This window comes from Perca flavescens, chromosome 4 (genome assembly GCF_004354835.1).
Source record: "Perca flavescens isolate YP-PL-M2 chromosome 4, PFLA_1.0, whole genome shotgun sequence".
NCBI lineage: Eukaryota > Metazoa > Chordata > Actinopteri > Perciformes > Percidae > Perca > Perca flavescens.
Genome location: NC_041334.1, coordinates 22,358,382 through 22,502,560, shown reverse-complemented (window position 1 = coordinate 22,502,560; position 144,179 = coordinate 22,358,382). Strand labels below are relative to the sequence as shown.

General features: G+C 40.3%; 6 protein-coding genes and 1 long non-coding RNA gene across 16 annotated transcripts in view; 3 read left to right on the top strand and 4 right to left on the bottom strand.

The window, feature by feature from the left end:
• rbm6 (RNA binding motif protein 6) overlaps window positions 1-3,919 on the top strand; it is a 16,321-nt gene extending 12,402 nt beyond the window's left edge. For 3 of the 4 annotated variants that reach the window (XM_028575845.1, XM_028575844.1, XM_028575847.1), the window contains 8 exons: window positions 184-534; window positions 1,460-1,609; window positions 2,300-2,365; window positions 2,558-2,785; window positions 2,876-2,950; window positions 3,043-3,128; window positions 3,240-3,291; window positions 3,374-3,919. In XM_028575845.1, coding sequence (XP_028431646.1) covers window positions 184-534; window positions 1,460-1,609; window positions 2,300-2,365; window positions 2,558-2,785; window positions 2,876-2,950; window positions 3,043-3,128; window positions 3,240-3,291; window positions 3,374-3,469 — 1,104 coding nt within the window. In that variant the 3' untranslated portion in view covers window positions 3,470-3,919. The remainder of the gene's footprint in view (window positions 1-183; window positions 535-1,459; window positions 1,610-2,299; window positions 2,366-2,557; window positions 2,786-2,875; window positions 2,951-3,042; window positions 3,129-3,239; window positions 3,292-3,373) is intronic. The other variant, XM_028575846.1, reaches the window with a different exon arrangement.
• A 20,330-nt stretch (window positions 3,920-24,249) lies between these two features.
• On the bottom strand, window positions 24,250-58,826 carry LOC114554797 (uncharacterized). 2 transcript variants are annotated; one of them, XR_003692467.1, is made up of 4 exons: window positions 58,694-58,826; window positions 48,528-48,627; window positions 28,458-28,740; window positions 24,250-25,430 (listed from the first exon to the last, which is right to left on the bottom strand). It is a non-coding gene; the product is annotated as an uncharacterized LOC114554797 (long non-coding RNA). The 2 variants fall into 2 exon arrangements; XR_003692466.1 differs by lacking the exon at window positions 48,528-48,627.
• Window positions 58,827-59,188: 362 nt separating this feature from the next.
• On the top strand, window positions 59,189-111,398 carry sema3fa (sema domain, immunoglobulin domain (Ig), short basic domain, secreted, (semaphorin) 3Fa). 5 transcript variants are annotated; one of them, XM_028576002.1, is made up of 19 exons: window positions 59,189-59,632; window positions 61,100-61,250; window positions 90,080-90,240; window positions 90,324-90,386; window positions 92,807-92,926; window positions 94,436-94,525; window positions 95,565-95,658; window positions 96,738-96,857; window positions 98,419-98,558; window positions 100,233-100,347; window positions 105,076-105,145; window positions 105,955-106,099; window positions 106,264-106,486; window positions 106,771-106,859; window positions 107,053-107,094; window positions 108,106-108,263; window positions 108,434-108,501; window positions 108,769-108,902; window positions 109,034-111,398. In XM_028576002.1, the coding sequence occupies exons 2-19, from the start codon at window positions 61,139-61,141 to the stop codon at window positions 109,460-109,462; spliced, it is 2,373 nt and encodes a 790-aa protein (XP_028431803.1). In that variant the 5' UTR covers window positions 59,189-59,632; window positions 61,100-61,138; the 3' UTR covers window positions 109,463-111,398. The 5 variants fall into 5 exon arrangements, with proteins under 5 accessions (XP_028431803.1, XP_028431805.1, XP_028431806.1 ...); XM_028576004.1 differs by having other exon boundaries at window positions 59,189-59,636; XM_028576005.1 differs by lacking the exon at window positions 94,436-94,525.
• Window positions 111,399-112,979: 1,581 nt separating this feature from the next.
• On the top strand, window positions 112,980-115,742 carry gnat1 (guanine nucleotide binding protein (G protein), alpha transducing activity polypeptide 1). Its single transcript, XM_028575247.1, has 8 exons — window positions 112,980-113,085; window positions 114,200-114,242; window positions 114,333-114,474; window positions 114,576-114,733; window positions 114,810-114,938; window positions 115,045-115,174; window positions 115,299-115,452; window positions 115,552-115,742. The coding sequence occupies exons 1-8, from the start codon at window positions 112,980-112,982 to the stop codon at window positions 115,740-115,742; spliced, it is 1,053 nt and encodes a 350-aa protein (XP_028431048.1).
• Window positions 115,743-116,876: 1,134 nt separating this feature from the next.
• edem1 (ER degradation enhancer, mannosidase alpha-like 1) lies at window positions 116,877-127,338 on the bottom strand. The gene is made up of 12 exons (XM_028575563.1): window positions 126,719-127,338; window positions 123,943-124,015; window positions 123,291-123,394; window positions 122,785-122,956; window positions 122,375-122,558; window positions 122,032-122,206; window positions 120,936-121,056; window positions 120,242-120,412; window positions 120,086-120,159; window positions 119,524-119,620; window positions 119,071-119,256; window positions 116,877-118,961 (listed from the first exon to the last, which is right to left on the bottom strand). Exons 1-12 carry the CDS (start codon window positions 127,186-127,188, stop codon window positions 118,872-118,874), a joined length of 1,917 nt encoding a protein of 638 aa, XP_028431364.1. The 5' UTR covers window positions 127,189-127,338; the 3' UTR covers window positions 116,877-118,871.
• A 3,962-nt stretch (window positions 127,339-131,300) lies between these two features.
• arl8ba (ADP-ribosylation factor-like 8Ba) lies at window positions 131,301-136,606 on the bottom strand. Of its 2 annotated transcripts, none has more exons than XM_028575517.1 (7): window positions 136,381-136,606; window positions 133,211-133,291; window positions 133,019-133,092; window positions 132,780-132,873; window positions 132,575-132,642; window positions 131,535-131,605; window positions 131,301-131,400 (listed from the first exon to the last, which is right to left on the bottom strand). In XM_028575517.1, exons 1-7 carry the CDS (start codon window positions 136,501-136,503, stop codon window positions 131,351-131,353), a joined length of 561 nt encoding a protein of 186 aa, XP_028431318.1. In that variant the 5' UTR covers window positions 136,504-136,606; the 3' UTR covers window positions 131,301-131,350. The 2 variants fall into 2 exon arrangements, with proteins under 2 accessions (XP_028431318.1, XP_028431319.1); XM_028575518.1 differs by lacking the exon at window positions 136,381-136,606 and adding an exon at window positions 135,780-136,095.
• Window positions 136,607-137,354: 748 nt separating this feature from the next.
• On the bottom strand, window positions 137,355-142,349 carry LOC114554767 (CD27 antigen). The gene is made up of 6 exons (XM_028576790.1): window positions 142,232-142,349; window positions 141,976-142,101; window positions 141,695-141,826; window positions 140,513-140,608; window positions 140,302-140,427; window positions 137,355-137,787 (listed from the first exon to the last, which is right to left on the bottom strand). Exons 1-6 carry the CDS (start codon window positions 142,311-142,313, stop codon window positions 137,624-137,626), a joined length of 726 nt encoding a protein of 241 aa, XP_028432591.1. The 5' UTR covers window positions 142,314-142,349; the 3' UTR covers window positions 137,355-137,623.
• Between the last annotated feature and the right edge of the window lie 1,830 nt (window positions 142,350-144,179).

Below are 144,179 nucleotides of genomic sequence, written 5' to 3'. Positions count from 1 at the left end.
AGTCTGGAGGAGTGACATATATGTACTTAAAAACCTAAGTAGTTGTTTTGTTAGTGATTTCTTAATAAGAGGACACAGACTGCCGTTTAAGCTGCATATGCACCAATCTGCCTGTAGCAACCATAAATGTGTCTTTAATTTGTTTTGGTCATTAAGTTGTTATTTCCCTTTTTTTGTGTTCAGTATTTTTACAACGCTCAAACCCAAGAGTACTTGTACTGGGATGCTGCATCAAAGGCCTACATCCCAGTTCCAGGAGGGAACCCTACAGTGACCCAACCTATGACCATGACTGCTGAAGACCAGGCCATTCTTTCCAACCCAGCAGCAGATGCTCCTCTGGAAATGAAGAAAGCATTGGTGACTCCCGACACCGCGGCGGCCACGGTACTAGTTTCCATGTCTGACGCCGGCTCTGCTCCGGCGCCTGTTCCAACTTCTTCAGCGGCTCCTGAGAGGAAAGACGATGACGATGACTCTAAGAAGGACAAAGAGAAGGATAACGAGAAGCCGAGAAGTCTCGCTGCTGTCAAGGTAGCACTTTGGTTACTATACCAACGCGTGCGTGTGGAAAGCGGTCGCACAACAGCTGAAAAATATATATATATATATATATACGTGTGGAAAGCGGTCGCACAACAGCTGAAAAAAAAAAATATATATATATATATATATATATATATATATATATATATATATATATATATATATATATATATATATATATATATATATATATATTTTTTTGTTTTTTCAGCTGTTGACCGCTTCCACACGCCGCTTTGCTTTGAAAAGATACAGGCGATGCAATTTTCTGTTCACGTTTAACGCTGCATGTTAAAATCCGGTGCTAATATGGCACCGGTGCCCAGTATCTACCGGACGGAATAACAACGTAATCCCTCTAGTAAACCCTAATAACACATTACATATCAGGTAATGTTAGCCTACCATTAGCTACAATAGTAACTGGATTAAACACAGTTAAAATGCTGACAGCTAAACAGTGTAGTGTGACTGTATTTCACTGTAGAGGATTCCAACAGTACAACAGTCTGTTGCTAAAGCTATGAGCTAACAGACACAAACTAGCACTGGTCACTGCTGCTGTCGGAAAAACACAGACGGGACTAAAGGTTGCATTTACTTAAAACTGGTAAACCTCACCTGGAGCATTTTTTTTCATTGTTTTTTGTCTTTTAACAGCAATTTACTGGTGAAATAGTTAATTATTGTTAAAAGTTATTATTACATTTTTAATAATCCTTTCAATTCCCCTCTTTTTTTTGTTCTGATCCAAAAATGTATCAAAATATATGAATGGCTCCAAATATAGGCAGTTTAAAACATGGCAACCAAAAGCTTGATGCCTGGTTGCCAAGCTGGCAACCAAGTAAAAAAGTTAGCACTGAGCCCTGGTAAAGGGGAGATAGTTCAGACATTTTGTTGCTGTTTTCAGATCATGAAAGACATGGAGCGCTGGGCAAAGATCCAGAATCGTCAAAAGGAAAGTGTCCGTTCCGCATCTCCGCTGTTGAAGACTGGAATGGACGATGACAGGAGGCAATCCAAGACGGCTGACGCTGGCTTTGCTATCTTTGAGAGGAAGGTTAGAGACTCACCAGTCAGGGTATCTTTTGGTCAGTCCATTTTCCTTTCATAAAACGGGTATTAAAAAACAATAGACGAGTGGTTTTTGATTTTTGTTTTAAAATCACAAAAGGTGTTTTTTCCTTTTCATTGTCAAAAGGGGATGAGAGAAATATCAAACATACTTTGATTTTCATTTTCTATTTCATATAATAAAAAATTAAATCCGTAGAAAACCGGCACCGTGGACCCAGGTCACAACCTATGGTCACAGCGGGCTAGTGGCTAGTTGCAGCGGCAGCAGCTAACATTAGAACATCCCGAACCGCCGGTGACTCTCTGCCAGATCAGCAAACTTAACGGCAGCAACAGAAAGTTTGCTCCGATCAGACATTGGCTGCGTAAACTGAAAGTCTATCTTCAGCTGGTTCGACTCTCTTCGGGCAAAGTTGTCTGCGTCGGGTAGAGTCAGAGGGAGGCAGGGAGAGGGTAATAAATAAATGTGACATTATGAAAGAAGTTATTTTTTGTTATGAATACCCATTCATGCAGGTAAAATCGAATGACCAAAAGATACACTGACCCTCACCTAACATCTATTCTGTACATTGATTTTTTTTACAAGGAATGTAGAGTTTAAGTATTAAGTATATAAGAAGTATTTATATCTTGCCATTATTTTTGCCCTGTTCTTTGTTTACATCCTTAGATATCAGGTGCAGATGATCTTTTTAAGAAGCCCTTTGCTCCTCCGAAGAAAGATGAAAAGTCAAAGGTAAGAATCCTCATTTTCAGCCAATTTTGCATACCCCGTGGTGTACCGAACACCTGACTCACTTTGCTTACCTCCTTCAGAGTGCCATTTAAAAAAAAAAAAATGCAAAAGTGGATAGACCAGTATTTCTTTTTTTAAACACAAGATTTAGAAATAGTTTGTTTTTAACATTTGTCTGGTTTGCTTGCCCAGCGTCCAATGGGCTCCCTGGGTCTACTGGCATCAGACTATGCAGCTGGAAGTGATGAAGAAGTGGAAGAAGATAAGGATGAGGCAGCTAAAGGCGGTCAGTGCGGCCAGTCTGAAGACAAGGACAATAAGCTGACAGACTGGAAAAAGATGGCCTGTCTGCTGTGTAGGAGACAGTTCCCCAACAAGGACGCTCTGATCCGTCACCAGCAGCTTTCTGACCTCCACAAAGTACTACTCTATTAACCTTTTGTATGAAGAATAGTAGAAATTGACTCTATAAACATTTCCCCTAATATTCAATGTATTCTCTCTCAACAGCAAAATATGGAGATCCACCTTAAGATCAAGAGGTCAAAGAAGGAGCTAGAGGCACTAGAGAACCAGGAAAAAGAAGTAAGTGGAAATAAATGCGGTGGGGAAAATATGCTGAGGAGAGTATCGGATTTTTTCGGTTGATTACTTAAAGTGGAATGTGTCGTTGACAGCTAAATTCCAGAGAACCGACAAGGTCACCAGAACCGAAAAGAAGAAAACAGCCACAGCATCATAATACTTGGGCTGGAAGCTCCAGGTAGGTGTGTTTCAACTGACTGTCGTTGAAATGGAAAACGAAGCATTTAAGTGATTTATTTCTTTTTTTTTTATTGCTGACGTTTCTGCCTTAACTGTTCTTTATGCTTAGGGAAATGAATACAGTCAGCGATAGACCTGGTTTAGGAGCTGAACCTGTCCCGGTAGGTGTGAAGCTTTATTTCATTGCAAAATGTGCTGTTTCTTGTTAGTTTATTGAACTTTTCATTGCATGTTTCTCTCTAGCAGAGGAAAAAGAAGGAGCCTGTTGTTTGGGACCATGCCACCTACAAACAAGCAGTACGCAAGGCCATGTTTGCACGGTTCAAGGAACTTGAGTGATCTCATCTGAGCACATTCTCATTTTGATATGTGAATTGTTAATATGACATGCTTGCCCACCTTAGCATGAGAAATCCTTTTACTGTTGTGACTGTTTCTCTGCCTTGGACATAATTACCCTACAGAACCACCGTTTTCTACACTGAAGCGAAAAAATGTGTAAATAAATCACAAGGGGGGGGAAAAGTGTGATGTCCTCAACAATGGATGTTGTATAAAAGGTGTTTATTCATGCTGTTGATTTGAGTATTTTTGCCCATGTTTTATGTGTGGCCTCTATGTATAATTGTGAAATATGTCCAGTTAGTTATTTTTTTTTTAAACATTTACTGTCTCATTGGCCACAGTTACATTTTCTTTTAAAACAGCAATTTTTACATTTTCATTTTCATGGGTTGGAATTGCTATTGTATGTACACATTTTTTAGTAAAACAATATTATGGACTAACCGTTCTGCTTCTAGTTTTAATTGTGTTGAATATGTTTAGAACGATCCTGCTTCTGATGTGTGCACCTCATGTCCACTAGGTGGCAGCAAGAGACCATGTTATGTTTATTTATTGATTGAAGCAAGAGCGTTGAATCAAATCATCAATAATTAGTACTGAATATCAGTATTTACCAGGTTAAAGAAAAATACTTGAACTTCAATTCCATCTTGCCTTTTATGCATTTGCTGCTTTTGACACAATTTCAGTTTTTTTTTGTATATGTAGCAGTAATGTTCCCCAGTTGTGCACTTCAGGAGATAGCACATGAAGCCTCCCCTCTGACCTTTACTGATGTGAAGGAACCAGCCCTCACCTTCCCCTATGGTTGTGGTTCAATGAATGTAAAGGATTGCGTGGGTTTAGTGTGCCGACATTGCTCCTCTGAGTGCTGTAACGGGAACAAGGGGGAGCCTGAGGAGCTGCAGAGAACACGGAGCCAACACTTTTTCATCTGTGCAAGAGCAATCATGCCTCCTGTTGTGCATTTACTTTTGGACAGTAACCAATGGGGAAATTTAGGCTTGATATGTCAACCAACAGGTAGCCCACACACACACAGTGACTGACAGTATATGGAGTCTTTCTGTCTTTGAGGATACAGGGCAACAAGGTAACAGCTTCACAATTAAGTGTAAACCTTGTTCTGGGGCTTGGCATCAAAACAAAGGGATGCACAAGAAACAAAACCACAGTGATTATTTGCAAGTTCAGATGTGCAGTGAAACCCTGACACATCAGCTTGCCATTGCTTTTGTATTTCAGTTGTAAAATCTGCTTCAGAAACCCATATTTGTATAAAACAGAAATGGGTTTTATGCTCAACTCTGTCTAGCAGGGAACAGAAGTAAGAAGTAGAAAGCCGCTAGGGTAGAACTGGACAAACATGATTGAAGGTGAACCCTCCAGCCTGCTATTGTCAAGGTGGTCTGGATTCAGAAAGAACAACCCTCTTTATTTAAACTTTTATCTGAATCAAGTTTGCCAGCAAGCTTTTAAACTCTGCGTCACACCCTTCCCTTGGGAGTGGAAGAATTATGTTGTATTGAGTTTAAACTTGTTCTGTTCATCTTAGGTTTACATGTCCCTGCTCCTTTTTAAAAAAAAAAAAAAAAAAAAAAAAATAGAATCATATCTTGATTCTATTATTACTACTATTATCCTATATGTCTAATGATAATCATCAAAGTTTCCCACAACCTTTCCCACTTACTAACTTTATAAAATATTTGCTCAGTTATATGCTTCAAACCACACAGGTTATTTCAAATGAGCCAATGTTGAAAAAGAAATTCAGAATATTTTGCAACAATATAAGAGGGACCACTGCCATAAAAAAAGGAAAACCATTTGTTTTTCTCAGTGGTCACTGTTTTCCATGTTTACCTGAAATAAAGGAGTGCTTACACATATGCTGAAATCCAAAGTTTAATTACTTTTTTTAATTCCTTCCATATTTGCAGTATTTTTGCAGGTTGAAATGATAATATATTCTGATTTCATGTATGTCTGTATATGCTATGGCAACAATCAAATGAATACATTTTACAGTGCAACATATTTAGGTACACTGTATATTTGCATATAAATAGAGTATTTATTACAAAGCTTCACATGGACTTGGGTGTCATGCACTTTATTGACACAGCATTTCATGACCTCGACAATAAGTTAAATGAACTGATTATAAAGAAGAATGAAATACACATTTCAGAATACTTAGGGAGAGCACAAAATGCCGTTAGATAATTAAAAGCCTTTTCTGATCCCGAAGTAAGCTTACCATCCAGAACCTATAAAATACGACTATTGTAACACACTGCCAACAATATTAGTAAATCTTAGCATATTGATTTCTCAAATAAAGTCACCGGGTTAGGGACTAGCTGGCATTTCCTTTTTTTCCACAAATGGCAGAATGGGGGGCATTTAGAAGAGGAATCTCTGCCTATTTTCTGTAGACTAATTTCCATTTCTCTTTTCTCCATTCTGTCACAAGACCCCAAAGACGCGCCCACTGACAGATGTTGTCATTAGCCAGTCCTAACAGTGTATGGAATGAGAATTAATGTGCAGTTAGTCTGTGAGGATGAGAGGTCTAAACAGAGAGGTAGGGCACAGAGAGCTGCCATGTTAGTATCCCCTGCATGTGTGAAGGAGAGCTTTCAGGCAGCGTGAATGTCAAAAAAGGTGGACAGGGTGGCCAATTATCCCAGCTGGACGGCTCTTAGCAGCAGTCTGGGGACGAGACAGAAGAAGAACACAGTCAGCAGGACTCTCAGATGTTGAGATGTGCTGTCAGTCCACAGAGGCGAGAAGAGGAGGGAGAAGCATCATTTGATTGCTTTTAATGGAGGTCTGACACCAAGCTTCTGCAGATGGAAAAATATGTTCTAAATATTGAAAGCACATCAAAAATCATATTGGATTTGCATATATTTCTTTTTTCCTTTTTTTAAACATCCCTCCACATCAACACCAACAGACAGGCAGTTCACCAGACACCATTTAGTTTTTCAAATGTTTTTCTTTTCCTTTCAAAGAAGCCCCTTAAAAAAGCTTTCTGTATGAAATTAAATCCATGTAGTTATAAAGATGAAACAGATTATTTTACAATATGCTTACATGTTGGATGACTGTCTGGTTACCTCAAATCTGTTCTTTGTCCGTTATGACAAATGATCAAAAACGTATCCCATGTAGAATGACTCCCTTAAGGCGTAGCATGTGTTTGTGGTCACCCCATGCAAACGACTGTACCATTATAGGAAAATCATGCTTGTCTGAGCAAGTTTCACCATCTGGCTTATCCTTTCAAGTGTAAATTGAAAAATTATGTCTGTTATTGATTGCTAATCTATAAAATCATCTTGAAAATGTCCTTGTGATTGTCAAGCGTGGGACATACTTCAGAGCACAGCTTATGTTGAATTTGGACCATTGCTGGTAGCAGAACCAATTCCACTGGCAGACTGTCACTGAGAACATTATATACATTCAAAACATTTGGAAATGATGTCATGAATCTGCACTCCAGCACTGACGGAGAAATGACAGCAGTGATAGTAATATAGTAATACAGAAAACAGCTCGAACTTTTTCTTCTATTCTTTTCTGATACTGAAAACTAAAGCGTGCTTAGCTTTGTATAATTTACAGTTGTCTTATTTAATTATGACTTAGATGACTTTGGCGTAATAATGATTCACAGCTAAGCAGTACTAGCGCACATTGCTACAGCTATGTAGTACCTTTGTAAACACGCTGTGGCAAAAAACACTCCCGATGAGGGCTGTCAAAGATTTGTGGAGCATAGCTGAACGTTTGAATAGTTCAGCTATGCTTCACTTTTGTGACTTAAAAAGATCTATCTTATTATACTGTTACCCTGCTGCCATAAAGTTATGCTGCAATGTCATCATGGAGCCTTGCAGTTGGTTTGAATCATTATCTTCTGACAAATGTATTCTCATTGCCAGAGTATGTTTTCTGTAGTTCTTTAGTCTGTTTGCTCTATTTTCTTTTAACAAGGTCTTTTATTGACAGTCAAAGCTCCATGTTTAATATCAGCTTTTAATATTAATCCGTTTTTCCATATGTGTAAGAGTAAGTAAGATTGTCTTCACAATACAAAATTTTAACTCAAACTTAAAAAAAGGCTAAGTTTTAAATGCTAGTTTTGCTTTGTTCAGTTACATGGTTCAGCTAAGGCTAGTCTAATGTGTTTTACAGCTTCATCTTCATCCACATGCTATAATTTGGAAAGTTAAAGAAATAACCCCATAATACCCCATAATATTGAAAATATTGAATTAAAACTATAATGAGAACCTGGCTTGAAGACGAAATAATAATGTTTGTAAACTGTTTACACATATACCATAGTGGGATTGGGCGCCACTGCACATCTGTATATACTACTACTTGCACCTTGCAAAATAGCAGTTCTCATATTTACCCTTCCACCAGACACCAGTATTTTAGATACATGTGTATTTATGCTAATTGTTTTGGGGGTGGGCACCAAGAGGATTCTTTCAACAAAGTCAAATGACTATAAGAAAACATTTTATTTGCCCGAAGGCAGCAGCATAACCCCCGCCACAAAAAACAGTAATTCTTCATTCTTTCTTCACTCACAAGACACAATTTACATGCCAGGATGGTGAAGGTGGTATCTACCAGGACGATGATGTGTTTAATTGTTGTGGTTATTTGATGTTGAGGGGAAACTTATGTACTTTACTTCACCAGTCAGCTAGGTGCTCAAGTAACCAAACAACTAAATAAAAAAATAACAACTTGCCAAACTAGTTGATTTGCTGGAGTGTGCAAGTTTTTTTGTCTGGCTAATACGATTTCTCATGGCCATGGAGTTCAAGCACTCATCCTTGTGTATTATTAATGGCCTGTTTAATTTTTAATGTAATATAAGGTTGAGTGAGCAAAGGGCTGAGGGACCATACGGTTGACAGAAGAAACAATAACATGAGTCAATATTAGCAGGAGGGAATGTCTATAATAACTAACATGGTCAGGTAGCATGTCTGTTTAATGGGGAATATATTGTATAATTATTTTTGGCTTTTTATTTGTACATTTTTTTTTCTCATTTGGTGTGGAAATACCTGGCAGTAATGTTAACATTTTGCAGTAATAATAATAACCCATGGGAATATGTCTGATGAATTTAACATGTGGCCATATGGATAAAACATCATCTCAGCTCAATTCCCTGCCTCAGTTTATTATTGCAAGTCATATGAAGTGGAAATAACCCTCCTTGCAATCAGCCATTCCTGCTATATTGTGCATTACCTCTAATAGCCCACATTGATACCATATTAGCTGCTTTCAATGTATCATCTCCTTCTCACGCCTGCATGTGTTCTCTTTTTTATCCAGTTTAATCCTCTACAGTTGCATCAATGTGCATCACTTCAGCCTGCAACCTGGCGGCTCATACCTTTGTAGCATGATTACGCTTGTAGCTAAATTGTGTTTATTGATGTTCCAGGAATTTCTTTTTTTTTTTTTTTTAAAGCATCCTGCCTTTATTTTGGAGTGGTTAGAGAACTGAAAACACAGACTTTCACCCAGGAGAGCGGGGATTGTGTCCCGCGTGTGACGTTTTCCATATACATTGCAAGTATCCATTGTTACAGCTGGAACACAGATCCCGGTTATAGACCCCTGACGACAGAAACATGGCTGTGTTTTTCGACCTTCTTACAGGGCAATACCTGTGTAGTGGGGCCCTGTAAATGTGCACTGAATCAGAGGGTGCTGAAAGGTGCTCGCAACACAAGTTTTTTACCCCAGAACAAAAGCTCTCCGCTACTCCATCTTCCCTCTGTGGAAGGAACCGGAGAACACATGGCTAGTTTCATCAGCAGTAGGTTTACATTAGTTTTCTTCAGCTGATAAACCTATCAGCATAGTGTTGGGAAACAGATGAAGATGTAGTGTTGCTGCCTTTTCTCATTCACCCGACATTACAACTTGATCCACTCTAAGCTGGCTTCAGGATATTTTCATTCCTGCTCTTGGCTTTACAATGTTCGGTGCATTTTTTTACAGAACAGCATTGTTGTAACACAATCACCTGCGCTGGAGCCAATTCCTGGAGGGAAAATGACTGTACAAATGACTCATTGTCCTGGAGGCACAAACCAGTACAGTGACAACATTAACAGCCATATCACAATTGTCAGCTTTGAGGGATTATAGCAATCTGTAATGTTGCCTGCACGCTTACACAAATGAGAATGGATAGGGCTGGTGGGGAACATGCAAATGTTATTGTCTCGTCTTGGTTTTCACTATATGTAAGTCCCCATTTGTGCTTATCTACTGTTTGTAATAGAGTTTGCAAATCAAATCAGTTAAATGTGTATGTCTGTGCATGAAAAAAAACAAAAAACATTTGCAGCATGTTACTGCTTGCAATTTTAATTTGACAAAGGAGAAAGTCAACTAAAAGAAACACCATTTATGTAACAAAGTCAGCCTGTACATGTGAAAGAAACAGAAGTCTTTGTGTCTTGTTAATGTCGTTTGTCTTCAGATGAAGTGCTTGGGGCCCTACGGGTGACAAACGGAGGCCATAAATCATTGTGTCTCTTTCAGACACACAGACCTCCAACTGCATTAAATCAAGGATGTAAAGCGCCAAATCATGTCAGATTTGTAAAATAGTTTTTTGAAGTATATTTAAATTACATCTAAACAGCTTTATGTCTATAATGATTTAACTACCAGCCTTTAAGTCCCTCTCTCTCTCTCTCTCTCTCTCTCTCTCTCTCTCTCTCTCTCTCTCTCTCTCTCTCTCCCCTCTCTCTGTGTCAAGTGCCTCATACAGCTGAGAAAGCCTCATCAACGTGAGACACTTTCACCTCCCAGGAGAGAGGGCTGATGACAACACAGCCATTTGGGGCAGTCGGTCCCTTAATGCACGCGTGGGTGTGAGAGCACAGAGAGCTGAGTGTGTGTGTTAATGGGAGCCTGTTAAACCTCAAGTGTGGAAGCGCATCTGCATGTTAGCAGAGGTCTTGTTTCTTGAGAATTTTTTAGGTCCAGGAGAGAAATGATTCTGGCAATTGGGCTGAAATGCATCCACGTTGGGATTGTAATGAAACAGCAATTCCCTGTTGGTTATTATGCTTTTGCTGAGAACTATGCATTTACCCGTTCATTTAAGATTGTAATCCATAGGTTTCTGAGACCATCAGAAAGAGAGTAGAGTGACATTAGAGTAGTGTAAGTAAGGTGTACATTTTATGTTTCTTTTGTCCCTCTAACTAAAACCTCTCCTAAACCTTCCAATAATTTCTAGTTGCGCAAATGTACAGCAATTATTATTCTTACTGCTTAAACCTTAACCAAATTAGTTTGACTTGCCGAAATCTACTATCTAGCCTTATATAAAGTAGCAAATAAAATCAAAGGACTCTGATAATGTTACATAATATGAAAGCAGCAATCTATCATATTTATACACTGTCTGACTGCTTTCTTGATCCTCATTTGAAACTATTTTCTTGGGTTATGTTCTGCCGTTGGGCTGTTAAAACAGCAAATAATAAATCACCATGACCAGTTCAGATTATTAATTGTGATCAGCACTCAGTATAGTGATGCTCACTTCAGTCACTTCTGTTTAGCCCTCCTCTCCGTCTTTCAATATATTTGCGCAGAACAACTGCATTCTAATCTGTAAGTGTGCTTAGAGCGCCTTTCAAGCTGTTTTTCCCTTTGCATCTGATCTCAGATTCTTACCCTTGAAATCATACTTAAACCTTACTTTTTTGAAGTGTCTTTGCAGTTCTAAGTTCTTTCTTTCCCTAATTAGTGTCAACATTGTGACTCTTGCCTCTTATCCCTCCATATGTTCTTTTAATATCTCTTCTGCTCGTCACATTGGTGAATCTTTTCACTTTGAAATTTCGCAAAGCAAAAATTATAAACAGGACGTCTGTAGAGCTGATGCATTGAAGAACCAAGTCTATCAACTTTAATCCAAACAGGAGGAGCCACATGTCACCACGGCCCAACCTCAATCACAGATCAGATTGGGATGTCTTATCAGGGCCAACACCCACGCTACCTGTCCAAAGAGCCTCAACAGTGAATGATTACTGTTAACAGGGCCTGATTGATGACTTCACAGTGGACAGGCAAGGCTATCAGGACTGGAGGGGTAATGAGGACAGTCGTTTCCCCATGTCTCCTGCTCTGGTCTCTATAAGCATAATCATGGGACAGTGATCACTGATGCAATTCCTCATATCAAATCTCTGGCGGGAGTAAAGATCTGGTGTCCAAGCAAGAATCTCAGTCATGACAGGGTCACAAAAGGCCTTTTGCATCAAGCGCGCTTTAATTGGGCTAAAACCGAAGCTGCATCATGCATGAGAATCTGTTATGAAAGTTCAAATCTGGGCCGCAATGATTGCAGTATGATTAGATTTAGATGTGGGATTACTCTTTATCTGTGCACATGTTAGGACATTGAAAGATTTATAGGACTGCAGTTATTTAACAGGATGCCTGTATCACATAGAAGCCTTAAAATGACACATCTGGCCTGGCCTTGCATAGAAAACTGTAATGGAAATGTTGGTCTGTTGGTCCTAAAAATAGTTTAACAACTATTGGATGGGTTGAAATGAAATGTTTTACACAACATCCACGTGGCAAGAGGATGAACCTTAATTCCTTTGGTTATCCTCTGACTTTTCTTATAGTACCAACATGAGTTGGACATTTCTGGTTTGGACTGAAATATCTCAACATCTACTGGATGGATTGCCATGGAATTTTAGACATACATTCACATCTCCCTCAGGATGAATTTTAATGACTTTTTTTTTTAAGATTATTTTTTGGGGCTTTTCCTTTTGATAGTGACAGTGGATAGACAGGAAAGGTGGGAGAGAGATGGGGGATGACATGCAGCAAAGGGCCGCAGGTCAGATTTGAACCCCGGCCGCTGCAAAGGACTCAGCCTACATCGGGCGCACACTCTACTGGGTGAGCTAGAGGTCGCCCCTTATCCAAAGACTTTTAATCTAGCGCCATCCTGGGGTCAAAATTTCGATTTGCCCATATGACCAAATACACGTAAAACTAATGCCATCAGCCTCAACTTTGTATTTAGTGCTAGTTAGTAAATGTTAGCGTGCTGACACATTTAAACTAACATGGTGAAAATAGTCAATATTACTATTGCATCAAAATGTTAACATTGTCATTTTGAGTATGTTAGCATGTTGAGGTTAGTACAGCCTCTGTTAGCGTAGACTCTTTTCGTCTTGTTTACAAAAGGACTTAACTGGTGTACTGCTACATGCACTAGGTTATGGCTAAATCTGTACGAGGGCATTCAATGACTTTCTCTCTCAGACTCAAATATTTTTCCCACGTGACCTGTACACGTGTCTAATATTGTCTTCCAGTTTACATTAGGGTCACATCACATGTGATCTCTCTTCATTTTCATGGATTTGTTCGATTCTGTTCAACCATTAGGTTTCTCTGACCATCGATCAAAACAGTATGATAGTCATGGTGTGCTGTTAGCCAGCTAATGGGGCTCATGATCCAGGAACACAGAGATCATCAGTTGGTCTGTACCATGCTTGGATCGCCTCCAACAAGCTAAGAGTCCCAGTGCCTTGCATGTCTTCCCTTTGACGTGAACCTATTCACCTTCATAGGTCAAAAAAACTGTATCTGTTCACAAGTGTGGCAGGGCATAGAGGAGATTGTGTTACAGACGCACCTTTATGTTGCATTTGTGTCCGGCCTGGCTGGTGTGCGTGCCACCCCTTCAGCTGTTCACGCATAAATCAAACAAAAAAAAGTGTATGGGCATATTTGACTAATCAGTGACCATGAATGCCTTTAAACTGGATTGTGTCGATTCCACCGAGTGTCCAAGGTTGTTAACACAGTCAAAGGAAGGCAACATTGTTTATTTTCAATCTAAATAAATATTGTTTCTCTGTATATATTTGTCAAAAGACCTGCTTCCACGATGTGAACTTCCCCACTAGAGCATAATGATGTGAGTCTTTTCTAAGAGCTTGTTTTGTGCTACACTTCGTTCTTCTGAAATCCTAGAAGGTGTTTGATCTGCTGTTCTGCATGTGGCCCAGGCCATTATATGTCCTTGGCATATCAAATGGTTCAACAATGGCATGTTATCCTTCTGGCCTCGACTCCCATTTGAATATCATCTGTCAGGCAGTACAAGAGGAGACCTGCTCCGACAGAAAACGCCCATAGCATCTGAAATTACACAGCAATTTATATGTCATCTGTAATAGTTCTGCATCTACTCCGTATCCTGTGACAGCCATTAATTATCATTGCTTTTTGTCTCTCTCCTCCTCTGCTTTACCTGGATTCTCTGGGTGTTAAATCACAACACAAGCTTTGATATTGGAGACAGTGCTGATGAAGGTGGACTACATTATATTATACTGTAGATGCTGATATGATTTCAGAGCCTCTGACTGAGAAGCGAAAATGGCAGTTATCTGACCTTCTTTGAGGTGTTGGGTAATAAGGTATGTTATGGATATAATAGCTGTAGTTAAATGAACTGTTCCCTTAACTTTAGCTGCTGCAAGCTGTTTATACAATGGCTCATACAATTTGTTTAGCCCTGAAGGAAACAGGTAATTTTCTTTTTCTCAGGTCAAATAAAAGAGAAACACAGGATTAAGTTTCTGTGGCTCTGTGCATCGGGTGCCAAATCCAACAATGTAGGGCCAAAGAAGTGTCACTACACGCATGCAGCTAGAACAGGGACTATATGTGCCATGAATTAACCAAAGAACAGCCTCATTTAACATTTTATAAACTGAACGCTTCGCACAACAGAAAACATATGTTTACCAGGCTGCTTGTACTTAATGACTACATAAATCTGTGTCATTGTTGTTTTTAAAACTCGCTCATTTAACTTTTAATTTTTTTTTTTTTTAATTAAAGGCCAAGTGGGTTAGGGTTAGGTTTAGGGTTGTATTCATAATATAATTTAAACAAATTATGTTTTAATCTCGCTCTAGGTCTTATCACCAAACATCTCCAGATAATGTTTTGTAGTTTCTGTCACATTTGTTTGAGTCACATAGATTCTTGTTTATCTTTACATTTGACTTCACTTTACTTGTATTTTTATGTTTTTTTTGTTGTTTGTTTTAATCATCCATCCATCCATCCATCCATCCATCTTCGTCCGCTTATTCGGTGTCAGGTCGTGGGTTGTATAAAAAACAGGTTGTAATAGGCTAACTGAGAGTTTTTGTTTAGGATATTTCTGTGCACAAAATAAAATTCCTCAACTGTGTGTGTGAGCTAAGCTTGGGCATACTATAAGGAGACAAGTAAGATTAGTTTAGGACAGCATTTATAATCTCCCTGTGAAGGCAAAATACATGATTATGTACCCTACAATTTAATATGAAACAACAGCTTACCTTGATGCCCATACATTCATGTGGACAGTTCAACACTTATTAATATTTGGTTCATTGCTTTCCCTCTAAACACAAGTAGAAGGAGCAAATGCCTGAATATGTAATGCCTCTTAATCACCCCTCTCACCAAATGCAAGGTAATTGTCCATCACTGGGATAGAAACCAAAATAAATCTCTCAAAATACTGCTAGCTTGTTCCGTCTTAGGGCTGCAACTAACGATTATTTTAATAATCGATTAATCTGTCGATTATTTTTTCGATTAATCGATGAATCGGATAAAAAAAAAAGCATTAATTTACATCAACTCAATACATTCATACTTGTTGTTTTAGTTAATAGTTGTGTAAAGGTAAGTAACCCAAATAGCAGATACAGACAAGACACACAGACAGACAGACAAGACACACAGACACACTTATTCATTAAATGATTACCATCACCATACATACCACACACTATTATATTTGTCAACAATAACTGATATTGCACAAAGCACATAATATATGCATGACAACAGATTGAAAAATGACTGGGCCAAAAAAGGCGAGTGAATAAAACCGTGTCTTTAGTCTTGCAAACTATACCACCCCTGCTTTATTACTGTTATTACCGAGCTAACGCTAGCTTGTCATGCTAGTCAGCTGGATAACGAGTAAACAGCAGCACCAGAAGAGCTACTGGAGGGACGGTACGTTCCTCACTTCAGAACGGAACAGAAGTAGGATAGTGTAGTGACTTTACCCTGCTGTTGAACTCCCTTCCTCCTCATCAAGGACTCCAACATGTTTACGTTTTATGTGCTGACTCATCACCGTGGTGGTCCCCTGCCATGCCGTGTCGCTTTTGTTTATCTTGCAATTAACACGTTTTTGATTTATTTAGTGTGAAATGCTCCCACACCTTGCATGACTTGGGTCGTACTGATTTCTCTGCCTCCGCCGAGTGTTTCAGAACAACGTTACGGGTCTCTCCGGTCTCTCTCCGTATTTCCTCTACCCCCGCTCTGCTCTTTTTTCTTTTCTTTCGCTCGGCTCTGCTCGGCTCTGCTCGGCTCTGCTCGGCTCTGCTCGGCTCTGCTCGGCTCTGCTCGGCTCTGCTCGGCTCTGCTCGGCTCTGCTCGGCTCTGCTCGGCTCTGCTCGGCTCTGCTCGGCTCTGCTCGGCTCTGCTCGGCTCTGCTCGGCTCTGCTCGGCTCTGCTCGGCTCTGCTCGGCTCTGCTCGGCTCTGCTCGGCTCTGCGCTCAACTAACAACAAATCGATAATTAAATTCGTTGCCAACTTTTTTAGTAATCAAATTTTATCGATCTTATCGATTCGTTGTTGCAGCCATACTCCGTCTACTCCTTCACAGTCTCGCTAATTATTTTGTGCTTGGTCAGCTTTTTCAACTGTAGACTCAAAACTAATTTTCCCATCGAACACAAGACAGAGAGTATTTTGACAAATGTAGGCATTTAAGTTTCATGTGATCACCTTGGCCAAAAATCTGTTTTTGAATGTGTGCTTGTGGGCCAGTGAGGAACCTTCTTCAACATGGTTCACTGGCCACAATCCCTCTCCAACATCAATGAACTGCTGACTAGAAGTGACACTGAAAGCACTTTGTTTAACACAGGCTCATGAAATACATATATTTTGCTTTTTGAGATGATCATCACACTTTAACATGCTAACATTTCAAAAGTACAAATTATATTAGTTATAATGGATTAAAAAACTTTTTTTTAACATAAACACAGTAGAGCTAAAAGACACTAGTGAGAAAATGTGTATTCAAATGACTCGACTCTTTATGTGTTTTTACATTTTCCTGCAAAGACCAAAATAAAAAAAGCTGTTACAGTCTTTTTGTCCCACTGTTTTAACCTGAGGCTTATGAGAAATATATCAACAAAGAGAAGATAATTGCATAAATCAGGCTGCATTTCTCCCTGCAGCATTGGATAATCCTCAGGTCTGTAAAATGTTTTTGTGATGGGATTCATCTCGCTGATGCAATAGCTTGAGACACGTATAATCAGCGCACAGGAATTGTGGGCAATTGGGCATATCTACGGGTCTCTAATCCTGTTCAATAGACACATGATTATTTCCTGTAAAGATTTACTGACCGATAAGAACCATAACAAATGTCCCAGGTTGTTAATGAGGCAAATAAAAACCTTTGCCAAACACATTGTGTAAATTATTCCATATAAATATCTCATGTATTGTCTGAAACTGCGAACAGTGTTTCCATACATATATTTTCTCTAAACCTTTTTTTTTTCAATTTGCTTTTTCATCCTTTATCTTCCTATCAAGCTTTAAAAATGGAAGCACCTAAATTATATTGTTGTCCTGCCGCACACTCACATAACATTTCTGATTTCTCTGTAGACTGCAAGCTTAATCTCCTGCTCACCACATCTGTCCAATCTCTGCTCAACATCTGACATCATGCAGCTGTTGCAAATGGGGAGCCCTTCCTTAAGCTTTGCTTGCACTGTACCATAGTCACAGTTTACACATGCTAACATCGTAACCCGTCCTCCTACATATACATGCGCGTGCACGCACGCACGCACGCACGCACACACGCGCACACACACACACACACACACACACACACACACACACACACACACACACACACACACACACACACACTTTCTCCCCATCATTGCATGAAGTGTCAGACACCAAGCGTACCGCTTACTTGATTTATTACATGAATTAAATGGCAAAACATCCTTCTTGGGTTTACTGCCGTCTGTGTCTGAGTAGCTGAAAGCTAACATTACTATAAACACACAAGCAGCCTGACACGCTGCACTTACATAAGACCCGTTGTTTCTTTCAAATGAAATCTGTCAAATTACTAATAAAAACAAATCCCAAATCAGCACCAATATTATTGAGGTATTATGAAAAATGAATGAATAAGCGTCACAGTGATTCATTAGAAAAATGGTTCTGTCATTATAGACAATAAATCTATCACTCCATGGCTGGAAAACTTTTGAAAATGTTGTATCTAATTTGAGTAATTGCATAATTCATTTTGGTACTGTAGCAACAAACTGAAGCATTAATCATTACATATGAAGGAGCATGTGCAGAAAGAGTATGTCCAAAGTGCGTGATCAGAGAGAGCATTTACAGTACATGTCCATTTTATGAATTGAATGGATTATTAAAAAAGGTTTAAAATTGAATATAAAAGGTTTGTATAACCTTTTTCGGACAGAAAATACCAAGTAAATTATGTATTAGTGTATCATGTATGGTGCACAACCAAATAAGCCCTTTTTACGTAAATACATAAAAGCACTGAATCTATGGTAGAACATGCACCTCCATGTCAGACATCAATCTGAGCAGAACAGCAGTTTGATGAGCCCCCGGAGTCTACAGCTCCTCTCAGGTCTGTGCATCAGACAGGGGCCTCATCTGGACCACATCTGGACCTCATCAGGCCTCCAACCAGCAGAGGGGGAGGTGTGAAAGAGCCTCACACAGAGCACAAGGCAGCTCTGCAGAGGAAATTAAGGAAACAAAGGTGTGACACCTGGGTGAGCCAGCCTCACCTTAGGTCTCACTTCATTTTCTATATAAGTTCGTCCAGATGAGTTCAGACTCATCTCAAAGTCAAAGACATAGCTTTGAAATAAAAGCAGTGTACACATTAATAAAAGAGGGATCTGGAGCACATTAAAGTTACAGCATTATGCGTTGAGATAGGACAGACTTTTATTCAGCGCCGGTCTTCATTGTATTTAATGAATTTAGACTCCAAAAGACTGATTCAGACCAGCCCCTATCATTTGACATCAATGCATATCCATTTTGACAAATTCCACAGCTTCTTTGAGTTAGTTTTAGGTCATATAATACTTCCCGTATTTCAGAGTAAGAGTCTTGTCTCCAGAGAAAGGTAAACCAGTGCAAGATGGACGGACAGCATCGTGATTACTGAGTATACTTAATACATATCGGACAGCTGTTTTCTTCTTTCATGTAGTGATATCATCCATGCCACATTGCAAATGGTCTTTGGATCCAGTGACTGCTAATCCAAAAATTGCATGGTGAAACCATGATCAGAGACTGCTGGTACATTACCTTACAGAGATGCCCCATAAATACTACCATTCACTCAGTAGTGAGGTAAGGATATGTTATAGCCACAGCTAAATTCTACTACTGGTGAGTTGGGTCCTCATTCAGTTAGTTCCCTGGTGTTATCAAATAAAAGTTGAAGCTTGGAACTAAGACATTTTCTTGCAGACAGGAGACAGGAGTTTTATTTTAAAGACAGGTATTTCACTTCCTGCAGTATTTAGCAAATTTTCTCTCCCCAGCAGGACTCTTGACTGCCACTTGGCTGTGTCCAAGCTGTTCCTGTTTAGCGCGTTGACAGTATATTTGACACAAGTCTTGCTTCAACTTCCTCTCAGCCATAACAGACCTCAGGGCAAAGCAGGAGGCAGCGGTACGTTTTGAAGGTTAACTCTGTTAATGAAGCCAGGCTGGCCAGCAGGACCCCTTGGGTTTTTGTGGCAGAGTCATCCACATGCCACTCCGCTGGAGAGCTGGACATGGGAGGGTCCTTATGCTTGTTACCAAGCTCCTGCAGGCAGCAGCACGGACAGCCCCAGAGCAAAACCAAAACCACTGTTAGAAATGAGAAATGTGAGAAATAAGCCCACTCAGTTCTTACTTCCGAGACTGATTGTGATCAAAACAACAGAGGTTTCCACTAGTGTCTTTGGAAATATTTGGATCTCCACTAGAACTTAAAATACAAATCAAGGATGTAGATAATCGCATCTGATGTGAGAAAGACATGCCTCATCTATGTCAGAGTTCAGTGTTTTATATCACTTTCTGGTCCGTTAGCATACACTACAGAAAAAAAAGGGAGAGAATGTGAGGGAGGCATGACCTGGATTCAAAGGGTCAGAGCAGGAGTGGTTTTGCTCCCAAAACTGGCCTCATTGAGGTACGGCCAATGTAGTGTGACTGGAAGTTTACTGTGATGAGGTGTTACAGGACAAGACTTAATACTGATTTAGTAACTAATTGAGCTGATAATAGAATATGATTACAGCATAGGAGGTTTATGAAAGATTAATGGCAACACTATGAAGTTACATTAGGTACTCTCATGTATTTCAACATGCTAAAATGCTTTGAAATGTCTATGCCTTTTTGGTATTGTAGAAATGTCAATGCTGCTAACATGCGGTCAGATGACTCGTTGAGTGTACTGATTCTCTGTCATGTACAGATGCTACAGAGACAGATGGTAATGAGGTGTCTGTCTAGAGCCTGAGCTGAAACTTTCCCTCAGCTGGGATAACTCTCCCGCTTTGGTCCTTTCCTGTTATGATTTCCCCTGATACAAACACCCATTTTGTTCTGTGCATGCGTGAGGAGATGGAGAGTGAGGCTACTCTGAGTGACTGATTTGTGTTCACATCTGGAAGTACACTTGCTGATGAGAAGCTCATGGCTTATGTACAGCTGTCTTCTTAAAACACTTCCCTTACGAGAAATGCTCTGTACGCTGTAAGTCTGTCTGCACATTAAGGCAGGTGTGTGCTTGTGTGTGTATATTCTCTAATGTTTGCAATGTCTGTGCATCTTTTGGCATGTGCATAAACATGTTTGTTTACCTGTGTATATACTGTGTGGGAGACAAGAAGTGCATTGATGAGAGTGAAGAGAGGAATGTAATGCCCGTTGGTGGTCTTCTGAGTATTGTTACCAGTATGCAGGCAATGAAGGCTTAGCATCTTCTACTCGTTTATTCAACATTTCAGCACAACACTGTGATTTACAATCCTGTTTTTGATCCATTTCAAACAATTGGATTGGAGTCTGTTTTTGCCTAACCCAACATAATGTATGCCCCGAAAGCAAACTTCTGTCACATTGCTTTTAAACCCATGACAAAAGATGAAAAAGCCTGTCTGAGGATTTAACCTTAGTTGATGTCTCCGATATAGGAGGTGGGGGTTGGGCTGGGGCTTGAAAACGAAACTAATCCAGTGTGAAATGGGCCTTGAGGCCAATCGGTCGGACCTGTCCAAAAAGAAAACATATCACGCGCAGAGAAGTCTGATGTCATCAGGATCTGGGGGAGAGAAACCTGACATGTTGTTCACTCAAGTGGCTGATGACAGCACTTAAATTTATTGTCCCCTCATTATTTTTGTTCCATGATGAGGTATCAACAAACTCAATAAGGGAGTCAGAATAACAGCCGCAACACTCATAAATAATGCAACTGCTTGACTGGATACAGGCTGAATGGAGACTCCACGGGCATCAAACCCAAAATGAGCTCCCAAAGAGACCTCACAGAATGAGCTTAGGGAGGTTAAAAGGCCTGTCAACAATATAAACAACATCCAGAGTGAGGAAAGAGGGGCCCTCTGGTGTTTTAATCTCTCTTTTTACCTCTTGCTCTGCTTTTTTCCTGCTTTTGCAGAAATATGTGGTCGTTTTCCATTTCCTCGCTCGCTGAAACAAACAAAGCTGTCTCCTGTTGCTGAATTCTTCTTCCCCGTCCTAATCCTCATCTAAAGTGACTCTCCAAAGAGCTTAAGGCATCTCGCAGGTCACAGGCAGGATTGTTCAAGCTGACACTGACACAACAACCAGAGGCCTATGCAGCCTATAGCAATGTGTTTGCTCATGCACAATTGGAAGAAAACCACTTCAAACGTTATGGCACATCAGACGAGTTCATTTACAGCCTGTTTACTCATAGGAGTCTTCTAAAAACTATTATTTCCACTGCTTGTTTACAACTTTTAATTAAACTTCAACTACAGTTAAATCGGTGTAAGCACAGAAAAACATGTCTTCCACATACATCAGGTCTCTGTTATTCATACCTTTTTGTATGTAGAGACAGGAATTGCTGTTGTGTTGCACATCTGGATTCATTTCAGGATGAAGCCATGTATTGCTTCTCTGCAGAGGCTGGGGCTATGTGCGATTTTAGGGCTACCAAATATACCCCAGCTCAGCTGTTTCTGCAAGAATTGCATTGTTCAGCAATTGGATGGCAAGCATTTATGTTCCCCACACCTCCTTAATATCAATATACCTAAAGCCATACATCATCTGAATGCCCTATGTCTCTAGTTTGTGGGTGTAAAGTGTCATAAGGCCAAGATTATTCTGGAGGTCACTATACATCATGTTATACAGTGAGGTCAAGTTTACAATGAAATGGCTACTATGGTGACTAACATCATCACACATGAATAAAATTGGGCTCGTTGAATCCGCAGGAGTCTCGGCTTTCCAGTCATATCCAATTGATGCAATTCCAAGAATGTCTAGGGACCCTAGTATGCAGATTATTCAAATACATCATTTTAGAATAGGCAAAAATAACACATTTATACTTAATGCAAAAAATAACATGGTTCGTGCCCCAACCTGCATGGGATAATCATAGAGTGTGCATGTATGTAAAGGGGAGACTCGTAGGTAACCATAAAATCTGTTTTCATTCAGATATCTTGAGGTGAGAGGTCAAGGGACCCCTATGAAAATGCCCATGCCAACTTTGGAACGTTTAGTCATTTAGCTAGCATGACTTAGTTGGTACCAATGGATTTTTTTTAGATCGTCCAGTGTGCTACCAATATCTTCACTGTAGCCTTAAATTGGCCTCAGTCTAGTTTGAGGGGCCAGAGTAGGGTCCAGGCTTAATATTAGTAGGGCACTGGCCCCCTCTTGTCCCCCTTAGAACCGCCATTGTTCCTCTGTTCCCACTTCATATTCAGGGCGTCGCTTTTGCGCCCACTTCAGGCGTATTTGTTTCGCAACGTGTGCGTAAAAGCATGGCGAGGTATGTACAAACATGCCGCACTGAGGTAAAAGTGCAGACTGCCTGTCGCGGGAACTGAAAATGGCTAATTGTGCTTTTCCGTGTCATGCATATGCATTTAAGGGAGGGTCAAAGGGAAAGTGGGAGTTTTCCATAAAGAGATTGTAGGGGAAGGGTAAAGTGCGCCTAATTATGTATTCCGCGCTATGTACAAAAACACAGCGCGTCTCTATTTTGCGGTGAAAATTGTCCGCCATTTAAAAGCAGGTATAAACCAGCCGCAAGCGGGTTTCCTCGCATATGCCTCCTGGTGAAATGGCAGCAGTAATCCGAGCAAGACAAAGACATAGGTCAAGGACACGAGCTGAAAGGATTTTTGCCATAAGGATCATACTTTTTCAGTTGAGTGAACACAAAATCAATTAAGCGTTACAGATTAAGCAGCCATGCAATATTACAGTTAGGCTACTGGAAGAAATCAAAGATGGCATTGAATCTCCGACTCAGCGTTCACATTCCATTCCAGCAGTTGTTAAACTCCTCGCTACATTACAAATATTGGCATCAGAATCATTTCAAACAGTCATAGCATCAGCAGTCTGCACTCAGCCGTATCATAGCACAAGTACTTAACGCTTTGCTACAGCGCAATTTACGGTATAGTGGGCGGAGAAAGGCGCTGATTACCCGATGAACTGCAGGTTTGGTAAATACGACGTAAGCTGAAGTATCACAGCGTGCGCTTTCTGAGGGTTGGCCATGGCGCTGATAACGCTACTTTTGCAAATGTACGTACATGAGGGCCTCAATCTCTTCTCCCTGGTCCATCCCTCCGAGCTAACAACACTCAGTCAACCATCTGCATTAGGTTGATCTTCACAGAAGTATGTGATATTGACCGCTAGATTTCTGTTATGCTAAATTTATGTCAGACTGTGGACATCGCTCAGAGACTGCCAGCTCATTAGGTCTCTGAAGTAAGAAGAGTAGAAAACTCATATCCTGCTCAAGTTAAATAATTGATGCCTGTAGCACTGATTACTCCATTCAGGGCTCTTTCAACTGCCAACTTTGAGTTGTTTATTGATGTAATGGTGGTCAAAGTTTTTAATGGCTTTGGTTAATTCAGCTGCTTGTTTCCACTGGTGTCATATATACTGTATGTTTGCAAGATGATAAAGATAACCTCCACCATTCACTGTTTTCATGAATAACAGTTGTCAAATTATTATAGTGACATGCATATCAGCCAAACTACCATGGTGCACATCAATCAGTGTAAGTTTATTGTTTATTGTTATTTATAAAGATTACCTTACAAGGTGAGTGTTTTCTTTTGTGGAAGCCACAATTCAAACACAAAGTGATCAGATAGCATTAGTGCAACTCTATTGAAAAATACCATAATGCAACGAATGAATGATACAATTTGAATGCATTGATGTAAATAGAGAAATATGCATTTTATATTAAACATTACCACATATGTAGAAGTATGAGTGTCATGCGAACACCTCAAAGGGGTACTCCAGTGATTTAGAATTGCGCTTGCATAAGTTTGGGGATTTTCAACAGATCCAGCAGATGCTGAGCTATCCTGACTTTAGTCCTTAGTATGGGTCAAGCTCCAAAAACTCTAGATTCTACATTTGCCATAATGCAATGAGATTTGATAGCATCTTTCATTCTACTCTTTCAAAATTTGCTTTTTGTTCAAAAGTAGTCTTCAATAACCCTAATGAGATAACCCTAATCATCAGAGCTTTTTTCAGACTTTGAGCCTCTTCCTGCAGAGCCTCAGAAAACACTACATAGCTGTCACATAATGAGTAGTACTCCCCATGAAAAGTAAACTGATCTTCATGTGTAAAATTGGTGGACTGGCCCTTTAAATCTCCATTTCAGAGCAACACTCAACTTCTGTGATTGTGTGTGGGCCTGTCTAACATGATATCATATCTCGGTTCACATTGGAGTATTTGGCAGGCAGATGGACAGCTGTCACACATCAGGGACTCATTAAAGTTGAGGAGGGAGGTTCCCTTAGTAGTTAAAGGGAACTCCCTGGTCCCACAGTGTTCCTTTAGTGATGGCAGACTGTCCCTTGAGCGCCTCATTAGCAGAGCAGTGATGACTGAGTGTGAGCTGTGTGGTGATTGTGAAGGTCCACTTGGGGCCCCAGTGAGGATGACCATGCCAGTGGGTTGGTCTGGGCTAAAGGAGGTGGCCAGTGGACTTGAAAGAGCAGGGGACACGGTGGGTGCAAAGAAGCTCTCCAGCGGCTCTTTTAGTCCAGATCAGGTGTCAAGACCGCATGCCAGAGTTTATATAGCATTGGGCAACAAGTTGTGAGGAAATCTGATCCTCTTAGAGGCCGCGGGTTGGCTTTCCTCACACTCATGCAGCCCTGTGGCTAGCCACCAAGCCACGGTTTCCCTACTACTTGAGGTGTGCATTACCTCTTCAACGGTACTAACCCATCTCTCCCTCACCTCTTGCCCCCCAGTGTGAAGCCTGTCCAGCAACTCTCAGGTTTCACAGACACCGCTGGTAAAGCCCTCTGACGACAGCTCTGTCGGCGGTGTATGAAGCAGAAAGATGATCGTCTGACGTGGGCCGCTCCCTGGATCTGGTGTGTGTGGAATGCCCTGGAGAAAGAGAGGAGGACATCGCCACTTCTAAGAGGAGGACACTTCTGTTGCTTCCCTCATCTATGCATGTAAAACCGTCTCTCCTCGTGTACTATGGCAGTGTGGTATAGGCTCTTTTATTCAGATTTAAATTGTATCTCCTCCCTCTAACACCCATCTGACTCAATCCTATTAATGGCTCTCATGTCCGAGCAAGCTTAGTTCATATCTTCAGATGAATGGTGATGATAAAACGTATCTGCATATTGTGGCTTGATAAAAGGCAGGCGAATATAATAGAAAACACTTGATCCTATGGACAATCCTTGAATGATACTTTCACTCCAACTCAGCTTCGACCTACTGTATAGTCCTCAATGAGGGAGAGACAAGAGGCATCTGGAACTATGTTTACAGTGGCCTTATAAAAATAAGATAAATGCAAAAGGAAACAAAGAGATTGCTCATGTCAGGGCACATAAAAAAATAAAGGAGGTAGGATTTAAAATCTCAAAAGCAATTTATGGGAATCCTCCTCATGGGAATACATTAGTTTTATTAGCAATGCATGTGTTGAGTGTGATGACTTCTCCATGAAGCTCATTTGTGGCCCAAAGAGGGAAAAGCTGGCAAGACACTCTGCCCGATCCACACTCTCAGAGACTGGTTTTGTTTTGAAATAAGTATTCCCATGATGCTTCACAGTATATGAGCTCATTCTGGATGGCTACGAACTGTTTTGTTTTTGCTCCTCGGTGAGGCATGTCCTGATAGCAGCAGATGGATGAGCTCTGTTTTATGTGTGAGGATAAGTCTTCTCCACTTTGAGAAATGACCCTCATGGTCTCCTCAGGGAAAGTTGGAATAGATATGGGCATTCCTTGAACCAGACCTAAACCAGAGATAAAGTGTATTCTGACATTTCTTTTAAGACACATCTTGTTTTATTAGGGCGCATTACCTTATCAGTTGTACCAGGCACCCAAAGGACCACTACTCATTTTAACAAGAGGATAAGGAAGCTGTAATAATGTGGTCTATTAATAGTTTTAGCTGAAGACAAATGCTTTCACAGATGCCCTATATAGCTCTGAAGAGGCTACTTTGCTCTTGTAAACAATCTTCTCATGCATGACAGCATCTTTGACAGGAAGCCTGGGTAACACTGTTTAAAGTAATCCAAAACAAATGATCCTCATTTGGAGATATTGTTGGATGTGTAAATATTGCTTTAAAAAGGTTTACACGTGGAGGTGAGAATTATTGGTTTACGCAATTTGAGGCTGATGATTCAGGCCTCTTAATACAGCAGATACAAGAACCTCAAACTGTCACTGTCCAGGTGATGTATTATCCTACCAAAGTATTTGTTTCCGCCTCCTGTGACGACCATCTCCTTGCGTTTACTTTCGATTCACATGGCTTACACTAGAATGTGCCACCTGAGTGACCACACTTCAAGATAACTGTGTTAAAAACCTGTCCGTGATTTACAAAAGCTTTAACAAACACCGAGTTGCCTTTAATTAATCTGTCTCCTTTGACAAGAACTACAACTTGTCGTTTTTAAACTTTGATTTTTGGATTTAACGTGTCAAGTGTGTTGACAGTAGGCAGATTTTGTTACCTTTGGACAGTACCAGGCTAGCTGTTTCCAGTTTTTTATGTTAAAGGTCCCATATAATGCTCATTTTCAGGTTCATACTTGTATTTTGGGTTTCTACTATAAGGTGTTTACATGGTTTAATGTTAAAAAAATGCATTATTTTTCTCATAAGGTCTGTTTGACTATACCTGTATTCACCCTCTGTCTGAAACGCATCGTTTTAGCACCTGTCCCTTTAAGTCCTCCTCTGGAAAAAGCTCAGTCTGCTCTGATTAGTCAGCATTTCTGGGTCTTGCGCATATGCACTCTCTGCATCTCTGCACCCTCACTGCAGAATGACTGCAACGGCACTGTAGCAGTAGCCTCGTGAGACCGTCCTGATCTCGCGAGCTCCAGTTTTCCACTCACAGATCAGTCTGGCATCTTGAGGCAGAGAAAATTTGGAGCCGTTAGCCAAACGACCGGGCCAATCAGCGTTGGTTTTGAGGTGGGTTAGGTGGTGATAGACCGATGGTTTATCCAATCAGCTAACCAGTATTATCAGCCAGCGGTAGCCCTAATTCTGTTAGCCGCTCGCTAATGCTTTTTTTCTCTTGGATCCTTCTTTTGGAATATGGTCCGGAAACTGAAATGGTGACTTTTATTCCTAAATTCTCGTTACACAAATGGCAAATATCCTTTACCGACATGTTGCTTGCATGCTGAGCTTACGAGCTATGCCTGCAGCAGCAGGGGCGGGCTTGTGGTTGTATTTTCATACGCTTCGTGGATCTGATTGGTTGATTTGGCCCGTCTATCACCAACATAGGTGATAGACAGATGGTTCATCCAATCAAATAACCAGTATTCCGCCCCTTCCCAAAAGTTCTCCAACGGAAAGTTCCCAGATGGATATGCCGAGCAAATGCGAAGCAATCCATTTGGCGGAGTCAGGTTACTGTAGCAGAACTCTATCTATATATAAACAGTATAGTTGTGACATTACAATTATACGGAAGTACTGACTGCTCGTGCACCATTTCTGAATACAGGCTGTGTGCATTTCTTGGTGGATTGAATGTTTTGATGAATTCACATTATTTATATAGCACCTCATGCTTTATAATAAAAAAGACATGAAAATCTCACTTTTTACAGTATGGGATATTTAAGCTAAGTTACTCTACAAACATGAGAGTGGTATGGATCTTCTCATCTAATTCTCAGCAAGAAAGTGAAGAAGCGTATTTTCCAAAATGCTAAACTATTCCTTTTAATGGTCGACTGAGAACTATGTGCTGATAAGGAATCAAGACTAAATGGAATGGCAGTTATAACCAAGGAGGCTAAACAAACTAAATTGCTGCCTTAGCATGCAAACAGTTTGGAGAGGTAACCACGACAACAGATGCAAGAGTTTGTGCCAAGGTGGGTGGCGCGTGTCTGAGCAGACATGTTACCTGTAGCCATTGCGTGTCGTCTTCTCTCTGGAAGTTACGTCTGCGGCTGGATTCCAACCAACTTACTTGGAGATAAGAAGTCTGAGGAGATCAAAACAAAACAACAGATCAGATCGCCCCCTTCAGTCTGTCAGCATTGCCAGAATGGCCACTGATAAGGCCAGTCCATCATGCCATGAAAAGCAACATCACTGAGCTGCCTGTCTGCAGGAGTCTGCTTTCCTAGTTCCTCTTCAAGTGCAGAATCTCAGCAAACACATGTGAAGGCAGACAGCTTTGGAGCCTGAAAAAGAGAAAACATAAACTACATTCACACATTCGTTTTGTCATCCCATTGCAAGCTTTCCTTTTACCTAGGAGTAACACATTGATGTTGGTGAGTTTGAGGTTTCACTCTAAATGTTCCCAAAAATAATGATAACCATATCAGCATCCCAGTATGAGCAACTCTGTCAGCATGAAAGAACCTTGCGTGAAATGAAATCTGGGTGCTCCGAATGTTATCCAGGAGATCTAACTCAAATACCCCCATCCCCTCCATGCAACAACAAAGGGATGCTCTGCTGATAATCTGTATTTCGTGCATTGACAGTAAAAGGGAGGGGGGAAGCTACAAGTGAGTTGAAAGCAGAAGGAGCCTCTTTAGCAGCTGTTAGACAATTTTGTTTTTTGGGGGTGGGGAGTGACTTTAGTTTGAAGTGGGAGATAAGAAAGGCACAGAAGAAAGAAAAAAGGATGAGAGTCCAGCAATACCCATGAAGCAAATAGCGTGCAAAGCAATAACAAAGCAGCAATGGCATGGTCATCATAACACACGGAGGTTGAATTCAAACATTACATGAGACAGAGCCATTATCAGAATCTAAATATAATAAGAGCAGCTAGAATAGGGCACTAAAGGCGTACAAGCCTGTGTTTACTACTACTGTGAGGAAACATGGATCACTGACAACCAACACTAACATGAGTTATCAGTGTAGTATAGTATTTGTATTTAGGGCTGGAAGGTTAAGGACTGACATGTTAATTATACCTCTCTCCCACTGGTCAAAAAACCCACTAACATCTGGCATTTGTCTTCAGTGGGAAAGGTTACAATTGGCATTTATTCCCGGGAAAAATGACTTTGCAGTAGTCACAGGTATTATTGGCTCCAGCTCCGATCGGCTATAATGGGTTTTCCTGGCGTGATGATATGACGTGCACGTCATCTCAGCCACAAATTCCGTCAATCTCTATACAAGCAGCGCTCGGACATTGTTACAAATTAGTTGACGCTGAATTTGAAAGAAAGACTGAATGTAACAGATATTTAAAAAAGAAAAGAAAAGCAACTACCATGACATTTTCACTGGCCTCCATGCTGATTTCTACTGTTTACTAACCTTATGTTGTAAGACACACCTGTCAAACTCAAGGCCCGTGGGCGGGATTTGGTGATGTAATTTGATATGGACCCCCAGAGTAAGAACTTGGTATATTGGTATATCTAGTAGTTAAGGTATCAAGTGAATGTACAGCAGGGTTTGCAGTTGTGTGCACTGTATCAGGAAAAGTTAACACCTGTTTTTCAGCGTGTTCGTGATGTCGAACGTGACACAACAGAAAAAAAAACAGAAAGGCACACTCGTCCACTGGCAGTAGGAAAGGATTGCTTATTTTTAGCTGGTCTTTGTGTTTACCCATACATATATGCTAAGTTTGGTGGGAAAACGGTGTTAGTGATATGTTTAGGGAACTGGTGTCTGCATGGTATATATGAAAATAGAGCCAGCCACTGGTTAGCTTAGCTCAGCATGCAACCAGCTGAGACTAAGTGAGAAGAAGTCACGGCTCCAGGCCAAGAAATACATATACAATACATACAGCACATCAGCCCCACACCCACCCCCACACAACTTTTAAACTCTTTTAAAAGTCCAAACAGGAACTCATTCTGAAAACATAGCTACATATGATTATAGCAGTCGTTCACATCTTTGCTGTACAAAGATGTATGCAAATCAGGAGAATCACACATCTGAGTACTATGTTCCAATAGTAAGACATGAGTGCCAGTAAATGTGCTCCAAATGACATTATAGTTTTCCACAATGTTATCCAGTTCTCAAGATCCCCATTAAAGCTGAACAACTGCTGCCAGAGACAAAAAAGAGCTAACGCCAAGATAAAAAAAACTCTAAAATGAAGGAAGGAGGACCTGCAGCGAGGAGAAAGAGGAAGAGAGTATCTGAAGAATGGATGCAGGGTCGTGGGAAGTTTCTGTCATCATAGCAGATACTTTAGAACTTGAAAGTTGTCATGAGAAATTATAGCTGTTACATTGTGCAGATGCAGAAACAGAAATGTTCAAGGGCTTACAGAGAAATATTCTCAGTCTTGACTACTATTTTTCTATGAAACTTTCCCCATGTCACTGTTTTGATGAGAAACATTCTGACTTCATTTGAAAGAACTTTTGACATATGGAATCCATATTATTTTTTACCATGGCAGGGATGCACAACTCTGACTGTATGGTATATTTCCAACTTGCAAGACATTTGCAAAGCTCTTTATTTTATGCTGTCATTGTAAGGTTTTGGTGAAACAGTAAAATCCAGCTCAATATACCGAGAATCACATCCATATTGGACGATTCTGCACCTCATAATTTACGCTGAATGTTTAAATGCCAATGCAGGAAGTAGTGTGCCCATTATGTATAGAAGCGAGAATTAAGGGTGTAAAAATAAATTAACCGTAACCACAATCTCTACAAAGATTACCTAGGAGTTTTAGTTGGCTAACCCCTAGCGGACCTAGTTAATATGTCATATCCATGATCTTTCTCTAATACTGTGGTTGCCATGAACATAGAATTTTAAAAACATTGACATTGAATGTAAAAAATCTTTGATTTTATTAGAGGTTTTACAACATGGTCCAATATCAACATTTTTGTCTGGCGACAGGGTAGTACAGTCCTAAATTGCCAAGCATACTAAATTGTTCTTAATTCAGTATCGCAAGTGTTAAGAAGTTTCACCATTGCATAGTCAGCCACAGATTCAAGAGGGAAAAAGATGACAAGATTTAGATATTTTATTGCCTAAAAATGCAATTTTTCTAAAACTTTTACATGGCATTTTCATCACTGAAAACATTCGGCACAGTGAAGAAAACTTACCAACATACCATGTATACCTGAATTGGACAGTTAAGAAATGAACTTCTTGTAATCCATCAAGATTCTACTTTGAATTTTTTGTTCTCACATTAAGAAAGAAGAAAATGTATGCATAAGAATAATGCAAATCAGTGCATGATGGATGACACTAAAAGTGGTGATCCCTTATTTGTAAAATATTATGCAGATATGGAAATAGCTTATCAACATTTAGAGAGAAATGCTCCACCCACACTAGAAGTAATAAAAGAGATTGTATTAGACTCCACAGTTGTTGGAGTCTGACAAACATTTTTTTTAAATCCATTTGTAAATGTCGCTGGATGGGAAATTAAATTAGAGGTAGGCACAGTGTTTGCCCCTGAACAATTATTACATGTAATTTATGTGTAGAGGCTCGGCCCACTTACTCTGAGTGACAAGCATCCCTGCAGACAGTGAACTGGTAGAGCCAATACAACACAAAACACACTCAGAGGATACAAAGAGGATGTTGTAATGGAAGTATTGTTCATTCTTCATAAACAGTAAACCAGTGTGGCTGCGTTTAAAAACAGGTCACAAAGTGAAATTTTGGGTCATTTAAAAATAAGTATCAATGTATCTTTCCCTCTATAAATGGACAAAGTAACTTTTAAGTTAAGCATAATGTTTTTTTATGCAGCCATTGTGCTGGTGTTGTTTTGTGCTGTGGGCTCTCATTGAGTTTAACAAATGGGGCCTAAGACAATTGTGGCACTCGGTCAGCCTTGGCCCAGTTTTGCGGCTGCACAGTCTGTATGTAATACCACATGATGTGATGTCAAAACACCCAGCCATAAAATGGTCGACCACCAGTTTAGTCAGTATTTGTTGGATCTATAAATTCTGGGCTCCATATAAAAGCTTGGTGAAACGCATAAAAAAGACCAAGGCTGACAAGATGCTGGAGCCGAATTCACAGCCAATTTTTAATTAAATTGTTATTTTCTTTCACAGGGAATTTTTAATCTTTTAGTGTGAAATGGAACACACAAGACACACAAAAGCAACAAAATGAGCCGTGTGTGTGTGTGTGTGTGTGTGTGTGTGTTTTTATGTGGATCATTCTCTCACTCGGTGTCTTTGCATTGCATGCCTGGCACTCCAACTATCTGTCTGCTTTGGCTGTGGCCCGGCTGTTGTTTCTCTCCTGGCTCACGCTCTAGAGATAAGGACAGAAGAGGAATCGAGATAACGCAGAGAGCCAGACATACCCTCCTTAATCCCGGAGAGCCAACACTGTGATAGCCTCATTCCAACCCTGATTTAGTGACTCTGACACTACATAATTACCCTGTACGTATAGATAATCACAATCTGTATCAATGAGCAATTAGTGTAGACATGGGCTGAAGGCTCCCCTGGGGATGCCAAGTCGGAAGAGCAGAAGGATGGTGAGGAAGGACTGGTGCTCTTACTGGAGCTCTAAAAGACCTTATGACAAAATGTTGAGCCACAATTGAGCAACTCAATATTATACTAAATGGTAAATGGTCTGCATTTATATAGCCATTTATCTATAGCCTCTCATTCAGCCATTCACACACACATTGATACACCGATAGTGGCGGAGCTGCCATGTAAGGCACTAGCCTGCCAACAGGAGCAACTTGGGGTTCAGTGTCTTGCTCAAGGACTCTTCAACATAGGACAGGAGGAGCTGGGGATCGAACCGTCAACCTTGTGGTTAGAGGATGACCCCCCTTCCACCTCCTGAGTCACAAGCGCACTGTAGTTATAAACTAAACTAAATAACTACAATAGCAACTAAATATTTGGCCGTCACATTAGCTGCAGCATCACCTTGATCCGTCTTTTGATATCTGGAAGCGAAATGTGATCCAATCCTACTGTTTTGATGATCCAATTAGTCCAGCTGTATACTCAAAACAAAAGAATTTGGCAGGTCTGTCAAGGCTAATAAACTGCTGTTGACTGTGCTCCTGCAAACAAATGCCTCTCCACTCGCTGTGGAGCGGGGTCTATTTGTTTAATGGCAGCCACGTCATCTGGAGGAGCATGCAACATCAATGGGGAGCAGACCCCACTCGCAAGCCCCTCAAAATACTCAGAGACACACTTGTGCAAAACGTGAAACAATCGCATGACATTGCTGACTGGCCAAATTTGGCTGCCGAGCTTGTGGTCGCTAAAGTGGTCCAATCACAATACAATGCTTCTCTTTGGTTGACTGGCACATTTGCTAGTGTGGAAATTTATACATTTTTATTATGTACTACCAGTTGAAAACCATGTCTAAGATAAGGTATTTTTAACAATGAGGGATCCATCTGTTTATTACCTCAGATGACTGCATTTTTTCTTAAATCCAATCTCAGTCAAAAACCCTATCTCTCCGGTTGTTAGTACCTCCCACCCCCCCAGACCCCTTCTGACCCCTTTCCGTCTCGCCAGTGGCGTCCATAGAATGCAAGACCTCTTTACATGTTGGAGAAACAGACATATCCCAATAAGTCTGTTTACAGCAGGGATCAGAGGTCAGACACGTACACACACATGATCAGCTACTGCTCTGGAAACTGGAGATAGCTCGGAATTTGTGCAAGTGAGCACAACATGAAGATCATCACCGCTGATGTAGTGAAGACCATGTGATTTTGTTGCAAGAGGTATAAACATTTTTTCCACAACATGGTGCCATGGTTTTAAATTACAAGTCTCTAAAGATTTTAACGTTTGAAAAGTCATTACTTCTATCTTTGTAGACCAAAGTTTCCATTACAAATATGTAGTTTCTTTAAATTAATGGAGGTGTTGTGTCATTTTACATCAATTATCAACAGCAAATTATTGGTTTTAAATGTGTTAAATATCGCATTAATACACATCCGTTCTGAGTGGAAGCTGGGTTAAGGGCGATGATTCCCAAAATAATAAGGAATGTTTTTTGTATGGTAAATTACTTTAAGAAAGCTGAATTCCTGTCCTCACCTCTGTGTCAACTTGCTAAAAATATTTGAACATGTATCTAACTGAGGGAACACCCAGCCATTTCTATGAAGCTGACATTTCATGTGGATTGGCCCAAGGCAGGATCTTATCCCCTCAGCCTCGTAATTGAATAGTTAAAAGGCTGCACTATTGGCTTTATTGTTCTAATCTAATTGCCCTAATTTTATTTTCCAAGGGCATGCGTCAGGGTTCTACCAGACATTTTCCTTTCATTTGCATTCTGTGAAGCACTATAGTTTTGCAAAAACAATCTGATGTCATAAAGCTCTCTCAGATTACAAATTCTGACCCAGAGACGGCTGCAGTACATTATCATGAACACTCTTGTTTTGGTGTTATGCCATAACAGACCTAAGTGCAATGGTTAAAAAGGGAGCTGCAAAAGAGGTTTTCTCCTGAGATTTAACATTCCCTCACTTCATCACCTCTTCCCCAGCATGTGTGTCTGAACAGAAAGTGGAGGCCTGTTAAAATCAAGGGCCTTATGTAATCATACTCCAACAGGGGCAAAACAATCACAACTCAACCCAGCAGAGAGTCAAAGTTCAAGAGAGACATGTTTTTCATTATGAGAGAATACTCCAGGGTCTTCAGAGCAACTTTGTTGCACAGACTTTTTGTCAGGAATGCATGACCCGGCATCAATGATGATCTGTCGAATCGGCCGTGTTTTTCCTCCTGACTCCCCCAGAGAGAGGTTATCACTTCACCCAACCAATCACACATACCTGACTACTTAGAATATCTTTGTGGCTACATAGTTTCTTTACATATTCACTGGGTTATTCACTATCCTCTAAAAGATGGGTGTGTTGATATTCTATTTTTATTTGTTTTAAATCCCATTAATTGATCTTAACAAAGCCAAAGTAGTGTGTAGTCAAAGCCTAATACAGCATATTTCTCTTTGCCATGGACCTCAATCTTTGTCCAAAAACTGTTAAAAACACATCATTCAGCCACACTGTTGCACTGACTGACATATTCCATCATTATGATGAATGTGGGCACTAAAGCACCAAATCTGCAGCTGAAAATAGTCCCTAATAAATACATTATTTACCCATTTGAGTAAGATTTGCTAACAACTACAATGCCCAGCTGTAGGAAATGATTAAGCAACAAATGGGCTTTGGTCTGAGTGCCACAAACAGGGTCATGAGGTATTGAGATGGACTAACGCATTGTTGGTTTTGCTTTTCATGGGATTTGTTGGCAGTAACAAAAATATAGAATATTGCCAACATGATCCTTTATCTCAATATTCTGTAAATAGTGAACCATCATGTTATTGTGCGTTATGGCGACAAAGCCTACACTACATGGCCTAGTATGGCTCGTACTGTAGTTGCCGTTTAAATTTATTGTAAGGTGTTGGATGGGGTTGAGCTTAGTGCTCAGTTAAAATTGTCAAGTTGCAACAGAAAAAATGGCTTCCTCAAACTCATTATGTGTTGCTTTGGTAATTAAATATTGCTCAAACATTATCTTTCCCTGTGTATAATGTGCATCTGAATATCTGGCATGTCCACATAAGCATGAGCTCAGCTGTATTTGACCTTTGACCTCATGCTGCTGGATGATCCTCTGATGAAAGTGCAACAGCTGTGGCTGCTATTCTTTCAGCTCACAGACACTGTGTGCATGGAGCATCATGTTTGAGGCGTGAGGGGTAAGCATGGACAGTATGCGAATGACTCTGAAATTAGAGCCCCTCAGTGCGCAGGGGGAGAAGTCAGGAAGCTGTAAACACTTCCGAAGAATATCCCTCTCCTTTAGACTCCTGCCAGTGCATTAAAAGTGCGACAGTAAACATTGCTGCCCCTCTGGTAGAGCGGGTTTTAAACATGTTTTCAATAAACTTTCACATTTAAATGCACATAAGCTACTGTATGTGTTTGCTATCCTGGCAGTTTTCTCATTTTGAATTCCTGTTGTCTTACATTAAACAAAATAGGTCCAATACAAGGAGCTCCATCAACACTCAGTGAAAAGGTATTTGTTTGGAGTTCATGCATGTGCAGATTTATGTGTGTAGGTGCCTGGGTCTGTGTCACTAAGGTTGATTAATTCTGACACAGGTTGACAGTTCTCTTGCAGCAGTGATGTATTTTACCACACATGTGCAGGGGATTGGAGAGCATTTAAACTGGTCACCTTTCCCCTGTGAAAGTATCCTTTTAGCTTGATAGCTGTGAAGCAGGTCTGTCTCTCCTAATCCGTCAGAACGGTACTGAAACGTTTCGTTTGGTTGTATTCAGGAGCTTGAATAATAATCACAGGCGAAACCGAGAATACTGAGAATAGGTTTTCCACTATCAAAACAGCATGACTCTTATCTTAACACAAGTAAAAGTAAAACTAATTTATTTTTAAAAACTAATTGTCGCAAAATTGAGAACAGCTTCAAAAGAGTAATCTACAATATAATAAGGGTATAATGTGTTTTGAAAATACATACGGAATGCAGCATTATATTCAATATTTCAATGTACAATGACTTTCAGAGCTTTTTGAGGTTTGATGGTTGGCTTTTCGCCCTGCTTCTAAGCATGGGTACTCTTTTAGACATGGTAGGGTAACATGTCTTATGACCCAGTGTGTGTCAAGCATATTGAACCCTTCACATGTGGTAAATTTGTCTGTTCTGTTGGGAAGGTCATGATTATGAGACAGCAACTAGATGGTGAATTAGTTTTTCATAAAGTAATTGATTAATTTCCTCTCCACATACTGTATATAGTTAGTCTGACTAACTATGGTACGGTCAGATTAAACCACTAGTCTGGGTAGTCCTTGTTCATTGTAGAGTATTCAATCAGCAACTGTGCAAGAGTTTTGATTGATCAACCCAAACATGACACTGTGGAATTATGGGGCACAGGCACAATGCAAATATCAATGCAAAAGTCATTATCTGAATAATATGTTAATATGTCAAGGCGTACTAGACTTTAAACAACATCCAGAGTCTGTTCATTAGCCAGGTCTTACATCTAAACATTTTTGACTAGTTATGGTTGTTATTCTTTGGATTAAGTAATATTTAAAACTGCACTACAGGTCATAAAGAGCTGTAGGAAAAAGCCCAAACTGCTCTGCCTTGTAGAAGATATTCAAAAGGCTGACAGACGTCAACAGCCAGCCGATTACAAGCGCCAAACCTCCAGGTGGAGTTTGTGTAGAGTGGACAGGCCATTTTGTTCTCAAAGGCACACAGGGAGACAGACTCTGGGTAATCCCATTAATCTTTTGTTCTGTGACACCCAGACCAAAGAGAGTAAATAGTGCCACAATGCCATTGGTGAACTCCTTAAATGCATGAGGCAGCTCATCAGGCTTTGATTTATGGTGTTACTCTCTTTGGGACAGAGGAAGAAGAGAGTAGCAGATCTACAGTGACAGCGGTTTGAACTAGTCACCGTCCTCACTTGTATCACAACAGCTTGAATACAATATAGATGTGACATAATGTGAATTATATGGATTTTAGTGTTTCAAGTCATCATGAGAGGGACAGGTCATGTTCCAAATAGGATATAACTATTAATAACTAAGATATAATTAATATAATTTTGTCACATTTGATAGCTCTGAAGTGAAAGTGTTACTGAACATATTTTAGTATTGAATGTACAGTAAATGAACACTGACAAGCTCCAGTATGCTAAAACCACCTCCCTTGCTACTCTTCCACTATACCAGGCTGTGTGTTGAACAATCCAGGGGGATTATGGGATGCTAGGAGGACCAAATAAAATGCCATCATGTTGACAGACACGTTAAGCTGCCTACATCTCCTGTGTGGCTGTAGCTTGGCATATGTATCCCATGTGAAACAATAATTGCTCACACTTGTTCCCTTCAGGCTGCTGTGCAGTAAACGGCGGAAGTATCTACAAACATAAATAAAAGAAATTGAAGAAAGTGTGAAAGAAAATAAGAAATTGTGATAACCTGTACAGTAGCTACATTGCTGCAGCTGTTAAAGATGATAGAAACTGTGAACTGTAGTAAATAAAACATTTATAATGTATGAACATTTCAAACAATATAAGAATTATGGGACTTTTTATTGTTACTTTTTTTTTTTTTTAAATAGAGTCTAAAGTAGTTTAACAGATGTGGATGAGGTCAATCATTTTCCACAGCTGTTGCTTGCTCCCCTCAAAGTTTTATGACCTTTACCTGAAGCTTCTTGTTGCAGCGCCTCAGACATTAATTACAGGCAATGCTAAACATGTCACAGAGCCTGAGTGGATCTGGAAAGGAAGAACGTGCCGCTTAGGAAGTGGAAATCTCTGCACAGTCATCAGTGGTGAACCGTACAGTACGCACGCATCTCACAAGCAGCCTGGAGGCTGCTCAACACTCTCCAGAGCAGATGGACTTCCTTTAAGGTGCAAAGGGCAGAGAGTGTATTGAGCACAAATCCTATGGGTGTCTGACTGACTGAAAAAGGGATAGCTCATTCCACACAAACACACACACACACACACACACACACGTTCGCAGGATAGTAGCCTGTCAGCCTGTCAGTTCCCCAAGATGTCTCCTGGTAGCCAATTTTAGTTATTATTTTAGTTAAGAAATGTCAAACCCACCACTGAGACACACACACATACACACACACATACAAACACAGAGTACAGTGAATTTTAGAAGAGATATGGTTTTTAGTGTTGTGGCCATTGCACCTGAGGTCTGTCATCTTAGTCTGGATGAGGGCCTCCATTTCACAGATGGCACATCTGGGCCGTGGGCTTTCTGCACAGGGTTTTTGATTACATGACCTGGTTTCAGGGCTTGTGGAAGGTGTGGCAAAACAGTCTCTTTTACAATGTGCAGCTGTTTTAAAAAACAGGAGAACTAATTTCTCTACATAATTAATTAAATATTAAGACAGTAAGTGGAAGAGGTGATTCAATTATGATGAAACTGGCCTCTTTAAGCATTTTTTGACTATGTTGCCTGCAGCATTATCTGCCTAGGTGTCAGTAAATAATGACCTCTTCATCATTCTCTAAAGTAAAGGACTTTTTATATCAGAGATGCCTCACCAGTGTTTCTTTCTGCAAGGTCAGATCGTATGAACCGACAACAGTGAGACGCTCAGACTCAATGACTCAATAACTTTGTCGTTGACCTATCGCGCTGTTCTCTTACAACTCTGGAGGACACTAGATTCACGTGTTGCCTTATTCCATTGATCCACTCCACTAATCCACTCCCACATGTCAATGTCAACACCTCTAGGTGACAAACTCCTGCCCTCGTCAGAGCATGAATACAAACACATATCACTGAGGGATTTAAAAGGCACACAACATAAACTCTGCATAATTATTATCATTGTTAATGTGCCGTTTATGTATATGTTTCTATGACATCATTTGCATTCTTATTCATAGACATTTCCTGCTGTGACCAATCAAAAGTTTGAGGTGTTTGCTTGTTGACAAGGCAGCGAGTCTTCAAGGTCATGGACGTCAGTGAAAATCCTGTTTTAGCAGCCAAACGAGCCATCTGCTTTTTTTCCACTGTTAATTGGCTGCAGTTTCCTTCCTTTATCCCGCCTCTCTGGACATATGGATTTATGATTCATTAGGTCTGCTGTCACAAATGGAAGTAAGGAATATTCTGTTTACAAATATCTTACTGTAAAAGTTCACCTTCTAGTGAAATAACAGATAGGTATATGCAACATTTTGGTGTAGTAATTATTTGACTTTTTTTTGTGTCCTCTCTGCTACAGATAGTGTTCCTGTCAGGCCGAACTCAGCTGTAATAACCCAAGCTGCTTCCCATCACCTGCCCCTACCTAATGACACCAGCCCTCCCTTGTATGTAAACACACACACACACACACACACACACACACACACACACACACACACACACACACACACACACACACACACACACACACACACACACACACACACACACACACACACACACACACAAACACACACAGAAACACACACCCTACCTCATTAGTGTGCTAGGTCTCCATGGAAACACTAAACAGGTGACAGTATTCCAAAGGGGGAAGGTTTGGGGAACTGACAGGCTACCATCCTGCGAACGTGTGTGTGTGTGTGTGTGTGTGTGTGTGTGTGTGTGTGTGTGTGTGTGTGTGTGTGTGTGTGTGTGCATGTTAGCTGTGCTTCCGGTGTTGGCTGTGAAGTGCAGGACTTTGGCTGTGATTGCGTTTAGCTGTGTCTGGAAAGGCAGGACAGTGCCAGGTCACAGTGACAGGACATGTCAGCTGCCTCCAGCCAATGACATCCTCGTGCTTCAGACTCGTGCTGGAGGTAGCTCAGTCTCTTTGCAGAACCAAATCAACACACACCTCTGAATAAATTCAACACACAAGAACTTGGCTGCATTATCTATCGTCTTGTACAGCTGTTCCCTAGGAAATGATACCGCCGGAGATGCCAGAGGAGAACGAAATTATCTATGTTTGAACTAGCATATGATGAGCTTCTGATAATAATCTCCTAATTCTGCCAGTTATTATTCTAAATATATATTCAAGTCAAGTCAGTTTATGTATAGAGCACATTTAAAAACAGCAAATGTTAAAGTGCTTTACAGAGATATAACACAATTAAATAAAAAAACATACAGAATTATGAAAATCAATATATGAATTATTTAAAAGCGTAAGAATCAATCATTTTGAATAAAATAATAAAAACACAAATGGCGTGACCAGTCATGTCTTCATGGGGACTATGATGTAAAGAAAAGAGATGGGTGTTATTATTGTTATATAGATATAGTTTTACTTGATTCATTTTATATGCAAAAGATAAGTATACATGGCTATATACACCACATGTATCGGGATTTCTGCAGTTAATTCAGTATTTGGGTTAAATTACAACAGGATCGTCATTATATCACGATAAGCCCACACGCACCCATGAGGTGGACTGGTGACATTAGCTAATGCTAATGAGTGAAAGTCAAGGAAGTAACAGTTAGTTTAATCAGCCAAGAATATACTCAGATGTAAAGAAATGATTGGATAACCACACAGTTGAAAGTGGGGCATTTCCTCTTCATGCCATAACAGCAGGGATGAATCCACAGTGGATTAGCCGACCCCTTTGTAAATAACCTTGTTACCACAGCAGATAGGATTGTTTGTGCACATAAGGAGAAACAACCAGAGGGTTTTCTGCTGGAGTGGGTGCAGGGATAACCCCAATTCAGAGCATGACCAGTTTAATATGTAGGGCAGCCTGACTGTCATGCCCGTGGGTTGGAGGTAAAAAGGCATGGCGTGCAGGGTCGGAGTTCATCATGCTGGTTAGGTTAGAAAAAAACATTCACTTGGTGCAAAAGTGCGGCAAAGGTTAAAGATAGTAACTGAAACGCTGGGCTAATGTGAGACTGTCCTCCCAAGGAAAATACAGAATCATTTGTTTTAGCAAATGCCTCAAAAAAACATATAAGTTCAAGTGAAAATTGCTCTCTAATGGACATAGGAATATGACTCGGGAGAATGGAGGAAGTAAGGCGATGACAGTCCACAGAGGGAGGAGTTTGGAGTGGATGGATGAATCAACAAAATGACAGACAAAATGTTCCCCATCTCCTTCCCACAGTCAATTTAGTTTTCTTTTAACCGTGACCACGATCATTTCCTAATCTGAAGATATGGTTATTATTGTAACCACTGCTTCAAGCCTTAATGAAGTAGTAATTTTAACCCAAACCACAATGTTTCCCTAACCTCAACTAAGTATTTATTCTAATCCAAACCATGACCTTTATCTGATGTTAACCAAGTCATGTGTTTGCCTAAACCTTACCAAACATTAACCATAGCATTGTAACATCTTGTGTAAATGGTGTAATAAATCATGTGTCGTTTTAAATGGCACTTCATTATTTGTTGTTTAATTTAAAGGACTTCCTGGGTAACTTTTTTACAGCAGACCTTTTGACATGTCATAGTAAGAAAGGCACAGGTGTTACTAATAACATTAACGATGGCTCTGTTCTATTCAAGTGTCCCAGTGAGCAGTGACAGTGAGCCAATACCAGCTGAAGCAGCTAAATGGAATTCAGCCATTATTATGTCAAAATATCTTCAGTAACCAAAGCCCGTAGGAAACCGTTTCTGCAGCTAGCTATTTTGAATCCACTTAAGAGACATGCTTTCTCAGTATTGCCCTGAAGCCCATGCATTCTGTGCGGTCCCGCTGTGCCTGTGGACTTGTTGCAAGAGATGCATCCCAGAGAGTGTTGTACAGTTTACGTCGCCATGGTAACAGAACTCAGTTGGGACTGGAGGGAGGAGGAAAAAAAATTGTCAGGCATGTACAGTAGGTGAACACACCCCAGATGGGCTCTGATGCTCTGACATGCAGGGGCTTTATGCTACTGCACCAAGGGATGACATACACGTAGGGAGGATGGGGGAAGAGACTTAAAACATCAGTTTATCAGCAGCTCTCTCTCCACGGTGGGCTGTCAGACATGAACGAGGCCTGCCTCCCTTCGTCTCGCTCCCACAGTACGCTGCACTGCAGGTGAGTGTCAGGCTCGAATCTACTGAGGGTTCATTAATATTAAAAGTTAAACCCAACAGCAGGCAGCAGAAACAGTTGAGCCTGAGAGCGCAATGTGAGTGAGGCGGAGAGCTCCTCCTGATGTGTGAATGGAGACAAAGATCTGCAAAGAGCTGTGAGAGCTGGGGATAGCAAGGGGGCAGTGAAGGTGCAGGAAGTGTCAAAAAAACTGTCCAATTACAGAACAGCCAAAGGCACCAACTGTCACATCTAGGACATCACCTTTTTGTTTAAATGCCATGCAACAGGAAATTACCATAACTGCAGTTTTTTTTATTGAATTAGAGAAATTCACTGTCAGAGGTTTAGCCAGGTCCATGTGGATATACAGTAAATGAGTGTCCTTCTCTCTTACCTGACTTTCTATGTTAATGAGAAGTGACACTAAAGATGTGGCTGATTTTCTACATGGCCCTGGCAGTCGCTTTGCATGAGCAGGGATGACAGGTGATTAAAGGGGGAGACAGAAAGGGGTATCTCGCTGAGTGACAGTCAAATGAGGAAAACGCGAGTAAGGCAACAACCTGCGAGAGGCAGGAGCTTGATTACATGATCGCTCACTCTCTGTGGCTGCTGTGAATACATGCAGGCTCCCCAGCCATTTTTAATGAGAAAAAGATGCAGATACAGATAATCCAGCTGAGTATCTATTAGCGCGGGGAAAAAGATTTACACATTGAATAAATTTGGCATTATCATGCTGTTTAATTCACTGCTATACCTAAAACGGTGTTATTATCTATGCAATGAAGAAAACAACACTTAACACCTCCGAGGAATCAGAAGACTGCCATTTATAGACTTGCAGCTTTTTTGTTGTTGGCATTTCATTATTTGCATCTGACATTTAACTACGGCATATCTTATAAAAATGAAAAATAAACCGCAGTAACTCAAACTGCTTAATGCTATTATGTAATGTATCATCATTGTCTAAATTACTGATATTGGGGCGACCTCTAGCTTACCCAGTAAGAGCGTGTGCCCCATGTAGGCTGAGTGCAGCGGCCCGAGTTCAAGTCCGACCTGCGGCCCTTTGCTGCGTGTCATCCCCCATCTCTCTCCCACCTTTCCTGTCTATCCACTATCACTAATAAATAACTTATTAAGGGAAAAGCCCCCAAAAAATAATCTTTAAATTGCTGATGTTGTTTGCCTATTTCTTTAAGGGTACCACCACAGCATAATCTTCCTCATTTCTCGCATTCTCGCATTAAATTTCCACAGTTGCCTTCCTATGGTGTCTATGCAAACCTGCAGAACAATGTATTGATTAAACTCACACTCCTAAACTAAATGCAGTCTGAGGTTGGCTACTTTGTTGGTTCACTAAAAGCATCCCACCATCCCCCTTCCCTCTTTCAGTCGGTCAAAAAGTTGTTTCCTGACATATACAGGTCGATGGTCATTGTTTAGATAATAAGTAAATCATTTCCACCACCTCTCTCCATCCCCTCTCCAAACCTTATTGCTGGCATGTCAGCAGAGTGGACCAAATAAATGTGGCTGCTGATAGTCTTGGTGCCTCAGGGAGAGCTGCATGTGGGGTTTTCCCCTACTGTTTTCAGGAAGGGATTAGTGAATGTATTGTGATTACTGCTGCATTGTGTTCAACCTCGCCTCAATATCTCTTGTTGTACACATGCACCAAGGTTTGCCATTCCTCAGGCATCTTAGCCCCTGAAGCCTCTCATTTGAATTTAATCCACATTATACTAATAACCTCAACTAATTAAGTACCATGTTCTACACAAATTAACATGCCTCACCCAATCTTCGAGACAATTCAAAGGAAAACAACAAATCATGCACACCGCTTAACATTTCCCATACATATCAGTTTACATAACATTGGTTAGGCAAGTGAGTACTGGAGAGGTGAGGGGTCGTGTCAGAGCCCATGACCCAGGTCCTGGGTATCGCAGGAGGGAAGTCCCAGCATGGCGTTCTGGGGTAGCTCATATTGCAAAAACGTCTAAAAGTCACAATCCTTTAGGACAAGAAGGCAAATATCACATCCACTCCTGAGCCCCTTTGACCCCCTCAGTCAATTTGACAAAGACTTCAAGGCCTTTATTTTCCCCCAGTGACCTCTTAATGCATGCGAAAAACATATCTGCTGATTCTCATAAAAAGAAACATTCATTCCATAGTTGTAATTTGGACAATCATAAATCCATTGAAATGTTCATGCTAGTGCCGGGACGTTTGACAGTTATGTACCGCCCCCGCCCCCAAAAAAAAAAAAAAAACTTTTGAGTTTTGAGGATTTTCGAGTATTAGGCTTTGCACACCTGAGCTGCAAGAGTACAGGGCACGCTAACATGATGTGCTGGTATTGAGTGGAAGTAAAGCAATGTATGCTTCATTATCCCTCCAAAATATGACATTGTAGACAGCCTAAAGCTGATAACTTATGAAATGAATTATTTTTTTCTTAACTTACTGTGATAATTATGTTGATGCTATTAGTGCATTATTTGTCTAGGAATTAACAAAAACTTGTATGTGTATTGATTACCTGAAGACAATTTTTGACATTAACGGGTACTAAAAGAAGTCTCGTCAAACTCCGCTGGCTGCCAGGAATAGTAACCACATGAGTCAAGTATACGAGTTTGTAATGCTGAACGAGAGTGAGATTGCAACACTTTTAGGATTGTGATGCTTACGTTTTGATCACTGGCAATTAGATTGGTACTATATAAAAGCAGAGTAGACACAAGATTACCTTTGTCATGTTAGACTCAGATTGCGAGGCTGTGGCTACTTCCTGTGCACTACCAGTGCAGAACTTGAAAATGTTTCAGTAGAGAAGATTTGTTCGTTCACTTTTGCCTGCACTAGTTCATGCTCAAAAGTGGAGCTCAGAAGGTAGAGAAGCTGCTGGACATACAGCAAACAGATGACATTGCCTCATATCTCTCTTGACTACCTTTGGCCTTTATCACCACGGATGCATCGAGCATGACACACTGCATACCAATCAGACTCCAGCATGGATTAAATGTGGGATACTTCATATATCTCTGTGGGTTGTCACAAATCAAAATGCTGATGGGAGTTATTAAACACTGACACATTTCCTAGCACCCATCCTCAGCTCTGTAAATAGCCCAAATTATTTCAATCTTTTGCCAAAACTATTTCTCAATTTTACCAGCCCCAGATTTAGATGTAATTCAAATGGACTTCGTATAACGTCAGCCAGCGTGTCAGAGATTTCTGGGAGTCCTGATCTGCTTTGAGTGAAGCTAGAACAGCCTTGACTGCATGCTTGTCAAAGTGATCCACCCATGGCCCCTGTCCTGGGCATCATGCCACAGGTCTATTGCTGGAGACATTAACTCTTGGAGATGTTGGGATAAACAGTAAGACACTGTATGATTACAGTGCACATTATTATATCTCCAAGACAACAAGACTGAGAAGAGGAAGAGACTGAACAAAATTAAATTCAGTAGAAGTATACTACTAGTTAATAGCATTCACATCAAATGAATTTAGTATATTTCAATCATTCAGTGTTTGCCTTAAATCCATTCATTTTCCTGTGAAGCAAAAATACATAGCTTACAAAACAGAGGAAAGCATGTTTGTTAGAGCAAGTTTTAATTCAAATAATCCCAGCGGCAATTTGCATATTCACGGTTATATTGCTTTAAATCTGCAAGTGCTGATTGCGTTCCAGTCCTCTTTAAAGGAATAGTTTGACATTTTGGAAAATGTGCCTAAGTGCTTTCTTGCCAAGAGTTAGATGAGAAGATTGAAAGCACTCTCAGCCAGTTATCTTACCATAATGACTGGAAGTGAGGAAACAGCTATCCTGGCTTTGTTCCCAGGTAACACAATATCAAGTCTAAAGCTTACTATTTGTCACATTTGTTTAATCCTTACAAAAGGGGCATTATATGCTGAGTTGTAAAAACATTTTGTGGTTTTACCAGTGGTTATGTTATGTTTCTTGGCCAGGCGCATTAACTTAGAGTCTTGGGCCCTATCTTGCACCTGGCGCAGTGCAAAGCCCGACGCAAGTGTCTTTGCTAGTTAAAGACTGACACAGTTTTCAATTTACCGTCCAGCGCCCACGTCGTTTAAATAGCAAATGCACCTGCGCTCATCTTTGAGCCCATGGGCGTGCAGAGAGGTGTATTCAGGTGAATTCTTGGCATATTGTTATCTTGAGGCAGTGGGAAGTGATCGCGCCATTAACCAACAAAAACCTGGTCTAAAGTCAATAGCGCAGCATTTCATTGTTATTTTAACAGCAAATTAGTAAAATGTGCCTAGGCTCGTGCACAGCGCGCTCACACTATGCTTGTTACACACACACACAGGGAAGCGCAGCAAACATTACAAATAAAAATATTATTGTGCAAATCCGCCGAGGTACAAACGTGCCTGGCTTTTAAGGGGAATGGGAGATGACACTCTGATTGGTTTATTGCACGTTACGCCCAAAACACACCTATGAATTAATGAAGACACTAAGTACAAACCTTTTGAACCATGCACCCAGCGCACAGACCCTTTTTTTACACCATCAAACTAGCAAAAGTGGATTTTGACACACCTTAAACACACCGTGCCATGCGCTTCACACCATGCACTTAGATCGTTAAAATAGGGCCCCTTAGTCTTGTCGTCTCCGTGAATAATTGGATTCAGTAGAGACTCCAGGAATTCATTGCGCCCGGCCAAGAAACATAACATAACCCGTTGTAAAACAACAAATTGTTGTTTTAATCATTAAATGTAGTAGTGCAAAGCAAAGCTAGCTCTTTCCCTGTTTCCAGTCTTTATGCTACAGTATGCTAAGATAAGCTAACTGGCTACTGGCTCCAACTACAAGTATTGACGTTATGGAAAAATATGGGTTGCAGTTGGAGTTGATCTTTCCTTTATTTGTTCAGCCATGTTTTTCATGCTTAATGTACAGAGTTCTTGTTTTATCTGTTCTAAATGAACCACTGTTTCCAGAAATGTAAAATGTAAGTTGAATAGGTTGTACTTTATTTCAGTGATAGAGAGTACCAAACAGACTGACTGTACACAAACATGTTGCAGGTCACAGCATTACCTCAATTCAGTTAACCTTAGGAAAGGAAAGTTTGAGATTTCAGTAGTGCAGTATGTGAATTATGATATCAGGCATTTGACAAAAGCATTTTCAACTCTCAGCAGTGTTTGGATTGTACAGGTTCTTTTTCATACAAATATAGCAGTATGGAGCAGAGAAGACTTGGGCTTTGAGACTGCAGAACAACCTGATACACCAGGGAAAAGGTGGAAAAGAAAAGGTCTGCTTCCACCTACCTTTTGACACAGCAGGTGGGTTTATTTCTGTCGGATTTGAGGTGGATGTGTTCGTCTTTTTCTGTGATTGGCAAGCCAGATGTGAGAGGTTTAACGGAGGCTGCAGGGCACACATAAGAGTCTGCTTAGACCCACTTGGTATGCTGTGGGCTCTCAAGGGGCAGAGAGGAAGGACGGGGGGCTTCTGTCCCTGCTAATCTAGTTGGCAGAAGACTGACGTCTCCCTGTCCATCAAAGCGTGACCTGGGGCACACTTTTAATGAGATCCATTCCACATGACAGGCGCCACCTCTCCCTGGGCTGCCTGTCTGATCGCCTCCTCTGGCCCAATCAGATTGCTGACTACATGTGTTGCTGCTTTATGTACAGACTGTGACTGTGTGTCTGTGTCTGAGTAAAATGTGTGTTAGCTGCTTAGTATGCCTGGTAAAATGTCTCAAAAAGGAAGTGATGTTGAAACCAACAAAAACTGACTGAACATGTCAAACTCCACACGGGCCTGTCAACTGCTTCCGTCAGCCACCAGCCTTTGAGTACAATATGTTTTCAGTTACAGCTTATTTTACTTTGAAAATTAACTTGTCAGCTTTGTATAACACCACATGTTCATGTCCTTACATCCCGTACAAAAACTCACACACAGACTAGAGATAGGGAACAGTTTACATTGTGCAACAGCAAAAAATGTCCCCCACGTTTGTGGAGCCGATGGTATTTATTCAACAGTTGAATCTGTCAACCTCGTTTTAGAGTGCGTGTGCTAATGTGGAATTCATGTGCACAGGCCAACATCCATCATACGCCCAGAAGAAAACTGCTGGAGCATCTAAGTCTTGGCTGATCTGACTTAGCCTGTTGGTTTGTATCAGAAACACATCTTGTCACACTTTTTTTTTTATTCCACAGTTTTAGAGAGACTGAGACAGAAACAATAAAATACTACTGTATATACACACTAACAGGAGAGGAGAGACTCATGGGATCTGGGATCCAGGCTCCTCTAGAATTGCCCAATGTTTTTCAGTAATTATTACACAACTTGAAAGCTGGTATCCATGGGGTCTAAGACAATAAAATATATGTCTGCTCTGTGTGAGTTACAAACAACAAAGTGAAGAAACCTCCATTCCAAAAATTACAAATGCGTACAAACTGCACATAAATACACTCTCAGTCCACATCATTACAGTGGACAGCAGCAGCAGGTCTGAAAATACAGATGCATATTAGCTCACTGTCAACTTCACACAGAGAACAAGATGAGGTTAGCTTACTTTGGCTGGCGATTGGTGGGGCAACTGGTTCAACGGAAGGCTCTGCTTCTTACTACAAAATTAGGAGCCAGATGTGCCATTTACTGGCAGCTGTTTGAGGCAGGACACTGTACCCAGTGATTGACCATTAAACTGTCAACGCGTTGTTTAATGGGTGTAATGTTAGTGAAGCAACTAGTATAATATTTTAAAAGTTTGGGCATTTTTCACTTCAGTTTCCCACAACTGACACAACTGACCATTTAATTCACAAATTGGGACGTTGTTTTCTGTTTTGCCGCAAATCTAAATGAACCACAGCTGACATAAAAACAAAACCATAATTCGAACATTACTGAATAACAATACAACAATCATGCAAACAGAATTTTTGCAAATGTGTGAGACAGATCGGTAACCCGAGTGTTGGGAGGAGGGAGTGCTGATGGGAAAGCAGACGGTGATAAGACTGAGGCACTTTCTTCTGGGATTGACTGAGGAGCCACTGACAGTTGTGACATCCCCCCTACAACATTACACAGTTAATTAAATTGAGAACTAAGCCACAGAGTAAGACATAGTTTAGAATATGCGCTTGATGTGCCATACTGTCTCCAGACAACTTACTACAGGATCTTTTACAACACAACTGCTGCTGGAAATTCTGGGAACAGATGTCCAGGGAGATATGCTCTCTTTCTGCAAAGCTGCGAAAACTTTTTTCCAGGCCATTGTTAGATTTTTCTTGTTACATAGAAAGTGCTCTACTTATCATTAAGTCACTATATCTGTTTCATCTGAACTGTACAGTGCCACAGTCATGAATGCTTTTGTCTTGTATAAACCGTCCAATCTGTCACTGTTCCAGCTCTTCATCTGTGTTACTTTAGAGTTCAGCGTTTGAATAAAGATGGATTACATTAACTTTTTAATTTAGGCGTGTTCTGGCAAAAGGCTGACAGTCTAGGTAGAGAGAGGAATCTAATAGAACTCTAAGAGAGTACTAAACTAAATGTGGTTGCAAGCTCTGCAAGGATTATCAGCAAAAACACCAAGTAACCAACTTTGTGTCTTGTTTGTTATTACTATTGTTGGGTAGCCTCTTCCTTTCTCCCTCTCTCTTTCATGAAGACATACAGACACAAAATCGTTCTCTGTTTCTCACACACACGCACGCACGCACACACACACACACACACACACACACACACACACACACACACACACACACACACACACACACACACACACACACACACACACACACACACACACACACAACTATTTGGTCTCCATCCCTCAGTCATTTTGAATTCTCAAGCCACCTGTTTCACGGCCTCATCAGAGCAAGTGATGACAGGAGGATGAGATGGGGAGAGAGGGAAAGGGTGAAGGACAAGGGACTCGGCATAGTCCAGCTAGAGTTGTTAAAAAGCAAAGGGAGGTTAAATTAAAAACAGGCATTGTAAATATATATTTATAAAACACTATATACTACAGCCTTCAACCCCGTATGAGCACACACAATCCTGTCCTTGTCGGAAGTAGATTGAAAACAAGACGAAAGTTCTGCAGCCATGCCAAGCCATAGTTCTGTGAGGCTGTACTTAGGCACAGCAGTGCTTTGAGCTAACTGCCAACATCAGCATGCTAGCATGCGCACATTGAAAATGTTAACATGCTGATGCAGGTCTAATATTAACCGTGTTAGTCATGACGTGTGTCTCAATTCGGATACTTCCGTGAGTACACTTACTGTACATGTCGTACACTGTGTACACTATACAGTCTCTTGTGTAGTGCGTACATTTTGACAGGGTTGTGTTGTCTCAAACTGCACACGGCCATTATGCACTGACCGGAAATGATTCTTCTTCTTCTTAAATTGCAGCCGGGCGGAGCATTACCGCCATCTATTGTCACCTGGCAAAGTATATACTGACTTGTTTTCTCACTATCTGACTACAGTATAGTGTTACTTATTGAAAAAAAACACATGTATAAATTACATTTGTATAGTTTGGTTTTCAATGCTTCAATCGCAACCGCTGCGGCTTCCTCGCCCACTATATTCACAAGTTTCCGCTACGTAGCAAAGATGACCACCAGGCCTGCTCAATTATGGAAAAAAATATAATCACGATTATTTCGATCAATATTGAAATCATGATAATTTAACACGATTACTCGTTGAATTCTGGAAATATGTTGCAATTATTGAACTTAAAAAAACGTTAAATAAATCAACTGTTAAAAAACACAACTGTGAAATTTGCCTTAATACTTCTCCTATTTAAACTTTATTTTTTCAGTTTACTTGCAAAATGTAATGAGCTAAATAATTGTTTTTCTCGATTATTCTGTTTTTGTGATCATTGGCAGCCAAAATCATAATCACGATTACATTTCGATTAATTGCACAGCCCTAATGGCCACTGCTGAGGGCCAGTAGTGTCCAGCATTCCTCACTCAACGTTGTGCAGCATCTGGGTACTTGTACCATTTTTGGCCATACTTCATGAGTGTGAACACACTATGTAAGTGTAAGTACAGAAGTGCCTGATGATACAGCATTAGTTTAGTCTGTTACCATGCTGTTTGCTGATTATCAAAAAACATTGAAATGTTGACTTGATGATGACACCAGATGAAAAGTCAGAGATCACCAAAGTTATTATAATTCCTCCGGAGGGGAACATGAATGTGTGTACCAAATTCCATGGCAATCTTTCCAATATGTGTTGAGACATTTCACTCAAAACCACAAATGTGGACCTCATGAGGAAAAGTCAGGGAATCATTAAAGTTATTAGGATTCATCCTCTGGGAACCATGAATGTCAATCCATCCAGCAGTTGTTGCGATATTTTAGTATTTTAGGCCAAAGTGGTGGATTGACTGACTGACAGACCAACACTGCCATACCTAGAGCCATGATAATAAGGAGTGACAACATACTGAAAACATACTGAAAAAATGAAGTGTAAAGAAGAAGCAGAAGAAGGGAAAGGAGAAGGCTCTGTGATGCAGTGTAGCAAACAGCAAAAAGTGCTGTCTTGTAAGCCAACACTCTTCTCAGTCTTTCAGTAGCTGAAATCAAACAGAATGCAGGAAAATAAGTAAGAAACTATTGAGGTTTTCAACATAGACTGTAAAGAATATGGAAAAAACACAAAAGTCCCATGTATTCCCCTATCAGACCACAGACTATATTAGATTGAGTTCAACTACAAAAGTTGACCACTTTTGAGTGCAGCGTAGAACAAAAAGACCAGTCATTTCCTCTTGCTGTCTTTAGTCTCTCCCTCTGGCCAGAGACCTGCGGCTGGATGCCGATGAAGAATGACACCGACAGCCCGGACCCTCAGGAGGCCCACGCCAACAACGCTGCATGGGAAAACTACAGTATTACACAAACCCCTCTCAACCAACCACAGGTAGCATGGCCAGGGCACCTTCAACCACAAAGTCATGCTAAATATAAAACCTTTGTTATTGTTTGCAGTTGTGAAGAACAAAAAGAAGAGGGGGGAAGAGCTGATGTAATGTAATACATGCGCTCCTCTGGTTGATACTGGTGGAGAGAATCCACCAGACAAGTAGGGGAGAGGATCAGACCCCGTGGAGCCTGTTAGGAAACAGCTTTAATTCATACCAAATCATCCCACCACAGCTGCCCTCCTCCCTCTGTTTCCCATTCCCAGGCAAGAGACATGTGAGCCAGATACAATGAGACAAACTTGTGACATTTAAAAAAGAAAGGCAGCTGTCCCATTTTTAGCCCTGCAAAGCTCCAGCTGAGTCACAGTCAGCTTCTGTGACAAATGACTGAGAGACAAATACGAGCAGAAAAATGACAATCAAGCCAAACACAGTGAGATCTGGATGAAAAAAATATATGTGAAGAAAAGAGTGCCATTAATCTTAAGAGTGCTGCTCAAAAGGCACATCATGTGCAAGCAATCAAAGGAAGAAAAGTATGCGCTAAACTGCATGTATGTTTGGCTAATTACAGATTCATTAGCAAGCAATAACATTGTCCTTTACATTACATAGAGCCTATTGTTTTTTTTTAGCTTTGCAGTTTCTTGACTATTTAATTGTTAAAGTCAACATTGCCAGCCTCACGGCAAGCCAACAAAAGTAGCACAAATCTAGTTTGGGGTATCAGTGGGAATCTCCAAACAGTGTGAATGTCTCTCCTGCAGGCAAGCATGTACTTCAAGAAAAATAGAAAAATGTTGCTGTATTCTTTAAGAGAAAACACAGAATTGTGGCTCTAATGTAACAGTACCAAGACAAAATCCCTGGAACTGCTCCAATGCTAAGAGACTGACCACAGAGTCAGCATTTCTATTTCCGTTTTTACATTCAATTAACTGTGTATTGTTTTGCTACAGAGTACATAAAGAAAACTGTCCTCTAATCCCGAATAAATCACTGTTGATAAGTGTCACGGGAAAATTTGAAGTGGGATTTTAAAGGTCCCATGGCATGAAAATTTCACTTTATGAGGTTTTTTAACATTAATATGAGTTCCCCCAGCCTGCCTATGGTCCCCCAGTGGCTAGAAATGGCAATAGGTGTAAACCGAGCATTGGGTATCCTGCTCTGCCTTTGAGAAAATGAAAGCTCAGATGGGCTGATCTGGAATCTTCTCCTTATGAGGTCATAAGGAGCAAGATTACCTCCCCTTTCTCTGCCCGCCCAGAGAATTTGGCCCACACATGAGAGAGAGACATCATGGCTTTCAAATGAGCAAAGTAGCAGTTGGTCAAGGCAACACCCCACCCTCCACCTTGCCCCCCTCTCCTGCTCAATAGCTACAGACACAGAAATGGCACATACTAAGGAAAGCTCATTGTGGAACTGGCTCTAGTTCCGGGAAAGAGACTTCAGATACAGTATTAGGGGACCACTAAGGTCTATATAAAAGCATCCAAAGAGCACCATGTCATGGGACCTTTAAAGCTTCTCCAGCGCTGATGATTTAGGCTTCCTTTAAAAACAAATTGAAATGTATGTCTGAAGTTATATATACTGACAGATATATTACAAATTAGGAATAAAAGCTATTAAAAAAAAAAAAAGACAATGACACAACATTAGTAATTAGATATGTATTTCCACTCTCGGGTGTTAAAGACAACCAAAGTTTTCAGGGCCTGATTCAAGTTTTCTCCTGTTTGCCAGCTTAGGGATGGAGGTATGACTCTGCGAAGTGCAGCGTTATCTTTTTCCCATTTAAATGCTAATGAGCATGCTGCCGTACTAGTCAAAGCGCTGCAGAAACAGTGTGAATTTTTAATATCTTATCACACCAAAAGGTAACAGCTCTCCCGGTGAGGTAGAGGGATGAGTACATCTTCCCTCATTATATTCTACACAAACGATGTGTCCCTCAGAGAGCGCTGAGGGCCATTCTGTGTGTCACGGCATCCTTAGCTGTGTGTGTTGCTGGTGTAATGTGCATGGTCAATTGTGTGCACTCACATCTGCCTGTGTCATTTAGATGTGTGCATACATGCAGATGTGCACCGCAGTGTGTGGGTGCACTTCTTTCTTCACCTCATCAGTAATGAACAGCTGTTAATTGCCTTCCCATCATGTGGTGGAGTTAGCAGACAGAGGTTAAGGTTGTCACAACCTGTTTAAAATTACTTGCCGTGGCTGGTGGAGTCATTGATGGCAATAGGTTAGAGGAAAATTCATTGAATGTAATGAAACTCCTAGATTTGTATTCCCCTCTGGCATCTGTTTCCATGAAAACCACCAGTGTCTTCTACAGTAAGTAAATGTTAATGCAGTGAGTAAATGCTAATGCAGTGCATTGTTGTCTTGTTAGAGTTACAGTGGATACATAAATGTAAAGTGCTTCTCATGAGCAATCCTCAGAGAACAAATGAGAACAATAATCTTTGCAGCGTTGCGTTCATGTCCTCCAGGAAAAAAAATACAACATTTTAAAATATCTTCAACTTGAAGTCAAACTGACAGGTTTAGTTTGTCTGATAAAAGCGAAGCACTCTAAGTGAAGTGACGTAATATCTGTAACAAACATAACTCCTCAAGAGAAAGAAGGATAAAGTATCCCACCAGCAGTGTTCAAACTCAGATTTATAAACCTGGCATCTTCTCTGGAGAACAAAAAGACATTAACGTCACTTTTTCGCAGAATGTGTTGCCTCTGTGGTCTGGCACCCAATGATGATCTTTGGTTTCAACATTATCTTTCACATTGTACTCCACAGATATATTGCTAGAGAAAGCAACACTAGAGGAAAAACTGGAAAGCATGAGAGACTTTTATGAAGGCGGGAGCTCCTCAAAGCCAGGATTCAATAATTGCTTTCCTCTTGTCTCACGCAAGTGACAGATGGTGAAGCCACCAGAGGCCTGAAGATGGGAATAATATTGTTGATTAAAAAGAAATATAGGAAACAACATGCAGCTGTTGGCTACAAGACAGAGGAGGGAAGACAAAAAAGAAAGAGAGAAATAAGAATAGATAGAGCTGGGAAACAAAGAGAATATTGGTAATGAAACAATTTAACTTGGCTGGCCCACACACATCTTGATTGGAGATTGTTTAAACTGCTGATATGTGAAGTTTAGGGAAAGAGATTTTATGTGACTGATTTATTCTTGGTGTGTCCTGAGGGATTGGGAGATGTGTTCCAGATTTTTATGAAAGTTGTTATTTATTTGGCTATGTACTGTCTGGTGCTCGGACCACATTTTAAACAAGCCCACCTGCATACTTTAAAAGAGTCTAATGATTTTTCAAGATCGTCCGAGATTCAGATGGACTGAAACATATCAATATCTTCCACCTTGTGTGTGTGAGCTCGTCAGCGTGGGGGATAATTGTTTCCCAGAGCTTTTTTTTGCCAGTATCAAGGGAAATTCAACACTTTTAATGACAAATGCTGATGCTGAGCTCTCTTGCTTTCTCGGCTATGAGCATCAAAGCCTGGAGTCACAGTGTGAAGCCCCTTTTGCATAGACTAATGTAATGATTATCTTTCCAAGACATCTTTCAAAGGACAGAAAACTCAAAGTCACAGCCGGGGATCTGGTATCTTTTTGTTCCCATTTAGATAAATGTGCTTAACGTGCCTTTTTGTCATGAATCCAATTTATTCTACATAACACAAACGCATAAAAAAAAGAAGCAAAGTATTTGCATGTTTGACAAAATAAATGATAAAATAAACATGCAAAGTCATTCATCCTCAAATTGGTTACTTTAAATGCAGCACCCAAGTAAGTTTCAGTGAAATAACCACCCAGTCAGTTTTGCAGGTTCTGTTTTTTTTCACTGTAACATTACGCTTCCTGTGAACGGACACAAAGGAAACAGTAAATCAGCTCCACAGCCATAATTCAATGAAAGACAGTGATTGTATTCTCTAAATTCCAATCTGATTGTATACATTCCTGCAATAGTAACATCCCCATAACATGCATGAAACCTATGCCACTGTAGTTATCATTTATGCAATAATAAGCATGCATACATGGGTGTCAGCTGCCTTGTGCATTGACTGGATAAGAAGCTAAATAAGCCAGTGTGATCAGGGGAGGGATCGAGTGAGATTAAAAGATTTAAGGCTCCATTTTCTCCATGAATATCTGATGCCTATCTGAGGCGAGAGCCAGTGATCCTCTGTCAGGTCGTCGAGGTGTCGGAATAAATCTACCTTATCTCAATCTGGCCACTTTTCAACAGTTTCTTATGTGAACACGCAGACAGATTCCTCTTGTGCTGAAGAGTCATGCAGCAGCTGTTTGCATCAAATATAAAATGTGATATTCTTCCTTTTCCTCCTGAGTCAAAATACAGTAAGTGATTCATGTCTCATTCAAAAAACAAACACTGTTCCATACTGCGAGACTGCCAATACCAGCAGATACTGAGCAATTGTTTGTCTCCGCCCTGGCATCGGAGAGCTTCTCAAGCACAACTCGATGTTGGCACCAGTCAGCAAATAAAAATCAGTACCTGACAGTCACAGGACATTCAAAAAGACATCTCACCCTCTTAAAAAAAGCATCACCGATAAAACTGAAACATCTTAGACACAGGTTGCTGTGAATTTGTCACAGCTAAATATTGCTTTTCTCAGGAAAAATAAAGCCTAGGCCTACTTCACATTAATCCAAGTTACCATGTGTTACAGTGATTTTGCATATTTTGATTGGAAATGTTTCACTGTTTGAGAGCTCCAATAAAATGCATTTCTCTGCTTGTTTTATCTTAATCTAGCTTTATATTAATCTTGATGTGTTTACCTTTTGGTGACAAAGATGAATGCTAATGGAAATGAAAACAAACTGCATAATTATATCATAAAGGCTTTAGGTTTTGTTATCAACTCTGTGAATCAACTTCAGGGGAACAGATCACACTGACATATAAGTGCAGAAGTGGCCTAAATGCAAATGTGTGCCCACACCTTATAGGAAAAAATAAAAACCCAAATTCCATATCTGAATACATGGGAAATAGGATATGATGATGGTCAGAGGGAAATACTAAGACACTGAGGACGCATGTGTGAATATTTGTTGCCAAATGCTTGTAAAGTCATTAAAAATAGATTTAAACTAGAAGAGCAGGACAGAGAGCGCAGACCTTCGCCAAAGCCAATAGGCCAGTCTTCTATGATATGGAAATCTGAAACTGCAACCATATACTTCCAAAACTATTGGAACCAGTTTTTCCTTTGCCAATTTATTTAGCCCCCTTCCTGACAAGCTAGCATGACATGATACCGATACCTTCACTCTAGCTTTAAAACTGAGCCAGCCTGCTACAACATCTAAAAGACATGTAGGCTAGTCTAATGTCGGCAGAGATACTAGCCTATAAATATAACATGATAATTAATCACACAAACTAAAACTCACCATCTAAACGTTGCCGCTGAGTGTCTGTCTGTAGCATCCCAGGTCGCAGCTGCAAACATAACGAAGATGGGAAAAATACGCAGAGCTACCGAAAAAGCCGTAGCACCACCTAATGGAAAAGTCATGCCACTAATGCGCATGAAAAATAATTTGTGTATCCGCATAAATCGGATCCATTCCAAAATGTAATGAATATTAATGAGCTCTCGGTCCTTGGCCCATGCTACACCCTTCCAGCAAGTTTCATGAAAATTAGGATAGTAGTTTTACTGTAATCCTGCTGACAGACAGACAAACAAACAAACAAACAAACAAACACAGACGGACTGGCGGAGGTAAAAATAAATGTTTTCTTTTTTTTTTTAAGGGAAACATTGATTTTTTGATCTCCTCCTGCCCTTTACCCCAGGTCTAGCCTATAGTGTGTTCTTAATCATTTACCAGTTTACCTCTGTAGCCTTTCTTGCGTGTACAAAAATGCGGAGCAGCCTTGTTTCGTGCTAAATGTTGGGGCGGGAGGGAGCGCAGGGATGCTAAGGTAGGTTCCCTCCCCCATGGGTGTGTCCACTGCCGGGAGACCTCAGTGAGTGTATCCACCTGCAGAAGACGCTTTCCTGCACACACACTTGAGCGTCGCTGCGCTCCTCTCTGCCACTCTTCTCCAGGAACAACTCTTTGTTTCTAACCTCCTTTAGTGGAGGAAAAAAAAGAATAAAAAAAGAATCTGTTGATGCGATTTAGAGATCACTTCAAGTTAAGGCGGCCCCGTCAAGTTAATTTAAATCCAAGCTTTTGTTTGGCTCTGGGGATAATCGTGCAGGATCTGCGGCGGATACACCGATACTCCTGCGTGCGGACAGAGGAGCTCAAAGGATCTGGGGTGGATGGTTTTAAATGTTGACCAGCTTTATCACAATATTTACTGGACGGAACTAGAAGGTAGGTAAGTGCTGTTTTGACACATGACAAGTCGAATTCATTATTTGTAGGCTATTGATACATATGTGCTTATAAATTTGTAGGAAGCCACATTTGGTGGAGTCGAGCAAGATTAGGGCTCTAATATTCAAAATCTATTTTTAAAAGTTTTGTCAAATAATGTAAAAGGCTTATTTAAGTATTTTAAGTAACATGGGCTATGTCAGTTCGCCTATAGGTGTGTGTGTGTGTGTGTGTGTGTGTGTGTGTGTGTGTGTGTGTGTGTGTGTGTGTGTGTGCGTGCGTGTGCGGGCGCGCGCTCACTGAAAGTTTTTTGTGGTATTGTATCTTCATAATCTGATGTCCAGTGATCGAGTGTATGTAACTGCTCCTCAGCGCTACTTTTCACAATGATAAAATCCTCTTATAAATGACACGAGGTTCATGTTCATGTCCTCATAACTCAAAGCCCAGTCACGCTTTATTTTGGTTTACGGTCTGCTTTGGAGTTGTGCCTTCAGGGCTCAATGTGGAACTTGATCTTAAACCCTAACTGACAGTTTGACCTCAGACTCCGAACCACGTTTATGAGTAGATCAGTGCCGTGCATGGATAATTACAGCAAAACACGCTCGCTAAAATTGTTTTATTGTCTCCAAACGTGGCACAGTCAATGCATTGTACATGCCTACACGGTTGTCTTTTTTTTGTACGCACGCTGATAACTTGGAGCGTCTTCAGATCCTTTTTGTGGTGGATATTATTAACTTCAGCTCCCTTTGTGGCTCAAAACAGCATGTTGATGCGCTTTGTGATTTGAGCACTCCCAGTGCTTGACAGGCTTAACGAGCAACTCCCTGTAGGTTACTGCTGGTGAAATTCAGCTCTTGATGTGTTATAGTGATAATATTTCTTGACCAGGCATTTGCCGCATTCACAAACACGTTTTGTATATTAAAGTGAGGATCGGCATTGAGTGGCGAGGTGCGGCGGGCTCCTTGTGGCTCTCCCAGCTGAGAGGAGACGTCCATTCACACTGTTGCCCTTACAGCACACAGAAGCAAACGTAGGCAAGAATAACTGTGGGCGGTTAGGAAGGGCACATTACAATGAGAGATTCATCAGTAGAGTTTTCTTCCCAGACTCTTACAACCCTCAGGTTTTATGGTTTGAGTTAAGTTACTTGGTCCATATTGCACACCCTGTTAAAATTACCGGGGCAAGATTTTAAGCATCCTTAATAAGATGTCCAACCAACAGCCAATGCACAGCAGATTTACAAGGCTACATAACAGATCCGTATGTGGAAGGCTACATAACAGATGTGTCTCAGCCCCTGCTTGATGTTCTGTGTTGTCAGTGTCTGACTTCAGTATAGCAAAAAGGCTACACTATGCAGCTCAGTGACTGAGAATTGGTTGCTGCAGTTGGTTTGTGAGATGGAAGTGCAGGCTTATTGTCTGACGCTCATCCCTCTCTGTCCCTCAGCTCCTGGACTCTCTTCCTCTGTTAACAAACAGAGGGACAATGTTGTGGGACAAACTGTGCTGGTTACTGGCCCTGCTGGCCTTATCGTCCGGGGCACTGCCCGCCTCCAACGAGCCCCTCTCTGCTCCCAGGATCTTCCTGTCCTTCAAAGGTAAGGCACTCACAATTCTTGCTGTGTCTGTGACCCACTGTTTAGTTCTGTGTTTCTCTACAGACATGTACATCACCACTTCTGGTCACTTCTGTCATCAGTCTTTTATGCCTTGGTTTTGTTGTGGGTAAACTATTGGCACTAGCTGAATTCAGGGCTTGGCAGGCCTGTGTATTCTTTTACTGCTTAACAGAGAGTTTGATTGTGTGTCGGTGTGAGAGAGGCGTGATGAGAGGGATGAGGAGATGTGCAGCTGATTATCCTGACTATTCAGGACCAAAGAATATGTCTTCATTTAACCGCCTGGCTGCCATTAGTTCCCCAAACAGGCCTTTGTGCGACCTCGGCTCCCTTCTTAAATCAAGTGAGATTTAACACTTGGCTGGGCACACACTCAGGGTGCAGATCCAGCATGTTATGAATGTTTGCCAGTGCCACATGAGACCCTGTGTGTGTTGAACTGTCCTGTTAAAATAGGTCTCAGCGGTGCAGTCTCATGTGCTTTGTCATTCCAGCACCGGCGTAGCCATCATGTCCATGTAAAGCTCTCAAGGTTTTATAGTACCTCTGCCTCTGAAGAAGACTTTGGTAAGCATCTGTCATGAGGTCACCACATTTCAGATCTTCACTCTGTGCCCAGTTTGAACAGTTAGGAACACTAAATGGGAACTGAAGGTTTCTCTGCAAACCATGGCATTGAACTGTGGAGTTGTGGAAAATCATGTTTTTTTTTCTTTCAACATCTATGATCTGTCATTTGTCTCTAGTCAAATCTAGCTTGTCCTGGAATAGCAGAAATAACTTATTTGCTTTAATATGTTTGTTGTTACTTCATGTCGTGGTCTTTTGCTAAACTACTTAGAAAAAAAAAGATTTACCCGTTTCCACTTTCTCTCTCTCAGATAGTTTGCTTACCTGTTTGTTTCCTCTCTCACCACCCCAAGTCTATTTCCCTGTCTCTAATCAAGTTGGATTTCACCCTCCGCTGGTGAACTGGAGTTCATTTATTTTCTACTTCTTTTAATTGAGTTCCTTTTTTGTTTTTAATTAGTTTTGGAGGTTACTTTATGCTTCACAGAGCAACGTCAGATAGCTGGAGACTGGAAATGCCCCCTTAGCTGTTCATTCCCTAATTGTATTGGTTTTGCACCGTACTGCCGGGAATAGCTCCGTAATGTGCTTTTCTTCATTTTTTATGTGCCAGTGTACTTAACCAAATAATTGGCTTTAGGTTTCATGATATGTGTCTAGTGTTGGCATACAGATCTGTTGTAATAAGCGCCTTCTGATAACATAAATCCGAGCTCATTTTTAATAAGCATTTCAATTTTGATTATTAAACAAAACAAGAGATGAGCTACACATGTAGTATTAATTTATGTATTAACTGTAGCAGCTAATATAACCTTTTTTTCCCCACTGTTGAGTTTGCTTCTGTCTGTGACCTAGCTTCACATGTTTATCCACAAAGGTTACACAGTATCACTTCCCACTGATTATTTACATTTTATACTGTTGGTAGAGAAGATGCTGCTGCTTTTGGCTGCAGTCCAAAACACTTTGTCTTTGCTTTTTAAATTGTTGCACTCTGTCAAAGCAACAGACAACGGGTTATACACATACATAAGATACACACACATTTCTCTGAAGAAACATGATAATATCTTGTATGAAATATAGAGTATACAGTATTAGTTCTGCATTTCAGTGTGACCCTCTGTTATAAACATCTTGAACTAAACACTTTCCTTGAATTTCCATTCTACATACACTGTCTTTTATTAATCACTACGTTTCAGTTGTGTCTGTTTTGTACTCTTTGTACAGTTTTCCTGGAACTCTGCATAACTGAAAGCTAAAGGATTTTCCTGCATAAAAGCCTGAACAAATCAGATCACATGTAACATCACAGTGACATAGCAGCTTAAGTTTAATTGCTGAAGAAAATCCTGCCCACTTGTATTTGGCAACAACTTTATTACTTGAACTAATCATTATTTTTCAATTTATGTCCATATGTTTCTATTAATATGAATTGTTTAATCATGGAATATTCTAGTGAATGTTATGCACTTGTAGTATGTTCAACATTTAAGCTCCATGTCTGCAGGATCCCAAAATAAAAAAAACAAAGATACCACCACATTACCAGCAGATTACTTAAAACTAAGGTTTACAAAGTAAACAACCTTAAGCAACCTACGCTGATAATTTTGTCAGTTTATTAACTGTGATAAGGACCAAGGGAGCAAACAGACGCTAAGAGCATAGGAATGTCCATTCAATGCACGTAGGATAGGTCACCAACCCTGACTTATACATACATACATACATACATACATACATACATACAACACACACACAAAACACAGGGCAGCAATGCATCACTCAAATTAAACATTGTGTTTTCCAAAAACGTACAATTGAACAACATGCTATTGTTTGCTCTGTAACTTTTTTAAATAAATTATTAGATTAATTAAAAAGTGTAGTTGAAGTTATGAAAATAACCTTTTCAAATAACCTAGTTGTTAGATGTACGGATGATATCCCATAAACAAGAGGTCACAGGTGTATTATCACTCATAAAAGACTGAACGAGGCTGGCTTAGATCAGCTGCTGAGAACTCCTATATTTACTTTTAAACAAGGTCTATAATCACGTGCTATTTTAGTGCGTGGGGCTTTGCGAGGTTGTGACCCTTCAAACAGAAGCCAGTCACACCAGAGGTTAACTGCCCTCAAACTGTGGGAGAATGGCACCATATTAACAAGTAATAGCTTGTTACGCTAATCCTCTGGCCCATTTGAAAGTGTTTAACTTTGTTTGTCTTTGGCCTCTTTAGTCCTTGTGGAACACCTGGGTGCAAGGTTAGCTCTGGGAAGAAAACCAGACAAAGCCAGGCAGTCCTGTAATTCTCAGGGACAATCTTAAGGTTACTCCTTCCTCTGCACTTTCTCCGACACTCTTTTTGTCCCACGTAATGCGTCGATGATTGTTACGCCTGAACAAAGACTTCACTATCGGCTCATCTCCCTCGACTGTTTTCAGGGTTAAGATCAGAAATTGCGAGATGTCCTCCACCTCTCTGAATAATTAGGAGCTGCTACTGAGTTTGAACTTTACAGCTTGATCCATACAACAATAGACTTCATCTAAATTATGTTCTATAGGCAGATTTATGTGTATATATAGTACATGAGAGGCCCTTTGTCTTCCTTAAGTTATATCCATGTGACGTGTCTCTATGTAGGTGGTCTGTACTGCTGGTGTCCTTTTGCCTTCACTGGTGAAAGAGAAAGTATTTTAGTCATAACCACCTATGTCTTGCAATGAGATATTACACCTTTCTTCAGACTGTATGAAGGATACCAAAGCAACGTGTATCTCCTTGTACCTCGCCCAGCCTCCTCACTCCTTATTATATGTATAATTGTGACACTGGAGACAGAGCAAAGTGCCTCAGCCAGGCTTTGCTGCAATCATGTCTCAGCAATCAATGGGCTGCTGAAAGCTTATCCACATCTAACCTGTCTGCTAGCACATGAACCCTGGCTAGCCTGAATGGATCTTTAGTCAAAGTTCAGACAAACCTGACAGACAAGGTGTTTGCCTGCAACAATCCCACAGACATTAAAAAAAAGCAAACCATAAGTCATTTAGACACATCTCCTAGCTGCTTTGATAGCCTTGATCTATCTCCTTCAAACAAAGGTGAACAGGCTGTATGTAACCAGCTACTGTGATTGGCTAATCATTAGGAATTGCTTGTTATCATAACCCAGAAACCCTCCTGCTGTTTAGCTACAAAAGTAATGTCATTTATTAGTCACATTACACATTAAAGTGCATTATCTTACATGCATTATCAGAGATGTTAAACATTATGTGACATGCATTGCAAAGCGGAACATCCTCAGTAGATTGCTTCAATGTAATCTTTAACTTATTGGTAATATGCAATGATAATAATTATTCACAGTGTGAGGTGCTCATGGTTTTGCTTTGCCTAATGAATATTTATGTAGAATATAGAGGTGGTCAACATGTCCAAACGTGGAGGGAACAGAGACTAATTGCTTGTGGATTTATCTCACACATAATGGTGAGGATTTTTTTGTTTGTTTGTTTTTGTAAATGGATTTTTTTTTTTTTTTTTAACTGTTCAGGATTGACCAACTGCCACTTTGCTTGTTTGCAAGCCATGATGTCTCTCTCTCATTGGTGGGCCAAATTCTCTGGGCGGGCAAAGCAGAGAAAGGGGAGGTAACCTTATTGCTTATGACCTCATAAGGAGGAGATTCCAGATCGGCCCATCTGAGCTTTCATTTTCTCAAAGGCAGAGCAGGATACCCAGGGCTCGGTTTACACCTATCGCCATTTCTAGTCACTGGGGGAACCATAGGCAGGCTGGGGGAACTCATATTAATGTTAAAAAACCTCATAAAGTGAAATTTTCATGCCATAGGACGTTTTTAAAGCTTTAGGAAATACATGACATACAGATGCAACATTTCTTCTAAACTGAATAATAAATAATGTGTTTATTTTTGAGAAATGAGCAGACAACAACAGCAATGCTGGTTTGCTAGATTTTCCACAAAAGCAAATAAGCATTTAGCTCTGGTTTAAGTCCATTGTGTTCCATTTGAACCACACACTCTCAGCATTAACTAATTCACATCCTACCAGCTGTGGTTGTTTACTTCTTTCCCAGCAGATAATCATCATCGGTACATGACGGTAACAAGTTTGTCACAGCCTTTTACTGTCCCTGTCCTACGTGCATTCAAATTCTTAGAAATTATGGATGGCAGTCTTTTGGTCACATTGTTGCTCATGCGTACATACAGTACTTGGGTGCAGTTTGCTCTCTTGGTATGCATCACATATGCAACATTGTACCTGTTGGCAAAGTAGTCCAAAGCTGCCTCACTTTTATTATCTCCATTAGAGAATGTCAGGGCACTGCAAAATGTTTCCACAGAGTAATGTGTGGTGGCTGTGGCACGCAAGCCCGCAGCAATTATTACAATACTTTGCTACTTTCCCTCCAGAGATGCTGCTGGTGGGGGACGAAGAGGGGAGGGGAGTAGTGCATCCCAGCAACCTCTGCTCTGCAGGATACATGCTGTCAAACTATGATTATTCAGGAGAGAAAAACAGAAGGTGACAGCTCCAGTGCTAAATATAGTGTCCTTTCTGTCTGTTTCTTTCTCTTTTTATCTCCCTCTGCCTCGTCCTCCTCCTCCTCTGCCTTTACTCTACACTCACACCCTCTCTATTTGCTTGTTGATAAGAGGTTGGCAGTGTGAGGTAAGGGAAGAGAGCAACCAGTATGCTGCCCACCGCAGGAGCAAACTGTTTTATTACACTCAAAAGGCGGTGGGGTCTCTAAAGTGCCCAGACCTTCATTGAGATGAAGGCACAACAGCGAGAGGGCAGTGGAATGCATAAAGGAGGAGTGGGTGGATACAGTATATGCGCAGAAAGGTTTTGCGTACAAGCTAGGCTAATGTAAAGTAAGTGCAGTGCTAACTACGATTGCAGGCTTTAAAGGAAAAAATTTGTCAATATTGTGTAGCTCTTTTGAGTAATTTTCATTCGATAAATTGCTGGCTCCCCACCCTATAATGGTGTCACAGAGAGAAATACAAATACAAATCACTGCTCCCAGTGAAAAGCTCTAGATTGAAAACAGTTTGCTGAGATTTGAATATTTCTTCTGAGCTGACAAGCAGAGCCCGCGCCTAAGCACTTATTAATGCTGGAATCTCCCCCTGTGGTGATAAAAATGCACAACATCCAAATGAAACCGTAATCACTCTGCTATTTATTATTCCAGTCTTTAGGCATTTTAATCATAGATTTAATTATTTGTACTGGGGAGGAGCAGATCCACTCATCCAGCCTCCTCAGAATAAGCTTGTCTTCTTCAGTGAGATGCGGTGAAGCACAATGCCGGAATATTTTTAATGCTCAAGGTAATTTGACAACAGTGTAGAAGTTTGGTTCAGGACTGGAGCTGAAACTTTAACCTTTTATTTCACAAGAGTGTGGTGAAGACAATGGCATACTGTAATTAGGGCTGCACAATTAATCGCAAAATTATCGAAATTGCATTATGGACTAGTGCAATATCCAAATCTGCAGAGACATCCCGGCCTACAAAACCTATCCACTTGCATCACTGGTACAGATCCTCGTAAAAATCACACTATAATCATTTTAATTTTTCAAGATTTAATATTAGTCAATGAAAATGAGAATAATGATACAAACATGATCATTCCCTTTAATATCGTGAATCATATTGCAATCACGATATCAGTCAAAATAATCGCAATTAGATATTTTGACAACAGATGACATGAGGTTTACTGTTGGTGCGAGTAACTCCCTAACTTCTCTACATTCACATATTTCAATGTTTGCATTTTCATTTTTTTCCCTCTAATAACATCATCAATGTTCCTCTAGTAGAAGTACAGAAGTCTGGAAAATGTACCAAACTAAAGGTTTATCATACAGTACTTTGTTTATCAGAAATAATACTACTACAGTACCCATGAGCACGAGTCAGTGTTGTTACAGAGAACAAGCGGCTTCATCATTGCAACTGGAGAATAAAACACTTTGCCATAGTTGCTGATTACATCTGACATTGACGCAGAATCTAAAAATAAACTGATTTAAACTGCTGAATGTTTCATCAGGTTTCTGCAGACTATAATTGTTAGCTTTTACTTGCTATTAGTGTCTCGCATAACCAAATGTTGAACTTGCTGATAGCATGGTTCTAACTGAAACACTGGACCTAGTCCTTGTGTCCTCATGTACGCAGAGTTGCACCTTAAACTTTTTATCAAAGAACCAGACATTTTGGAATGTCCATCCAAGCCTTGAAAGTGCTCCAACTAACCTCATTCCCCTAACAATGTCGATCGGGCCATTTACTTTAAAAACATTCATGTTGATTGTTTTATGTTCTTTTGGTAAATGATAGTTACTGTACATAGGGGATGCTTTGGCAGGTTCGATAAATAGCCCTATCCAGTTCTGTCTGCTGTGTAAAGGGGGGCAACACTCAGCAGGGGATGAAGACAGCCACACTATTTGTGTGTGTGTGTGTGTGTGTGTGTGTGTGTGTGTGTGTGTGTGTGTGTGTGTGTGTGTGTGTGTGTGTGTGTGTGTGTGTGTGTGTGTGTGTGTGTGTGTGTGTGTGTGTGTGTGTGTGTGTGTGTGTGTGTGTGTGTGTGTGTGTGTGTGTGTGTGTGTGTGTGTGTGTGCGTGTGCGCATCCTGGTGGGTGTTTGTGAACATTGTGGTGTGTTTGTGTCTCTTGGTTTCCTGCTGCAGCCAATTTTTTTAGATCGAAATGTGGCAGACAGGATAAAAATAGTCAAAAGCAACAGTGGTACATCAGACCGATGTCATTTATTTGTCATGTTTGAGGAACTTGATTTGCTTGTGTAGTTAAAGTGATTAGTGGAGTCTTTGTAATTGTTTTATTTCTGGCTTCAGAGCACTTTACAGAGCCCATGATTCTAAAGGTGTGATTTTAATCATTATTAGAGGCAGATTATTATGCAGGCTGTGTTCAACCTCGCCACCTGCAGAAGAAGAGCACGAGGGCGACAAGGGGGGTGGAAGAGGACGACAGTTGTGGTTAAAGCCAGAGTTGGAGAGCGAGCAATGGCTTTTACAAGAGGCGGTTCTCTCAAGATTCAAAGTGACAGAGAGGGATGGGAGAGAGTCTTAATATTCATGTCAAGTCCATGTGGTTATGTCTGCATTGTTTGTGTGCATGCATGCGCTCACATGCTTGCAGAGCTTCTGTAAAGAGCTTTATATGACACTGCTTTGGTTCGGTTGCCATAGCAGCGCCTACCTGTCACTCTTCACGAACCAAATCGGATTCAAATGATGTTTTCCACAGAGGAGAGGCGGGATGTAATCACAGCATTGTGCTTATTTCCCCTGATGTCTGCTGTCTCGTCTGCTCTCAGGAAATCCTGAAGTAAAGCATCGTGGAGGCTCCAAGGCTTGGTTAAGACAAACGAGAAAATAAATTTGCCAAAACAATAGACTTATAAGGCTGCAGTCTGGTCTTGTCAGAGTGTCGGGGAGGGTTGTGAGCGATTTAGTGAGCGAATAACTGAAGGATTGGTTTGTCTGTGCGGAGGCCTCACCCGACTGGCCGTGCTCTCCAGATGTGACCGAGGTGTGGGAGCAATCCGTGAGCAGCCCGGACTGGAATTAAGGAGACAGCGGGTCAAGGGCACCTCTCCACTTGTTTACTCAGACAGCTATCATTCATTATCATTTGTCTGTCAGTGGGGGGATCAGGTTACTGCAGTGCCATTGACCTCGTTTATATGGTGACTATTGTAAACAAAAATGTCTTGTGTTTTCTGAGTTTATATTCAGTGTTGCTTTAACACATATGAGGACGTCAGATCAACTTGTAAAGCTGCGTTTGTTTGAGCTTAGGTGATTCTAATATTAATCAAAGTAAAACGTAGAAATTATTGTTGTTGTCTCTATATACAATAGTATAGTATACAGGGGAAGAATTCAAGTTCCTTCAGTGCTATGGTGCACACATCGGATACAATAAACAGATGTACAAAGACCGTTAAAGTGCAAGTAATATCTGCAAGTACAGGTAATCCTTTAACTAACGAATCATTAAAATGATTATTCAGCATATCCTTTTACTGATAAATCAAAAATATTGACTAGAATAACTAATAATGGAAATAATCATTAGTTGCAACCCTAATACATCTATAGTATAGTAGTGTTCTCATAGAGCACTGCAAGATTGGCGGTTTTCGCAAAAACAATAAGTTGATAAGTTGCTTAGTCGGTCAATATTTTTGATAGTGTATTCATTGTTTCTCAAAGTGGTTTATCAAGCAAAACTCCAAGACATTTGCTGGTTCCAGTGCCTGCGATGTGATAACTAATTTGGATGTCATTGCAAATTAAATACCATTTGGTTAGGAAATGATTCAACAAAACCAGCTATTTTACGCTTTGAAGCATTTTTCATTCTTTTTTGACATTTTATAGACTGATGAATTGATTTATTTAAGAAATAATTAACAAATGAATCGATGATGACAATAAGTTTCAGTCCTGCTGGACAGGGAGTAGTCTCACATTGCCAGACCTTCCTCCACAGCGCTGTGGAGCTTGTTGTGGTGGAACATGATTACGTTCAAAGGTTGTTTTAGTCGTGCAACAGAAAACTCAGATTTGACAGATAGTCTAGCTAGCTGTCTCGATTTGCCTTGCAGATATCTGAGGAGCAGTTAACCATAGTCCTCATAAATCCACCGAAGTTTAAAATTCCAACACATAAAAAATGTAAGGCAACGGACATCCGGCCAAAAAGAAGAACATACGGAGGAATTTTCGAGGGTAAGCGGAGCAATCCCGGAAGTGGAAGGTCGTGGATATAGACTAGACAGGGAGTAACTGTAGGAGGTAGAGAGGTCACACTGTAGGAAAAGGCAACTCGATAACCAAACAGCCATCCTATTAGTGATAACACGTGTGTCTGACGTTACATTAGAGGAGACAGGCTGGAGGAGAGTTATCTGTGGAGCTATTGTGTCTTGCAGCCCCATCTCATTAATGTTATCTGAATTTGACATGAGAGACTACGTTCTTGTTCTCCTCCATGTGGACGCAAACTGACATGTTGAACTCGAGGAGCACATCTTGTTCCAGCTCAGACATCATCCAGGAGGAGGGGTAAGAGACAGAGAGGCAGAAGGACAGAGAGAGTCAGATAAGGAGTGCAAGTCTGTCAGGAAGATAGGGTGAGTGGAGGAAAATGTGAAGGGAGCAATAGAGCAGACTGCGACGTGGCTCTCTGAGAGTGCTAATGGACTACAGGGCATCAGTGTCAGGTTTGCTATCTCAGCCAGAGCGTGGATAGATGGAGGGATGTGAGAATGAGGAGAGGAGTGTGGGTGCGCAAAGGCATACTCAGGACAAATTGTGTGTCTGCTTCCCATTAGCGGTGTATGAGTGTCGGTTGAGATGGTTTACCTCAGCTGGAGACTGCATCGGACCACTCAGCTCCGTGCCAATGCCCCGGCAACAACCTCGCCCTGCAAGGTGCAATGTTAGAGTCAATGAAAAGTGCTGACTTTATTCACACTTACATATTGTCATACAGATTGTCTTAGAAGAAGTGTTTTTTGGCACCTGGGAACATTTGGACTAAAGCCCAAAGTGCATTCTTAACCATACATCTATTCATCAACATTACAAAGTGATGTGGAGCCAAAGTACAAATATTTCTTTTTGCAGAGTGTTTATATGATCAAAGTAGCTTGCTCTGTGCCAGTTTGGCAGCGTTTTATGGGAAGTGCTTCCTTGCAAAAATTAAAGGTTAAAGTTCTTTTTAGGCAGAAGCTGGGCAACCTCAAACACCCGCAACCTCATGAAATGTTTCAGATTTGGGAGATTTAGACTAATAGGCTATCAAGCCTCGCTGTGTGTACAATGTATGTTGGATGAAGACCAAGTAGCTGTCTATGTGATTATGGAAGAAATTAGGCCTGTGGTTGAGCCTGACCATGATCCTGTGGGCGGCTGCGTTAGTGGTGTCTCACTATTGGATTTAAAAAGCCAGAGCATTCCTCTTTCTCATCCTGCTCCTGTCAGAGTTGTATTTCATCTCTTAGCGTTAGCCCTCTCCGGCTTTCACACAGTCTACATACCTTCTCTCTGCAGGATGCATAATTTGCGAAAACTGAGCACTCAGTCAGATGCTAACATCATTACAAAGCCCACGTTCAAGGTTTGAGATGTAAATGCTTTGTAAATAGCAAAGCCTCGCTTTTCAGATTGATCTCTCTTCAATCGGATTTATGTTCCCCATGTTCCATTAGCTGCTGTGGCTTCGGGCAAGTAATGCCCGAGTTTGAAGGTCGGATCTCTGAGTGAGATCACCCCTGTGTGGGCGAGAACCCCCTGAACCCATCCCAGAGAAGAGCTCAGCTGAGGAGGAAAGGGCAGAATGTGGTGGAACATGAGGTTTCCGGGCCTTATTTTCTGGGTTCATGCACTGATGGGCTTCCTGATAATGTGCTGATTGTGGAAGGGAGGGGATAGCCTCTCATCCCTGATCATTGTGGTGGTTGCATTGACGTGATGCCAAGATTTTTTCCAGGCCTGCCCCGTTCACTCCTCTTTGCCTTCACGCTTTGTTAGTCAGCCCTGTTCTCAGGAACTCTTTCTAGGTGTCCCTAATGGTATGTTGGCAGTGTTGTCAATGGTATCTGTGCCATATGTGTGTGTCTGTGTGACTGCATACATATGTATGGATGAGAAATGGGAGCAAGGGCCTCCTATGTTGCTGTTGTTATTGTTGTTGTTGGTGTCGACGCCTCACTCATCCCCGTGAATGGACTGCCTGGTCTCAATAGAAGAGGGGCGTTTGTGTGGGCTGGGTCCATCATTCATTTACTTAATTCATGTCCCTGGGGAAGCGGAGGGGGAGTGGCATACAACACTGGCGCGGCCTTAACACTCAAAGCATCTCTTTCCGTCCTCTTCCTCCCTCTGCTCGCCCTCTCTGTCTGTCTCTCACCTTTCTCGTCTCTCACTTTTCCTCCTCTTGGCACAAATGCTGAAACAGTCATCGCTCAAAGCTTGGCTGTGATCCTGGCCTTTCATGTTCTGTAGGATTTCATGTTAGATGAATTGATGTTCTCCTCTGGACCATGTGCTCTGCTGCACTACAATGATGGAAAACCACAGACAGCCCCTCCGAGAGCTTATAGGAAGCAGCACCTCCTGGCACAAACACAGAGACACAAACTTTTTCCACGGCTGACAGATTGAGTTTTAATGTGGTCGACTCAGCTAAGAATCACATAGAGGAAACAAAAAGTGTCTTTTGGCATTGGGAAGATCTCCAACCTAAATGATGCTTTGTTCAAGTGTAATCGCATTTAGAAAGAATAAAAAGCCTTGAATTCATTAGTCTGTGGCTTTTGATTATACCGATGTCACTCGCATAAAAAATGGTTCACAGCGTGAAATGTACCTTTTCACCACCGTGGCCGGATTACTCTGTCCTATTAAACCATCCATGCATGATTAATTAGTAACAAACCATTGCAATGAATTTTGAGCAAATTAGATCATGAAAACAACAGGAACTACACCGCTCTGCATTCTGTGGTGTTTAACAGGATTTGTCTGTGTCACTAAAAGCCATATTGTTTCTGTAGTTGCAAAGATATTTTTTATATGCAGAGTGCAATTGCTGTTGTAGTTTAACAAACTACCAATATATTCATGTCCCCAGCATCACTGCGCATCATTTGCAGTTAACTGGGTTTTGTTGCTAGTAGAGTTAAAGCTGTATCTCTAAACTAAGGTTGGGTGATATGTTAACATTGTCCGGCCACCGTTAGCTCAAACAACCGGCAATTGCCAAGAGTCCTGCAGGTGTATGTGCAATTCTTAACTCAAAATATGCTGGCTCTTCACGCTGCTTTTCCCACGCTGGCTCTCTTAAATTAAATAAGCAAAATAAAGTGACAAATTTCGCCCCCAAAAAACTGATGTACTCAGCCAATAGACAATATATTTGTCCAATTGCCCAACCCTACATGTAACTGCTCATAAAACCTAAATGTTTCATTGTTATATATAGGTACAAAAATGAATAGTGTGGAGTTGTTGGGAAGCTAGATAGCTCTTTTATGTTACATCCAGTTTTGTGTCAAGGTCCCACATTGCTGTGTGTGATTCATTCTTTGATAATTCCACTCTGGGTAAGAGACAATATGTTTCTCCAAAAAATGGATTGTTCCTTTAAAACTATTAAAAGGAGCAGTGGTTTGAAAAGGTTATCTCGCTGAATATCATACATTTTCTAATAAACAGAGATATATTTTCATCATTAATCCACAAAACTTTACCATAAACTATAAAGATAAGGGAGCAGCTGTGGAGATAACTTCTGGGTTTGTCTACCAGAGAAATGCCATCATCAGACCACTGTTTTGTATCATGAGATGGACGGTCCTTGACACTTTCTTGTTGCAGTAAGATCCACCTGGCTCCTTCAGTTTAAATAAAAGCCATTCCACTGGATATCTTCTTTTTTTCTTTTTTTATTGAGGGACCTGATTGTGTGACGACCAAAAGACAATTTGTCAGCACTCCCAACTCTTTCTTGTGTGAATGTTGGGAATGATTCACTAGTTCTTCAGATGATCATAACCAGACTGCTGGAAAAGCTACAAGAGAAAATATGGCAAACCGCAAACAAACAAGCCCCAAGCAGAAAAAAAAACGTGTCTTCTGTTCACATTTGATGAATGAAAAACAGATAACGAAGATAGAAGGAGGGTGTGTGAGAGAGAGAGCAAAAAAGGCCACTCATAAAAGAAAAAAAGTGTCTCTCTCTCCATTCCTGGTGTGGATCAGTTTGTTTTTGGTTGCCTTATCAGTGCAGAGCGGATGGCTAAGCACTGATTTATGAGAAGGTATGACAGTGTAAGATAAGAGGGTTTTAGCCTCCATGTGTCCGTGCAATCACTGGCTTCCTTCAGCACTCCATGTGAGGATGGAAGGAGGGACTGTGACTAAGATTTCCCTCTGTCACGCATGTTACCTCCTAACGGATAAGACTCTTGCCTTACTCTGTGTTTTCTCTTCATATCTTTTCATCTCTCTCTCATTCTCTAATCAAAACAGGTACTTGTCGAAATTGTCTGCATCTTCCACTTGGAAGTACAGACTTGTTGCTTTCAGTACAAGTGTGAGCCTAAAGTCAAATAGCCATGAATTGCTGGATCCTACTGTAAAAAAATGAGTTATGAGATACTACCGCTATGGTTTTGAATTTGTTGCATCATGACTGTTCAACTGTTGGAATGGGAATTTCAACATTTCTCTGTCTATCTCCATTTGTGCGCATACTAAATCTCACTGGGAAGAACTGCCAACAATAACATGCCAGAGATATCACGGCCATTTTCTGATTTAATGTTGGTATTTAGGTGCATAGCCTGTAATTTGAACAGGGGACAATATTATTTGCCCATTTCATGCCTGGTGTGCAGTAATTGCTGAGTAGTATTGACATTGAGGGTTTACTAAAACCAGAGGCCTTGATTTGATTTGTTCAGGGCAGAAATGTTATCTTGCATTTGTTTTTTTTTACTCTTTTTCTGTCTTTTCTTCAAGCCTTCTCAGTTTTGCAACTTTAATTTGACTCCTTTGACTGAAAAACCTCACCATTCAACCCCACAATTCAAATTGGAAAACGTATCCTTATATGTATATATTAACTTCTTGCTAACTAGAACCATTCAAATATCCTCTCCCCACTGCCCCTAAGCAGCCGCACTCTGCACACCGACCCCTATGGTCACGGGTGAGAAGAAGGTGGCAGGGTCACGGAGTAGGATGTCCCATCTGTCCATCAAACATGAAAGCAGCCAACTCAACAGGCGCTGGTGTTTTAAATGGGAGGGGTGAGAGCGTCACTCAGCGAAGGGAGTAAAAAGGCCATGGATTACACAGACAGACAGTAATCTATAGGTCTGTCAGCCTGTCAGTCAGCCTGACCTTTGGTGGCTTTGCTTTAATTGCAGGCTGGGATGAGAGAGTGGGGCCCGCATTTAGCAGACAATTCACATTATCCATTTAAGTTGTAATGGCTGCCAACATGTTTCATCTTGAATGACATTTTTTTTTTTGCTTTCAAAGCACATATTTAACCTATTGGAATGTAAATTGAAGTTTTAGCCTGTAATTGTTTTTCTGTGAAGCCCCTTCATTTTTGAATGATGCAGGCCGTTCCTGCTGGTAAAGACCATGATATGCAAACATTCCTCTGGTCACATACTAAAGTCAGTGGTTCCTTTTTGGAGGATACTTGAACAAACTCCAATGCTGATGGTGGTCTAAGTTAACTGCTGCCCTGTGAGATTGGACTTTAATACCTCACCTGTTTGCTGTTTTCTGCAACTATGTAATGTACGTCTACCTTCACACCTCGGATAAGCCTAGCTATTACCTTGTCAAATTATCACAGAGACCATCTGACCTAGAAACAAGACAGGTGGCATATGATGATGAATTGCAAAAGTAAAAACAACCCATGAAATATTTGGCATCTTGCAAAAGCTTGAAAATCAATGCAACAAGAATTCCGACTGCAGTCATTATGGGGGGAGGGAGGTACTCTCTACCATCACCAATGTGTAGCACCCACCTGGATGATGCAGACTTACGACGCAAGCCGCTCACCAGCCCAGTAGAGAGGGAGGGAAACATGTTTTTATTGGTGGGGGAAACCAGAGCACCCGGAGAAAACCCACGCTGATCAGGGTTTGAACACCTTCTTGCTGTGAGGCTACAGTGCTAACCATTGGGCCACCGTGCTGCAATAGAATATGTTCCCAAACCCAACTATTTCCATGACAATTTTCAATAGCATTCCCACTGTCTGCATTCCTTTCTGCCATGTCTTCCCACACTTCAGCCCCTTCTCATTTTGCTCCAACTCCCTCCATTCCCACTACCATCATCTCGCATCATACAGCCACTTTTCCACTTAGAAAAGATGAATGCCCTTGACTGACGGTCATCATCCCCACTTTGTTTTCTCCACTCCTCTTCTCCCATTTATGCCAAACAGACAGATGGACAGACACACAGCAAATGAACAAGTTAACATGGACTCTGTGTCACTCACAGCATCCAGTCCGCTTATTCTCACCAGTTGGTCTCCCTGCGTTCTTTTATTTCCCACAACCCTCACCCAACTTTCCTGCTGTGTTTCATTGAGTGTTTAGATCAAATCTCTGTGTGTGTGCATGGGTCTTTTTGTGAGTGTATTGGTGTCAAATGTCATGCCTATAAAATATAATCCGTTACTGTTAAAGGAGGCACATACAAAAGAAAGTTTTGATGAAAAGAGGCAAAGATGCAGTTCTTGAACACTTGACCATGAAACTCATTATGCCACTAAGAAATTACTAAAGGACCGACTCAAACACATACAGATAAAGCTGCTGCTTTTCCTTTTGAAGGATTAAGTGATAGACGATACTTAGTATGAACAGAGCCAGTGTTGGGCCCAAGAAATGAAACACTAGCAAATAACATCTCACATTTGTGGGGCTCCATCTGCTCTTACCCAGGCCAAAGAAAAAAAACAATATTATTTCTGGGCTTTTCCCAAGTAATAACAGCTCAGGGGTTACCTGTGATACCCTGTCAGGGAATATCTGTTTGTTTTTTTGAGAATATATTTAAGAATTGTCCGAGTATGTTGCTGTTAAATTTATTTTTCTTACTGTAGGCAAGCTTGTGGTTGCAGAGCTTAAGAGACTGGAAAGGCAGAGTTTGTGCTCTGAGTGTGATTACCTTCAGAATTATTGCTCAGGTCAATGCTATATTGATCTGTTGGTTCACCGGTGCACAGTTGGAAACTAATGGTAGGATTTATAGATGAATGTTATGTTTGATTTGTTTGAAACGAACTTCTCTTTAGGGAGTGTGTTTTGACGATTCTTGACCTTCTACGTTCATGTAAGTGTGAGAGACAGAACTAAATATTTATATTTTATTACCCTCATGTCATAAGCAAAATAATGAAAATGTTTAACTGATGATGGTGCTAGAAGGATAAACAGTTATTACAATTCTTCCTGAAGGGAACATGAATGTCTGAATGAAATTTGGGGGTAATCCATCCGATAGTTCTTGGGCCATTTCTCTAAAACCCACAAATGTGAACCTCATGTTGTGTTCATTTGTGAACCATAACTGTCAGCACAAAATGCTGTGCCAATCCATCTAGTAGATGTTTAGATATATCACAGGGTAAGTGAAAGCTTTGACCTGGAGGTGGTCAACCAAAGTTACTACGATTCATCCTCTGGGGACCATGAATGTCAGGACCAAATTTCATGGGAATCCATCTAATTGTCGTTGATATATCAAATTCAAAGAACTTTATTTTTCATGTGAGGGAACTTCAACTTTATATCTCAGTCTTGATTAAAGTGGTGGACTAACCAACATACAGCCGGTCTTATGCATGCCTGTCTAAGTCTTTGTGGCAAAACTCCCACTCTCTGTTAACTGAGCACAAAGCCTGTCAGACAAATAAGCAGGTCTTCACTGCAGGCCCAGACTCCAACACCCCATCTGAGGATCTTGCCACGCTGCTCAACAACCAGCCGCCTGATTGTTGAACATTATTTGGTTGTCTCCTGCCTGTCATATGGCATTAGTGCACGAGGCTCGGCCCGGGATCTGCACTGACGCGTACCTGGTTGGGGGTGACCCTGCCTTTGTCCCGCAGCCACGTTGGGTCAAGTGGATGTATGCAGCAGCAGAGCATGCAGTATTATGTCAACCGTGCAGAGGCAGATGGGCTTCTGGCACTCGCCCATTAGTAGCTTGTAGTATGATAACTCCACAGATGCTGATGACCCCGGAGCTCAACTGGCTGACCTGGCTGGCCATTTGGGATCGAGGGCAGGTTTATATTCACATCACAAACCTCTAATTGTTGTCAAAAGTGCTCATTTCACAGCCAATATTGAATAAATACACAGCATGCCTTGCAGCACATTTAACAAATGATACCACATTTTCCATCAGCACACTTAATCCAAATGCTCCAGCTGAGTTTAATGAATACATTTCTATCCAACTGTTTTAATGCATGTTTGCAAAAAAAAACTAAAAACATTTGGTCCTTTGGCTAAGGAAAAAAAAATTGTCTCTCTCTCCCGACTCCATGTGTCCTGTTAGTTGAAGACACGTACTACCAAACATCCTAAGATCAGCTGTAGCCAGTGGCCTTTGTTGCTTGTCATCTTGTCGCTGTCTCCAGGGTAGCACAAAACTGCCACATGGTGTATGTGGACAGAGGAGACAAAGTCATTCATTAAAATAACATAAATGCCATCTTAGCTGGGAAGCGGCAATGAAAGACCAGACTTATTGCTCCTTGTTTCAATATGTCATTACACTAGCTGATGGAACCACATAACCACATGCATTTTATTTAGTCAACTTTTGAGAAATTTGCTTAAAACTTGCACAACATGTCGATGGAAGCATAACTGTTGAATCTCTTTAGATGTGACTCTAAACAATTCATGTCTAACTCTTTCTTCATGCTGGAGCTAAATACTTTTAATGTGTGAAGCACAAGCCTGACAGTCATAGGAAAATACATCATCACCGAACACATTATGCACGCATTTCCCCCATCACCCTGCTTCTTCCACCAAGAAAGAAATGTGTGTTATCTCAATAGGTTGGTATGCAGACAGGGGCTAGTGGATGCTGGCAGGACCAGACAAGCTGAGGAAAAGAAAAGGTGTCAGAGGAAGCTGGGCGATAAAAATAAATAAATAAATAAATAAATGGCATTAACCAGGCATAGAGAGGGAGATTTAAGATAGATGGGGATGCTATATATTTTTTGGAAGAGCTGCATGCGTGACAACATCTTTAAATAATCCGTACAATGTTCTGGATGGTGTGCAAGGCTGGCGGAAATGCTCAAACAATCTGAAGAGGTTGATGCAGGACCGGAAAGTGATGAATGATTGTTGAGGTATTTGTTTCCTCTTCACTCCTCACTAAGAGATAATTCTGTTTTATTTTGTAAAATAGAGGAAGCAGCATTTTGGTTATCTGACATTGGCCATCGCCTGCTGTAAATTGAAAATCATCCAAATAAATGGTTGATTTAATAAAATAGAGCTTTGGTCTTAACTGCAGTCACAACTCCATATCAGACCTTATCTGGACTGCTTGGAGGATTGAACCCTTACACATAAAAGCACAGTGGTGTCTCTACTTATCTACAGTTTCCTCCCCTCCATCGTCACCCTTATTGGAACCACAGAGATTATCCTAATGAGCTGCATCACTGTCTGGAATAGGAAGTGCACTGCCTCAGACTGCAACTCATTAAAAAAAAAAAGCTTTTGTTGCATGGCCTCCAGAACGGCACATACGTGCTTCTTGATTGGGACAGCATTTATCGGTGCCTTCCAAATTACTGTTGGGAAAATCAAACCGTTTTCTTATCTGAGACTGCCATGGTTAAGGTTAGTTAAGGTTTAGGCACAAAAAAAGACGTGGTTAGGCTAAGGTAAAAATCTTGGTCATGGTTTAAATACATTGACTGTCGAAAGGAAACGATAATGAACAGCATTCTCTTGTGTCAAAGTCCAACATTTTGTCCATCCACCTCGACTGCCTCCCTCTGCATACTTTGTAGCTTTATAACAACATCTCATAACTGTCTTTACTTAGGGTCATAATTCCCATGGCTGGCTTTGTGGCATTTGCTGGTAAGATATTCTGTCCAGGGTGTCTACCATAAATGCTATATCAGCATTTCACTAGCATAACTATCACAGCTAACATCCATCCCACCAAGCATTTGCCCACATTCAGGAAAAAGATTTTCAGAGCATCTTGAGTATTACCACCAGGTCACAGTTCTTTCCGAAGGCCAAAGAGTCCTCAACATTCCCTTTCATTATCATTTGAATTTGACTCTTAACAGGCTGGATCTGAACAATTTCTTCTCACCTACTAGCACCAAACTCTGCTGCTCTCTATTGTATTTACAAAAATATAGAGCCAATAGTGAGCATTTTGCATGTCTTATAGAATAGTGCTATTTTCTCATTTTACCTATAATACGTGTGGGGAAAATGTAGCACGTAGCTTTTTAAATGATGGTATGTGCAGTCTGTATATACAATATGTCAGCGCTTGACCGCTAAATCTTGCTTCCTCATTATTTCCGCCGCCCTTCTCTTCTCTGGGGTAATCATGACTTTTGAAAACTTCTCTCTCCTCTCTTTCTACTCATGCCCTCTACCTAAGCTGGCAGCTGAGCTCTCAATCAGTGTTGTTGTCTATTTGGGCACACAATCAGGGTGTTTTGTCCTCTGTCCAACTCATGATTATAATACAGATTGGAGAGCCTCTCTGTGCCTTTGTGCGCTGTGTTTTTTGCCCCTTCAGCAGCAGTAGAGGGGATCTCAGCCTCTCTGTGTTTGCTGCACAGAGGAGCTCTCTGAGAGTTTGACTCAGAGTTTCCATGGCTCTTTCCTGCCTGCATTGATAAATGGAAGTTCTTAGGTTCGCTGTCAGGCTCCTCTCCCCTCGGGACTCCTCCCTCCATTTTCGCTCCTCTACCACACCATTTGCTGTTGTGGGTGAAAAATGACCTCAGGGAATATAGCGGAGTCTCAGTCCTGGACTGGAGAGTGGAACACCCAAAGAGGGTAGAGGTGGCTGTTGTCCCCAGTGGACCATGAATCAACACTTGCTGCTAATGGTCTCTCTAAATTCACCTCCTAATTACCCCCCTCTTATTGCCCCTAGCTAGCAACACACTGGCCGTGACCTTGATACACGAGGAAGCAAGAGGGCATACTTAAAATTATTCTTTGTTCAGTTCTGGTTAAAATCAGTGGGATGAGAACTGATATATCGACGTCTTTGGCTCAAGAGCTATGCAAATTTTAACGCTTCCAATTGAATAGAGGATTAGGAGAAATCCATATATAAGAATGAACAGACTCATCTGAGAGCATTGTGCATCTGGGTGTGTGTGTTGGTGCAGCTGAAAAAGAGGGAGAGTATTTGTTCTGAGTGCCAGGTCAGAGGTCAGCCAGGGAGGGAGGGGTTTTTCACTCATTCACACCAGCGCTGTCCCATTATTCAGCCCTTTCCATAATCCCTCTAACCTGGGTTGTCACCGCTGACCACTGCTGCTGCCCCGACCAGCCTGCTGCAAGCGACAGCACAGCTACAACAACAAACACAGCTTCATCATCATTACAGCATCTGCGTCACCCCAATCCCACACTCACAAACACTTGTGCATACAACGGCCAGCCTCGGGCCAGACAGAGCCTTGGGATAGAGCATTTTATAAACAAAAGTAAGAAGCCAACCAGTGTTTCATTATCTCCAAAATCCAGAGATTAGTGTTGTATGGGAAGACAGTCAGACAGTCAGACCTGCACACTGATGTTCTGAAAGTCTTGGCTTTATAGTATTTACTGATCAGCATGAATATGGATTTGTAATTTTTCTTGCCACCTCGAGTTTTTTTCTGTGAAATGTAAAGGTTTCATGCTGCTTGAATGTATCCCACTATACTTATTTATGTGTACCAAGCAGAACACATGAATATAAAAATTAGATAAAAGGTGTTTTGTCATTTTGTGAAGGAGCAACAGTATAGCACCATATCTCAATTTAATTGTGCTATTTTTTTAAACAGCTACAACAGTGTTCTTCCTCCCTATAAAACATTACTTAGGAGGTGCATTTTTCCAATGTCATCCTCTCCTCAAACCATCCCACCCCAGTATCCCCAGTATCATGACCACCCTCCTCCCTCCTGACCCAGGATGCAGCAGGCACCCTGCCTGACCCCCCCAGAGATAATCCGGATTATGCTGAAGTGTGTAAGGAGGCCAGAGAAGAGCTTTCACCCCAAACCCCTCCTGTCCTTTAACCTTTCACCTGCGGCCCTGCAGGGCTGTGGGGGGCATCTGTCTGTGGCAGTGTGTGTTTGGGGAGAAGAAATGGTATTATATGAGACACCTCAGGCTTTTAGTAGTCACAATGCATTGGTTTGGCTGGGTCTTTACTGAATGTATATCTAAAGAAACATGGACAAAATATGAGTTTTTCATCATTTTTCACTAAATGTTATATATGTTTCTTGACTGGTTTTCTGGAAAACGAAGAATAATTATTTATTATAATCCATCCTTTTGTGTAATAGGTGTCAGATTTGGAATTACATGCATAGTATTACCCCTCTCTGCATGTAATCTCACTGTATTCACTTTTGATGACTACATATACAGTATAAAATACATTTAATGATTGGTTTTGCAGACCAGACACAGTCAGAAAGAGAAACTAAATGACCTTTCATGTCAGTTGATGAATTCCTGCTCTACTCCCTCATGCTTTAATTAACCTTTCCTGTCATGTAAAACAGCAGTAATAGATTTGTTATAATCTCTCATTGCCTCTCGGGAAGCAAACTCACAAATCAATCTTTCTCTGCTCTTGATTTGTGCTGTGGAAGACAGGTGTCCCTGATTTGATGTGAGGATCAGAGAGCTCTACTTCTATTTCTTTGTAAACACACACACACACATACACATACACATACACACACACACACACACACACACACACACACACACAGTGTGTCAGTGGCAAATGAGCGTGAAGAGCATCTGAGTGACAGCATCCGGAAGCTTAGAGATAAGACGTAATCTGGTTCCAATTATTTGTCCTTGACAGGCACAGGTAAGCAGCAATCAGCTCCCGTGACATGTGTTCTCAGTCAATAGTCCTGGCCCCAGTGGGTGGTGAGATGCTGATTATGAGGTGCTGAACGGAGGCAAACGCAAAGCTGTGACAGGTTGGGCTGATAAGGCTTCCCACTGCTTTTCAGCCTCTCTGATATCAGCAGTGACCTCTCCGTCCTGTGCGCTTACACTTACAAAGATACACTAGCATCAGACACTCAGTATGCACTTGAGATTTGCACTAAACACACCCATACTTTCAATCTTTGATTGTATGCATTCACAATACACCGATCCAAAAGTCTTCATACCTAAAAAACCAAGGTAAGGTCTGCTTGGGTTTAGACAACTATATCTTCTTGGATATGGTATAGAGAAGTATTGTGATTATGGTTAAAGTAATACTTTCATATTTTGGGAAAATATGCTTATTGACTTTCTTGCCAAGAGTTAGATGAGAAGATCAATACCACTCTGTCTGTGCGTTGTGGCATGGAGATAGTCCGGAAGCCTATTGGCTTAGCTTAGTATAACAGGAGCCAGAAACGGCTAGTCTGCCTCTGTCCAAAGTTAAAAATACACCTACTAACACCTCTAAAGCACACATGTACAGATTACACAAATGATACAGTATACAATATTTAACAATGAGTTAATTAGTGCGCTTTAGAGGTGCTTGTAGGTGTATTTCTTAACTTTTGAAGAGATCCAGGCTCATCTGTTTCCCCCTGCTTCCAATCATTAAGTTAATTTAGCTCCATACTTAATGTACAGACATGAGAGTGGTATTGATCTTCTAGTCTAAGTCTTAGCAAAAACAAGTGAAATAAGCATGTTTACCAAAATGTTGAACTATTTCTTCAAGATTTAGAAAACATTGCCATCATGGTTAAAAGAAACCAGGTTTGACTGATAGTAGGAGATCAAATGAAAACGTAGTCAACTATGTCAAAGTAATAATATAACATCATGTTACCTCTGCATTTGCTATGGACAAATAATAGTCATTACTTGAACCATGAGGTTAATTGTTGAGGTAATTTAATTCTTTATTCTGTTGAGGACAGTGCTGGTATGTGTGTCCCTCACCTGATGAAGAAAATCCACATAGGGACATATCCCTGCACGCATGGCTGCAGACAAGCTGCAGCAAGGTGGGGCCACACCTCTGCTTTATGAGAATGTGAACATGAGTAGATTGTCGAATTCAGACAACATGCCGGGGATGCCTGGGCAGGTATGTGGGTTTTTCTGCAGCCTGTTTCCTCAGAACCCCCTTCTCTTTTACCCGTAACACACACACACACACACACACACACACACACACACACACACACCCACACTCTGACGGAAAAGAAGGAGAGATCTGAAAGGCTGATAGTGGCATGAAAAGAAGTGGCAGCGGTGTCTGAGCACTGCGTCTTTCGACATCTCATAACAGATTCAAAACAGTGGTCGCTTATGTTCCTCTGAGGGTGACCCATGAAAACACCGCCAAGGTACAACTCTTGGCCAAAAGGCTACATATCTTGGCTGCAGAACAAAGCAGAGAGTGACCACAGTGCAGAGGGATCACATCAACAGGTGGACAGACTACAGGCTCAGATTTCCAGCAGATGTCGTTCATATGGGCAGTGGAAGGAACAGACTGGGTTTTACCCAACAAAAAAGAACTTCAACAAAACAAAGGCAATTCCACACACATAAAAAGACAGAGAAGATAATTTAGCTCTGTCGGCTGGTAGTAATTACAAAGACCTTGCTGGGAAACCCGTTGCTATACATCAGATCATGTGGTCTTTGGAGACAGACACTTGTAGCCTATCATTGCTGAATTCACCAGCTGGTTATAAATTCAACCGTTTAACACCATGTCAAGGCTGTGTTTCATTTTGTAAAATTTTTCTTGGCTTCAGAGGCATGCCCAATTTAGGCTGAGCTGTAACACACAAGAATGCTTCTGAGAACATCAATTTGTGCTGACAATGGAGCATATGAGCGCTTTGAGGTGGACTGTTATGCCTTACTCCTTATCTTGCCACAGGCATTATTTCAAAGAAAATGTGTTTTAGCATGTCTCGTCTCGCAAAGATGTGGCATTTCCCCTGAGTGCAAGTTTGCCACTTTATCATCACAGATTAAAATGGTAAAATGAATAGAGTTAATGTACAGTATAACTATAATAGACTCATTGTATTTTAGCTGAAGGGACATGTCTTTTATGTAGGCTTTTAATGCGCTTTGGAATGAGTCCCATGCGCTTCCCCCCCATTATGTCCCATGCATTATCCTCTCATACAATGCAATTTTATAAAGTTAAAGTATGGTGCTGCATATAAAAAAGGGTGCTGTGATGAAGCTAAGCATGTGTATACACGCATCACCCACTGAATGTTTTTACGCTTTGGCCAGTCTTTGCTCTTTAGATTAACAGTACATTACAATTAGTTATCATGAGAGATAAGCAGATGTTTATGAAAGGATTATTTTCTTTTTGATGTTGGCCTAATTTTTGTCAAACACAGCCAAACATTTTTTCCATTATGTGTCCGTGGTCTATCAATAGCAGTTAGATTTGGACAAATTAGGCAAGAGTAGTGTGTTTTAATGTGGTTGTTGAATGATTAACAGTTGGAAAAACCACAAGTATATAATTATAATATATAATTGTCATGCAAATTTACAGAAACAAGATCATTATTTTATTTTAAAAGTTTCACATAGTTTAAATTACAATAGTATTTTATTATTTTTGTTTAATTTTGTTGCCAAGAAAGGTTTTATCAGGTAATATCATCACTACAGTATCATTTCCCAAATTAAAAAATTATCTTTTTCTTTTGTTAGCATTAGAGTATAAATAGTCGAGTTTGGACCTGCTGGGGTTTCTGTTTTTTGTTTTTTTTCATGAAATGTGGATCATTCAAGTCATCTTTGCCAGAATGAAATTAGGTCTGCTCCAAAAGTGATAGATATGGATCCAATGATCCTGAACGGACGACCGAGACTAGAGGAGAGAGAGAAAGCTGACAGGCTGTCAGACACTCAAAGTCAGTCACTGCTAATGTGATTTGATGAATGTTTATTTGTAACGTAGTAGGTTATCTGTCTGCCTGTCTAGCCTGTCTCGTCTGTCTGTCTCTGCACTCTCATTGAACTTTTTGGTGACCTAACCACTGTCAGACTTGTGACAGCCAGCAGGCTCCCATTCAGATGCCCCTGAGTGTGATTCTGAGTGCAGAGGTGATAAATGTGGGATGTCAGCTGGTGACATCTGGTGTCCCTGAAGCTCCAGTATCGTTGGACCGCTGGGCCTGCCAGAGCACCTAGCTGAGTGTGTATAGTTGACAAGCAGACAAGGAGATGTACTGTTTTAGGTGTGTGTGTGTGTGTGTGTGTGTGTGTGTGTGTTTTTTGCACGAGTATAGATGTTTAACATAGGACATCCAGTGGGGCTGTGATTCATCATGATGTTGCTGTCACCGCCTGCACCCGTGTCCTACTTTACTGTACTTAATGCATGTGCTCCTCTGATCTAGGGCTGTATGTAAACTAGCATTAGTAACGGAATATAGATCTGACATGGTATAAAGAAAGTAAACCGTAAACGGTGCAGCTAATATTAATGACATAAGATTATGAACAGTAATGCTGCATGCATGTATGCATTGTTTACTGTAGGCAATTATGAGCAAAATATAAATCCCGCATTGGAATGATGATAGTTACAGAATTTAAATATATTGAATGGGTATTTCTGAAAAGAAATGCTGGCCCAAAAAAGCCCAAAAATGCTGTTTGATTTCATGAAAATCTTAAGGATTACAGCTTTAAATGTCAAAAATATATGTTCAACGCAATTAAGCAGACAAGGGAAACTCACACAACACAAACATCAGTAACTCATTTCATTTAAAATTGGCTTTGAATCTAGCCTCGGAAAACCCTGACGAACTTCCAGCAAATTTGAGATTTGCCCTGCAAGTCAGTCTGGCCAAGAGCCCATTCAATCCCATTTCCAATTTTTCCAAATAGAGGCACCAATCACAACTGTTGAGGCGGGCTTTACACGATGACGATAGCGCAGCGACGGCGAGCAGCATTTTGTTTACATTCAACATGACTGCCACCGAAGCGCAGCAACCTGTAGATGCCACTGTCGCTGCTACGTCACCCGGATCGTTGGTCTGATTGGTTGAAGGACTATCCAGTTGCACCCAGAGGCATTTGAGCGGCACCCTTTGGAAATGGGCTGTAAATGAATCTTGCCCAGACCCACTCTCAGTTACAACTGAGAAGGGTCTGGTGTCAACCAGGCTACTTTGAATCATTCATTTGTATAGATTGTACAAAATTCTCAAAAACAATACCCTGATATATTCATATCACCACATGTGATTCCACTGAATGTCCATAAACACCCAGGCCTCCTATAATTCAGTGTCCATGAGAGGGGAAGTGAGAATGAAAGCATGCGTGTGTGTTTGGAGGCATCTTACGACAATTACACGGGTGACAGCCATGTCTATTCCTATTTACTACCTTATCCAACCCACTGTGTGCCGTGATGCTGCAGCGTGACTACAGCATTTCACAGTTCCTGAAAGAGCTCAGAACACCAGCAGCTGAGAAGCTTTCTGGCAAAGGATTCATGTCAGTATTTCAAAATGTCTTGTGCAGGTGGAAAACATCATGTTGCCTTTTATTCCCAGTAAAGTAACAAGACATTCTGCTTCCTCTTAGTCAAGAAAAGCTGTTTTAGGGAGTCGTTCTCAGCATCAGAGAGTCTCTCTACGTTTACACGTGGCCGGCTATTTTCATAAATGGACATTTCAACCTCTCCGTTTTCAAAAATAACATCGTGCACAGCTGTCAGTTTTCAGAAAAGTGTTCGTTTACAAGTACCCGTGTATATGGCATCAATGCTGTCAAGAGCATGCCAAACCTGTAGGTGGCAGTGTAACGAGAAGCTCAAGCCCACGTTAGCCAATCAGAATCCCGAAAATAGCAACAACGGCAACGAATCACTTCCTCTCTCTTCTCTTCCTCATTTCCTCGGCTGCCTAAACCTCCGTTTGTCTCAGTTTACATGCAAACCTGCAAACGAAGTTTTCCAAAATCTCCACTCTGGCTGGAGTTTTTAGAAAGAATCGTTTTCAGAGGCGAATTCTCCATTTGCGTGTAAACGAAGGAAAATGTCTCCGTTTTTCAAAATAACCATGTACGGGTAAACGGGGTATCAGACTTGGCTGAGGAGAACAGTAGGGGCGTTTGTCTGGTCTCATTAAAGTGGAACATGAACAGGTCCTCTATCTGGTCCTCTAGTTGTCTCTGCAAATAGAACAGCACAAGTGCAGGCTCCACTTTCCCAAGCTTAGTTTTGAAAAAGAGCAAGAGAAACAGAGAGACCTCCTATCAGATTCTCTAACAGCTCGGGAGGTAATGGGAGGACCGGGAGAAAAAGCTGCTTTCCATACACCAGATCTCCACTTATCTCCCCTCACACCCCGAGTGTAACTTAAACTCACACTCCAGCGATCTGCCCTGAGCAGTATGTAAGCTGTTTGAGAAAAGTTTCATGTTAGAATAGTTTTAACAGTGATATGGAAGAAAGGATGCGTCAATGTTATATATGATATGGTGTGAGACTAAGCCCTGGAGTGGTCGGCATCTTCTCTGCTGCAGTTGAAAATGAGAATTAACAAGAGGAGATTATAGTGAAGGCCATCATCTCCACTTAAAAAAGGTGAAGGAAAGCCAGGGTCAGACTGCCAGGTCCTGAACATTATCTGTCATTTGGCTTTTTCTAATGGAAGCCATGTTATGTGATGCATCTCAAGATACCAATAGCGATGAAGCATAGAGTGATCCAGTGTGAGGAAAAAAAAACAGCACAGGCCAAAATGAATGGTCATGTTTTCTTGACACCTTAATGCTGCCATAAATCAGTGTATTGTTTGTCTGTTACCATTCAGTTCTGACTCTTGTGAGAATTACTGTATGCCTCTTGCTTTTGTCAAACCTGCCATAACCAGATTTAGCCTGTCCATCACCCCATAATGGCAGGATGTAATTGTAGTACTGGATGGGAACAAAAGAACAAACAGTTTCTGGAAACTAATTTAGGAAAGTCTAAGGGAAGATTCGGCGCACCATTAGCATACTTTAATGACATCAGCATTTGCATACCGTTTGTGTGGGCGCGTGTGGTTTAGATTTGTAAATTAAATAGAGAGAAGATCACCTCTTAAGTACAGAAAGAATGAAATGACTTTGGCAAACCAAAGGGCATCTCTGTGCCAAAAATGAGCAGCCTACACACTTCTCTTGTGACCATGTCTGTGGTTTGTGTTTCCCAATTGTATTTTATGTTTTTCTGCTACAGTATAATAGGCACACCTTAAAGAAAAAAACACATTTATTTCTCAATTTTTTTGCCTCTTATAGAGTTAAAGTCTACCGGCACCGCTCACCACTTCTCCTTTTTGCTGAACTCGACCGACTATCGGATCCTTCGCATGGATGAGGACCACGACCGCATGTATGTGGGCAGCAAAGATTATATCCTCTCTCTGGACCTGCACGACATCAACAAGGAGCCGCTCATAGTAAGAAATGTCCCACAAACAACAATCCTCGCTGAGCTCTCTCAGGTTTACATCTAACCAACTTGTTGATGTCTCCCTATCAGATCCACTGGCCTGTTGCCCTCCAGAGGAAGACTGAATGTGTCCTGTCAGGGAAAGACACCAATGTAAGTATTCAAATAGCGTGATATTAAATTAAAAGGAGGGCTGTTCATTAGTTTTTTAATTAATCAGTCCATTACCAACAATTTTGATAATGTTTATTAAGCAAAAATGGCAAACATTTTGCTCAATGGTGTTTTAAGCCTCCAGCGTCGCCTTCCAAGCAGCTAACCCTAACCTTAACCTTAAACATAACCATTGCCACGCTGGTTCCTGCTTCTTTAAATATAATGATTTACTGCTTCTATTTTCTTTTAAATTATTGTAAATCATTTATATTTGAGATTTTAGACTGCTGGTCAGGCTCTAGGAGATTGTGCTCACTTTTTTACTAAACTTACATTTTATGGACTAAATGATTCATCATCAAAACAAAACAAAAAAAACATTGGACAGATTAATGAATTAAAAAAAAAAAACAATCATGAGTTGCAGCTCTAATTTGCCGATCATGCTGTGATCATTAACCCCAAATGTACCAGCAGATACAAGCACACAGCTCTAATCCGTCTTCCCTTTTGAGCTGCTGCACATTTAAACAGTCATCACTAAACATCATTTTATCTGGTGATACATCTGTGTAAAAATCACGAGTGTGTTTTCAATGTGTCTTTTTGGCGCCACTTAAGATTTGGATGTGGCACCGGGGTCAGTGGAGGACGCGTCCCGCTCCGTCCAGCGTGTGACGGTCTCTGCATCCCTGATTGCTGATTGCATACAGCTGCCACCAATTAAGCTCCAGCAGGAACTTGGAACGTGCAACATTCAGTCGCTTCCGTTGAGAGCTGAAAACATATCTCGTACATATTACAGATATTTCAAATTCATTTAGATTAATTAATTCATTAGATTTTTTTTCACATCTAATTGAATCGAATTTTCTTTTTTGCACAATAATTACCCTGTACCCTGTGTTGTCCAGGCAGGCAGACTAAATGAATCAGCCACTGGAAGCTACGGGCCTGTCTGAAGTGTTAACGCGATTTACACGTTCAAACACAGCCACCGCCGGTGCAGCCCCCACAAGGAAAGTCATCATTGAAATTCATATAAAAACCAGATCCTTCTCTTTTGATTTTGGTCTCACTGGGACCCCCCTCCGCACCGAAAACACACACGTACACACACTCGTCTCAACCATGTTAGGGGTGAGCGCTGGCAGGGTGATGAAGCTCTGGCTAATAACCCTGCTCTCCCCTGCTGGTAGAGAGCGCAGGCTGATGTTTATCCAACTGGAATGTTCATTTATGCGTGTTTGGTGACCCGTGCCTCTCACTGCCTCCGGCTACATTGTGTGTGTGTGTGTGTGTGTGTGTGTGTGTGTGTGTGTCTCAGTGGTGGATTTGAAAATTTCATAACTAACATAAGAAATAAAATTGGCTACCAGGAGACATCTTGGCAATCCTGGCCCGCTCTTTAGGGAATGACAGATGATGACAATTCAAAAGCAATTCAGAGGGGATGTCTGTTCAGGCAGGAGGTCAAAGGCAATCATCCCCACTGTGCTGTCTGTGGGGGAGCACAACTGTGCGCTGAATAATACACACAGGCTCACATGCGTGAACACACACACACACACAAACACATCCTCTCAAACCTCTGACTTGTGCATCTGTCGTGTTGCTAAGATCTGCCAAAATGGCTCATCCCCCATCCTGCATACAATCTTTTTTTACGCTTGGTACATCCTTTCTTTTCCGCCAGCTGTCACTAGCAGCAGACATGACGGACAAATCTGAACAGATATCACCGGCTTCTACATTTCTGTAGTTGGGAGTTTTGATTTGGGTGGATTGAGATGAGAAAGGCAGGCAGCTGGTCGGACAAATAGAGATTAGAAAGCTGCAGACCTCGAAAGCACAGAGCTGTTTTCACCAGCAGCACCTCTTTGTCTTCACTCCAAAAAAAAAAAGTGTTGTTCTTAATAATAATTAAAATAATAAATAAACCACATCCATGTTGAGATTTTATAAAGCTCACAAGTCTCTTCTGAACAAAAAAACCTTATTGGATTTTAGAATCCCAGTCTTGTTTGGACAAACCGAATGGTTTTTCAGAACAGAACATTGAATTGTATCTACCCTCAATCCCCATAGCAAACACTCTTCACAGCTGAGAGGCACTGCTTTTCTTGGTTTCTGTCACACAGTTATATGGTGTTTGGAAACAATTCCCTACGATAGTGTGGTCTGATGTGAAGCCTGGGCCAGGCCGACACACAGAGCCAGGGAACAGAGCTGCCAAACACAAGCCAGCCAACAGCGAAAATGATAGATGCAATGGTTTTAAGCCAGGCAGAGGGGTTATTAAACATCAGTGGGACATTGTGTATTATGTAACACTTTTTTTCAATTGCACTTTCATGATTTGAATCTGTTTTTTTTAGTCTCTAATCCTAGTGGGTTTTGTTTTTGCTCTCCCACAGGGAGAATGTGGAAACTTCATCCGTCTGATTGAGCCGTGGAACCGGACCCACCTGTATGTGTGTGGTACGGGCGCGTACAACCCCATCTGCACCTATGTGGACCGAGGACGCAGGTCACAGGTAACCAAAGATGCATCCGGGCAGCCGTGGAGACATTTTGACCTTTACTCTCTGCTTCTTTTAAGAAACGTATCTGTCAATCCATCTCGGGTCAGAGAATCTCCTTCTGCTCTTGCTCCTCGGTTTCATGGGTCCTGCTTCTCTTCCATCATTTTCTGCCTCTTACTTTTCATCGATTTGTGCTGTTTCACGGTCCGAGAGACTCAAAGGAAAAAAAAACTCACGGCCAGTCCTAGCTAGATCTCTATTATTATTGCAAAATTGCTGTTGGTAAGGTACCTAACTGCCAACCCTTAGAAATCGCTGAGGCACCAATCTTCTCTTACCGCAGGGAATAGCATGTTGACAGTATATCTAGCAAATACCCTTTCTATCCATCCGTAGTACCCCCCTCACCTGTTTATACACAGCTGAGCCTGTGGCCTGTCTTTCTATCTGGCTGAGAGCCTCTGAAAGGCCATCATTACTGATGGAGCCTCTCATCCATCATCAGCCTTGTAGCTCACCCCTTTCTCCCTCCATCCATCCCTCCATCCCTCCCTCGCTCCAGCATGACGGCCACGCAGAGCTGCAGCAGCTGCCAGTCCGCACACTTACATTCACCACTCTGCCTGTTTAGTCTCACTGTTCAAAGGGAGGGTTCAGATTTCAATGTAAAGGTCAGTCCAGCCTCTTGTCATTCAACTTCTCCCCGAAGGCCCAAATGCTATGTTACTTCACACTGTAAAGATTTTCTCCAGCAAGAGTAGATGTAAACAGAAACCAATTGTTCCGAAATTCTTCCGCTTTGCACATGGAGGGCTTCACACATTTACGGTCCTCCGTTAACTCTCAACTTGTTACCCTTAACTGCAAACTTTTTTTCCTTTTTAACTGCATCACTCTTTCTGCTTTTTTTTAATGCTGTTTCAGAGCTCCTTTCAGAGTATTTCAGAGTTTGTGTCAACCTGTCGAGATCTACATGAAAAACGTATACATTTTGAGAAAAGACTTCAAAAAATCCAAACTAGACTTAGTTTTGTGATTCAATCATGTATGTTAATTTAAAAGTTGCTAATAACAATCTTGTTCCATCCTTTCCACTGTATTTGATTCTGCTAGATGTAATGTGTTTTGTTTTTGTTTTTTTAAATGTTGGTGTCTCATTTTGTTGCATTTCCTTTTCCTTTTCTTTCCTGGCACTGCATGGTTTATGCATGGAGTTTGCAGCTGTGTTTGCTTGACACTGAGTCTAATCTAACATGGTTACTAAATGATGAATGTCACCCACCAGGCTCTCTTCACTCTACTTTGACCTCCACTTTGACATTTTTCTTTCCATTTTTTTTTTTTTTTTTTTTTTTTTAAATTGTTCATCTTCGTCAAGTCAACTTGTCTTTTCCGGTCCTTCGCTTTTGCTCAATTTTCCTCTTCTGTTTATGTCATGGTAATCATCAAGTTAAATTTGCTTTGTTCTGAGCTGTCCAATGTCGTAATGAGATGGCCCACTGTGCCATGTCTCTGTTTTAGGGGTCCCACTACCTACAGGCACCCCAATCTGGAGGGAGAACAAGTCGGGCAGCAGACTACAGCACCACATCAGAGCCTTTGGAGGCGAAGGTGGGCTGAAGGGAGTTTTGTAAAGGCTTAAGTTTGGCGCCCACCTGGAAAACTTTTTTAGCCTGAGTTGGAGGAGTAGAGATAACACAGATATCCAAAAAGAAACTGGTTTTCCCAGATCTTGGAGCAACAGAAACAGCTCGCCAAATTGCTGAATCTGAAAAACCATACCAAAATATTAGTTTGAATATATTTATTTGCAAATGTAGAAAACTTGCTTCCCTCCAACAGCACTCAACACAAAAGAATGCTTTGTAAATGTACTGTTCTCATGCCACTGGAGCCTTTAAAGACCCTGAAAACATCATCAGATTCTTACTATGAGCGATTGGCTCCAACATGAACGCAACATTTTCTCCCAATTTCAAAACAATTCCAACAAAGTTATTTTTTATTTTTTTTCTGCACACATATTTTTAAATCATGCTTTATCTTGTTACTTAAATACATATCCAAGAACGGCTATAAGCAACTTGCAGCTTTGGCATTATTTCTGCTTTCCCTTACATATTTCCTACCTGTCAGACATCATTAGCCAGCTTTTGAAATACCCGACGAATAATCCATGTAGACACATACTCAGTGTTGACACAGATGTTCAAGATGTCCTCTTGCACTGTGGAATAATGAATTCTTGTTTGAGCCACTAACATCAGAAGCATGGTGGATGAGTTTTGGATTGCTCTCAGCATTTTCCTCCACCTCTTCATCTCACAGATAACTGGCTGTGTATGCTTTTTGTTCCCCTCAGCAGATCCAATAGTGCTGTGAGAGACTCTGAGACCTCGTCATTGTCACTGTGTCTGTACACTGATCACATTATTAGATTGATGCTATTAAAAACTTCTTTTAATATCCAAGTATACTTCAAAGTGCCTTGCACATGCTGCATTTAAAGAATAACCCCCCCACACACACACACACACACACACACACACACACACAAATGATTCCTTAACACAATAAATCTGTAATCAAATGAGAAAGGAAAACGAGAAAATTATTGATGATGTTTTTCCTGATTCTTTACCATTTATAGGAATACATTTTCCGACTTGAACCTGGTAAAGTGGATTCCGGGAAAGGAAAATGTCCTTATGACCCCAAACTGAACAGCGTCTCTGCTTTGATCAGTAAGTGCCTGCTTGTTTTTTTTTTTTCCTTCATCCAACGTGTACAGGCAGCTTTAAATAGCTATCTGTGGAAAACAAAGACGTTCTGCAATATTTCTAGCAGTATAGTCTTTGGTTTTAGTCTGTGCATGCCTCAAAAGGATTGCATGAATTCTGTGAAACTCTACATTATGGAATTAAATATATTCTTTCAGTTTTTGATTATTCTTCTCTTAGTCTGTTCGAAGGTAATAAGCGCACCAATGTACAGTTTGGGGCTGCAACTTTATTTCATTATACATAATTAATCTGCCAATTTTCTCCATTAATCATTTTGTATATAAAATGAAAATGAAATATAACAAAATGGTGTGCCTTGTATGTTTTTGCTTAGCAGTCCAAAAACCCAAAGACAGACACTTTACAATCATATGAGGCAGAAGAAATCAGCAAATCCTGACATTTAGGAATCTGCAACCAGATGATTTTTGGCATTTCAGCTCTAGAACAGTTATAGTTTCATCAGAATGTTCACTTGTTTTGTCAGACTGATGTGTGTGCTCTCATATCGGTGGGTGGTCTTTTGTTGTTTGCTGTTGATCAGTGACCTCCTGCCGTGTGTGTGTGTGTGTGTGTGTGTGTGTGTGTGTGTGTGTGTGTGTGTGTGTGTGTGTGTGTGTGTGTGTGTGTGTGTGTGTGTGTGTGTGTGTGTGTGTGTGTGTGTGTGTGTGTGTGTGTGTGTGTGTGTGTGTGTGTGTGTGTGTGTGTGAGACTGTGAGGTCAACATTTTTAACCCAGACGTGACATTTCTGGTACTGCTAGACCAGGTTGATGTATTTTGGCACTGTCCTGTGGTTTTTAAAGGCATTATAATCATGATTCAGAGTAAATACTTATAAATGTGAATGGCCACAGCTGCTGTACTGTATGTGCCACTATTCTGATTTTGATGAAACCAGGAGGGATGAGGCTACTTTATTGGTGAAGTTTCAATCAGACGTGGTAGATAGAATTGTGTTCTACACATGAACCTGAACATTTTTCATCTGTCATGATTTCACATCTGCACTCACACTTGCTTCTTTCTCTGTGACTGACAGATGGAGAGCTGTATTCGGGAGTCTACATTGATTTCATGGGAACAGACTCCGCTATCTTCCGTACACTGGGGAAGCAGACAGCCATGAGGACGGATCAGTACAACTCCAGATGGTTAAACGGTAATGTCTCAACTCACGGCTTGTTCTGCAGCCATCATTATTTCTTTCACTCATCTCTTTCCAACACCGCCCTGCACATCGTCTGTTCCTAGAGCTTCGCCGTCTAGGAATGAGATTGTTGATTTTTCAGCCTGCTCCACATTAACACATGATCGTTTGACTCAAAGCATAAAATGCACTACGCTAATTGTTGACTGCGTGCCTGTAGAGCCTGACCGCAAGCCAGGTCAGTAGTGTAGTAGCAGGGAGAAATTACTGAATGTCAATAATGAGTCACAGTAGCCTCCGCTCTCTAATGAACCATGATTGTCACAGCGTTATAAATGCTGGTCGGGAGCATTCAGTTGATGTTGCCAAATCAATCACGGTCTCCCCCAGCGTAACTGGCTCTGAGATTTTGCTCTGACCCTGTTTCCCTGACAACAGTCCCATGGTAGTGGCACACTGAATCGGGACACCTGTGTCCTGCTAATCAGCCATGTGGAATCCCTCGGATATTTCCCCTCCCCCCATTACATGGTTCCTGGTTACCCTCCCTCCTCTTGGTTTTGGTTTGTCCTCATTTGGGACCCTGGTCAGTCACAGTGGGGAGGGGCACCCAGCGCTGACCCAGTAAGTCAGCCAGTGGGACCGTGCTGTGATGCCATATTAAGCATTGTCACTAGGAAGAATTAAAGGGGTGGGTTTAGGACAGTAAAAGTGCTATTCTGGGCTCCGGGCTACTATTATTTAGGTTACAGCAGCAATCATTCTCTATAGACATCCGCCTCATCCAGTTTCTCTGTGGGGCCTTCATACATACTGTGACATGTTCACTGTCATCAGGTTAGTGAGGGTAAGGCTAAAATGCACTCCAAAACAGTACTTAGGCCTCATGTGTGTCCATGTATGCCTATATAACCATCTCAAAGTATTTTTCTTCAGAATCTACTGCTCTCAGGGACAGTTAAATGATAGGTTCACTTTCTTACTTAAAACAATAGTAATTGAATATGCTATATTATAACGCAATAATATTTTTCCTGTTCATACAGGCCATAATGTTAGTGATAGGGGACACAATCCACAGGCCTTATTCTGTATGAAATTAACAAATGTACTTTCTAGTGAAAACACAAATTATGAGTGAATATCAAACTAAAAAGACTAACTTTGGAGGGCATACATTTCATATGTCTGAGTCTGACTGCCTCATATTAGCTTCAGCTGAACTTTAGAGTACTTTTTTGCACTGAACAAGGATTTCGTACTCTATAATCAACATTGGAAGAATGTAATGAAGGGATCTCTTAATGGCCAGTATGTGCAGGAGGAATTATTGCAGCTACAAAAAAATGTGTTAGTGTGCATATGGGCATGTAAGTATTGTTTTTAGACAGATTTGAAAAAATATACTTAAATAAACTTATCCGGATAGATAAAATAGGACAGAGGTTGATGTTGATATGAAACTTTGATTACTTTAATAGACACATATTATATTCACACCAAAGCCTTAGCTGAGGATCATCACATTAAAGCTGGTCTGATTTTTTTTTTTCTTCTTCTCTCTTTTCTACAGATCCCACATTTGTCCATGCACACCTAATCCCAGACAGCGCTGAGAAGAATGATGACAAGCTCTACTTCTTCTTCCGCGAGAAAGCCTCTGAGATGGGCCAGAGTCCCATGACCCAGTCCAGGATAGGGCGGATCTGCCTGGTGAGTTATCACACCAGTCAGCAAACCTCATGTTGGTCATCACAACTGAAAGGTTTATATGTCTCTGTAATGGTTAGTTATAGCCTGTTGCCTGTTTCCTAGTCTTTTAGAGGCCCATAAAGAAAGTTCCCCATGATCATCAGTAATTGCTGAGCACGAAACCGTAAATACTCCAATTACCAGTCAGAAAACAAAATCTTTGCTGTTTGCCTCAACAGCTAAGTTTTGGAAAGCAAAGTTAGTTTGGTTCTCTGCACGAAATGTTTGAGCAGCAGAGTTTACTTTAGTCCACATCTGTATACATGCATATACATCCATACAAAGCCAGAGCTGTGCTTTCTCAGTAATGTAGTGCTCTGGCCTGGAGGTTTGATTTTCACTGAAGACAAACAAATAATGGCACAGCGTCCAAAACTTCCAAACCATGTGTACATGGACTTCAGGAAAATGTATCTCAAGACGCTCCAGTGTTTGCCAGATGCATCGCTAAAGAATGCAATTTACAATAAATATATTAAACAAGAATCTACAGCCATGCTAGGGACTCTAGACTCTGGCTTCATCAGCATGCTAACATGCTCACAATGACAATGCTAGAGCAGGGGTCTTTAGAAGATATAATGTTTACCATGTTTACCATTGTAGTTTAGCATGTTAGCAAGCTAAAAAAATAATAATAATAATTAGGTATTAAACACAAAGTATTACTAAGGCTGATCAGTTTTGCAGGCCATAAACCAGTGTTGGGCAAACAGACATTTTTGACCTGATGATGGCACTACATGAAAGATAAGGGGATTTAAGATTTTTACAACTCTTCATTTGGGGACCATGAATTTCTATACCAAATTGTACAACAGTCCATCAGACTTGTTGAGTTATTTCAATAAAAGACCAAAATGTCAACCTCATGCTGACGCTAGAGGAAACATCAGTGGATCACGTCTCATCGTCTGAGAACCAAGAATATTTTGTACAAAATTTGGTGCCAATCCATCAAGTAGATGTTGAGATATTTCACTGACAAAGTGAAAGTGACTAGGTTGGCAGTGAAGAGGTAGATAGGAAACAGGAGAGAAAGGGGTGTTTGACGTGCCACAAAGGTGCCGGGCTGGAGTCAAACCAGCTACGTTGCGGTTATGTGACATGCGCTGTAACCACTCGGCTACCAAGGCGCTCCAGTCTAACAAAAGTTTGACTTGCTTATGGCTGTAGAGGATCGCCAAACATTGCTGTCCTTATTAGCATGGTTAGTAATAACAATGTAAAACATGTTTTTATCTGTTTCTGGAAAATATTAAAACATGATACCCTTTTTTTACCACACAAAACTTCAGAAAGACTTCTTTCCTAGAGTAGATTTTTTTTTTAAAAGACACCAAATGTACATCTTCCAGCTCTGCAAATCATTTGGACTCTGTAAAATGTGTTGAGTTCCAGCCTGTGAATCATTTCCCCAAGGCTTTGAATCTGTACCTCAGTAATAGAAGTTGGCCGACCTCCTGTGCAGATGGGCCAAGCTTGAAACACAGGGCTGATCTTTATTCAGACAGGCTCAATAACAACAGACCTAGTGCAGTTAGTTTGGACGGTTGTTTCAAACAGCTGTTAGTCAGACATTGGTCAGACACTTTCCGTAGAGGTGGCTGGATGAGTACTGTCTTTTCCCTACAGAATGATGACGGCGGACACTGCTGTCTGGTCAACAAGTGGAGCACGTTCCTGAAAGCTCGACTCATCTGCTCAGTGCCTGGAGCTGACGGCATCGAGACACACTTTGATGAACTAAGTGAGTTTAAATTGTTATTTGCCTGTTTAATTATTTCCCCCTATCTCTGACCCTTTCAGAGCATCTCTTTCATCTCATGTATACACCCCGGCCCCTCACCACCAGGTGTGTCCTGTGTCCACCACCTGTTGATCATTTAGTCAGTGTTTGTGACCTAAAAGTTAACCGCAAAACCAAATATCTAAAATGCTTTTTTACAGATCATATTCCACAACTCAGGGAACATTTAATGCATCAGCTTAGAGTTGGTGTGAAGCACGTAATGAATATGTGGCAGATGGAAAGTGAGAAATCTGACGTGACCGTGTAAATACAACTTAAAACAATGGTCACCAGATGGACCTCTCGTTGACAGATTCAGTATCAACAAATGGCCTCATTTGTAGAATTCTCTTCACATTTTGCCCTCCATTTGCTTTGCATACTTTCACCATGTTGTTACGGTTTTAAGGCCTTCAGCATTAGCGTCTACTCAGATTTTTGCTGCAGTGTGTGAGCCAAAAGCTCACTGCGCTGGAGGAACACACACCCGGCAAGCCAGCATTTACAGCAGCATGTGTCTGCTTATGTACAGCAATGCTGGGAAGAATCCCAGGGAAGCTGCAGCTTTAGATTAAGGTATCACTGACTCACATGTTAAGCTTGACATTTCTATTCCTTTGAACATCAACACGGCAACATCCTGAAAGGTAACACCGTTACTGTAGGACTGTGACTGTTCTGCTTTTGAGCACCATCAACATGTTGTGCAGAGAATTTGTACTTAAAGAAATAAAAAAACAAAAAAAGAGATTGAAAAGCAAATACCGGTACACACACGCATTCAGAGTAATCAAAGTAATGAGCAGCTGTACTCAGTTCGACCCCCGTGGATCATCCCGGCCTGTCCGTCATTCACATGACTGACAGGATTAACGAGGGATTTGTAGTATCCTTGAAATTATAATGACTGGTGGTATGAGCAAATCTTTCACTACTTTTTTCCACTGGTTATTCGCAGTTTTAGTGGAAAAATGTGCTCTCGCGGGGAATAAAACACACACAATTCAGTGATAGAAAGACATTACAATTCATGGTGACTTCAACTGCAAGTTAAAATTTGTCCAGCTGACAAAATGGATTTAAGTTGAACTCAAATGGATAATGCTCAATCAAGTTTCTGTTAGGTAGCTCATATATATTTGGAATAACTACAATGTAATGCACTTTTCTAAATAAAAGAAAAAAAGAGAATTAATTATTTTTGCACAAAATGTAATTGTTTTATGCATGTAATGTTATTTTCTGGCTCAAAATTTTAAAACAGATTTTTTTTAAAGCTATAGAGCGGTTACACCTACTCAGGACGCTTAATGAGTTTGGGGTGAGCAAGAATACTCTTGTTGTACAAGAATCTGGTGGAAAGCGTCTTGTCTTTTAACATGGCCGTGTGGTACGGATACTTGCGTGTCAAATGTAAAGGGAAACTGTCAAAACCACAGATGCAACTAGTTTGTAGATGCAACAAAGCGGCAGACATGTACATGTCCATTGTACCCACAATTTGAATCGCTCCCTCAGAAAAACTGCCACGAGCCACCAAAAATGTCCACAAGAAATAATTTGTCCCAAGTTAAATGATTACATAGTCAATCTGCAGGGCCATCCCTCAACCCCTCGCTGGATTTGCATATTTGTCTTATTTTTACAGAATTTGCACATTGTACTTTTTGTAATAGTCCTATTAAACTAAAAATATTTGATTGCATGTGATTGAATGCCAAGCTCTTCCAATATTTGTACTGTTTCTAACTATTGTCTTATTTCTAATTTATGTTGATTGTGGTGAAGCCAAAGACAATGTTCCACATCAGGAACAATAAAGTTTCGAATTAACTAACTTACTAAAATGCATCTTAATCAAAGTATTAGAAAATTATATATGTAGATAGATAGATAGATAGATAGATAGATAGATAGATAGATAGATAGATAGATAGATAGATAGATAGATATACGCATTTGTTTCTCAGTCATACTGTTTCATTCAGATTTTGCCCACATATTGTAACAGTATTAAATAATTCACCCGTAACATCAAGCACAGCTATGAGCTAAATGTAGAGTAGCATCTCTTATTCCTGCTGTGATGAGGCTTTGCGAGTTCCAAATGCATGTTATGCATTAAGAGCACTGTGTCAGTGGCAGAAAAGCGCTCTTCTGTCAACGTTGCTGTACTTTTTAGTCCTCTCTCCACAGCAAAGCAGGTCAGTTGTAGTCTCAGTTGTGGTGAGGTCATTGTGAGTCCTGAGGTACAGTGTAACATCCCACAGCTCTGTGGTCAGTCTTCCCACAACAACAGACAGTCTGGTAGAAGTGTATTCTGTCTCCAGTCCTTCTGGTCCTGATGGAGCCCAGCAGAGGCATCGGAGTGGTTGTATGAGGACTCGGGGGAGAGAGTAGAGTAGATTCAGATGGCAAGGCTCAGTCGGGGCTAACAGAAGAGAAAGCATTCAGTGTTGTACCGAGGGAGAGGAGGAATATAAAGACGGAGGGAAAGAGACACATAGACGCAAGAGAGATGAATATGTCTGCCAGACAAAAATGAGAATGAATGAGTGGGCGATAAAGTTTTATTGCCTTTTCTGAGATGTAATTATGGAGGGGATCATTGTTTTTTCATTGAGTTATTTTTTTATGTTACTGTAGTTCACAAATCCTCAAAACTCTTTACTGTATGTGAAGACAGAGGTCCTTTTCTGTTGTTCCTTTTTTTTTTTTTTTTCAGTTTTCTCTGTAATTATTCTAAGTGAACATTTCAAACAACATATTTTATCTGCACATCCTTTAGAGTGGGTATCAAGGAGCTAATGATATATTATCTGTAGTCATTTGACCGTCCCTCCTCCATCCAGTGACTATTCACTCAGTGAAACACAGGCTTTCTCTTATTTTTACTTTAAAGAAACGTATGTTTTCCCTCTCTTTGTGTTCTTTCTATGCTTACAGCAACTCAGAGATGTTTCTATGCTAATGTGACGCTAAGAGCGCCTCAAAGACTCTTTCTGATCTAACACATCAGAAACAAAAGTTGCACTGACGCAACTTGTTCTAGTTCTCTGCTGATTTATTTCTTTTCGCTTTCATCGCATTCGTTCTGCAGCCAGGAGGTCTGTCAAACTGGCGTCAGATGGGTTATGAATTTCTACTTTGTCTGCCAAAAGTTAATTTTTGCTTTAGTTGTGCAGCCATTACCTGCCATTTTCCTACCTTGGCATGTAAGGTATTACATTATTCAAACTTGTGATTAAAGGAGTATGTTTATTTTGCAACATTGCAGAGTCAGAGATGATGTTTTTACACAAGCCATGTGAATTTAAGCTTCCTCGTGTTTATTTTGTGCACATTAGATAATGCCAAAGGCACAAGGATCAAATCATGTGTTGTTATACACTTCACCCTCAATTCCACATGCATAATTGTGGCTTAACATTTTGCTCTTTCACATGCTGCTTCTCACATTCATCCAGGTGATATTTGATAGATAAATCGGAGTGGACAGCTCTACATTGTTATACTGTGGAGTGGCAGATTAATGTCTTGCTTCTAGCTTCACTGATAGCAATGGAAAGATCTGAGGTTATAAAAAAGAGAGGATAGGATGTCATGCCTCTTTTTTGTAATTGGTGTTTTCTAAAGACTTTTGACTACAGGTAATTGCTGTCCTTGTCTTTTCAAGACCATTTAAAACAAGCAATTTAAGCTCTTTTCACTAGTTTCCTGTTGATGCACAGCATTAATTGGACCCTATGTTTTCAACTGCGGGTGAAGTGTTATTCTACTCAACCTGTCTACTTTAAATTTATTCCAGTTTTCTTCCTTATTGTTTTTCCTTGCACTTTTCTCTCATTAAGCCATCAAGAGGATATGCAGGGTTCACAAATGCCTCACCCCCACAGTCATTGGATGCATATGGCTCCCATTAAAGTCATGTTTCACCAGACATCTCTATTTCACTTATATTCCCTGCTGAGACTAAGGAACTGTAGTTTCAGCATTGGAAGAGGTTGGATTCAGGATTTCATTGAGGCTCTGGTAACCGCAATTCATGAGGAAGTCGGCCTTAACACCCCCTCCAAGGAAGCAAAAAGTCTCCATATGTCACAATTACAATTACTTTGGGTTGGAACCAGGTGGAATCTGGGAACTAATAAAGCCTTGGAATGATTTGATACGAGACACGGACACTAATATTTACTTACGCCACGTTTTCTTTGTGTGACCATTCATCATGGCAGTTATCACGCTTTTGTAGAAAGGCTGCCTTTATTCATCAGTGGCGAAATTTAACTGATAATATTCACCAGATCAGGGGTTTTGAGCAAGGGCGGAAGATATTTTAGCTTAAACATTAAATCAGTGGCTCTCAACCTATCTTGCTTTGGCTCATTGCCACATTTCAGATGTGTATAAGAGAGTGATTTCCCCTCTAAACTTTACAGGTCATTTGAATAATTGTTTGAAGCACAACGAGGTCAAATAACCCAATATTTCCCAAAAACAAAAAAGATTAGACCAAAGAGTCCATTGAATGCAGGGCTTGTAGGCCTACTTGTAATGGAGTATTTTCAGGATTTTGTTTCTGATTGAACGTACTTTGACTTAAGGATCTGAGTACCTTCTTCCACCACTGCTTATTATGTTTTATGACTGTTACTAATTACTATAATTGATGTCTTTATATTTTAGGGGATGTGTATATCCAGGCAACTCAAGACACAAAGAATCCTGTCATCTATGGAGTCTTCTCAGTTTCAGGGTGAGCGACTGACTCAAACTTTCTAACTTTCATGGAGGGTGTATTTTGGTTCTCCTCCTGCAGTTTCTTGTTAATTTTCAGTCAGCCTGAAAGTGTCATTCTCTCTCTCTGATATTAAAATGCTGTGTTGCATAGGGCCTGTCAGAATCAGGCTACAAAGACAACACGGGCTGTGAATCTGGAGCCCAGAGGGGGAGCGCGCTCCTCTGAGAGACTGACGGAGCCTATAGTTCCTCATAGGTCTGATAGCAAGTTGTCGTTCAACACACAGAATTCAAATTCAAGGGAACCAACCAGACATGAAAAGATTGAGATTCTGACTGCGCACAAGCAGGGAGAGGTGTGCGCCGAGTCATAATAAACTTGTCTTGATTAATGTATTTTAGAAACAAATACTTACAATTGTTGTTATTGTTCCCATCCTCTCCTTAGACATCAGGCATGTTTAAACCCAGCTGATAAAAACACATGGGGTGCTAATGATAGAGGTCCATGACAGGAGTTATAAACATAGTACACCCACCACACAGCAGCGAGAGCCTGGGCTCTGGCGATTCTCTGCCGAACGTGGGTGTTTGTATGTCAGTGTGTCAGACAGCTTGACTCTAGTTGAGTCGGTTTGAGGGTGTGTTTGTGCGCCATAATGTTTCAGCGTGTTCCTGTCAGAGGCCGGCTGAGTACGTGGGAAGGAAGTAGATTCTACCAGCCGCAAAGATCGCCCGTAGTAATTATCTCAGGGAGTGAGTTTATCTGAGTCCTCTAGCTGCTGTCTCTGTGTGTTCACCCTTTTTTCTCCTGCCCCCCTCCAGAGCTGTGTTTAAAGGCTCGGCAGTGTGCATCTACTCCATGGCTGACATCCGTATGGTCTTCAATGGGCCTTTTGCCCACAAGGAGGGGCCCAACTACCAGTGGGTGGCGTACACTGGGAAGATTCCCTACCCACGACCTGGCACTGTGAGTTCTAAACAATAAACAATCCTGAATACGCGCCTCCTCCCATTACAAACAAAATTGTCTGTCATCCTTTTTTTTTTTTTTTTTATAAGAACATGTTTTTACTGCAAAAGGAATTTGGTAAATTGCCGGTTTCACAGTTAGATCAATTTTTTTGTCAACAGTGTCCTGGAGGCACTTTCACCCCCAACATGAAATCCACAAAGGATTACCCAGATGAGGTTATCAACTTCATGAGAAACCACCCCACCATGTACAATGCTGTATACCCAGTGCACAAGCGCCCCCTGGTGGTCAGAACCAACGTGGACTATGAGTTCACCACCATCGCGGTGGACCAAGTGGCAGCTGCTGACGGGAGCTACGAGGTGCTCTTCCTGGGCACAGGTCAGTGCTCGAAAGCCTTAGTTGACATTATGTGATGATTGTCCAGTGATCTAATAGTCAAGTTTGAAGTTTAAGTCCTCTAGCCTTGGCTCTGTCTGGCAGATTTACACACAAGTAGAGCATCTGCTTTGCCTCTTAATTTTGGGAGTTCTCAAAGCAGTTTTCTGTTAAAGAAAACAGATATTCAAGTGGATGGATGAAATGACTTCAGCCGAAGCTTAGGTCCATGGCTCAAAACGTCAACAGTATTGGAGTTAAACTTGCTTCTCTCTTGTGTTTTGCAGATCGGGGGACAGTCCAGAAAGTAATTGTCCTGCCTAGAGACGACTTGCAGACAGAGGAGCTGGTCTTAGAGGAAGTGGAGGTCTTCAAGGTCAGTTTTCTGACCTAATTCTATTTACTCCTTCTCTCTCTGTCCTCTGTCTGTGTGTGTGTGTGTGTGTGTGTGTGTGTGTGTGTGTGTGTGTGTGTGTGTGTGTGTGTGTGTGTGTGTGTGTGTGTGTGTGTGTGTGTGTGTGTGTGTGTGTCTGCTCATTTTGAAGCTTTTGTTAACTGTGTCACTGCAGGTTCCCACGGCAATTACCACCATGAAGATTTCATCAAAACGGGTAAGTGGCTCAGACCAAATAGTTAAAGAAAAAAGTAGCACAGCAATCAGACATCTGAAAAAGCACATGTGAAAACGCTTAACTTTACAGTTCCCATAGTTGTCATACAATTTCATAGAAAGGAATTGATAACTATAAACCATAGGGGTCCTGAAAAGTACTATGTAATTTGGTGCTTATTTTATGGAAAATGGTGTTCAAATGGTAGATTGCAGTAGTTTTTAAAGGTCCAATATGTAACGTGTTTAGTTGTTCATTATCAAAATCTGTGTTGCCCGTTCACAAACGTGTCCTTTTTCATGAATATTTACCTCCACTATCAATTCCAAGTATTCCTTTTGGCTTGAAATTTTACATTTGCATTCGCATGAACTGGGGTAGATGCTCCATATTCATGCGCCATCTTAATATACATTAGTAAGGGACATACAGGACATACTGCTCCGCCTTTTGCGTTTTCGCTGTCACATGATAAACTCCCAGGTGCTGCGAATGCTGCTAATGGGTATCGTAGCTTCCCGGGCCCGGCAAGTTTGAAGAAGGAAACATGGAGGACCACACGTATTCAAAATCCAAATTTCAGGAACAGCAGTAAACTTCTTCTTTGCCCAGAAAAAGAAAAAAGGATATCGAAAAGAGCAAGAGACCGGCTTTTTGAAGCGTGAAGGCTACCGTAGCTGGAATACGTACTTTGAACTGCGTGGTGCGAGAGAGTTGATTGCGATATATCATCTCAACGCTAGATGGGAGAAATTCCTACACATTGAACCTTTAAGTCAGTGCACAGCCAAATATGCAAAAATGTTGAAATTATCTAAAGACAGGCATACTGCACAAAATATTTCCAATGATACAATAAATTAACAATTTCTGAGTTTTTTCAAGGAAATGTAATATCTCAAAATCATTAAGAAATTACAGAACTGCATAATAAAAAAATAAAAAAATCTTTATATTTGATTTTTTTTTTTCTGATCTTCATCTCTGTTTTTTTTTTTTTTTTTTAAATAGCAACAACTGTATGTAGGATCAGTTTTGGGGGTGACCCACCTGGCTCTCCATCGCTGTGATGTGTACGGGGAGGTCTGCGCTGACTGCTGTCTGGCCAGAGACCCGTACTGTGCCTGGGACGGCAAATCCTGCTCCAGATACTCATCCTCACAAAAGAGGTGAGGATTAAGTATATATAGTATACAGTATACACAGGCATGTGAGGGGTACAGTAGCTACTAGTTTATGTGTGTTCAGAACATTTTCTTTCTTACTTTAGCATGTCATATTTTCAAAAATATGTTGAAGTTAAGCTTTTTATTTTTGATTGTTGATCTGAACCCTCTAGACGGAGCCGTCGGCAGGATGTAAAGTACGGCAACCCGATCCGCCAATGCAGAGGTTATAACTCTAACAGTGAGTATACAGTACCGAGCATACAGACAATTTGGGAACCAAAGATGCCACTCAAATGGAAATAGGAATAATATTGAACTACTATTGTGCCTCTTGCTGGTTATTCCAATTTATTTCTTGCCTACCTCCTTGAGTGCTATCCATCTATCTTTTTCATATATTTTATATGTTTATTTAGGAATAATGCATCAAATATATTTATTTATATATATATATATATATATATATATATATATATATATATATATATATATATTTGTTTTATAGCCAATAAGAATACTCTGGAGTCGGTTCATTATGGGGTGGAGGGCAGCACTACATTCCTGGAGTGTCAGGCCAGGTCTCCTCATGTGTCTCTCAAGTGGCACCTGCAGAAGGAAAACAGTGACAGGAGAAAAGAGGTGAGCAAAGCTTTAACTGTAAAGCAGTTACAGTTATTTTTTAAATGAATGAATGAATGAAGTCTTTAAATTTCACATGTAACACCTTAAAAATGTTTCCTAATCGTCCTCTTTGCTGTCCGTCCTTCCAGATTCGCTCAGAGGGCCGCATCCTAAAAACAGAACAAGGTCTTCTGATCCGCTCGCTGCAGTCCTCCGACAGCGGCATCTACCAGTGCACATCCACCGAGAAAAATTTCAAACACACGCTCGTCAAACTGCAGCTTGTAGTCCTTTCCAGTCGCACGGTCAACAACGTGTTGGTGGAAACAGGCAGCCCGGCCCTCCCTCCTCTGCAGTCCAGCGCCTGGACTCCCAGTGCCGGTCAGTATAAGGACCTGCTGACCATCCTTAGCCAGCCGGAGATGGGCCTGATCAACCAGTACTGCCAGGATTACTGGCAGCTTGGAGACGGCATCCTTGGGGACAACAAAGCCAAAAGCCTGAAGGAGCTGAAAGAACAGAAGAAGCCTCGCAACCGTAGGCATCACGATGAGCAAACAACTCCAGCTGAGACATGAGGAGCTGGATATACACCTCATCATATTCCCCCAGTCTACCTTTTCATACCACCTCCTCAACACTGCAACCCCTCCATTTAGGGGAATGACTCCAGTTAGAAAAATCAAATTATCATAACAGACAAGACCGATACTGCAACCAAAAGCAACAGCATCAAACCGTTTCTATGTGACTGTTGGAAAAAAAAATACACAATATTTATTGTAGGTTGTAAAAAGTAATTCTTTGTACCTATCTAGAAAACATTTTTTTTTTTGTGAATAGGTAAATTTGTGCAGACATTGTTGTTATAATTATTATATTATTGTTAGTGTTATTGTTTATTACAATGTGTTATTATGTTGAAAATATCTCTATGTTGGGTGTTTTTGTGAAACAGCAACAACAACCCAGGACTTTGGGAGTATCCACACATGGAAGAGGACCGATGAACATGTATTTAACTGTCACAGGCGACCATGTTGGATCCCGTGACTGCTGGCAGTATTCAGTGTCCAAGCTGGAAGTCGAGTCGCTGCTTCAGTGAAATTCTCGAACTTTCCTAAACGTCTTCACCAGAACTCAGCACCAGAACAGTTTTTTTTTTTTTTTTTTACTGAAAGATACAAGCTGTTGACAGAATGATGATCGCATTTCTTGGGACACGCAAGGATGAAAGAAATGCCCACAGACTGCGGCTGTGACAACATGTTGCATGTTAATGAAAGGCCCTTTGGCAGGTGAAACGTCTCCCTTTTCATGTTAGTGGTCCAGCCTGGCCTCAAGCAATGATGCTACATCACCCACCCAAATTCTTCCAAAATCAGTTGCTGCCAAGTGTTTGTTTTTGTTTATATGTGAATATATCACATCTCAATGTTGTATCCTTAACAAACGTTTGTGATAAGCTGTTTTTTGCTGGGGGAAAGGGTCCTTTAACGACAAAAAAGCTGAAAATATAACATTGCCTTCTCTTTTCTCTTTTGAGATATAAAATTCCAGCAGGCAGCTATATGTGAGTTTGTGACAGTTTGTGATATCAAAATATTAGAGACAAAGCACCTTCTGTTGCCAAATCGGTAATCTTGATAAAACAGTAAATACTTCACAAGTATCTGTGGCATATGCAGTATATTCATTTAAGGTTTTTTTTTTTTTTTTAGCTCTCAATGAATCCATTCCTGCCAGTTTCATGCTAAATATTGGTTTCTCTAAGTAAATATTAATCATGTAATAGGTCTACACTTTTATTAGATTACAATGCTAAAGTTGCTGATTGCAGGTCTTTGGAATTGACTACTTTAATTGGTTCTGAATTTTTTTGTTTCAACTTCCACAGCTACAGTGCTTTTTGTCATCCTTCTATGTGTGCCACAGACTTAATATAAAACTTCCGTACAGTGGGAAAAAAAATGTCACAATGTCACAAGTACAACCACTAACAAGCTGATCACCACCAAACCTGAAGAGAACATGTACCAAACTCTTCAGAAGGTGGCTTTTCATTGTGCATGGCATGTACAGTGTAATGTTTATGGTATTTGTCTAAAATGCTACGTTGCTGTGGATGTCAGTGAATGTCTTTCTCGTTGTGGGAATATGGAAATACTATCAGTGCAAGAAAGAAAGATGCTGAAAGTATAGAAAGGTCAGATTGTGATTTTAAATCCTCTCTCTCTCTCTCTCTCTCTCTCTCTCTCTCTATCTATCTATCTATCTATCTATCTATCTATCTATCTCTCTCTGTATGTCTCTTAGTCTCTATTTTTCTCTCTTCTCAAAAATGTGCATATATTTCAAACATGCATCTGTTTTATTTTCTCTGTTTGGCAGATTTTGCTCTGGGTCTTTGAGGTAAAGTAATGTATGATATAATGCACAGTTGATGTTGTTGTAATGACTTGTACAAAAATTACTATCTTTTCTTCCTCATCAATGTTGCTGACTAATAAATTAAAGCTCTATATTTTATAATAACAGAGGTTCTGTTCTGTTTGTCATTGGTGAGCACATAGTCTGCAGGCTCTGTTGTGTAATATGTATATGATCTGTAGCATACGCATTCTGGTAGGGGAAGTATACAGATCCTTTACTTAAGTAAAAGTAGCAAAACCACGCTGTAAAATACTCCCTCGCAAGTAAAATTTCTGCATTGAAAATGTTACTTACTGCACATGCACAAGTTTGCAAGTATTACCAGCTAAATGTACTTAATTATCAAAGGTAAAAGTACACCATGCAGAATAATGTCCATTTTGAGTGATATATTAGATTATAATATATGTAATAATATGAACTATTGTAGTTGATTAAGGTGGAGTATTTGTTTTAATACTTTTATACATTGTTCGATTGTTTAATCTATACCATTTTATCATATAAGCGTATCATCTGTTTTCTATTTGTAAAGTTTGGGGTAACAAATAAATGCAGTGGAGTAAAATGAACAATATTTACCTTTTGAAATGTAGCGGAGTACAAAGTGACATAAAATGGAAATATTCAAGAAAGTTACAAGTACTTTGAGTTAGTGTACTTAGGTTCCAGCACCACTGATCTGCAGCAGTGTTTTCATTCGCAGTAGTGACTCAGGAGCTCGAGCAATGTTGACTCCACAAAAGAGCTCTGTAAAGTTAAAGTGATAATTATTAACTTTATTCACAAAAGTGCTTTATAACAGACAAACAGAAAAAAAGAGACAACCACTTAGGAAAATTCTGTGCAATGCTCATACACACGCATAATAATGTACATGCATGCACACATAATTGAAAGTGAGTAGATTAGGATTCTTAAACAGCTTCAGATTGAGGTCAATGAGATCTGTCAGGTGAAACTGCAAAGCTCTTTAAGCACTTCGGAGCTCACCCTTCAGTCTGCAGTATCCTATAAGAAATGACAGTTTGCCTTTCTTTATGTTTGGACTGGGCAGTGGGGGGTGGGGTCTGGTTATTTATTTCAGTTACCCAATTTGCTGATTGTTGTAGGCCTTGTGTGGAGTAGAGTTGTTGTAATCCCTCTATTGGACTTCTTTGCAAACAGCATAAAGACATCAGGTTTCATTTTTATTTTGGTCCTGATGTGAGATGAATCTGGTTTCCATAGACACACTCAACACTCAGCACCAAGTTATTGAGCTTTACATACTTCTCTTTTAAAGGCACCCAAGAACAGCATAGAGAGATAAGCACTTGAGCCGATGGTCATCTTCCGCTGAGCACAGCAAAGTCTCCCTAAAGGTTAGATCACTCCTACACTGATGTATGTCTGCCTCTCCTCACACCCTTGGCTCAGCCCTAAAACACTCCTGTCCTTGTGCTCCATTGGCCCTCCTGTGTCAGATGGGCAGAGGATGTGAAAATCTCTCCTAAGACAGGAACGTTCTCAAACATTCTCCAGTTGTTTCCGCAGGCAGGTGACGCATCAGCTGCATAATTAACGGCACTGGTTAGAAAGTAGGCGATCAGCTAGGACCATCTCGGATTTTTTCCTGACACTTGGCTTTTGAGCAGAGGGGCCCAAACCGGGAAAAGTAGAATGGGGGCTGGAGCGAGCGCTGAGGAGAAACACTCCAGAGGGCTGGAGAAGAAGCTGAAGGAGGATGCCGACAGGGATGCAAGAACTGTTAAGCTGCTGCTGCTAGGTAAAGACAGTCAAGTTGGATGCTACAGTATAACAGGAAACTTCATCATCATGGTAACACATATTTAAGGGCCCCATAAGGCCACATGGTGGAAATATTTTTACCCCTTGATCCTACAAGAGTAATAGTTAATAGTTAGTAGTTATTTGTCTATGGGGCACAATTGTAGCTGGGGCATTACTTTGTCTCCTGTAAAAAGTTTGGTTTAATCTTCCATTCACTTGACGTTATTAACACAGACATATCTTGTTGACTTAAGTGCGTTATGGACAGACCATATTGATCTGAATAGCCTTTAAATGTTTACTGCATAATTTCGAAAGCCTGTTTGTTTTTAACTGTGAGAAAACAAGCAAAGTAAAGAGTAAAGAAAAGGCTTAATAACCTGTGTCAGTGATTTGCTTAGACACTTTAATAATCACTCAACCCAATCCCTTGTTAATCCTGAAACAGGTCCTCCAAAACAAAGGGCTTAACCCTGAAGGACACAGATACACTACCACCCAACCCAAACAGGGCCTGTGGCTGCAGCATTCAAATAGAATAACCCAAATACATCACAGGCATTTTGTAAATTGTCGATTGAGGGGGCAATTTAGTATGATTAAGTTAGCTTTTTAATTCAAGGACCATTTCAAGTTCTGTACGCCAAAATATCAGTAGTCTATATTGTACATAACAATGTTGGATTTAAAAGCAAAATAATTTGAAAGATTGGTCGAGTCTGGCATATATTGTTCTGAATATTTGTCAGCTTCTTACAGATTTAGTTTTGCACTCAGCTTAATCATCTCCTCATGACAATGCAGGTCAGCAGCAGGAAGAGTTCTGCCTTACCTAAGCATTGAACGAGATAAGACCTGAAGTAAGAAGTATTATGACTTGCTGGGATCCTCTGTCTGATGAATGCCATTATCTGCAGTTAATATAATTCTCCTCTCACATTAATATAATCCAAAACATAAATAAAAGCACAAAAAGCTATGGTTAAGAAGAAGTCACATTTCTTCAAAATCCTCATAAATGTTGAGATCAAGTTTGGAATAAAAGCATAGTTTTATTATTTGATGTGAATAATTAATATAATTTAACATGTTTTTCTACCTTCATATAGGCGCTGGAGAATCTGGCAAAAGCACTATCGTCAAACAGATGAAGTAAGATATTTGACTCTTGCGCCACGGAAATGTCAAATTTTTTCTCTAACCAACTCTAAATCACATACTAAAGCTGTATTTTGTTATCAGAATTATCCACCAAGATGGCTACTCACTTGAAGAATCCATGGAGTTCATTGTCATCATCTACAGCAACACCCTGCAGTCCATCATGGCCATTGTGAAGGCCATGAGCACATTTAATATGAACTATGGCCACCCTGATCAGCAGGTAACAGCTGCAATCACTTTAATGGGGTTTGGATGAATTGATTTTAAGATTTCTAGCAGACTACTAAACATAAATTGTATGTGTCCCTGTCCGCCCTGCAGGATGATGCCAGGAAACTCATGCATCTTGCAGACACCATTGAGGAAGGAACCATGCCTAAAGAGATGTCAGACATAATTTTGCGCCTATGGAAGGATTCTGGCATTCAGGCGTGCTTTGAAAGGGCCTCAGAGTACCAACTCAATGACTCAGCTGGATAGTAAGAAATCACCCAAGCTGAAATATAAAATTGCCACATTAGTGTTTGTTGTTGAAGGAATTTGATTCTCCCTCAGCTACCTGAGTGACTTGGAGCGGCTGATCCAACCAGGCTACGTGCCCACTGAGCAGGATGTGCTGCGATCAAGAGTGAAGACCACTGGTATCATCGAGACCACATTTGGCTTGAAAGATCTCAATTTCAGGTTAGTCAGTGCAGTATTTCTCAAGAGGATGGCACCAATAATTCATCAGTGCTCCCACTTTGTTGGATTGCAATTATAAAGATAACATTCTTCTGTTTCCATGCAGAATGTTTGATGTGGGTGGCCAGAGGTCAGAAAGGAAGAAGTGGATTCATTGTTTTGAAGGTGTGACCTGTATTATCTTCATTGCTGCTTTGAGCGCCTACGACATGGTGTTGGTGGAGGATGATGAAGTGGTATGATGGCAGTAATATTTTGCACTTCATATTCTATACTTTGTGTGTATTTTCTTTTTTGTGGCTGGTTAATTTGCAAGGCTCTTTATTGGGACTTGGTAAAAAAACAAATCCTTTCTTTCAGAATCGAATGCATGAGAGTCTGCACTTGTTCAACAGTATCTGCAACCACCGCTACTTCGCCACCACCTCCATTGTACTCTTCCTCAACAAGAAAGATGTGTTTACTGAGAAGATCAAGAAAGCTCATCTCAGCATGTGCTTCCCTGAATACGATGGTGAGGTTTATCAAAACACAAATTGCAGCATATTGAAGCACTTTAAAAAGTGTCAAACTGATTAAATGTGCCTGTTTATCTTGATATATTTCCATTAAGGCCCCAATACATATGAGGATGCTGGTAACTACATCAAACTACAGTTCTTAGACCTGAACCTGCGCCGAGACATCAAAGAAATCTACTCTCACATGACCTGTGCCACAGACACAGAGAACGTCAAGTTTGTGTTTGACGCTGTAACCGACATCATAATCAAAGAAAACCTGAAAGACTGTGGTCTCTTCTAAAAGTCATGCTGAGAAACCCAACAAAGGTGAGAAAAAGTTTGCACAGTATCGTAATTATACTAATAAGCAGATAATAAGCAGTGTCACATTCTTTCTTTTTTTTTACAGGGTGATGGTGTAGCCCTGTCACATTCCACAAATCCTCTCAATTCAAACTGAGGGCTGAGGATGGAAACTAAACCCCTCACCATCCTCAAAACTGGCGAACGCAAAAAATAAAAATCAATCTGTTGTGTTTAAATGAAGTTGTAGCTTTGACAAGACTTCGGATCAAGTCCAGAAGACAGCTCTTCAGTCAGAAAATCCTGTGCAGATTTCAGATGAGTTGAATTTTAGTCTAGCTACCTTTTCTCTTGAGTCTTTTGAAATCATCTTTTGGAGAGCTATGCAATCTGTAGTTAAGACATCAAAAGCTTCGGTCAGCATTACGTGTTTTCTTCACACATCCACTAATGTGAATAGATGTCAGGCTAATGCATATTTTCTCCAGTAACTGGTCAGTATACAGCCAGAAAGCAAACAAGAGGGCCTCACCACCTGCAGACACAATTCAACATGAACTTGTCACTAGAAATGGCTTTTATGTACAGGTCCACAGCTCACTTTGAGACCAAACAGATGAGATACTTAATTTTTAAGTGTTAGAACATGTAATAGTTATAGTTAAAAGGACCAATTTAATTAAGTCTACAATTAAACAATTTTCTATTCGACAGTTCATGAAGGGTGGTGATACCATATGGATCTGTAACACTGTTAAGTGGTAGATTTAATATACTTCAATTTAAAAAAAATCTTGTCTAAAGGTTAACATAACCTACAGGCCTGTGAGCCAACTATCCTGTACAGAAACCAATAATTGCAAACCTTGACTAAACCTATTAAAGCTTATAGAAAAGAGAGTACTTTCCCACTTTCACAAATAAAAACTAACAGAGAAATGTCTTGTTCATAAGCTGTCATTTATTCAATTTCACAGAATATTTCAGGTTTCTTTTCTAGCATTATGAATCAAAAACCACTCCTTTAAAATGTAAACATCCTTTACCTTTAATTAAAAGGTAAATTCAGATAGATTAGAAGAATAGTTTTTGGGTCATACACTTATTTGCTTTCTTGCCGAAGGTTAGATGACTAGATCAATACTAGTTATGTCTGTACGGTACATTTTAAGCTACAGCTAGCAGCTGGTGACAGCTGTAGCTTAGCTTAGCACAAAAACTGGAAACAGAGGTAAACAGCTAGCCTGGCTCTGTCCAAGTACCAAAAACCACCTAGTTGCATCTCTTACGCTCACTAATTAACACACTACATCTTGTACGTATTTAAGCTAGCTGCTTCTCCATTTCCTGTCCTTGTGCTAAGATAACCTAACCAGCTGCTGGGGTTAGCTTCATATTTACCATACAGGAGCCCATTTCACCAAATTTGCCATTTGAGGTCAATTACTAGCAAATTATTTTGGATGTTTTGTGCTAATCAAACCTAACCTAAACTATACTTCTCACCAGTGCATTAGCATGCCAGAGTCCTGCAGGACTTGCTTTTTTATCTGTAATTTCTGAGCGAGAAACATTTGTGATCTGCGTGAAAGCTGTGCTCGCAAATCACATTTGTGAAACGGGTCCCCAAAATGGCATCAAGCTTTTTGTCTAACTCGCAGCAAGACGATGAATAAGCGAAATTCTTAAATATCACTATTTCTTTGAAGATAATTTAAGACAAAATGGTTGAGGTGACGTCAGCTATGGCTTGGAGCAGTTAAAAAGCACTTGAGAATATGAACAGCTGTGTCCCAAAGCCAAAGAAGATGCCGATGCTGTGACATTATCGAGCCATGCAGCCTGAAGCTCTCTGCTGTGTTACAGACACTCAGGCTGTTTGGTATTAGATGAACCAATCCAGTAGAGATATCTCAGTAGAACTGTACAAGAATCAAACATCACAGTTAAGGGGACATCACATGTTCTGTTTGTGTGGAGCAATAATGAATATTCACAGTATGACTGTACTTCAGTTCAGTGCAGTTATTCTTTTACCTCAGATAACCAAGTTGGAAGATTTGCAATATAAGTAACTAAAACTATCCTAAGACATTTCAGGCAACAACATTTCAAGGAAGTTTTATTTTTTTATGAAAGCATTAATTGATTTTTCTTTTTTTCCTTTCAACCCTGAGTTCTCCCCACATGACAATGAATAAGTAATGATGTGCAAATATGTGACAGAGAAACAGAAAAAGAAACACAAATGGCTACTTCCATCTACTCTGAACAAGAGTATGTGTACTAAATACATCTGACAGAACATTTTTACTCATTAACATTAAAAAAAATACATTTTATGGCTTGTCATGTCTAAAAACAAAAAGGATCTTAATGTCATTATCAGCATAAACTGTACATACACATGGAATGACATCTATTGTGCAAATATCAACAGTTGCCTCAAACAAATTCTTGACAAATACTTCAACACATCCAGATAGACCAAGAAAAATAAAAAAGGCACTTTAAAACAGCGAGTCCTCCTGAGCCTCTCTCTCACTGTCGGTATGTTAATGTGCAGCCCTTCTTTAAACGCACTGATCTAATCAAGTGAATCAACTGGAAATAGGCACTAATCATTATGTTTAGAGAGATAGTTTAAAAGGTGAGTGTTTTTATAGGCTATACATTGTACATGTGTGGCTAGATGGCACGGTTCCCAAAAAAAAAAACAATATGATTCACAGCTCAGCTGTAATTGTCAATTATGCATACATACACACACGCAAACAATGTATACACACTCACACCTGAACCAACACCTAAATGGACAAAAACACACCAGCAATTCTAAAAATCCCCTTACCCAGTCTCAACTCGTCACTAGGCAAAAATGAAGCATGACTCCTCATTTTCCAAAACAAAGTTTTTTACCTTTGTCTTTTGAGTAATACAGCAAGTGATCAATCTGATTTCTCAGGTTTCCTTTAGTGTCAGTTCCCCGTCTGGATCCTCAGCAGCGGAACAGAGGGGACAAGGATATTGACCAACAATGATCCTTTTTAACCTCATCGCATCTGCACCTGAGGGGGGGTGTACAGAAGGCCTGTTCATCTCAATGTCACCACATGCATCCTCTTGCTCAGAAAAGTCCCACCATGTTATCAATCTGCCTCATGTAGACACTCTTTAATGGTAGCGTGTACCGCCGCTCCTCTGGGATCCTGTTGCACTGTTTGAGGGAGAAAAGGAAGAAATTTGAATGTTATCACAATATAAGTTACGCATGACACTAAAAATGGTGAAAAGTGAGATGGGCTTGGCAAGGAGGACGGCCTAACATTGCTGGTGTTGCTCGGTGGTGGCCGCTTGTTTGGCTCTTGCTCTGCCAGCACTCCCTCTTCACAAGGAAACAAGTCGTTCCACTGTTTCTCCCTGAAGCGCCTGTCTATAGGCACAACATGGCCCTCTGTCGTGAAGATGTACTTGTTGTCGGATTTGTGAAGTGGGTTGTCCTCATCGAACAGCTGCAATGCAAGGGAGACATTTCTGTTTGTGTGACAGCTGAGCCAAAAGTTGGGCTAAGTTGTATTCTGACAATGGCTGGGTGACACCAACAAAATCAGATAAGATGATATTTTTAATAAATATCTTGATAACGTTTAATATATTTCAATAGCTTTTATTACAGTTATAAAACCTTGACAACATATCTAGCATCATAGTATGCTCTCATGTCATTCTATATCCATAAATACCAGCTCCATCTCTGGCATACTCAGAATGTAACTTACCAGGTAAAGGTATTTGCATGTCTCACTGAGGAAGAAGCTCTCCATGCGATCCTCTTTGGATTTGTCCACGACATGGTGGAGAGTGGCATATCCACATCTGCAAACAACACAGCTCAGCTCAGCTTAAAGTATCAAAGCATAGAAGAAAATAAAAAATAAAATAAAACAAGGTATATATTAGAGCTGGGCAATATATCGATAATATATCAATATCGTGATATGAGACTAGATATCGTCTTAGATTTTCTTTAGATCGTAATATGCCATAAGTGTTGTCTTTTTCTGGTTTTAAAGGCTGCATTACAGTAAAGTTATGTCATGTTCTGAACTTACCAGACTGTTGTAACTGTTATATTATTTGCCTTTACCCACTTAGTCATTATATCCACATTACAGATGATTATGTATCAAAAATATCATTGTGTAAATATTTAGTGAAAGCACCAATAGTCCAAACTACAATATTGCTGCGGTATCGATATCGAGGTATTTGGTCAAAAATATTGTGATATTTGATTTTCTCCATATCGCCCAGCCCTCGTATATGTTACATGATCCACACCTGACTTTGGCATTTTTCTCAAGGCTCTGAAGAATATCCATTCCAACATGCAAATAGAAAGGATTTTTGGTCGCCTGTGGGAAGTGAAGAAAAACAACTTTTGAGTAAAAGACAATAAACCACCACCACCAGTGCTGTGTTACAACAGGTCAGTACCTGGTACAGCAGATAGGTTGACTCCACCAGCTCTGGTCTTAAGGGGTAGAAGAGCACATCAGGAGCCTGCAGCTGCCAGTTGTATCTCTCTGGCAAAGCCCCAAAGCGTTTCCAGATGGCATAGTAGAAGGCGTGCAGGCAAATTGCATTATCTACATCACCATTCAGCACCTTGTACACAGAGTGGCAACACTTTACTTTAGCTGAACACAACAGCACATATTTTACTAGGGATAGGCCGATTATCGGCCTGTTTTTTGGCAGTTTGCAGATTATCTGTATCAGCATTTTATTTGCCCGATAACCGACAAAGTTAATTAATTAAAAAGTGCGCTACTTGGCTACAGCTCTGTGTCTTTCCCTCTGCTTCAGTTTCACTTACCACTGAGTCTGACTTAAAGTCTCACCCACAACGATATTTGACTATCCTTTAATATGTGTATTATGTTGAAAGTTTCCAATTTATTAAATAATTGCATAAAGCATTTAAACAAAGTTATTTTGTTGGCATTTGTAACATTCCAAAATCTTAATTTTGACTTAAAGAGTTTCATTTTCACTGTAAATGCATATCTGTTCCAAATATCGGTTATCGGTTTCATTAACTACTAATAATTGGTATCAGTTATCGGTCGATCCCTATATTTTACACTTAAATATAAGACCTGTCATAGCTGAAAGTGCATAAACTAACCTGCAGCCCAGGAAAGAAGGCCTGAAGGGAGTCGATCCACGTGTTCATTATTTCACCACTGAACATGTTCACATTAACATACAGAGGTGGGTCACCCTCTCCTTCATTACATGACTCTCTCCTGGAAAAACACAGAGGCAGAAGAGGGTTCACAATATGTCATAGTATGTGTATCAACATCCTAATATAATGTTTGTATATTCAAATACTAAAGCAACCACATTCTTCTGCTGTTGACCAGCTAAACTCAGCTAGAGTTAAGGCTGTGTCACTTACTCAAGGGCTAATTATCAGTGACTTCTAAGGAAGAGGAAAGTGTCACGTTTCTGTGTGACTCTATGTGAATGCAGATGTCCAATCAGACACCTCATGACATCCTAAAGTCTCAGAATTCATATTCCACATTAGCCTAGAAATCTAGACGCACCCTAGCAGCAGCAAATGTAATTTGCAGCCAGGGTCAGTCTAGCAACTCTCCGTTGGCTTGCGAGCTGGAAAAACCAAATTCTGGTCAGGCCAATCACATTGTGTATAGAGTGGGGCGGCAGAGTTGCGACGGTTCCGCGTGAATTCCCTGCTACTTGAAAACAAAGAAGATGGCTGCTGCTGCTGGCGAACAGCGGTCTTTCGAATCGGTTTTGGCCGCGACTCTGGAAGACTTGGAGTTAAGCACTGAAGTCATTCTTAAAAAAGTAAGATGTGTGAGATGAGTTTTGCCGACCGGATACGGCAAAAGGTTTAATCTATCAAACTAGCGTTGCTCTGGTTGGCTATGAGTGCAGAGAGAATTTGAAAGACAACAGTTTATCCCGCCCCTCGGATTGAGCCCTGCCAATGGTGAGTTTCCAGACCCTACATCTTGATGTGGGTCTGGCTTGTTAGGCTAATTCCACATCTCTCAGAAGAAGAAAAAGATTCTGTAAACCCATAAGCAGTTTTTAATAATTTTGCTTGTTTTGGCCAATCCTAGACAGAGATTAATTCACACAGCAGAGAAAGTTTCTCATTTCAGATGCAACCTGATGTGAAGCCCCCAGTCCCACCAACTTTCACCCAAATGCACACAGTGTCACGTTTTTTTCAGTAGGAGACTCACCCTCTCCTCATGTGGTTGTGAATGCTCTCATAAGCAGCTTGGAACATCCTGTAGTCCTCTTTTTCGCCAAAAAGTAAGTATGATTTCAGCAAATACTCATAGAAGGAATCCATACCGGCTCCCAGACCACTCTGCTTGCTAACCCACTGGCCTGTTTGGATATTCACTACATTCCCTAAAGAATTACAGATAGAAATCACATACAAATGCTTTAAGTTATTTGATATTGTAGGCATCACATTTACATGTTGTAGACATAATTAACCATGCTGGGTAGAAGCTTAAAAAAGAACCAAATAGAAGATAATTGTATTTACGTGACTACATACACAGCTGTACTTACCTAACAGACCAGTTTCGTTGCTCCTCAGGTTCCACAGAGCTCTGACGGCTCGCCTGGCTACCCATTCAAATGTGGAATCTCCAATCAAGCGGCTCAAAATCCCAAACTCCACCAGCAGGGACCCAGCTCCTGCAGTACAAGTCTCGTTGATGCTATCAGGAGGAACGCCAGTCTTCAGATTCACCTGCATTTTACAAACCAATGAAGACGCCGCGTGACATTTCAGTGTTCACAGTATGGTATGTATGAGGTCATACAACTTCCCTCACATGATAACTACTTAAGGTAGAGCTACAACTCTTTTGAGGAAGTTGTCTATGAGCAGGTATCTTGTAAAATAAGTTAGTGTGTTAGTTAGTAAGTTAGTTAGTGTAATAACAGTAGCTCTAGTTTTTAACAGTCTTACTCACCCGGGGGTAAGGAATGCCTGTGCTGGTATTCTCAAAGGCCGGCAGTAAGCGGACAGCCAAGTCATGAGCCATGTGAAGCAGCTCATTATCGTAATCGTCAAAGCCGACCTTGCCAAATGGATGTTTCGGGTCCGTCAGCAGGATGTGAGATGAGATAAGGCTGCCCAGGATCCTTCAAAGGAAAGAGAAATATGACACTGGGGTTCCACACAGAAGCATATTGTGAACAGCTCGTTACAATAAGCTTTTTCTGGTATTGATATCATGAAATCTGTGTACATATCATGTCAACGGTAATAGCCAGACAACTTAAAACAATCATAAATGAAATAATTGCTGAAATGATTTAAAAGTCCAATAAGGCGGCTACAGAAGTAATCCTACAATGATCACACGCAAGATTATTGCTTTCACAATTGCTGTGCATGCTTTTGGTTGAAAGATTTGCATCTTCAGCAAGCAGGTCAGTTTTTTCACTATTTTGAAAATAGTAGCGACATTTGTACCTGATGTTTGCCTCAAAAACTTGCACAGTTGAGTCCTTGTCAAAAGATACCGTATCTATAACCAGCTTTACAGCTTTGTGGAATTCCGTCACATTGCCGAGCACCTGTAGAGAAACACCACATTATGTAACCACAGTCTTAACAACCTTATTTGGGCGCATAACTACTAAATGGCTTCCAGGTATTTTGCTAAAATTCTATTCTTATCATTACAGATGGCAACTATTGTAGAAGAAGCTCTGATTAATAATTTGAGCCATCAAGTCACATAAAAGAGGCTAGTGCATGTGAAATTGATTTAGGAGAGACCCTGATCCATCCGGTTTAGGGCTGACACAGTAAAATGAGTTTAGAAACTCGGCTGTGCCTGATTCCATGTCAACAGATGTTTATACTGTGGCAGAAAAACAGACAACTACTCAGGAAGTGCTAACCACTGTGCCGCTTAACGTTGTACAAAACCCTATTTGTTGCAAAACAGATGATGTTAAACTCACATTTTCCACCTCACAGACTGGACTAAGCTGCTTTCAAACTCATATTTAAAAAGTTAATATAATGCAAAATGTCAAAACTAATTACCGATTAGTGAGAAAGAAAAACTCTGCTGATTTTGCAGGACATGGTATAACATAAAGATAGTATGACTTACCAGTAGGGTGTCTAAGGTGTCGATCAGTGTAAGCGAGTAGTTCCCCAAGACGTCGTTTATGTTGATGTTTGACCTGAAATGAAAGCAGTGAAACAGACGCAGTGGTGTCATTACAAAAGAAGAAGAAATAAGGAACAGGGCACAAAAATACACACACACAAACACAGAGCATCTTTTAAATCCAACAACAACGTGGAGTTCAGATGTGAGTGCAAAGTCTTATCTCAGCAGATGGGATGGAGAGAACCACAGAAACACCATATTAAAAAAAAAAAAAAAACATGTGAATTATAAATAACATCTCCCCACTAACTAGAGGGTTTCCTTCTTTAATTGTCTGACATCCCACCGCACAGTTCAGGACTCCTGAGAAAATTAAAGCCAAAGCTGATCTGAAGACAACGGGTGGCTGTTTTCCCTCATTACATAGTTATTATCAGTTCTGGATAGGACTGCAAATTATTTCCATTGTCGATTAATCTGTCGATTTTTTTTTTTTTTTTTTTTTAATCAATTAGTTGTTTGGTCTGTGAAATATCAGAAAATCGTGAGAAACTTTTCCCAAAAAGCCAAAGATGACACCTTCAAATGTCTTGTTTTGTCCACAACTCAAAGTTATTTAGTTTACTGTCATAGGGGAGTAAGGAAACTAAAAAATATTCACATTTAAAAAGCTGGAATCAGAGAATTTTTAAAAAAGTTTCATAAAAACAAAAATGACTCAAACTGATTAATCGATTATCAAAATAGTTGGCGATTAATTTATCAGTTGGCAACTAATCGATTAATCATTGCAGCTCTAGCTAGGACGGCAACTAACAACTATTTTCATTATCGATTAATCTGACAATTATTTTCTCTTTTAATTGATTAATCGTTTGGTCTATAAAATAGTAAAAACCGTCACAATTTCCTAACGCTCAAGATTACTTATTTTGCTTGACCAACTGTTAAAACCCAAATATCTCTCAAGATTTATTTTTTTTAAAGATTTTTTTCCATCTTTATTTGATAGGTCAGCTAGGTGAGAAAGGGGAGAGAGAGGGGGAAAGACATGCAGGAAATTGTCACAGGTTGGTTTCAAACCCTGGAACTCTGCGTCGAGGCATAATCCTCTCAGTATATGTGCGCCTGCTCTACCACTGAACCAACCTGGCCACCTCAAGCCATTATTAAATATGAGAAGAATTTTTAGAATTTTTTTGAAAATTGAATCATCAAAATAGTTATTGCTACATTTTCTGATGATTTACTTATCATTTTCGCTCAAGTCCCGTCAGGCACCATTATTTTTGATGCAACTGTATGTCTTGCCAATTTCATTCAAACTGAAGACAAAACCGATTACACATTATGTGACTGAGAAGAATGTTGGTGGATAACACTGTTGACTCTGCAGCTGCAGATAGTAAGAAATGTTTGTTTTGTTAATTTGCCAATGAACAACTGAACATTTATTCTAGTAAACCCCAAAACCCTCACAACTTCTGTACTCTGCTGCATCTAAAGAAGATTTTGGTTACTTGCCTACATCCTGCATGGCCAGCTACCATGATGGCTGAGCAACATGTTTTTCTGTAATTTGAGTGAACCGGCCTCTAGAAACATACCGACCTGCTTTTTTTATATGACGTCAAATTTGCGTCTGTTAAACCGCTAGCCTATTTAACATATGTTAACCTCAGATGTCTTTTATTTTGTGTTTATTACAGACACTGTGCAATGACAGCATTCATATTACGTTTGTATACAAACTGGACAACAGTTTACCCTGAAAGTCTAAGATAACAGTATGGGGAGTGAAACTTTTCATTAGATGGCTTATTGTAGTGTAGCTAATTCTAGTCTTTCTGTTTCAATGTGCAGCACAGGAAAATAACATGCAGGTGTTTCAGCTAGCCTATGCTTTTGCACACTGAAGAAGGTATAGACTGTCGTGCATTTTACTCCCCTGAGAGTAACATAAAAACTGGGTATTTGGGTATGCAAACACTTCTTATGCTTGCTGGATTTCATTCTCTCTTTTTGTCTTTGGTTAAGTGTGATATTTTTAAGCGCAGAGAGAGCTCGATTAACCAAGTAGTTCATCAACATAGAATCAATCATAATTATTTGTATAATTAATTAATCAATTTTAAGACTTCTTTTTTTTTTTTTTAAACAAAAACGTCATGGTTTCCTGCTTTTCAAATTTCAATATTTGCTGATTTTCTTAGAAATTTGTGATAATAAACTGATTCTTAGGTTTTGGTCTTTTGGTTGTACCAAACAAGCAATTTGAAGAGGTCACCTAGGGCTCTTTCATAGACTAAACAATGAACTGATTAAATATTCAGCAGAATTATTGATAATAAAATAATCGTTAGCTGCCGCCCCTTTTCTCTACCTTCATTAATTGCATATTTCTATAAGGTCTAATCCCAATTTCAAATGAATTAAGCGATGAAGACGTTTAACAGTTCCTTAATTTGTTAGGAACCCCATCAAGACTACTGTACTGTTCAATGCAAAAGGTGTCTGAAACATAACCTGTTCATTACTTAGCAGCAGTAGACAGCACTGATATCAGTAGGATTACACTACAGCTACTATTGCAAAGTACATGCAAATTGTAACAGTCTGCAGAGGACAGTTCAAATGTTAACTGTCTGTCACTGCCTGGTCAGGGTGCCACTCGGCTGAAACCACCACCATTGACAGCACAAACATTAATACATTTTTATTAAAGAAAACATTAACCTGTCGGTGCAGACAGTCAGGACAGCTTATGACTCACGGGTTTAGCACGTCTGGTCCCCTCCCTTTACAGTCAATGGGATTCAGCTCGTCCTCGGGAAAGGCATATTTCATGTAATTGTCATACCCGAAATAAAACATGTCTTTGGCCATGTCCTTCATTTTTGCTTTCAGTGTGTCTGGGAAGGAGCTGTATCTCCGGACGTACTCGTCCTTGTTGCCATCGAAGAAGCTCAGGTAGGATCTCTTGGTTGACTCCTCTCCAACATTTGCGCAGGTGGTCGCCGCCTCTTCATGTATGTGACCGTGTATTCGTTGAGACCACGAGTTGCCCTTCGGATCGATCCCTTTTTCGTCCCTGAATAACAAGTCTAATTTGTGCAAACTGAAACCGAGTGGGAAGTTGAACCCCCAGCTAACGTTAGGTCCGAGTCCGAAAGCTAGCCACAGCACACAGCTGAGGGAGAGTCTCAATACAACCAGACCAACTACTATTGACCTCCATTGCATCTTTGCCCCGGGTCGATCTTAAAACGCATACTTTTAAGTCCACATACGTCCGAGGAATGAATGTGAAATCATCTGTTTGTCAGGCTAAACTACAAGCACAGAGGTAGTGGTGATTCCGCCCTACACGCTTCCTGTCAACAGACCAGCCCCTACCAGACTTTGTGCTGTGATTGGGTTTACTCTTGTGTCGTCATACAAAAGACCGAAGTGGGCTCGTCTTACAATTGGTCGCAGAGCTGTCAATCTCCTGGTTGCGTTTTCGTGGCAGTCCTGACGTGTCATTCTGATTTAACTTCTTCACCAATAGAAAACAGCCACAGGAGTGAGACGTTCAGGGGCACAGAGCTATTACTTTTATTATTATTTATTATTATTTATTATTATTCATTATTATTCATTATTATTATTATTATTATTATTAATAATTTATTTTATTATTACTATTATTAGTTATATACTGTATATGGTACAGAGCTTTAAAGCGTTGGTTGGGTCAGGTGTAAAGATCCCCCAATTACAGTAAGTAAGTACAATTTATTTATAAAGCTCTTTTCACAGATAAAATCACAAAGTGCTGTACAAAGAATAGGTAAAACAAACAACATAAAAATGTATATACAAATGTAAAATTATAGTTCTGCGTTGATGTCATGAACTTCTGAACTTCTGAAAGTGTGGTATTCCTAAACCACCAAAACAATAATCTTTAGTTTTTGATGCAATCAATTTCGGTGCCGTAATGCATAAGCTCAGTATTAATGTGAATTTACTTTACTACTGGGTCCTGTTGTTACTGGTGTTGGTCAGACCTGTTTCTCCTGTAAAAAGATAATGAATAATCGTGATATACGTGCTTTATTTAAAAAAGAAATGGCCTCTGCTCTAAATGCTGTTTCCTATACTGGAATAACCTTACTTCAGACCTGGACTGGAATTAAATCTGGTGCTTATACAGTTCTTACCTTCTGAACATCGGATTTTAAATAAGGTTAAGAAAGTCAAATTATTTATCGTTTTTATCCCTCCAAGATAGTTCTACAAACATATGAAAAAGGACACTGAGTGGTCTGCTCATGGTTCCAGATGATTTATGTCTATTAAATCAATATCTATGTCATGTCATCAATTTGATCTTATTACTTGTAAAATCTCATATTCATGAATCTAAATTTTCTAATCATAAAAAACCAAATCAACTTTACATTACATCAATCCTGTATTCTTAAAGCAAGAAAGCTATTATGCCTTGAATCTGTGTACCAGTAGAACATTTTTGTGAACTGATTTATGCTCTGATCCCCTGGCACTTTCTGTTTTTATATGTTTATATGTGTGTACCTTGTTATTTGTCAATAAATGTAAACTAATAAAAAATAACTTTGTGCTATTTTAATTATAATTAAATGTAATTCAAATTTTAATTAATTAATTATTGCATTTTTTTTTTACAATGTAACTTTTTATTAAAACTATTCCTAATATTCATAATGTAATTTGGAATATCCAAAAATACATTTTGACTAGTAAAATTACGAATATCCACAATTTCATTAAGACTACTAAAGGTGCAGTTTCAGATATCAACAAGAATTATGACTAGTAACAATGCAGTTGCAGAAATCCACAAATGTATTGCGTATATCTGTTTTTCATTGTTTTTCATCTGAAATTGGAATTTTTCCTAGTAAGAATTATTTTGCAGATATCCAGAACAATGACATTGTGCATATTGGAAATTGAAAGCCCAATGAATGCCAAAAGTGATGCAATTTGTTCTAGGAAGAATGTCATTGTGGATATCTGAAATGAAATTTTGACTGGGAAGAATTGAATTACAGATATCTGCAATAAATATCCAGTCTAGCTATTAAAAAACGACAGCTTCGCACAGAAACGACGATGAACCAGAAATTAGACAATATAACACGTCAGCACGTATCATCATCATCTGGTAAGCTCTTCTGATTGGCCCTTTTGAGAACACCCATCCGATTATTTAGAATGGATATCAGCCGATTGTGATTGGTAACCGATCAATCGGAGCATTCTTAATAGTAGCCTATAACAGTAAAACACAGACCATTTTTCTGCAGAATGAGTACTTTTATTTTTGATACTTAAAAAAAAATGCTGATAATACTTACATACTTTTACTTAAGTAATGTTTTTTTTATGCAGGACTTTGAGTATTTTTACAGTATGGTATTAGTACTTTTAATTAGGATCTGAGTACTTCTTTCACAACTGCCTGTAGGGTAAAAAAGCAGACCCGTTGTTTCAAACATCAAATCTACTGACTAAATAAATCTTACTGCCTTAGATGAACACTATAGACCCTTTTCACAGGAGACATTTTGATTTGTCATAGCAGATGGCTCCCTTCCATTAAGTGTCGCCATAAGCCATGCCAGTGATCCAGCATGCACAATACCAGGATCCTGGAACTAGCTTTCACTGCTGTGAAAAGTCGTGAAAAGTCCACCAAACTCCACATGCTAACTTACAGAAGAGTCAATCGAGCAGTCTGTACACCCACACGGTCCTGACAAGAGGTCTAATCGGGCCAATTGAAAACGCCTGTGTTGATGTACCATGGGCTTTTAAAAATCCCATTTAGGATTCTGAACATTACAGTAAAAGTATATACGTTTGACATTGAAATGCACTAGACTGCATTATTTTAGTGACTTAATGCTAACCCTACTGTTGGATTTTAATCATATACATCACATTTATCTGATGGTATTGCTATGTATCACTGTGCAGATTGGAGTTATAAAGGCACAACACTATATGTTAAGTCATTAGATCTTATGCACACTTTGTCTATACACCGCGCTAAAATGGACCTGTCTGCAGAATGAGTAATTAAATTTTTTGTAAGAAGTGCAGTTGAAAATATTTTCTTTTACTTCAGGATTAATGGGATTTTTAAAGAGCCATGGTACCACCTGCACAGGTGTTTCCACTTTGGCTGATTAGACCTCGTCAGGACTGTGCAGGTGTACAACCTGTACTCGATTGACTTTCCCGTAAGCTCTGTTGCACCAGTTATTAATAGGTAAAGTAATGTAATCCTGCATAGATCCAACTTCAACATGACTCTGTAAACGTGACCACATGGATCAATTCAAATTGTTCTTCTTCTCACTGATTAGATCAAACGGTTTGCTGTTCTCAAAAGTCATGCAGCGACAAGAAAGAATAGCTTCGCAGCACCACGCCAATACTTTTATCATACGCCTATACACCTTGTGATACAAAATTGGGTGTACAAATAACAGGACAATGTCAAAATTAAAAAGCATGCCTTTTTTTTTATTCTTGAATATACTGAAGTTGTGTTGTTTTACTCTTCCCAGGTAGGCACCCCTTGCATGCTGCTTTGCTTCAGAGGTGAGAGACATTGCACAAGGCACTTTGTATTCTGCCGCTCTCTCAGCTTCAAGGCAGCACGCACATAATTCCACTGAGGCTACTTACAAACAAGAAGCCAATATGAACCACACAACCCCGTACAGCTTTACTTTTAGCACATTCAGACTTTAAATAGAATCATATATTCACACACGCACATCTCACATCCGTAAAAATCATACTAGCTTGATATTTGTACAGACCTGCATTAATTGACTTGCTTAAATGCAGAGTTTTCAAAAACAATAGACATGTCCTTGAAAGAAGAAAACCTTATCAAGGGGGGGTGACAGTCATCAAAAACATGTCCACATCAGTAATCTCGTGGCATCATGTCCGACTGTGTAAAGAACATTGCTCGTTATATGAGGCCTGTTTGATAGAATCAACCCTCCTTCAAGAGGGTGTTGTTGTATACACAAGATTAGCGTTCTAAACCACTGGGTATGATCAACTGGGTAATGCCTAAATATAGATCCAAAATTTGATTCTGACTCCAAGTTTAAGTACAGCTTTACAGGACGAATAATGCCAATAAAATTCATTACATTTGGTATCAGAATCACATTTTTAGTAGTGCATTCTCAGGGTTTGTGAAAGAACCACGACGTGAAAAGGGGGGAAAACGTGTCACAAGCAGAACAGAGCAGCATGTGAGTTGAAGATACAACTTGACATCCTCGCAGAGTGGGGGGTGGCATGACAGCAACGTGGCAAACACTGCTGGAAAACAACTCCTATATTTTTAGCTCCTCCTGGATTTTGAGTGCTGGATGAGCCACTGAAGTGTGATGTCTGGAATCAAAGAAACATGCTGCGTCAGTCTGAGAATCAGTTAATGATTCAGGCATTTCTAACTCAGTAGCAACACACAATATGATTTGCGTACAATTTCTTTACTTTTTAGGCCATAGAGTCATGCAACTCACCAATGTTGTCTTTCTCTTTGCAGGAAATCGAGTAGCAGCATATCTCTCTGTCCTGAATAGCTGCCAGATTCCTTTGAAAGGGAAAAAGGTGCATGTACAAATAAATATGAGAAGAACGCATTAAGGCTGGTCATCAATCTCACCCATCTGCAGCTTGTGCGGCATAGTTTAAGTTATGAGCACAACTCTCAGCGCATGTTTCTAACTTGACAGCAGAGGGAGCCAGTTCCCTGTGGAGCTAGAACAGTGACATTGAAAAAAGAAACATTGGCAATGAAAAATAAAACACAAGCATACAATTTTGTTTGCATTCTGATGTGTTTTTTAATGACAACCTTCTGATTTTTTTTCTTCATGTCACTCTTTTAATTAGTTTTTTTTTACACCAACAGTTCTTTTTCAAGAACTGCAAGGAAAGCATGATTTAATTAATTTAATGAACTAGCATACTAAAGGAGAGAACCTCAGTCTTATGGAGCCACAACCCGCTACAAAGCCTGGCATCAGGGTTAGGGGTGACCCTAAAAATATATTAATCAAAATAAAATAAAATATTTCTTGCCTGTGTTTTATTTTTCAGTGGAACTTTTTCACTTTTGGTTTCCTTTTTCAATGCCAAATTTTATTTCCAATGCCAAAACTTACCGTCACTGTTCTAGCTCCACAGTTCCTTACAGTAAACTACAACTCGACACAGGTCCAGTTTTAAAAAAAAAAATAAAAAAATTGAAAGGCACGCTTTTTTTTAAACCCGTTTAGCATAAAGGTGGTTCAACTGATGTAGGATTGTAAAAAAATTATATAGGAATAAAGTTTTATTATGTACAGACAAGACATAGTTTAAAATAATAATACTCTAATATTAAATCCTAAATTATTTCTCCATACCTCCTGAACAAGATATAATAAATAGGGAAATTTTCATGACAAAAAAATAAATAAAAAAAGAGTGCAGTGCACTGCTGTACATGACAGAACTGGGCATTCAGCTGTAATTAAATTAAATAAGTTAAGGACTTTGCACCATTTTTCATACTTACATTTTCTCAATGAGCTGCTTTTCATCTAGAGCACTAGGGAGATCCCTTTTGTTGCCGAGTACCAAAACCTAAAAAAAGAAAAAATCTCATTACAATTGAAATCTGCAACTGCAGAAAGTAAGCATTGGCAGAACCCACACATAGTTTTGCATGACTGGTGCAGAAATGACAAAATTCTTAAAATTGGTTTCAGGAGAACACTTACAGGAATTCCTTGCAACTGAGGTTTGTCTAATAAATTATGAAGCTCATTTCTAGATGCCTCCACCTTTTCTTGATCTGCTGCGTCAACCATGTACCTAAAAATGAGCAACGACCGAAAGTATTACTTAGATGTGTTTTAACATACATTTCCAGTGTGTCCAGTTCATCACCAAGTTCTTGTTAAAATTTCCTCCCATTTGTTTTTCGGACAAACTTGAAAATCGAAACGGAGATACTCACACGATTGAATTAACTCCCCGACAGTACCGCTCCCACATGCTCCTGAACCTTGGCTGCCCTCCTATATCCCAGATCTGCAGAATTATATGATATTCCTGTTTCAATTATTGCTGCCTTCTTGTAAAACCTGTGTGCTGCTTTCATTTCATTAATTACAGTTAGAGTGTGATAACAGCAGAAGGATTAAAATACCTTGATAGTGACGTTTCCTTTGGTGACCTTTCTCATGTTGAACCCGACTGTAGGAATCATGTCTTCACTGAAATGCCCAGACTGAAAAGAAGTATACAACAAGTATAAGTAATTTCTTATGAAACTGTATGAGTTTTGATTGTTGAAAATGTCCCTGCACTTTAGTGCAGAAAACGTGTGGGGGTGGGATGTGCATATATACAGTATCTCACAAAAGTGAGTACACCCCTCACATTTTAGTAAATATTTCATTATATCTTTTAATGGGACAACACTGAAGAAATTACACTTTGCTACAATGTAAAGCTTGTATAACAGTGTAAATGTGCTGTCCCCTCAAAATAACTCGACACACAGGCATTAATGTCTAAACCGTTGGCAACAAAAATTGAGTACACCCCTACAGTATGTTAAATTCCCATATCATTTCATGGATCCAGGAAACTATGCATCCTGATAAGTTATATATATATATATATATATATAAATAAAATAGCCCCACATCATCACATACCCCTCACCATACCTAGAGACTGGCATGGTTAGCCTAATAGCTAGTTTGATTTGCATTGAGAGATGATTTTATGGAAAGTACCCCATGCCAATCTCTAGGAAGGTGAAGGGCATGTGATGATGTGGGGCTATTTTAATTCCAAAGGCCAAGGGAACTTTATCAGGATGCATAGTATCCTGGATCCATGAAATAACTGGCCTTTAAAAATAAAAATCTGCCTGTCTCTATGGGAATTTAACATAGGGGTGTACTCACTTTTGTTGCCAGCGGTTTAGACATTAATGGCTTTATGTTGAGTTATTTTGAGGGGACTGCACATTTACACTGTTATACAAGGTGTACACTTAATACTTTACATTTTAGCAAAGTGTAATTTCTTCAGTGTTGTCCCATTAAAAGATATAATGAAATATTTACTAAAATGTGAGGGGTGTACTCACTTTTGTGAGATACTGTATGTGCACAATGAATAATAATAATAATAATAATAATAATAATAATAATAATAATAATAGGAAATAGGAAACTATTAGGAAAATAAGGGCAGCTGTGTGTGATTATTTGATCAAATGTATTATAAATATGACATGCTGCATGGGATCTCATACTTTTACAGTTTTACATCCTTTTTGTAGCTTGGATTGAAGTCTAATATACACACACACACACACACACACACACACACACACACACACACACACACACACACACACACACACACACACACACACACACAAATATATACATATATACACAGACACATTATTTGAGATTCAAAAGGGACTAAAAAAAACAAACACATAATTAATTATTTTAAACCAAAATGATTAACAAGCCAAACACTATATCGCCACACGTTCTGGCTTTTGTGAGTGTTCAATATTGCAAACTGAAGTGGGAAGGAAAATCCACTTCAGCATTCAGAATCAGCAGCATTGCCCTTTAACATCAAAGCTGTGTCTATTCCTTCTTCCAGCACATGACTTGCCGGAGTCACCTGATAAAACTAAGTGGAAATGAGTGCAGCGGTCTTATGACTGAGGAAGGAGGAACCACCCCCACACCAACTATTCACTCACTCTTTTGTGTCACTGGCTGGCAGCGCTTTTTTTTCATCTCTTCAGTGTGTGAAGGATCTGGGTTATGTTCCAACCCCAAACCCAACTTCCTCCTCAGACACCAGCCCTCTTACCTGATGCCAACAGCACATTGAAAAAGCCTGGCAGTTTCCTTAAGCCCAAGGCAACCTCTTTAAATGGCTTGTTTAGTCCGCTTTATGATTATATGAAACACAGAAAAGCAGAAAATCCTCACAAATGAGAGGCTGGAACCATTGAATGTTTGACTTTTTTTTATAGAAAACACAATTGATTAACAAAATTGTTGGCAGTATTTCTTTTTCTATCAATTGGCTAATCAATTAGGCCTAAGTGTTTCTAGTGGAGATATGTATCATATTAAACCAAAACCTAAAATCCTGTCAATCCAGTTAAAAAGGGTTTTTAAAAGAAACACTTCATCACACGTGTGAATAAAAGAGAAATTGCACAGATTACAATAACAGGACAAAACAGGTCAGACTGCCACAGTCTCAAGAGAAATCTGATTGGTCGTCAGCCATGTGCAAACTGTCATGAGAGCCATCAATCATCACAACCACAAACTGATAAACTACTCCAAAGAAAGCCACAAAACTTGCTTTTCACAGTATGCTGCTAAAAACTCAGTTGCTGTCTAGTGATTAGCCAATGAAAAATTGCTCCACCATGCCCATTTTAAGTAATTCCTACAAAGTTACACAAAGTTGCACAAGAGAAATGGCTTGCAAAAAAACCCCTCCAGCCACAGGAGGTCACAGCAAAGATACAATCTGTCTGTGTAACTTTATCACAATTTGCATCTGAAGCTGCTGGATACAACAAAATGCATCAACTGCTGTTTATTTTAATTTATATGCTACATTTTTATGTCACTGGCCACCTGGGTATATCAACACCAACTTTTTTTGTAAATATGTCAAAACATTTCATGCAAGTTTAAAACAACATAACTGACCCCGTCTGCGTTCATTTCCAGAGAGCCAGCTCCAGTTTTACCTCTTTTGTGACAGGCTCCTAAAATCTTAACAATTCGTATCTGGAGTGGTCAGTTTCCACCTGTTGCAGGACACCTGTACAAAAGTTACACACTGTGTTGTAATTGTCAACATGTTTTTACGTTAACGTCCTGGTGGCTGCAGCCATTGTCATGACAGCTTTCAGTGTAAAATGACCCCACAGTTTAGAAGTGATCAGATTTAAGTGAAGCAAATAAATGTATGCTACGTCTGGGTTTAGCATGCTAAACAGTCATAACACAGTACGCCACGAGTGCCGACGAGGGACCACCTCTTTATATAGCCTACGGTCTATGGGACCTACCAGCAGCAAACTAGTTAGCTCAGCTGACTTTTTGACACAAGTCCAACAACCTGACTCAGTTTCAGGGTTGTTTTTATGGATGCTGCGGTCCAAACTGAGTAACATCACATCGTTTTTGGACCCGAAAACCAGACAGTGTAGAAAAAGACCTAGTTAGCTTGGTAACTCTTATCCCATCATTAGCGCTAATAGTATTAGCACTACCCCAACAAGGTGGCTAGCAGCTGAAGACTTACAGCGATCACGTTTACAAATGTTGTTTTCCCCGAGTACTGGAGGCCGACCAGCGTCAACTCCATCTCCTCCTTCCAAAACAGAGACTTGAACCAGTCCAGAAGCCGGTTCATTAGTGCCAACATTTTTACGTCGGTGTTCTCACTCCCCTGTGTGGTTGTGTGTGTGTTACTCCCTCCCTGTCAGATGTGGCGTTTCTCCAGTGAGGAAGGGAAGTGGAACGCAGCCAGCTGTCATGTGAGCAGTCTGCCGAAAGGCGCCCGGCAGCGCCCCCACTGGCAGATAGAGGAAGTACACCCAGTTTCATACCCCTACATAAAGACTGTATAGGTTTTGTTTCTATAATAAAAAAATAAAAACATGTATACAGAAAAATAACACATTTAAAAACAACAAAAAGCTGCTCTTGCTGAATAGTATACCAGGACTACAGAACATGTCAGGAGAGCAACATACACATAGTGTATGTTCATGCATGCACTGCTTTCTTATACTGCTGTCCCAGCATGAATACATACAGATACATACGTATACATACATACGTATACATATACATACATACATACATACATACATACATACATAACAGAACAAGGGGAGAAATACATACAAAATGGGTTTAGAATTATTTATTGAAATTATAGATTAAGAGGTTAATACAATTAACTATATACACTCTGTATAATACACTGTTTAATGCAAGTATTTTGCATTCTTTAAATCAGAATATAAGACTGCTAGTCACTTTCCAAGAAATGTGTCTAGAAATTATTAAACAGTAGTCATTTTTTTTAACCAAAACCAGCAAAAAAAATGAATGTAGGAATCATGAACATAGTACTTCTAAAATAATAGTTATAATAATAAAAATAATGCATTGTATTTATATAGCTCATTTTACAACACTCAAAGACACTTTATAGAGTTTTTTTAGAAAAGAAATCCACATACTAAAAATACACACATTAAAAGGACATACTTTGACCATGGTTTCAAACTTTTGTCATTATATCTTTCATCTGTTCATCAGACAAATGCTGGTTTTTCACTTTTCTTGCTGGAGATCCAATCAGGGACCTTTAGATAGATAGATAGCTTTCAAGGTCCACTTAAAAACATACAACATAATTAAAAGGACAGACACAAAAGTACAGACACAAATTAATTCAGAAGTGTGCACCTCTAACCTCCTAAGCAAGGTGCTTCATACCATTACATCAGTATTATTAAAGTTTGTTTATGTCATTATAGACGTGTTATTATGGAGACGTTTTCCAGATGCAGGAGGTCAACACTGTTGCTGTTCTTGTATTCATCCTGCATGATGAGCTTGTGCCCACTCTCCTCCTTCGACAGGTGAAAGTCACCGGCGTTGGTGGACACTGCTAATATTTCAGTAGGAATATTATCTGGAGTAGAGGAAAATAGACAAGTTTAACTATGAAATCAGTAGAATCATCAAATACTCACTGCTGTCATGTCATATTCTTATAACTACAGTAACCATCACCTGCACTTAGGGTTGGGTACCGAAACTCGGTGCCAATAGCCTAGGGAACCGGTGCTGACGCAGCTGCCGTTGTCGGAATTAAACTACACAGACGGTGCGTTCACTTGCAGCTGCCGTTGTCGGAATTAAACAACACAGATTCACTTAAAACAGGTAGCCTCGTGGTGCATTCACAGTAATTGTAAAATACCCTTTTCCCATCTGGGGTTCAACAGCAATTTACTGGTGAAATAAGTTATTGTTATTGTTATAGTTATTACATTATTATTAAATCTTTAATTTTGACCATGGCCTTAGCAATAAACAAGTCACTGACTGTTGTTTACTACCATATTTTTTTTCTTCTTCTTTTTTTTTAACTTTATTGAAAAGTACCGGTTCAGGCACCGTTTAGGCACCGGCACCGTTTTAAAAGTATCGATTTAGCACCGGAATCGAAAAAAAAAAAAAAAAACGATACCCAACCCTACCTGCACTCAACTACACTACACTTTAACTATAACTTCCTCTAGACTGGGAATTCATGTGTTTCAAGGAGTAAAAAACAAATAATACAGGGATCTGAGTGAAAATCTGATGATAAAAATGCAACGGCCAGTGCAAACACTTAAAAAATGAGTAATACTGTAAATTGAATTTTTAAAATGTCTTTCAGAAACAACTCTTTGCCATAGTAAGCATCTTGTTTGCAGTGTCCAGATGTGCAACGCTTCCAAATTGTCATAGATGTATTCATAGGCGGCGCTAGGCTATTTTTAGGGGTGCTGAAGCACCCCTAAAAATCATCTCAGCCCCCCTGAAAATAAAGTCCTTATTGTGATAATGTGAGATCGTTTAGTGCTCAAAGTAGTGGCGGTTTTTGGCACGGGCGAACCGGGCAGCCACTTAACTTAAAACCAATATATAAATAATCCTCTGTGCCGCGAAGCGTTTTTCTGTTTTCTATCATTTCACTGTGTGGGGAATTGGCAGATCAGCGCCCCCAGCAGCTGCAGGCGCCCTGCTTGCTGAGAGAGGTCAGCACCTCCTACTTTCACAATGAAATGGACTAGTCCGGCCCACAGTGCGCCGCCAAAGATAAACGGTGACAGGAGAAATGGGAAGTACACAGAGACGGAGAAAGACGAGTCTAAACGGTCTAAACCTTTCTGTTATGTCAATGGTCTAAACGCCAAAATGAAAAAAAGTTACCCAAGCGGCTCAAATAAAAGAAAAAAGCGAAAAGACATGTTTTTGGGAGTAGCAGGACCTTCATCAGCTCTACTTTGGTAGCCTACACAATGCATTCTCTGTTGATTAGTTGATTACATTTGCCTTCTGGTTGACAGCACAAAGGAGCGAGGAGAATAGAGAGAGAGAAGGGCAGAGAGAGCAAGATGAACAAGGTGAGAAAATGGCTAGGTAGCCTATAAGACATGTATATGGTAGGACTTTTTATTTTCTCTTTTATTTGAAGATTATTTTCTAGTTGATTACAACATGTTTTGTATGTGATTGTCAGTGATATGACGGAGGGAAGGAGATAGAGGGAGAGAGGAGGATGGGGAGAGAGAGAGAGAAGGATGGAGAGAGAGTGGACAAAGAGAGGGACCTGGAAGAACCAGGTGAGAAAGTGGACATATATTATACGGGCAAAAACACTTAAAACATACCATTCACATTATATTTACATATGCATTTCATGGAGGACTAGGCTCTTAAGAAAAAGATGTTGTGTTTTCCCCATCTGGTTCAGAGGCATTATTAGATTAGATGAAAAAGTTGAAAATCAACAGCAGAAAAAAACATGAATAATCTTGTCTAAAAATATGTTAAGGCTTATTTTACCATTCAAGGTATGTGCAGGGGTGTAGCTCCAAATTCTGGGCCCTGTGAAAGGCATTTTCTATGGGCCCCTCCCCTGCAGCCAAAGCCCCCCTTGAATCTGTTGATAGTTTGTCATAATTGCATATCTCAATCTGTCTATTTCTTTCCCCCAAACTCACAAGAAGTCATGATTTAAAAAAAATCTTACGGGAGCATGCCCCCAAACCCCCCTAGCTTAACTGCTATCAACTTTTCATTAGGGGCTGAGCACCCCCAAAGGTCAGATCCTAGAATCGCCCCTGGATGTATTGGTGATTTTTCATTGTTTAATATTTTATGAACCGGCACACCAATGGATGTTTAGTGACTTGGACATTTTCTGCACTGACTCGTGTACTGACTGATCAAAAGTTCCAGATACTGACCCGGTGTATTTACAGTACATTCAATTGAAACCCCTTGACTACTCAGGTCAGGTGATCTCCATTTGACTAATTATATGACCTTTTTATTTACAGATCTGTGATCCTTTTAAAAATCTTTGTATGTATGTATTAAAAACAGTTCATTATGTTCATTATATATGTTTCCATCAATACCCACTTACGTGCTTTGTGCTTCCTCAGGTTCTTTGTGCAGGCATAACATAGAAACACGAGGAGGATGAGAGAACTCAAAACAAAGCCGATGCCAAGGAACAAATTAATGGAACCTGTACCATCTGTGTGCATCTCTGGTGAAACATCAAATCATAGTCAAGTTACTTCAATTCACCTATACTTTTATCAAGCAAAAACATTTATTGTACATTCACTTACTGCAGATGTTCTCTTTCTCATCAAAATATGTGTTATGAGGGCATAAACGCTCACACTGATATGAATACTTTATCAACCCGTCACCCAAGGCCCTGGCTGCAAAGACAGAGAGACAGATAGGTGAGTCCACTACCATTTTGTTCAATAAAAAAGTCATTCTCATTCTCAATATTTTTCCAAATTTGGTCCAGATTGAAATACTGTATCTTAACAACTATCGGTGGGATTGCCATGAAGTTATGCACAGCCAATCATAGTGCCCAGAGGATGAATCCTAATGACCCCCTTGATATTTTATCTATCACCACCATGAGGATGGCATTTGTATTTCATGGGAAATATGTCAAAGCTAATGACATTCCGATCAGCCTCAGCTGTACTTTGTGTTTAGTGCTAGTTAGCAAATGTTAACATGCTAAAATGCAAAACGAAGATTGTGAACACAGTAAACATTGTACCCATTTAGCATTAGCATGTTAGCATTATGAACATGTTAGCATTGTGGACATGTTAGCATGCTGACGTTTACATTTAACTCAAAGCACAGCTGTGCCTTATTACCGCCTCATAGAACCACTGGCATGGCTGTATACTATTGCATGACTGGTGTTAAAGTCTTGTGATAGTAGCAGTGGTAGATTGCATTTTGAAATTTGGCAAACACTTTGGCAAACTTCTTGACACCAAACTTTCCTGACATTGTTATGAACCGCTCTCTGACTAATAGCAGTCATAAAGGACCACATTGATTAACACTTATTCATTCAACAGTGTTTGAATGATGTGACAACAATTTGAGAAAACCTCACCGTGTGTGTGTGTGTGTGTGTGTGTGTGTGTGTGTGTGTGTGTGTGTGTGTACTGAGATATTAAGACATTTCAAATTCCTGCATGCTTAGCCTACTTAAACATTATTTTATATTATTTCTTTTTTAGTCTTATCAAGTGAAAACAATGGGTTGAGTGCATTAATCAAACCTACATTTCTAGTATCTAGTACATAACTGTCTGTATCTAACCCACATTTATTTCCATTTGTGCACCTTGACACCCCCTGGCATGACACCCACAAATAAACAAAGAAAACAGTAATTGACATATTCAAACCATATTTGTGCCAGCAGAGATTTTTAAACCACAACTTTTTTTTTTGGTCTAAAAGAACAATATGTCCACTCTCACCTGTGCTCTTAAGTTTCTCCCCAGTGACACATTTGTTTTCCTCACACTCTGAACACACATTGTTGGAGCACAGGAAACCGGAGCGGCACGAACAGTTTGCATTTGTGGTCAGCGTACATTTCACCGTATATTCTGTAGACAGACAAGAATTTAAACCACAGGACTTCCAGGTAATAAGAGTGATTTGTCTTTTATCCACAGAGTTAAATGCATTGTCAGCATCAACTGGTGTTTCACTAGAGATCCACAGAGATTCTAAATCAAACCAATTTCAGTCTTACCTTGTTGGCATGACCGGCATTCCTCACATCTGTCAAACATGCTCCGTCGGTCCGAGAAGTAACCCTCCTCACAAGGGGTACAGACAGTTTGTTGGTGCTCTGTGCAGAAATCCTTTAAATATGTACCTTTAAACCAAGAAACAAATGAAATCAATCGCTGTCAAGAATATAGATAACATTCACACAATGAAATGAATGAGTTCAACAGATTTATATTAACTATAATATCATTTTAAAGATTAATTATGTGTTTTACCTGGGGAACACAGGTCACAGCATTGTCCATCTACCTCATGCTGTCCATCAACACAGCCTGCAGTGTATTCTAAAGTCCACATATTCAAGACACATATTACTGCCAGGGAAAAGCTCCGAGCAGTCATTATGACCAGTGCGCTGCTCATGCCATCAGGGTTTTATCTTGGCTGTTTGCTGACGTCAGTGTGAGATGGGAGTGTGGTTTGATCACAGAGAGATGTGTGTGAGACATCTGCGGTGTAGTTCAGAAAGTGAAAGACCACTTGTAGGCTACTCGCACATGATTTAAAAACAGACAACTGTATAACAAAAGTAGTTTATTTAATATTTTTTTGTTTGCATTATTTTTTTTTTTTATTTGTCTCTTGTGATTTCATTTTATTGTGAAATGTTAATTTTTATTATTATTATTTTATATATATATATATATATATATATATATATATATATGTATATATGTATAAAGCTATTTAGCTTGGCTTTAGGAAGGGAGCCTAGTGTTTGCAGACAGGTGATGTGCATGTCCTCACTATTATGGATCTTTTAGAGGCTTTCCTATAAATCATGTGTTGGTGTTCAAGGTATTGTTTCAGGCTTTGTCACGTCAAACACTTCCGCAGAAACTGTGGGTTAAGCAACTTCTGCACACTCCAGGAGCACTACAGAAACTAAGCAAACCATTTAACTGGCTGTATATAACTGGCTGTAAGTAATGCAGTTAAAATACCAAAGACAGTTTTAGTTAGTCTAATTGCTGCAGGCACAAATTATTTGAAAGAAATCTACCGTTTGACTTGCAACGGCTTCTGAATTTCTGATGAAGAAGATGAGCAGGATCGTTGAGGATCTGATCTGTCTTATAGTTAAAGAATTGTTTGTTACACAAGACATTAAATCAGCAATGATCCTCCAGTCAAATTACATTGTGAACAGCGATAATCAGTAAGTCCCATAACGTGACATTAAAGGTGCAATATGTAATATTGGCAGCTAGCGGTTAAAATAGTTACTGCACTACCAATTCAAAATACTGGAGAGTCATCTCCCCCGCCCCCTCCTGCCCAGACTCGAAGTTCACGGAGGTTGCCAGGCTGAGACCGCAGCATTCACAACAAGGTTGCTAGACGCTTTTCTCACATAGCCAGACGTTACTACACAGCACAGCGGAGTAGCTAACGTTAGATGCTAGTCTCACATAGCCAGACATTACTCCACAGCACAGCGAAGTAGCTAACGGTAGATGCTGGCTATATTGACATTTATTGTCATAAAAGCCCGTGCTCACGCGGAGCTCTGTAACCAACTGACAGACACTTTTTCGGCTTAAAATTACAGTATGAACCGCTAAAAACACAACAACCTCACTTTCCTCTCCACACGCCAGTCAGGCACACTTCCTCGGCTTAGAATTACAATACGAAACACTAAAAATACCACTACCTTGCCGACGGAACACACTTCATTGGCTTAGAATTAAGGCAACAATCGCTAAACACACTGCAAACTCACAGTCCTCTCTTTCCGATTTACAGCCCCCCTCTCGTGGTTTAAAATAACTCACCGTTGTCGGCTCCAGCCGCTGACGAGGCTACACGCTGTAAACAGCCATGGGCTGCTTGCCTGGTCCTCCCGGTAACGTTAACAGTTAGCAGGGTTAGCATGGCGGCGTTAGCCAGGACCAGTCGGGATCACTTTACTGGCTGTCTCAATTGTTTTTGCGAGTAACCAACTTGGGTACTCTAGCTATATAATTCAATGTGAGTACACAAATGTTGAAATGACAAAAAATGCCCATTCCTAGTAGCTAGCTGTGATAAATTATAATATAATATAAATAATGTCATGTAGAATCTATCTCCGTTGATCCTGTTTGTTTGTTTGCTGCTTTCATGGCTGTACAACCGTTACAGCTTTAGCGCGCTGGGTTTACGTTTTTACAGGTATAT

Bases quoted from the DNA above. Each gene is read 5' to 3' on its own strand.
- sema3fa (XM_028576002.1), top strand. From the start codon at position 61,139: ATGTTGTGGGACAAACTGTGCTGGTTACTGGCCCTGCTGGCCTTATCG. The intron at 90,241-90,323 runs GTAAGAAATGTC...TCTCCCTATCAG, and splicing joins TCAACAAGGAGCCGCTCATA to ATCCACTGGCCTGTTGCCCT. The intron at 95,659-96,737 runs GTAAGTGCCTGC...TGTGACTGACAG, and splicing joins CAGCGTCTCTGCTTTGATCA to ATGGAGAGCTGTATTCGGGA.
- gnat1 (XM_028575247.1), top strand. From the start codon at position 112,980: ATGGGGGCTGGAGCGAGCGCTGAGGAGAAACACTCCAGAGGGCTGGAG. The intron at 114,939-115,044 runs GTTAGTCAGTGC...GTTTCCATGCAG, and splicing joins TTGAAAGATCTCAATTTCAG to AATGTTTGATGTGGGTGGCC. The intron at 115,175-115,298 runs GTATGATGGCAG...CCTTTCTTTCAG, and splicing joins TGGTGGAGGATGATGAAGTG to AATCGAATGCATGAGAGTCT.
- edem1 (XM_028575563.1), bottom strand. From the start codon at position 127,188: ATGCAATGGAGGTCAATAGTAGTTGGTCTGGTTGTATTGAGACTCTCC. The intron at 121,057-122,031 runs GTGAGTCTCCTA...GTGTTTTTCCAG, and splicing joins CACAACCACATGAGGAGAGG to GAGAGAGTCATGTAATGAAG. The intron at 119,257-119,523 runs GTAAGTTACATT...CTTGCATTGCAG, and splicing joins CATGCAAATACCTTTACCTG to CTGTTCGATGAGGACAACCC.
- arl8ba (XM_028575517.1), bottom strand. From the start codon at position 136,503: ATGTTGGCACTAATGAACCGGCTTCTGGACTGGTTCAAGTCTCTGTTT. The intron at 133,292-136,380 runs GTAAGTCTTCAG...ACTTCTTTTCAG, and splicing joins CATTTGTAAACGTGATCGCT to TCTGGGCATTTCAGTGAAGA. The intron at 131,401-131,534 runs GTGAGTTGCATG...CTTTGATTCCAG, and splicing joins CAAAGAGAAAGACAACATTG to ACATCACACTTCAGTGGCTC.
- LOC114554767 (XM_028576790.1), bottom strand. From the start codon at position 142,313: ATGTGGACTTTAGAATACACTGCAGGCTGTGTTGATGGACAGCATGAG. The intron at 141,827-141,975 runs GTAAGACTGAAA...GTCTGTCTACAG, and splicing joins ATGCCGGTCATGCCAACAAG to AATATACGGTGAAATGTACG. The intron at 137,788-140,301 runs GTAAGTGGGTAT...CCTCTACTCCAG, and splicing joins CCTGAGGAAGCACAAAGCAC to ATAATATTCCTACTGAAATA.